General features: G+C 40.7%; 3 protein-coding genes across 6 annotated transcripts; all 3 read left to right on the forward strand.

The window, feature by feature from the left end:
- Positions 1 to 8,312: 8,312 nt before the first annotated feature.
- Positions 8,313 to 16,614, forward strand: LOC146658821 (histone H1-like). Of its 4 annotated transcripts, XM_085422544.1 has the most exons (4): positions 8,313 to 11,840; positions 13,900 to 13,980; positions 14,358 to 14,397; positions 15,372 to 16,614. In XM_085422544.1, coding segments are annotated over exons 1-4 (660 nt in total). In that variant the 5' UTR covers positions 8,313 to 11,303; the 3' UTR covers positions 15,374 to 16,614. The 4 variants fall into 4 exon arrangements, with proteins under 4 accessions (XP_085278670.1, XP_085278669.1, XP_085278672.1 ...); XM_085422543.1 differs by having other exon boundaries at positions 14,358 to 16,614; XM_085422546.1 differs by lacking the exon at positions 13,900 to 13,980 and having other exon boundaries at positions 8,314 to 11,840.
- A 13,049-nt stretch (positions 16,615 to 29,663) lies between these two features.
- Positions 29,664 to 112,623, forward strand: me1 (malic enzyme 1, NADP(+)-dependent, cytosolic). Its single transcript, XM_085422548.1, has 14 exons — positions 29,664 to 29,826; positions 56,017 to 56,150; positions 61,708 to 61,857; positions 89,886 to 89,961; positions 92,049 to 92,210; positions 98,633 to 98,736; positions 108,741 to 108,850; positions 110,535 to 110,632; positions 110,937 to 111,050; positions 111,170 to 111,275; positions 111,418 to 111,560; positions 111,662 to 111,835; positions 111,932 to 112,030; positions 112,121 to 112,623. Exons 1-14 carry the CDS (start codon positions 29,698 to 29,700, stop codon positions 112,286 to 112,288), a joined length of 1,767 nt encoding a protein of 588 aa, XP_085278674.1. The 5' UTR covers positions 29,664 to 29,697; the 3' UTR covers positions 112,289 to 112,623.
- A 21,792-nt stretch (positions 112,624 to 134,415) lies between these two features.
- Positions 134,416 to 136,672, forward strand: LOC146658823 (uncharacterized). Its single transcript, XM_085422549.1, has one exon. The coding sequence runs from the start codon at positions 134,885 to 134,887 to the stop codon at positions 136,445 to 136,447; it is 1,563 nt and encodes a 520-aa protein (XP_085278675.1). The 5' UTR covers positions 134,416 to 134,884; the 3' UTR covers positions 136,448 to 136,672.
- The last annotated feature ends 7,507 nt before the right edge of the window (positions 136,673 to 144,179 follow it).

Here is a 144,179-nt window from a genome sequence, read left to right on the forward strand (position 1 = left end):
GTCTGCTGCCTTCATTATGCAGCAACCCACTCAAATAACTCTGCTTGTTTAGTCTTTGCATTATACAATCTGGAAACCAAACGGGACAAAATGAGAGGAGGTCTCAACGCCACTGTGACTATATGGTTGAAGTCTCAATGAGCCAAGAAAAATATGTGTGTAATGAGAGGGAGAGAGAGAAAGAGGACGGATTGGAGGGGAGAGTGATGATACGCATGTGGCTCAGGAGGGAGTGCAGGGAGTGCAGCATGCCATTAGGGACAGAGAGTGATCTTTGAGTAAGCTCCGCTGTCACTCACTCTGATGTACAGCAGGAGCTTTCAGTCTTCTTCTACTGGTTATAGAATTACACCTGCTCCTGAAACTGGAAGCAGAGGAGACTTGGGTGGCCCACAACACCTGACAATGTTAATGATCATGATGGGTGTTTGTCTCTGGTGGTGGTGATCACACACGCGTGTACAACTACAAAGCCTGATGTTTTCCAAGCAGGATGCACAGCAATAGTTGTATTAACCATGCCCGTGGTATCTGGGTGTGGTCCTCACTTCTCTTTCAGACTCCGTAGCTACATTTTGAGAGAAGTCAAGTCAAGTCAAGTTTATTTATAAAGCACATTTAAAAACAACCGAGGCTGACCAAAGTGCTGTACAATAAAATACAAATATAAAAATACAATAAAACACAAGTACATAAAACACCTCACTGATAAAACAATAAATTAAAACAATAAGTTAAACCTTGCTAAAAGCCAATGAGAAGAGGTGAGTTTTAAGAGCAGTTTTAAAAGTTCCAAGGCTTGTGGAGAATCTGATGTGAGGAGGTAAACTGTTCCACAGTCTGGGTGCAGCCACAGCAAAAGCCCTCTCTCCCCTAGTCTTTAGTCTGTACCTGGGAACATCTAAAAGCATCAGGTCTGCTGACCTCAAAGATCTCCTGGGGTGGTAAATGCTAAGAAGCTCTGCCAGGTAAGGAGGTGCAGTACCGTTAAGAACCTTAAAAACCAGCAGTAAAATTTTAAAATCAATCCTAAAAGCAACTGGGAGCCAGTGGAGAGAGCAGAGGACCGGAGTGATGTGGTCTCTCTTTTTGGAACCGAGAAGAGATTGATCCACTGGCCAGTGACTCCTACAGTTCCACAATGATTTTGCATAGTCATGCTCACGCCCAGCATATTAAGTTAAGCAGAAGGCTGCACAGACAGTGGAAAAACATAGTGCATGTGACATCACTCAAGAGGAACTTTTTTTTTAACGGTTAAGTTGGGTTACCGCTCATCATCTCTCTCAGATCACTGAAGCCACAGTATGTAAATCATTTTGGTAATTAGCTGGGAGGAGCAGTAAAATGAGACATGAAAAAAGGAAGAATTTGGATTTTGAGAAAAAAATAGTACAAAAAAAAATGAATCAGAGAATTCTTGTGCTCATGAAGGATACTGTCAGTTTCTGTAAATCTTGTATGTTGATGGTTATTCTGTGTCTCTCTCTATTTTAACCTTATCAAGGGTGTTCCCGGTGACCCTGGTTTGGCAAGTGGTGGATGAATGAATGGATGGAAAATTTTATTTGTTCACATTTGCATCCTTTAATCTGCTTTAATCAGCCTACAAATTGAAAATTTGTATTATAAAAAGAGAGTAAGACCGATGCAATGGGACTGCATGGCTGTGCAGCCGATGCCTCTGAGTGTCAGTTTTCTCAGCATCGTCTCACATACCAAAGACGTGCACGTTAAGTGATTCTAAATGGGTTTAGAGTTTGATCATGGTCTGATTTCTGGCCGGGCACCCTGCTCAGGATTTTATCCATTGTCAGCTTGGATAGGCTCCAGCCCCTCACTACCCTGTCCAGGATAAGACAAGGTATAGTTAATAAATGTGAAATACATGAAACACAGGAATTTTGAACCCCAAACTGATCATCTGCAACACAGCATACACTTAAAACGTGACAGGCTGTCAGAAGGCTCAAAGGTTGAATGGTCAGAAAAGTGACTTTGCACTCTCACCCACCGACCTGCCCCAAAGTGCATCTCAACACAAACTGTTTCTAAAATTAGTCACAGGCAAATATTTATGTGTCAGTCCACACAGAGTCTGGTTGAATGGTCAAGGTGAAATGTGGTTGACTCTTTAGTAACTAAAAGTGGCTGGCAGCAGTTTCCACTGGGTGTTGTGGAAGTAAAGTTCAGCTATGGCAAAATGCTTTTTGGTATCAGATGTGATGTAAATGTGGGCTTACAATAGCAAAGTGTGCACACTGCACAAATATTTGCTCAACTCATATTTCAAACAACCATCCTTGCTTGCATGAGGCAGATGTTAGTACAGGTGCAAATGTTAAACTATAATGCTTCTTTTTTTTTCCTTATGAGGCTTGTTCATGTAAGTGGCCCCACTTCGTCAAACTGGACAAACTTGTAATGAACTGCTTCTCTCAGACTGATGATTCAATTCAGGTTTATTTATATAGCTGCAAATTAGAAAAACAGTCACCTCAGGGTGCTTTATATTGTGAGGTAAACACCCTACTGTATTCTGGAGAAAAATCCCAAGAATCAAACAACCCCCTATAAGCAAGCGCTTTGTGATGGTGGGAAGGCAAAACTCCCTTTTAGCAGGAAGAACGAGGCTCGTCTGCTCAGGCTGGTTGGGGGTTGAGGGGAAAGACAAGAAGAGAAAAGAAAAGGAAAAAAATGAAGAGGGAGAAAGGTCAAAACACAGACTAAAGGAGAGAAAGGACAAATATAATGACATGCTGCAATGGTGTATAAACATGTGGGAGTGAAAAGAGGTGAGTGGAGACTAAGTGCTCAGTGCCTGACAGTGCATCCACGTGAAGTCACGCAGCAGTCTGAGCCAATAGCAGTGTAACTAAGGGATGGTTTGAGGTCACCTGATCCAGCTCTAACTATAAGCTTTATCAAAAAAGAAAGTTTTAAGCCTAATCTTAAAAGTAAAGAGGCTTTCTGTCTGTAGAATCCAAACTGGGAGCTGGTTCCACAGTAGAGACGTTTGATAACAGAAGACTCTGCTACTTTTAAATACCCTAGGAGCCACAAGTAAGCCTGCAGACTGAGAGTGATGTGCTCTATTGGGCTCACACAGTACTATAAGGTCTTTAAGATAAGATGGAGCCTCATTATTTATGTAGTTTTTTCTTTTGAGATTGCCTAAGGAAAGCATATATTAAGTAAAAAGTGCTTGACCTAGCACAGAGCCCTGTGGTACTCTCTGACCAACTTTCATGTGTGAAGAAGACGCATCATTTACATGAACAAACTGGAGTCTATCAGATAGGTATGATTCAAAGAATTGCACTGCATTTCCTTTGATAGTAACAGTGTGTTCTGCTCTCTGCAGTAATATGATCGGCAGCACTGAATACTGCAATGAGATTCAACAGGACAAGCACACAGATGAGTCTACCATCAGAGGCCATAGGAAGGTTATTCCTAAGCTTTACCAATGCTGTTTCTGTGCTATGATGAAACCGTATTGAAACACATCAAGTAGGCAATTCATCTACACATGATCATTCAGCTGTTTTAAAACAGCTCTTTCAAGAGTTTTTGAAATAAGTGGAAGGTTGGAAATTGGCCTATAATTAGCTAAGACAGCCGGACCAGGTTTTCATATCTGACTACAGAATATTAGAGTTTACAGCAAATTAGAGCTCTGTGCCCTTTGCACCACAAAATGAAACCTATCTGTTCATGAATTTGCTTGTGGATTATGTTAGCAGCAGAAAAGCTAGTGAAAGCCACGGTTTCTAAAGAACTCCTCCTAGGTGCCACTTAAGAACAAATCTGTTTGTAGAACTGCATCTTGCATAATTATAATTGTGTATTTGGGAGGCCGCTCAACACCATAACAAACTGGGACCGCTGTTATTGTAATCTGAACACAGGAAGACAAAGACACACAGAAAATGTTCCTGTTTTCAGTAAAAGTCAAGGTCAAAGGTCAAAGAAGATCAAGGAAAAACACTCACACACACAGAGAGAGAGTTAGAGCTTTATGTACCCTGTTCTGTATCTTCCAAACAGAAAAGCAGGGAGTGATATTCCTGGTCAGGGCTGCACTGTGGGGACAGAGGTTCTTTTGTGTTGTGTGTCACACCCTGACAGGAAGTACTCTCTTTGCACTTGGACTACTAGATGGGTTCTTAGTGGTGTGCCTGAGCACTCAGGATCAGACATTACAGACCTCTGCAGCAGTAAACCAGTATATGGGTGCGGTTCTTAAAGTTGTACACAAAGTTTTGTGGAGACATTCCTTCTTATTGACTTTGATCCCTGAGCAAATATTTACCTTTATTCATACACAGTAATTTAAGAGACTGCCAGTGATTTCCTGCTCTTAGTGACTTATTGTCTTGAAGAGATAAAACAAAAGCAGCACAAAGATTTGTTTCCTGTCCAAACAAAGCAGTCTGAAAGCTTGAAATGCTGGAAACTGCAGTTCCTCCAGTGGCCACTTGAGGCTGGATCCAAAATTGGGTAAATCCTCATAGACTCCCATGTTAACATACCAAGCTTCAGTGTTGAAATGAAAACATTAGCAGTCTGATGTATAAAACTATTTTTGCCCTTCATAAAAATCTGCAGGATGACCTATCACCTGTTTGCATTGTCTTAAAGCTTAAGGTTTGGCTGTCTTGATTGACAGGTTAATGCAAGTTAGATAACCCTGTCTGGCCTCCAGTTTTTTTCATTGAATAATAATTTTTGCCATAGTTTTAACCAACAGCAAGATAATGGTAACTAAAAAGTATGATGAGAGACGCTTTTGTCAGTGAATAAAAACGAGATAAAAAATATTCTGAAGAGACGAGAGCCAATCAGAACAAATTAAGTTGTGTAGAAAGGCGGGACGAGTTTGGAAGCGTTCCAGTCAAAAGTAATTTCTTGTCAGTAAGGAGAGACACGCACATTTGATCATTTATTTATTGAATAATTTGGGAAACAGTACAAGTAGTTCCCTGTTTCTCAAGAAAATGCAACAAAATATCAAGGCTCGGGAGGAAGACAAGAGTAGACATATTTTGCATGGATGCCAATGAAAATAAGACTTTGTAAACCGCGTGGAGCAACTCTCACCTGTAACAACACAACTAACTTTCATACTTTGTATGAGTGCATCAATTTTAGATTTTAACCTTATAATGATTAACTGACTAAAACTAGACTAAAATTAAAAGAATTTTGATGACTAAATTTTGACTAAAACTAAATGACTGAATCAAAATTTGATGTCAATATTTACACTGCTGCCCCGAACTGAACCCAATTTGTATTGACAACTTTTGCAGCATTTACTCAGAGTTTATAGATACAGTTTGCTAACCAAGCTTGCTAGCATTAGCCGACAAATCCTCACCTCACCCTTTCATCTAAATATGTATCTTCTGGTTCCGGAAAAGACAGCGGATGTGGCCAAAATGCCAACACTGAAGATTCAAAATGTGGACTCCAGAAACCAGTGAGCAGAGATGAGAAGTAATGAAATACTAATACTTTGATACTATACTTAAGTAGAATTTTCAGGTATCTGTACTTTTTTCTGACAACTTTTTACTTTTACTTCTTACATTTTCACACATTTTTAAAACAGGCGTGTTACTTTAGATTTGACAGTATCATTTATAGCGTTTATACCACGGGTTTAAAATTGGGGCCGATTGTAGGAGCCAGTGCAGGTGTCCGTAAGTTGCGGGTGCGGTACTTTAGAATCTAGCCAGTGCTACCCAAGATGAGGAAGCATAAAGGGAGTGACGTTCTTTTAAGTGTCATGTTTTTTCAAATGCGGCTTTCCATCAGCTCAGCAAACATCAGCAAACACGGAAAATGTTCGTGTTTGCTGATGTTTGCTAGCTTAAAATTCATTTTGAGGGAGATGGAGAAAGATAAGAAAGACCAGAGAGGAAGAAGAGAGGTTAGATTTAAAGGTAAGGACTGCGCAGTGACACTTGATAAAGTTTACATGTGATGTCATCATTTTAATTACATATTGGATTTGAATATGATGTGTTTTGATAAATTAGATATTTTCATATTGTGAAACTTCCTGCAAAACAAACTAAGCTAACCTAATTTTGTGTTATTCAAATGTTTAATGAAAATATCGCTTTGTCCAGGATAGACACAGTTTGCAGTACTGTGGTGGATTTGCAGTAAAGCACTGTGTTGCACAGTGGCTGTGGTACTCATGGTCAGAGTTAGGTTACATCAGGTGTAGCAGCAATGAATCTGCATTTCAGCTTGATGCTAAGATTCAGTCCCTTAATTCCAATTGATATCAAGTCCATACTGCTGAGTACAAAGATAGTATAAACAGTATAGTGCCAGTGTAGGAGATAGAAAAAAAAAGCCAAGATAGCTTGTGAAGCATTTGATAACATCTTGTTGAATTCAGTTGTGTAAATCCACAAAGAGCAACAGGTCACCATTAGAAATTATTGTTACTGAATTGTGATTCTTTTCCCTAAGCTGAGCCACTATGACAGATCTTTAGGTTCCCCCACCTTCTAAATCCCACTGACTCATGTACTAATATTGCTTTATTATTATATTAATCCAGCCTGTACTTTTTCACTTTTACTTAAGTAAAGAAAGTCTGTACTTCTGCCAGTGAGTGATGCACATTGGCTTCCTCCATATTTCACAGAGAACTTTGTTGCCCTTTTTGCTGTATATAGCGGCACACATTAAAGGTGCCCTACTCCTCCACGTAAACCACACTAATAAACAAACTCACTGACCCACAGTTCACTTCCACAGCTTTTATTTTGACAACTGAACGCCCTTTTAGCACTGCAGCAGAGTAAACAGACCACCATTGATCTGATAGGGTTCGCTGCCTGACTGACTGCCTCTCTCTCTCTTTCACACACACATGAAAACGCTAATACTGTATACATGTATAGTAACAGGTCATTTAGTCAAAGGTCTCTCTTAGATCTCCATTCAGTTTATAACCTTTTTAATAGTAAATATTTGGATAAATGGTCAGCCCGCTTTCAGAGTCCAGACTGTACACGTTGAAAGGCTCAGTGCAGTCGCACGTGCTCCTTTAAATATCGTGCAAATGAACAGGCAGCTGCAGTTTTACTGCAAACTTGTGAAGGCAGGTCACACACTATACAGCTCACTCTTTCATATTGTTGTCACAAAAGAATTTGTAATGCTATTTTTCAGCGAGTCTGGAAGTCTTTGCTCATTTTATTGTTTTCACAAATATCATCGATTCTTTTACTCTTGGTCTAATGCCAGGGTACTGATTTTGTGAGCTGTAATGGATGCTGTAAAGAAGAAGAAGAAGACAAATCACAAAGAACATGAATGTTTGCACCAGACTGTGTGACAAACTGTGTTTTGTTTGCACCAAGAACCACAACCTGTCAACCTGACGATGGCATGAGAGGAAGTCAGGGCAAAACAAGAACCGCTGCCAATGATCTTTGTATTGCATTTCTTTTTGGTTCGTCCGGTTTGCGTTGAGTGATTTTTCAGAATGACAGATTGGTTTTGCCTCTGTTAGTCTGCCCAGTTCCCAGATTGACAACAAAACCGCACTAATTTTTTTCTCAAAGACATTAAGGACATTTAGATCTGCAGTCTTGTCATTAGCATCTGTGCCAGGAGTGTTGCTGTGTGTGGCCTCACATTTGTACTGACTGCTCATAATCTGTTCCTGCAGAAAGAAAAAAAGAAGAAGAAAAAAGTCCATGGCATGCCTGAAACATCCAATTTGAATGTCCTTAATCCCCTCTCCACTGAAAAAAAATCAAATGTGCCCTGAGGGTAGGAAACAGAGCTCCTTTTGCTTTTTGCATAGTATTTGGACACTTGAGGTTTCCAGCTGTGACTGATGATCTTGTAATTTGTGCTCCTGTGCAGTCATGGTTAGTTCGTCAGCCCCAAAGAGCATGAACAGAATCGCATTTAAGGTTCCAAGTCTCCTTTGAAAAGGGCAACCAAAAATAGGGCGGTGCTTTTACTGACCTCTCTTGCACGGTTACCTCACAGAGATGATGGACTTTCAGCCCCTTCAGACAGGCAAGTTTAAGAAAACTTCTTTAGAAATGACTTCAGTCCTTATCCACAGTGTCAATACACAGAGTACAGCTGAGAAATCTGAACTCACAAAGAGGAAGTAAAACAAATACAAACAGAAACCTTATCTCCTATTGTTATAGCGTGTATGAAAAACGTGGAGTAGGCTTTATAGTTTTCACAAAATGTTGGCTTGAAATCACTCACCTACACTGTGCAATAACTGTTAGATTTGTATTGTTGATTGTCATTTATGCTTAGAAATATTTACTTATATATGCTTAGAGTTTTGTAATTAGTTGTAGATTGGTAGAGGTTTTGATCCTTGATAGTCTGCAAACTTTGTGTGTATTAGACAGCACTTTGGGAGCATGAGAGGTCATACCGTGTCTTATTATTTTATGGTAGGATTAACGTAGTTGCGTCTGTTCTAGTCTAAGTGCTCTTTGTTTAGATGAACTGCAGGACTTCCTCACCGTGTTATCTAGGATGAACCATCTAGGGTGAGGGGGAGGCTACCCTCTTCCTGACCAAGGATGTTTGACCCTTTGATCAGCACCACACACACACACACACACACACACACACACACACACACACACACACACACACACACACACACACACACAGGCAAGGTACTCTTTGTGTGTATGTAGACGTCATATGTTAATGAACTTATGCATATTCATGTAACCTCAATAAAAGAACAGTGGTACGGGAGAACGGACGAGAGCAACTGGGGTCAAGCGAAGGAACGGTGCCTGTCCGGTTCTCTCCCGTGCACGAGAAACATGAAGAAGTTTGCCTACTTGTGTCTTGCTTTGCAGTGTAATTATATTGCCTTCAACGTTCCAGCGGATGGGTTCAAGCTGCAAACCTATCATTAATTGGTCCTTCGATGCCGGAGCCCTGGAATCGCATTCACCGAGGGGAGGAGAGGCACGCTGAAAGACTGACGTCAGCCAGGAAGTTCCTGTGGATTCGCTGTATGTCTTTTCTCCTCGATGAATGGCGATTGGCGGGATTCGAGGCTGATATTACACGCTAAGCAACACCGAGTAAGTTTAGAGTCCAACTCTATAACTGTACGTCTTCGCCGCTCAGTGGGGCGTTGTCCGTGGCCGCTTAGTGGGGCTAAAATTACGTCTTCGCCGCTCAGTGGGGCGTTGTCCGTGGCCGCTCAGTGGGGCTAAAATTCGCCGTCTAAGTGGGGCGATGTACAAAGCCGCTCAGTGGGGTTTTTTGTACAGAAGCATTAAGTTGCAGAGTTGCGCAGTTCGAACTTTTTTTGGTTCGCCGTCTTAGTGGGGCGAAATACAGACCGCTGTGTGGGGTACTGTAGTGAGTTCTCCACCGCTCAGTGGGGTGTTGAGAAGTTCCGCGGGGTCCAGATTGTGCTGGACAGTAGGCCTATTTTGTGTTGTCGTCATTGTCGTCGTCGTCGTTGTTGTTGTTGTTGTTGTGTGTGAGTGTGTGCGGAGCAGAACATGTGGTCTGTGACACCGACTGTTGTTGTTATCATGGGTTTCTAAGCAACCAAGAGTGAGTCGGAGGGAGACAGACGTTTGTGCTGGACTTTGCTCCTGGCAGCACAAAGTATTTATGTAAAAAAGAGAGAGAGCGACGGCTCCACAGCTGCGCGGGTTCACGCGAGCGCGGTCACGCGGACCTGAGCCGTGCGGTTAATCGCAGGCTTATAAATGGAAGAGATTCAAATGTTAGAAGTTTTCAGAAAACACACCAGCCTTGGAGAGCTGTGGAGAAGGCCAGCCCACATCAGCAGCACTTAAGATATGCTCTGGTGAATGGCTTTCCCCCCACCCCTTGCTGACACAATGTTTATTCTTTAGCTTGCCCTGATCGACAGCAGCCTGTGTGCCAGACCATAGATTTAATTGAGGTGGATAGTTGTTAAAAGTAATCTACATTAAGCTTGTGGTTGCTTAAATTCAGTACAATGACATGTGAGGTGAAGTGATATAGGTAAATATTTAAACTCATGAAGTGCATAGAGGCACTTGACCTGTGTGAAAGACTGTCGTCTTGTTATGAGCCATTGTTGAGATATGGAGCACACCTGTGAAAACAACTAATATGCTGAACCCTGTATGAAACATCTAAAAGTACATGATGGAGGAGCTGTGTTGAATATGAAAGTGTAAGACTTTGCCGCTGTGGGCAGAGCATGCAACTACTGTGTGATGTTGCGTTGCAGTTTTTTTCTGAGCTGATGAGCAAGCTACACGTTATCAGATCAAGAGCTGTCTGGGAACTACTCAAAGAGGGGGAAACAGGGAGTGTGCAGCGTTTCCGTGAGCAGTTTTCCTGCATCTTGACTTGTGTGTAGAGTGTTCATAACATCAGCATCATGTTTTTGTTTATTTGTTTTGTTGGGTTGAAAATAATTAAATAAATGTGTGATCATGCCTATGGATCACCATGGCACATATCTCCAGCCATATGATTTATTTATGCAGATGACAAAGTGAGTGTGAATGTGTCTGACATCACAGTGTTTTTGTGCACTGTGCAAAAGTAATTGCCTTTGATTGTGAGTGAGAGCGGTGATTCTGCAGGTCACCAGCTATTGTAACGAAAAAAAAAAAAAAAGAGTGAAAAAGAGACAAAAATTACTACATTGTAGACGAAGAAAAATAATCATGGGAAAAAGGTTTCGTGTTGATCAGCCGAAAAACAACTACAATGTCATTTTATGCTTTTAAGAAAGGATTGTTCACACAAACACACACACACACAGAGAGATGTGTGTTGATTAAGCAGTGATGATAATAATGAAATGTCTTAGTTTGTCACTTTCAGGTGAAAAGCAGACCTGAATCAATTTTCCACATGCAGCGGTCGGAAGAAAGTTATAGTTTAACATCATTGGAAACATGCAGGCCAAGTTTCTGGCTGACTTATTTACAGTGCCATGTGTTTCTCAACCTCACAAGCGAGCTCACTCCTCCCTGAAGATAAGGAATGCAGCTCCAAAGCAATAACATGATAAAGAGACAGCAGCAAGTCCTGAGCACAAAAAGTCCCAGCAAAGCAGCAGCAATGTGGACAAACAGCAGCAGCAGAAGAAAGCAAACCCATCTTCCTGTCTGATTGGATGAATTCCACGGAGGGGCGAGCAAGATGGCGGTGGCAGCATGTTGAAATGCTCAAAAAGGACTGAGTGACTCGGGCAAGCCACATGCGGCTAGCATGCTGGCTAGCGACATGAAAGAAATGGACCCTTCATGATGCGTTCAACGTGCCAGCGCTGTGGTGGGAAAGGCTCCATCATAAACACGCCCTGCACCGAGGTTCAGGCCAAGAAGAAGAAGACGATGACTTCCAAGCCCAAGAAGGTCAGCCTCAGCGTGGGCGAGCTGATTGTGAAAGCCGTGGCCGCTTCCAAGGAGCGCAACGGCCTGTCCGTGGCTGCTCTCAAGAAGGCTCTGGCTGCCGGAGGCTACGATGTGGACAAGAACAAGGCCCGTGTCAAGACCGCCATCAAGAGCCTGGTGGCGAAGGGCACTCTGGTGCAGACCAAGGGCACCGGGGCCTCCGGATCCTTCAAGATGAACAAGGCTACTGAGAGCAAAGCCAAGAAGCCCGCCGCGGCCAAAGCCAAGAAACCGGCAGCAGCTGCTAAGAAGTCGCCCAAGAAGGCAGCGGCAGCACTTCAGACACTAGCACAAAGTCAACCGCATCAGAGGAGGGACAGGACAAAGCTGAAGGAGAAACTGCCTGCTATTGGACTATTGAAGTGGCAGAGGACAATAGTGAGAGTGGTGAGAACACAAATTTTGTTATTAAATGTGGGAAATCAAAATTTGGGTTAGCAAACTTGGGGAAAAGAAAACTGACTGCTTAAGTTGGAAAATTGTGAAGGAGTCTGAAACATATACAAACATATACAGAATCACACAAAACATGCATTAACCCTACTAACACAAACACAAGAGAGCTTATGAAGATTAGACAACATCTTAAGCGTGTGAGTCTGTTTATCATCTTGTCCAAGTCACCTCGTGTGATGCAAAGACCAGTGGACTCACAGCACATTAGTTAAGAAATGATTAAATAATAGCAGAGAAGTGTGTAGGAAAGGCAGCTTTAAGAACATGCTCTGCTGGATATGCAGCTCCACAGACATGCATTAAACCTGCCTAATAACACAAACACATGTAATGAAAATTAGCTTGTTATCTTTCATCAGTGTTAAAATAGTGTCAATTTAGCAGACACTTGTTCTCAAATACTGAATTTATCCAATAAAAAAAAATTGACTCTCTAGGTTGCAGGACAGCAGTTTAACTTTTGTGGGGAAAAAAGATCCTGGTTTGACCAACCAGTGATCAGACAATAAATTTAGTTGTTAATATAGTAAATTGGGAGAAGCTTCCTGCTTGATTGATGCAGCACAAGTTTACTACTAAATTTACTGTATGAGGGAAATTCTCTTTTAGTGATAACATTTTGAACATGCATTTCTGTCGTCCTGTCATCCTAGTGGGTTAATAGCTGATTCAAATTAGTTGATCGGTCTTAGATTAATGAAAGGTGACTGAATTCTAGCACGAGTGAATGAGATGTGTTTGAGTTGTTGTGTGTTGAGTGGAGACTCTAAAACACTGAGTTTCCTGTTTTGATGTGCGAGTGAATCCTGTATTTAGATACACAACTCTGAATACATCAGAACAAACGTCTTTTGTGAAGTGCATGACAGCATGTCACATGTTTTATGATGAAGGGAAAAAGGAAAAATTGAATAAAATAGATCTGTGGCTTAAATGAGTGAAGAGCACAGACCGGGTGATTAAACTCATAGCTAATATGACATTAGGGTTATGTTGTGTGTTGTGCGGCTGATGGTTGGTTTGGAGTGAATCTAGCTGATGATTCTTCTCCTGTTGTGAAGATGATGAGGAGTTTGTGTCATGACTTAACAAGGCCTTTTTATTTTGATACTTTCACAGTGCACTGAGAGTTTGGTTTGATAATCTCTGTTATTTTTTATTTTTCATTTTTGAACAAGTACTGATTTTTGCTTGTGAATTTCTTTTCTTTGAGCAGATCTGCAAGTCGGGAATTAAAAGCGTTACACGTCGTCAAGGAAATTGTTGCAAGTGAGTTTCTCCACATTTAAAATGGGTTCAGGAGAAAGCCACTTATTTGGGACAATTAGGAAATGAGAGTCCCCCCCAAAAAGGATTCAACGAGGAAATCCAGTCTAAATTATTTTTCTTTTTGAAATAACGTCGTTTTGCTGAGCGTGGAAACGAATGCGATGATAATTTCCACAATTAGCAAAAGAAGGAACCACTGAGTGAATGAGTAAGAATTTTAAAATAACTGACTGACTGAACATGATTGTGTGAAGCTAACCCCCACCTGACAAAGGTGCAGATGAACCCATGTGTTTCCTTTTACAGGAGCAGAAAGATGACAGCAACACTCGAGGTTGCATGATGATTTAACCTTTTAAATGCCATTTTCTGTGTCTGTGCATTTATCAGGTGTGTTATTCATAGGCTTGAGTTGCTCACAGAGATAACTGTGACAAAGTATGCATACGCCTGCGCAAGCGCTAATATTTGCATTTTCTTTTCTTACAGCATGCCAGTTCTTCATGTGAATTGATGATGCGATTTATACCAGGACAACTGGTTGATGTTTTTTCCTACTACAGGATTTCTGGGTTTATGTGTGAGGAAAACTGTGTTTACAGGTTATGAGTGGTGACGCTGTTGCATTGTGTTGATGGGAAAATGTGAAGGTTACTTTGATAATGTGAATAACATGTGTGAAATTTCCTGTGTTGAGAACTGGTGTTACTTCTTTCCACAGCTAGGGATGGCTAACTTTATGGTGTTTTTATGGCACCTCTGGAATGTGGATGGCCGACGCCTGCCCACCAGGATAATCAATGTGTGTTGCTAATGTTTGTTTTTTGAGACTGCATGTACAAGATTCAGCAGAAGCGGACAAGTGACATGAGACAAACAAATAAGAGATGCGGTGTTATGGAATAGTTAATATGGGCTCATTAGCTGGCCACTTTTGAGCCCATAAATAATATATGAGTGGAGTGACTTTGCTTAAGAGCAGTCACCGATTACATTAATGTTGCCTGAGTACATGGGATGATCCATGTCTGAGGCGACTTATGAAAATAATTGTAGTTTACTGATTTGAGAAAACCTGCACATGACACTTGTCTTGCTGATGTTGAATGCTTCTTGTTCTTATGATACAATTGTTTACAGGTATGAAGTTTGATTTTACTTCCAGATCTTGTTTTCCAGGCCATGATGGTGTGTATGCAGGCTCCTGGGAGAGCCAGGTGTTAAGCAAACTTAATATGCAAAACACACTAACATTTTCATTGCAGGATTATAGGTCCAGGGTGGTGCTGCTCCAGGGGAGGAGATGCCCTGATGTTGCCTGGGATATGATCTAGCTAATCTTTTTCTTTAAGACAGGAATCCAGGTTTGGTGAGTTGACGCATGGGTGTGTCCATGCGTCAAGAGGTGGGGTCCAAGGAGTAACATTAAGCAATGTTTACTATTATTGTTGCAGTGATTTGTGTGATTAGCCGTTTTATTTACAAATATTAAACCTATGCAAGTGGTGCACCCATGTTCAGATGAGGCTTTGATGGCCTATAAGTGAAGTTCACTGAACTAAAGAATGTGGTTTGATGATTGTTGACATACTCTCCAAATAGTTTGTCTTCCTAGCAAGGAAATACAGGTGCAGCAGTAATCTCCTGAGAAATCTTCAGAGGCCCAGTGAGAAGCGCATAGCTGACAGGACCAGGCAGTGGTTGAGGTCAAAGGTCAAGCTGGTTGGGGCCCATCATGAGATCAGACCTTGGAGCCACAGCAAGGACCATTTTAACTGCCTGCAAAATAGCGAGAGACCCTCCTGGATTTATCAGAGCCACTGCAAGAGGTCGAGGTCCCAGGAAACCCCGGCACCCTCAAGACAGCACAATAGAGAAATCTCACACTTGGTTGTTTCAGTGGTGAGGGGGGAGTGCTGATTGAGCCCCCGTAGGGTAAGCTCGCACTTCAACCTCCAGCCTCTGATCAACTCTAGGGCAACCAAGTGCGAGGCGTGACGGACCTGTGTGCGACCAGGACCCTCTTGGTTACCTTGACTACGACGCTCATCCTTATAGGACCCCAGCTGGTGCCGGAAACAGCTGAACCAGGAGGAAGGCAGAGGAGATGGACACATGACAACTCTCACCTAAGAGAGACAGATCCAGCAGGCCCAAAATCAGGACTATGCATTATGAGAAGGAGTGCCTGAGAGGATCGTCCACAGGATGGGAGCTGAGGCCAGGAGAGAGGCTTCAGGAGGATCAGAGATCATCTTCAGCACAGCAGACATCACACAGAGAGCTGTGCTACTGAGCTTCCAGGAGATCAAGAGGAGACTTCCCACAGCAAGATTTTAAATAAAATGAAAGATTCAATATTGACGCTGAGAAAGACAATTAAGGTGTACGACGTGCCCTGCCTTAAATCTTCAGCAGCGTTGGGATATGAAAACTCGAGGGATGAGGGCTCCATCGACAGCGTAGAAGCAGTTCGAGGATGACATCATGATTCTGTGAAAAGCACAGGAACCAGAAGCTATGGTGGTGATAACAGCAGTTTCCTATGAACATCACCTAACGCTGTGCCACTGTATTGTGCATACGATGACACTCTGAAGGCTGCTGGGATCATAACAGCAGTAAGATGACGGAACCCAGCACCCTTTCCACAGAGAGCTTTTTCTGCAGAGCGTGGACAATGGCAGAGTCATAAATATCCCCCTCACAAGACGAAGGTCTGAAGTCAGGGGATGGGGGCTGGTAAGAGGCCATAAAACTGGAGTGCTGAGAGGTCTGCAGCTTGGAAATAGCTGAGACCCATGTTGACGAACAACAAAACTAACTGGTATGTTTGAATGTTTATTCTACATACATTTGGACTCTGGTCCTATGGACAGTGATGGAAACAACTGGAAGAGACATTCATGACGCCCTGCAGAGCTTAAACCACTCTGCAGGGAGAGACATGTGATTTGCACACCTGGAGGAAGCACCACCAAGCTGAGATGTTTTTGAAAATGTTATCTTCTTATTTTCACTATTAAATTAACAATTTCTTTGTTTGCTCGTAAGATGCAGTTTGCCATGAGCTGAGCTCAATGAATGGGATAACTGCTAATACATTTGTTGAACTGTGTACCTTTTCAGTAATTTAGGGTGATTTGACATATGCTGAGTATAAAAATGTTTGCATTGAAACTGTCAGACATGAGGTATTCATACCTGGGAACTTTTCAAGCATAAAGGTCAAAAAGGGGGGAAATGTTAGATTTGTATTGTTGATTGTCATTTATGCTTAGAAATATTTACTTATATATGCTTAGAGTTTTGTAATTAGTTGTAGATTGGTAGAGGTTTTGATCCTTGATAGTCTGCAAACTTTGTGTGTATTAGACAGCACTTTGGGAGCATGAGAGGTCATACCGTGTCTTATTATTTTATGGTAGGATTAACGTAGTTGTGTCTGTTCTAGTCTAAGTGCTCTTTGTTTAGATGAACTGCAGGACTTCCTCACCGTGTTATCTAGGATGAACCATCTAGGGTGAGGGGGAGGCTACCCTCTTCCTGACCAAGGATGTTTGACCCTTTGATCAGCACCACACACACACACACACACACACACACACACACACACACACACACACACACACACAGGCAAGGTACTCTTTGTGTGTATGTAGACGTCATATGTTAATGAACTTATGCATATTCATGTAACCTCAATAAAAGAACAGTGGTACGGGAGAACGGACGAGAGCAACTGGGGTCAAGCGAAGGAACGGTGCCTGTCCGGTTCTCTCCCGTGCACGAGAAACATGAAGAAGCTTGCCTACTTGTGTCTTGCTTTGCAGTGTAATTATATTGCCTTCAACGTTCCAGCGGATGGGTTCAAGCTGCAAACCTATCAATAACCTTGACAGCAAACATATATTTTGCAGATTATAGTGCATCACCAGTGAAGATTATTTGGCAGCACGGGGGAAAATGGAACCAACAATTCATGCTTGTTGTTGAGCTGAGGGTAACAGATCTGTGACGCGTCCCGCTCGGATGAAGCTGTTTAGACATGCAGAGACAAACAAGGCTAGATGTGAAGTTTATCTCTGACAGACCTCTTGTTAAGAGAAGAGATTTGGACTGAGGAGGTGTTTTCATTTCCCAACACACTGCCAGAGATTGAGACATTTGAGAGGCAGGAGAAAACAGGCAGAAAAAGGTATTTGTGTTGGAGATTGGGGCTATTATTATTCAGAAGGACCGATCTGATCAAAGAAGGACCCATTCATAGCTTCGGATGTGAAAGTGTGCTGGTAAAGTCTACCTAACAACTAAAATAAACTGGAGTGTTTTTTGTCATTGAATACATTGCTGTGGCATGCAATGTTTAAAGAAGACAGACTCTCACAAAGGGAAGGTTTAGAGTGTTAACACTGTCATTTTTCAAAATTTTAAAAGCCATTGTTATTCCTCTGAGTAGTTGCTTAGCACAAATGAAGACAATCAGTCTTTGCCACCAGTGCAGGACAAGGCTATGAGAAGATAGGAAAGCAATTTTAGTCGAAATAACTGTTACCAGGGAAAGATGAAGGAACATCTGGAAGTCCAAGGAAATTTTTCCTGACAACAGCTTGGTAGATTTTCTAGAAAGGGGAATCAAACCCCTTTTTGATTGCAAAGCACCTTCTGGACGATTTAGTAGCCCTTTAAATGATGGTGCATTAATCTGCTGTGCAGCCACACCTGCACAAATATGATGCTCATGGAAGAGTGACCAGTACACAGCTTTTCCTGTATCCTTAGACATTTGCATCTTAAAGAGACAGTTGTATATTGAAAAGTTCTTTTCATTGTTGAAGTTAGAATAGGACATTTTTAGTTACGGTGAGCAAAGGTATGAAAACTTCTATGGAACACTTCTAACTGTTTGGCAGAGGATGGGTTTATAGAAGCCAGTATAATTCGGGATATTTGAAGAGAAGAAGTAAATTGGATCAATTCTGTAATCCAATATCATGTAATTAAAAAAAAAAAAAGAGGGTTAAAAATGAAAAGAGGTTTTACAGCAACATAATGATCCTAAAACAACTCAAAAGCCTACATCGCATGATCCCAGAAGGCACAGTCTGGCTTTACACGGTCAAGTAAAATATGCATGTTTATATTTATCCCTCTTTAAAATTTACTCAACCAATGATGCCCAGAATTTCCATGTCACTGTATATGCACTTTTTAAAACACTTTATAAAAAGTGCAAACGGGATCTTGTTTCCATCCAAGGAGTCAGACTTTCTTGTAATCTTTTGAAGTTGAGAAATGTTTCTGAGGACTACTTAAAGAAATTAAAAGAAAGCTTGCCTAAGACAGTTCAATATGTGTTGAAGAATAAAGCTGATGTTACAAAATATTGACTTTCAAGCTTGTTAGAATTCTACAAACTCAAAGGAAGGGGTTGTTGAAGTCTTTTGCACATTACTGTAAATATGCAATGATATGCAAATACCTTCAGAGTAAGAAAGAAAATAGGGGAATTAGAAAAGATTTTTTATGTTGATAAGATAAGATAAGATAAGATAGAACTTTATTAATCCCTCGGGTGGGTTCCTCTGGGAAATTCGATTTCCAAAAAAAGCACAGCACCGACAGAAGTTACAGAGTTATACACACACACATATATATAAATACAGAGACAATATAAATAAAATATACGAAGGGGATAAATAGAATAAATAGGAATAAAAATAAAAATACAAGTGAATTGCACATTTCAAGTATTGAGGTCTATTGTACTGTTGACTATTTACAAAAGTATTGCACAAAAGGTATTGCACAGTGAGGTGAAGAGGCACTACAGCTTAGTTGTTCCCTCCTTTGTCCTCCTGTTTCCCCTCCCTCTCCCCTCCAGAGAGGAGTTAAACAGTCTGATGGCGTGTGGGACAAAGGATGGAAGGAGACTCGGACATTATGCAGGAACAAAAAGGTTATATAAACACACCGTGTGAGTAGTGTAATGCACTAATCTCTGCTGTCTTTCCTGGAGAATAAAGGGGGTTTTGTTGAAATGCATGATGGATCTTTGGATCATTCTGTCCAATCCCATTTAGCAGTTTGACTCTTGAGCTGGAGCTTCATTTGCTTCTGTTCACTTGTTTATGAGAAACATTGGCCTCGCTTCTGCATGCCTGTTTTAAATCCTGCAGTCACACTGAGTTCAATAGTACTCCTCGTTGTATTAGTGTGAAATGATCAGGACCCACACAGCAATCGAGTGTCAATCTGAGTGCCTTTATTTTTAAGTACAGTGTTTCCTAGCGCTTCTGCACGGTACATGTTCAACTGGGAAGCCAGCTTTCCAGCTCCTTCCCACACCACACACACTCTGACTCCAGACACTAAAAAGGGCAGAGTTCATTTGTTGTAATCCCTCTTACCTGTCCCCTCTGTCCTCCCCGCACAGCCCTATGAGCTTACCATACCCCCCTCCATTGCAGCAGAACCAAAGACCACACCCTTGCCACAGTCAGTAAAGTCATTATTAAGGAGGCAAAACCCTATTCACATGTTCCTGCATGCAAACACACACACATACAGACAGAAACACACAGAGAGAGCCAGAGTGTGCCAGAAACAGTCTCTGTTTAGCAGTGGTTTGTTAGAAATTGTAAAATGCAATAATCTAAATTTTCAGCAGAAAATGTTCTCACCCTGTAAGACATTTTTATTTCAACTTCTTAAACAAACACACAAGGCACAGCATCAGGTTAAGCTGTTATAAAAAAAAAAGGAAGTCGTTACAGGGTTTAAAAAGTAAAGCATATGCAAAAGTGCAATACTACTTAGTTCTGCCTGCCAAAATCCAAAAAAGGAAATAAAATAAGGAACAAGTCACCTACTTGTTAGATAACTAAATGTTGCATTTAAAAATGCATGTAAATGGATATTAAAACGAAATGTAGGTATTAATAAATCAATATGTTGTGAATAAAAAATTATTATTATTTTTATCTCTGTATCTAATTTGCAACTGTATCCATTGAGTTGTCTATTGTTTGTAATATTTGTGTGCTTTCCAATTTATGTATTTTTTATTTATCAAATTGTCGTTTTAAATCCATACATTTTTTAGTTTGTTTTCTTATAGACATTAAACATTTGGAGTAGCAAGTGATCAAATTAGCATCTGATATGGGTGATAGCAAGCATGCTAAGTAGCATTTACACTCATTGGCCACTTTGTTAGGTACACCTATTCAATTGCTTGTTTTATGCAAATATCTAATAAGCCATTCACATTGCAGCATCTCAATGCACATGGTCAAGGCGACCTGCTTGAGGTTAAACTGAGCATGAACATAAAGGACAACAGTAATATAAGTGAATCTGGTTGGTTGTTCTTGGCAAATGGGCTGGTCTGAGTACTTCAGAAACTGCAGATCACACAACCATCTCTAGGGCTTAGAGAGAATAGCCTGAAAGGACAGAAAATATCCAGTGAGCAGTGTTTCACTGAGAGAAAATGCCTTGCAGATGCCAGAGGTAAGGGTAGAATAGCCAGACTTCTTTGAGCTGAGAGAGACAGCAATAACTCAAATAACCACTCGTTACAACATACGTACGTAGAAGGTCACCTCTGAATGTGTAAGATGTCAAACAATGCCAACCCTGCAGCAAAAGACCACACTGGGTGCCACTTCCGTCAGCTATGAACAGGAAACTGAAGCTACAATTCACACAGACTCAGCAAAAGTGGGCAATAGAAGATGATGTTGGATTTATGTTTTCTGGTCTGATGAGTCTCGATTCCTGTTGTGACATTTGGAAGTGTAAAAAACAGGAAAGCATTGATTCATCCTGAGACACATTCATAGAGTATGTTATCTGTAAGGCTCAGTAATATGTTCCTCAGGATCTGTTCAGGGCCAACTTGAAACGGAATGATGTATTAAGATCAACTCCTTCTTGAAGTATATGCATGTCCCTTCAGCCCTTTCTAATAATACAAAACAGAAAGGCTGCAGCTTAAAGCTCTCTCTTTTTCCACATCCCCAAAAATCCATGGAACCAAACAGTGGGTCATTATGAAGCGTGATCAGTGAAAGGGCCCATTGATTTGCGGGATTGGGGGAAGGTCATGTATGGACTCAAAGGAGAGGGAGTAGAAGCGAAGGAAAGCAGTCATGTATGTATGTAGCATACTTGGAAGTGCAGCGTCCCTCGGGAACCCCTTGAAAGCATCCACCCATTTCCTCTGCTGTTGCTGAAGTTGCGCAGCAGGCCCGACGCCTCTGAGCTGTTCTGTTCAGAGTCCAAACAACAACAGTTATAGCTTATTAAACGTACCTCAAAGGAGGAAATGTGGTTCTTGTTCAGACTTTCCTCTAAAATGTTGGCATTTTTAAAAAAGCGGAATGGCTTCTGGGAGTTATGGAACGGTTAATTATGGGAAAAGTTGTTCTTCATGTTAAACAAACCACACAAAGGTCATTGTAGGTAGAGTTAATTGGCCCAGGCCTCTAAATATTCAAAGAGGAGAGAAAGGTCAACATGATTTTGAGGCCTCACACAACGGACTAACATTTTCACCTGAAGCTCTCATGTCGCCTTGCACTTTGACCTTTGCATTTTTCATCTGTTGGCTAAAGCGATCCCTTGTTTTAATATGTTCAGTGATCCATTTCTCATTTTTAGAAGTTGTGTCTTTTAACATCGATATCAATTTTGAGCATTTTTACACAGTCTCTTCTTAAAAGGATTCATGAAAGGTCACACCCACTGAATTTTGCTGCTCAATAAAAATCTAATACACCTAACTAAAATGAAATGTACTGACAGTTTTGTTGACAAAAACAAGATTTTAAAAAATTATGAAAATATTCTTGAGAGATGAGATCCAATCAGACCTAATGAAGCTGTGTAGAAAGGCGGGACAAGTTTGGAAGTGATCCAATCAGAAGTAAACTCCTTGCGTGGTAAGTTTAGGTTAGACACACACATTTGATCTGCTCTTACCACTTCTCTTTAAAAAGGAGAAAAATAATCATGGGTGAAAAATAATCATCTTCAGCATATGGAAATCTGAGAGAAAACTACACTTCTGCCTTTTTTAGGCTTTTTAAAAACATGTTTTTTTAAGGTGAGTAGTAATAGAAATGGAAATGGATTGGCATGTACACAGACTCTACCTCCCACAAACCCAGTCGATGTCAACATGCAGAGTCTGATATGCATGAGCTCCTCACCACCATGAAGGCAGTGGGTAAAAAAAGGGAAAAAGGAAAAAGAAAGAGTGTGTGTGGTTCATATCATCTTTGATGTAAGATCTGTATAATCCTCCGACATGTTTATTGGTAAAGGCACTTGCAGCATTTAAATTTTATATCTGCCGCTTCTATGACGACCTTTCTGCCAGGAGAAATCCTACAAGTGATCTTACCTTCAAAATAAATGACTTGGAACTCATCTGTATCTCTATTGTCTACTTTAAAAAGGTGTCCACCCGTTAGATCAGTCTTACAGACACTGTGATTAAACTTGATCTGAGCTCTCTTTTCTACAGTATATGCAGACAAGTAGATATCGTTTTCCCACTCCATGAGTCTGCCTCTAATTACATTTAATGGACATGTCTGTGAATGCTTTACCATCAGCTACTGTGCAGGAAGTATGGCCAGGCGTTGATGTCAGTGTGCAGTCGAATTAATGGAGGTAAGTGAGAAAACCATGGGTTTCTGACTGATTGGATTGCTAGTAACTGTATTTGTCTTTGTCTGCTGTCTTATCCTTTTCCTGCACAGAAAAGTCCCTTAGGGATAAACTAGAATTAAAACACACACAAAAAGGGGCTACTGTGTATAATGCACACTGCATGATTTCACAGTGACTATTAAGGCAGCTCTTCAAAACAAGCCCATTATTAAGATGCTTTAACAAGGGGTTATATTCTTAAAACAGCTGGCACAGCAGGGTCATAGAGTTGGAAGGTGTTGCAACTGAAATCAAAGGTAAACTGCATACAATCATTCTGTTAATGATGTAACAAGTTATTGTTGGAAGGAGCACTTTTTATGATGTTACATCACAAGCAGTCATTATTCTTTGTCTTTCATTATCTGCAAAGCCTGTGTGCTTAAAGTAATCTTTCATTCTCACAGATCTGTCTGACCGCCATTTATCTAACGCTTGCATCATTAGCCGAGGTGCAATTTAAGCCTTATCATTGGTCAACATGTTGCCCAGTCAGCTGCTATTTCCAACACTTTCCAGATATCACAATATCTATTGGATGGACTGGTATGACATTTTATGGCATCTCATTATTTGTAATGCTGACTCTAGACTTTTATCATTGCAGACTTTAAATACACTTTAAATAGACTTTTACTAAAAAAATCTATCCACATGTCAGTGGTCACCCAGCTTTGGTGGTCTCTTGGCCTTTCATCTAACCTAACAATAAATGGCAGTCTTTCCTTATGCTTTGGTTTATAACAGGTATTAGGCTGAAGACACTCCAATCCAAATCAGCTGTATTTATTTATTTATTTATTAAGTGCTAAAAAATGAAAGCATGCATAACCTCACGAGCTTCTTTCCAGTGGAACAAAAGCTTTGTTAGATCTCAAAGAAATTTATTCACCACATCTGTTGCTGGATGCTAATTTCCAGCAACAGTCATTCTTCTGTGATGTTCTCAGAATTCACAGCATTTCTACTTGGGGTATTTGTTTAAAGAAAATCATTTGTGCATGCATACTTGTGGATAAAAAAAACAAGCCAGTAGAGCTGCAAGAGTAGCTGTGCACTGTATTGAATTATACGGTGTTATATCAGACAGGCAAAGGCACAAGCTCGGGTGCTAAGTTAAAAAATGTACATAAATAATTAAACCTGTCTTCAACACACACGCAAAATCCTGTCTTACTCTCTCTTCTGTGTGAAGTGTTAGCTTGTCCAACTCAAGAAGGCCTTATTTGTGGTACAGAAACACCAAAAAAAGTTTTGTACCAAAGGGTAAAAGTCTTTCTTTGTCTGTTGAGTTCTGTTTTTTTTTCCTTTTGTCTTCTCTCTATTAAGTTTGGCTCTAATAACTCATAATACCTGCAAGCAGGGGCAGGACAGTGAACCACAGACTGTATATATAAAACGGACACGGAAGTACCATAAATTTGCATTATCTCTAATGACCAGCAGGGGGCGAGTCCTCTGGTTTCAAAAAGAACTGTACAGACGTCTAAGTGGCCCCACTCACTAGTGGCAAAGTCTTGCTTAATACAACACGAGTTTGTAAGTTGTGTTCGCTGGTAGGGTCAAGGAGGATAATACAGGCCATGATTTAGGGCCCTACAGGTTGCGACCCTATAAACAAACACTGTATCTCACTCTTTGTGACCAGTTTAAACAGCAGCAAAATGGCAGCACCATAGCTAAACAGCAAGATGCCCAGTTTGAGACTTTGTAACGGAACCATGCCAACCACTGGGTGACAGAACAGTGAGTACTTCTATCTTTTATATACTGTCTATGTGTTCAATCAACAACTGGATCTGTAACTTGCTACCAACAATCCTTTATGAAATGGGAGGCTGGCACTATTTTTTAACTATGTGTAACTGATGTACACTATAGTGACACAATCCTCCATTTAAAAAAAAGCCTTTAATCCACACATGGCTTCCTTAACGCTTGTTGCTTGGTAATTTTAGGACGTTGGGCTATTATATATACTTCCATTACAAGTGGCAGAATTGAAATAAACAGAGGAAATTGGCACAGGCATTTACAGTGTGTGTATGTTTACAACTAAAGTGTAAAAGCACATCACAAGCACATATTTCTTTTTGATGTTGGATTAGAAAAAATTATATTGTAGGCCAGGTGGATGACTTCCTGAAGAACATCCAGCTGTTCCAGCACTGCGATTACCTTTAATGGCTGGGCTCTTGGTACGTCCCATATTCTCTCATGCATTCCTCATGCCTCACACTGCCAACTGGCGTCCTGCCTGACCCTCCAAATAACTTCCAGCCGGATACAGAAACAGACGGCAGATGTTTGCTAAACAGATTAGCTCCTCAAACATAGAGTGTAAGTCTGATTTTAAAAAAAAAAAGGAGGTTTTTATCAGTTTGGAAACACTTTGGCTGCAGACACTGATCAATATCAAGCGCTGACCCATGTGATAGACATGACGCCAGTTTCGGTTTTTCAACACCTGCACAGCTGATTTTTCTGCATTTCTATATTTAGCCAAAAATAATATTTCTGTTTTATCAATATCAAATTTGGCATTTAAAACCTGAACTCAAAGACACTTTTTAAAAGGTCATTTTATATCCTCTGGAATCTTATTTGTCTTCAAATACTCATGACGCAAAATCTTGTCTTCATTAATATCTTACTACAAGTGATGGAATCATACACAAACAGGAGCAATTTAAATTAAAATGTGATGACGGATGGTGGCATTATGCAAGCTGATTTGTGTGATCCGCCACACCTACAGTCCTAATTAAGCATCTATGCATTAAACTCTTTCTGTTAAGGTTGTTTTTTCTTCAAACTCTTTGGCTTGTTTCATTATCAGTACTTAATTAATGATGGAATGACAGAAATACAAATGCATTGTGTCACAGAGCTCAGCCAGGTTTGTCCAAGTTTATAGTTGACATTGATTTGATGAAAACACTGCCTGCAACACACTGTGCAACACTGTGTGACCTCAGGTGAACCCCAGTAGCCTGATCATGAACATATTTTGAGTGCAGCTGAAACTGATTTAAGATTAATTACCATGTGACTCAACTGATGAGAGGAATATGTAGCAGAAAGCCAATAGTTTTTACCACTCTACCCAGGTATTCTTGGGATACTGCAGACAAACATTTCGGGGGTTATAAAGCACTACAAAATCTGCAGTTTCCATTATCTTAAGTTGACATTAGAGCCTTAAATGATCAGGGCAACTGGTGTAAAATCTGTGCCAAATCAGATGTGCAGGTACATCCACTGTACCTATCATTTAAGTTAAAACCTAACCTTGCTGGGATATATTATTGGGTGCTGCAGGGGCCTGGGTCTGAGTGTGCCCCAAACCATTTCCTGCAAGTCATTCTCCCCAGCCTCTTTCAGCCAAATGCCAAAAATGCATCTTCAAAAAAGAAAAACTAACTTTTCTCACGTTACAGTGCAGATCTGGTAAAGTTCACTCAATTTGTGATTCATTACAGACTAGAAGACAGGAAAACCATTTTTCCATAATAAAGTATATTAAGTTATTATGGGGGAAAATGGTTATATAAGTCATATTAAATAAACCTATTCCGAATAAGGAACAGGGAACAAGGGTAATGTGCAGAGCTGAAGTAACTACAGAGGGATCAAGTTGATGAGCCATGACATGAAGCCATGGGAAAGAGTTGTTGAAGCTCGGTTCAGAAGGTGAGATGAGCAGCAGTATGGGTTCATGTGGAGAAAGAGCACTACAGTTGTGTGTTGATGCAGAAATATATGGAAGGTCTGAAGGAGCTTCACTTTGGACGTAGAGAAAGCATATGATAGCGTGCTAAGAGAGGATCTGTGGCACTGCACGATGAAGTCAGGAGTCGCAGAGAAATATGGGAGGGTAGTGCAGGACATGTATGAGAACAGTGGTGGAACAGAGACTGGAGAAGTGGTTGCGTGCTCTACAGAGAAGAAGAATGAAAGTCAGTTGAAGTGAGAGAGAATGCATGTGTGTGAATGAGAGGGAGACAGGTGGAAAGGTGAAGAAGCAAGGAGTAGTTCGCGAAGGTGGATGACTTTAAATATGTGGGATCAACAGTCCAAGGTAACGGAGAGTGCACAAGAGAGGTGAAGAAGAGAGTGCAGGCAGGGTGGAGAGGTTGGAAACGAGTGTCAGGGATGATTTGTGACAGAATGACAGCAGCATTAGTGAAAGGAAAGGTTTGTGACACCTGCTTTCATGCATGGTTTGGTGACAGTAGCTGAAGATGTTAAGATTTTCAGCCAGAGCAACCAGGAAGGACAGAATTAGAAACTAGTACGTCAGAGAGACAGCTCGGGTTGGCATTTTGGAGGCAAAGTTTGAGAGACAAGGCTGAGATAGTCTAGAAATGTACAGAGGAGGGGTAGTGGATACACTAGACCAGGGGTGACCAACTCCAAGCCTCGACGGCTTGTGTCCTGCAGGTTTTAGACGTGTCCTTGATCCAACACAGCTGATTTAAATGGTTAAATTACCTCCTCAACATGTCTTGAAGTTCTCCAGAGGCCGAACTAGTCATTTGATTCAGGTGTACTGACCCGGGGTGATATCTAAAACCTGCAGGACACTGGTCCTTGAGGCCTGGAGTTGGACACCCCTGCTTTAGACAAAGGCTGTTGAGCTGTTTAAACTGTCCAAGCTTTAATTGTTTAATTGTTTCAGCTGAATAAGGTGCAATAATAATGTTCTTTTAACTTAAGTAATTAAAAATCATTCTTAGCTGATCCATATGTACCTCTGGGCATGCAGCATTTTAAAGTTCAAATTCATGGAAATAGCCTTTATCTATATTTCAGACTAATTTTGCACTACTATCCTCAATATTTCTGGCCTTAAAGTGACTGCAAGCAATGCAGTGTTAACTATAAGCTAATCCCATAACTATAAGCACATCCTTTTTTTTGTCTTTAAAACCTTACACCAATATACAAGACACCAATACTGTTCATAAGGCTCAAGAAGTTTTCTCCTCCTGCACTTCATACTCACCTGAGGTTTTTCACTTTCCATTCTGCAGGCATTTTAAGATAACTTTATCAGTCTGATAGTCTTTAGACCTGCAACATGAGCGAAACACTGTGCCATAAAAACCAGCCTCAGTTGTGCAACACCTCAACGTTCAGTCACATGCACTAGCAGTCACGTGAAAAAAAAAAATATATATATATAACTTTAAAACTTTTTTTGTTAAGGAACAAAAATTTATGTGTTGTGTTTGTGTAAATGGGTCCAATTTCCAAATCCCTACTAGGATAAAGTTCATCGATCTGGACAAATCATCCGGTTGTGGGTAAAGTCTGCTCTGGTTTGTTAGCAGTCACACCATAAACACCAGACATATGGAGTGAGGGTTGAATAACCTCGCTTTCACTCCAGGAATGCCGGTGTATTCCTGACTGTCAGACATCATTGGTGCTTGCTGTTACATAACTCTGTGACTGTGTCAAGGCTGGAGGTTGACCTTGGCTTCAAATGTCTGTGCTGTCATGGGCCTCAGACTCACCGTGCTGGAAAATGATCTTAGCTATGTGTTTGTAACAAATACTACAACTCATCAGAGACTTGTTGGGCAGTCTGAAATAATCCAAGGCAATATCTATACTGAATATTTTATGCTAGTTTATGAACTGACAGTATTTTTCTGAGAAACTATTTGCTCAGTGCAACACTTATTGTTGCAGAAGCATTGCTACGACAAGGCCTACTAACAGGGGCCTACTGCTGTGACTACTTCAGTCAAGCAAAACTTTATTTATACAGCAATTCACTTAATTCCTTTCACTACACCCTCTCTTCACCCCACCAGCCTAACCCCCCTACCTGGATATTAAAAATCTCAACAATCTCAGCAGCCCTCTGGTCGTCGGGCAGACTGTTCCATAAACACTGAGCATAATAACTAAAAGTAAGGAGTTTTACATATATTCTGCTATCAATGGGCTAGTGCACTAAGTAATAATAATAATGCATTGGATTTATATAGCGCTTTTCAAGGCACCCAAAGCGCTTTACAATACCACTATTCATTCACTCTCACACTGGTGGAGGCAGCTACAGTTGTAGCCACAGCTGCCCTGGGGTAGACTGACAGAAGCGAGGCTGCCATATCACGCCTACTGGTGTGATATGGCCTACAAGTAGGGTAAAGTAGGGTAAAGTGTCTTGCCCAGGGACACAACGACCAGGACAGAGAGCCCGGGGATCGAACCGGCGACCTTCCGGTTACAGATGCGATTTCCAACCCCCTGAGCCACGGTCGCCCACAAGTGCATTTATCATATAAACCACGTGCAAATAATAACTACTTATATGAACTGTTTTGCCTGAACTCTATGGCTAATGTATTCTTTACAAAAGGGGAGGTATATCTAACCTTTTTACTGATTTATAAAGAAATGGTCGCATGACTATATGGCTACATTAATAACCTTGCAGTCTTTCCTTAAATAGCCTAATATCGCCTTTATACATAGTCTTAAAATGTGTCACTACGCCAGTTATAAGGGATTACATGATGTCTTCTTATGAGAGTCTGTAACTTTGTTCATGTAACCTGGTAACGGTTGCCAGGTCAGGTAACACGGAGGCACTTTGCTCATAACGAGACCTTCGGTTAATTACGATAAAACACTGATAAAAGAGACTTTGGCTCTTGTTGGGCTGAGAGATTCCCCGAGCGGCAGACGTGAAGACCAGATCTCTGCGGCTGGACCTGCGCATCCACTTGTTGAGTAAACAGCAGTTCACGGGGCTCGCTCTATTTAAAGCGACAACAACATGACACACGGACTAGTCAGACGAGAGTCAGTGGAAACGGAGATGCACAGGTCCGAGGACAAGGGGAAGAACTTCGTTCACACCAAGAAGAGGGGCTACGATGTGACGCGAAACCCCCACCTGAACAAGGTGAGCGCTCGTGCCCCGCGCGCGAGGTTTCAGTTTTCCTGAATGAACAAGGTTAACAAGTTAGCTGATGCCTTCGGGGGCTACGGGAAATATTAGCACCCTAAATACAGCGGGAAAGTTCATTCTCAAAAATCGATATGAACGGGGCGAGGAAACACGGCAACTTATTATTATTATTATTATTATTATTATTATTATTATTATTATTATTGTGGCAGTGATTTGGTACAAACCCACAACGACTTTTTGGTATTGAGTAATCAAGCTGCTAATATAAAGTTTCACACCTAGCTTAATTGTTTTCTACAATTCGTGTGTCGTTGTTATTTTACTACAAAAGCTCCAGTGTATTTGATATATTTATTTAGTCATATAACAATCTTCGTGATGTGACAGGACCCATGTCGGAGCCATAGGCGAGTAAGTGAATGTAACAGCGGCTAGGCGCTTTAGGTATCAGCTTTAGACGCGGTTATATTTAGATTTAAAGAGACCAAAGCTTCGCTTACACGGAGAGCCTGGCCTTTTGTTATACTGCCCTGTCACATATCGCTTTACCCGGACAGCCATGGCGGGATATTGCATATATAAGAGTGACTCAGCTCATCCCATTTACTGTAACACTAAAACGTGATTCAGCACATAGTCACAGAAGCTGACACCATGTAACGAGACATCAAGTTGAAAGCTTGTTTTTTTCTTCTTTGTTTTAAAGTAAAATGAGGAACAGAAAGCTATTGGAAGTTGCTTACTCTTGAAATAATTTGTGCTGAGTTGCTTCTTTTCAGGTCATGAGAAAAAGGGATGACTTTACATTTTAAAGTTTGAAAAACATACCTAACTCAAGCCTTATGACCACCCTTTTGCTGTATCATCAGTAGGATGTACTTGTGTCCATTCCTCCCATAAACACAGTAAACAATGAGGGTCTGGCAGCTTTTGAGCCTTTCCAGTGTTTTCTCCTGGTGTTTGTGGTGAGATGGGGCCCCAGAGGTCAGGCTGTGATGACAGGATCTCTGTCCATGGTGCTGACTGACCTTCAGAATGACTGGCTAAATTCAGGTTCGCTCTTATGTCAAGTGTGCCCCACAACCACTTGACCTTTTTCAGGCTAATTTTAGAATGCTCTTGCTGTCTGTTTTTTCTCTCTGACCTGTTTTTTCTGGCCTCTCAGTAGACGAATATGTCTGACTCTTGGAAACTATCTGAAAATATTCAAAACAGTAGGCCTATCTGAGGTTGACATCTGGGCTGTTTGGATTTATTTGACCAGAATTACAGATACAATATACATAATACACACTGTAAATACGAACACTGCCTATTTTCTAAATACAAGCTGCTCCGGGCTGATAAACGTTGCAGTTGGTTTACTGCAGATGAAGGAGATGCCAGCCTGGCAACTGATAAGTGAGATAGTGGAGGTCAAACAGGCCAGTGTGTGTGTGTGTGTGTGTGTGTGTGTGTGTGTGTGTGTGTGTGTGTGTGTGTGTGTGTGTGTGTGTGTGTGGTTGTGTGAAGTGAGGGGTGGAGAAATGGTGGCTGCACAGAGGCCTGTTTGTTAGGCAGGTTAATCACTCCACTCCTGATAGCACCTCGCGCTGCATGTCAACCCTGTGTATGTGTGTTTAAGTGTGTATAGAGTGGCTGGGCAAAATGAAATGTGTATACACAAATGCAATATGACTAATAAGAATAAATTATGGCACCTTTTGTAATGTGGGTGTGTCCAGCGAGACTCATAAAGGCCATCCTTTGTTGTGTGGTGGTTGTGAGCTTTGAAATAAAGACACAGATTGATCATGTTAGTCTTCCTTTATAAAAGTCCTGTTTGTATATATGTAACCCTGACTGATCTCTGCATGAATGTCAAACAGTGTTTGATAAAATAAACCAGACTGCTGCAGAGTAAACAGGCAACCTTTGTGTCATTTTATGCAGTGTCATGCTTAGTATGAAATCTGTTCAACTGCAATAAATATACTGACATCCTCCTTGTGACAGCAAGTTATATGGTTTATGGGAAATGCTGTGTTGCACAGCTTAATTATAGATCACTTTACCTGCTAAAGGAATAGAAAGTGACAGTCTAAGGTAAAGAACAGGGATGCCAAACTCATTTACGTTGTGGGCTACATTGTCCAGCCCACATAGATCTTAAGTGTCCTGAACCAGTGAAACTCCCCTTTCTGTCAGTGTAAATAAACTTCACTGAAATAAATGTGTAAAATTATAGGTCATTGCAAAGGATGTCCTGTAATTATAAAATGGGTAATATTTGTGAATTGACAGAATATGTGCTTTAAAAAACAAAACTGTAAAGTCATTGGGGGAAAAAATCATGCATTTCCACAGTAAATTAGCTGATTTCAAAACAAAAACACCATGAAGGGTGAGGGTGGAAACGGTGTCACTAATCTCGGAGTGATGTCCCTAGGCTACTTTCATCTCATATTAATGAAATAGTGACTTGATGTATATTGAGATATATATTACTATCGACTGATGTGAAAAAAATTGTCATGAATAGATTTTTCCCTTATTGCCCAGTCTTGTGTTTAGTTTTGATACATAAAGCTGCTCAAGCAGGAAGTGGACACCAAATTTAACAATGCTTGAAAGTCGAACAAAAGTTTAACAATGACACAAAATTAAAAGTAATGGTTCCACCAATGAGTCAACCCCTAGTCTCCACTTTACCTCCTCAAGTGGACTTTGCGAGCAGTTTAAAATGTAATATAAGTCATAATCTTTACATCTATACAAGAAAATACATGACACTAATGAAGCTGTTATGAAGTATGAATTGTAGGGGAAAAACATATTTTTGGAGAAAGTCACCAAGCGACCAGACCCACCCGCCTCCTCTCACCAGTTTCCTGTTTGATACTGTCACTACAAATACAAGCCTAAAAGCCAAAAATACAACTTCAGGAGAAATTAAAGTTATAGCTTTCTACACAAAAAGAAGACGGGGACTGCCAGGTTAGCTCCCGAGTGGCAACTTTGGTGCTGTCACTGTTGGCCAGCATGCTGTCTGTGTGCTTTACCAAATAGGCATCAAATATTAACATCAGTCCTGGCAGCAATCGACGTGACCAGGGTGAGTCTTGGTTCAGAAATGCTGATTAAATCAGTGGCTCACAAAGCAAACTCTGTTAATACCACAGACATATTGAGGAGATCTTGTGCTGCATTCAAATTGTCAGCCAATTCATTCAAAAACATTTCCACAAAATAAAAAAAAGTGTCAGCCATATTTCCGCAGGTTTTCTAACAACTTTAGCCAACTCTTCCTTATATCCCAGATATTATTGTACAGAAAGAATAAAACCTTAGTGTGTGAAGTGTCCCTGTGTTTTAAATATACTCCTTCTTACAATACTACTTCTATGTACTACTAATATATTACTTACAACCATTACGTGTCCATTGCCAAGTTCTGCACTGTTTCTCAGGGCGTCATTATTACCAACAACATCTTGAACATCCAGTTTCATTTTCTCTTACAAAAAATTGAATTTTATTGGTTGAATTTCTCAGAGAACTAATTTGAAATTGTGTGTGTGAGTGTGTGTGTTTTAACCCTTTCTTTATAGTAAGAGGACTGTCATAGAGACCATTGTGGATGCCTGACCCTGTGTTTAGAGCTGACCCAGTAAACTGTTTGACTCAGTTTACACATGTGGGTCTTAAATGGTCGCAGTGTAGGGGAAGGATCGTAAAGAAGGCTGTCTGTCACTTAGCTTGTGGCACTAGTTTGTCTCTTTAAATAAAGGATATGCAAAGACCTTAAACATAGAAATCCAGGCTAAAGTAACACAGAAACACACTTATCTCCATTTTAAAATAATTTCTCTCTCACACTCTTTGCCTACTGCCCTTGTCTTCTTCTTTCTGCACTCTTTCTTTGCAGTGGTGTCAAGGAGGAATGTAACAAGCAGCCCAGTCCTTTGTTCTTTATTTTACTAGATGGCTTTTCATCTCATTTTAAAGTTAGCCATCCCGAATGAGCTCACAGTTTGTGGCGTTATATTGTTTTGGAAGAAAGAATTAATAAGATTCATTATGTGAACACAAAACTTTCAGAAGCAAGCACTGGCAGAGCCTGCTGTGAATGTACTCAGCACAAACATTTTCTCAGAGAGAACTGTTTGGACAAATGTAAACGTTTCAGTTTTAAAATGTTCTTTGCTTGGTGGTTTGGGGAGAAGATAGGACACAAATGCTCCCATACATCATGGTTATAATCTTGGTTAATCTTAATTGGTGGTTGTATGAGGTCAAAGTAACCTTCCCATCAGCTGTCTAACGTTAACCCAAGCACACAAACGCTCAGGTTAGAGTAATATCAGAAAAGAAAATGATGCAGACAGCTAAACTTTTCTCAGTGCTGTACATGACCCGGGGGTCGAGGAAATTGGAGGAAAATCTAGGAAATGACTGTTAAAGCGTGTTAGTGGCCATACACAGGCGTGCTTCTGTGGTTAAGGCAGTGGCACCTTGTTGCCCTCCTCCTGATTTGAGCAAGCCCTGGGGATGAGGTGTGTTTACCTCCCTCAGCTGGCCTGCTTCACCCCAAACAGGAGGCAGTCACTGCACAACCTGTTAATTGATGCTGAGGGGACGTAGCGCTGAAAGCAGCCTGTCCTCACATCGACAGGCTTCGATTTCCTTTTAATCTCCCCATACATGCACGTAAGCCTGCGCAGCTGATGTATGGACATACAAACACACACACGCACACACACGCACAAACACGCACAAAACACGGCTTCAACTTACTTCATGGTTAATGTTCTCTCTCCAGAGGTGGAACCGGATATTATAGGTGTGTTTTGTGTGTGCGCACCACGCAATAATGAGATGAAGTGGGGTGCGAGAGGTAGAAAGGGTCCTCTGTGGCAGTGAAGAGAGCGCTGGCCTCGCTCCACAGAAGTTCTCTGTCTCTCTGCTTGAACACACTTAAATGAGGCATCTGTGTGAATCTCAGGCACTCAGTGCGTCTCTCTATGACGCTGGTTCCGTCTGCTGCTGCCTCAAAAAAAAAAAAAAAAAAACCCAACCCAAAAAAACACAACAACAACAACTACATCCCTAAAAATGCTCTTAGCGCCTAATCAGGGATGCTGTTCCTAACAGATCCTCATTCACGGGATCTGAACGGTCTTTACCTTGTCTGCATAAAAAAACCATCAACCTTAGCAATAGCAGACTCACAAAGACTTGCATTCAAATACAGTTAGCTTCTGAGAGAGAAATTGTGCGCTAAACTTGACGTAAACCTACACTTATCCCCTCGATTAAACAATAATGTTTTGTTTGTTAAGTTCATTAAGATCACTAACATTCTGCATCATTTGAGCCCATGAATACTGAGCAAAATGGAAAGTCCATGTGGATGCCTCATTTGTAACCACAGCCTCCACATATAATGTTGCAAGATGGCCGCTCAGATGGCTGCTGTTTGCTGCTCGCTCAGATTTGGCGAGCAGCAAACAGCAGTCTATCTGATTGGGCATTGAAGATGTCCTGGTATGCCAAAATGGAAACCTTTCTGATAACCCTCAAGCAACTGGAAGTCATTAAGCTCTCATGTTAGATTTTCTCCCATTTGGCTGTAACTTTGTTTCAGCAAAGGATTTTGTTTTTTCCTTCGCCGGGTTTGCATTTTCCTCAAACTGAGACATAAATAAATTTAGCAACTAACGAACAAATGGCAACAAATAAAAACTGTCTTTAATTCGGAAGTGGGAATATTGCTGCTGTTGTCTGGTTCTAAATCCTCTCCTTTGGGCATTTGTCTTGTGCTTTGGTGTTTGTTCCATTTGAAACATAATGAGCTCCAGCTGCTCTGCATCTATATCAAAACCTGATGAGGTTTTCATAAGCCTGCATGCTCTCTAACTGAGTTGTGTCACAGTTCCTTAAAAGAAAACACAGTAATGACATGGCACTGATTTTAGCCAGTGGAGTCTGGAACTTTGATGGCTGCTGATTCACCGTGCCAGTGAGACACGAGGACAGAATTTGTTTTCTGCACCGTCACGACTTGGAAAAGTTTCATGCTGACAGTTTGCTGTTTTGGGGAAGCATTAGTGTAATGCTTTGTTTGTGCTGCTAGCCAAGGTTCCCATGGACCTTGGGAATTTTTGTGCATTTATCATTACCATAGCTTTCTAGCACCCACCTATTGTAGAATCAACATTTCACATCCTAGGGGAAATCCTTGAGTGTTTGTGATGATAGTGCATTAGGTTTAAATTAGAGCATTTCATGAGGATCTCTTGATGGAAGCAGGAATGAACAAGGAGTACTTACTGTGTTGCCAAATTCTGACAAATGTTAAGTTTTTGCAACATGAGGAGTTCAGAAGTATGGGAATTGCACTGTTTTGCTTCTGTGGATGAGCAGATTGACGGCACCCAGAGTCAAAGACATAAATAAAAGACAAATAAAGACAGCAATGTTTTCCTAGGATGAAGATGAAGAACTCTTAACATCATTTGATTTCTACTCTAGTACGTTTGTATGGTTTGAGGATAGACGGACACAGGATAAATAACTATGTTCTTATTGGTATTATTATGATAATAATACCACCAAAACAAAAATCCCATAAGCCACAGCTGTAATTTTAGCACTAATTAGCAAATGTTAGCATGCTTAAAAGTTAAACCAAGCAAGATGGTAAATAAGCTGATATTAGTGTTTAGCTCAAGCTAAAGTGTTTTAGATGGCAGAATAAGCTACTAGCTGGGCTGTCTCAGGCTTGTTTCTGCATTTTGTAAGACCCAGATAAACTAAGCTTCCTCTAACCATACACAGTATATCAAAGATGGACATAGCTACTGGTTTACAAAGTCCTGGTTTACAAAGTCCTCTTCTGTATCCAGATTAGCATCATAGCTATCATAACTGTCTTTGCTTCTATATTTTTTTCATTTTAATCCTGATCGTATTGTGTGTGAGAAAGTTTGTTGCGTCAATTTGTGTGTGTGTGTGTGTGTGTGTGTGTGTGTTTGTGTGTGTGTGTGTGTGTGTGTGTGTATGGGAGGGGGGTGTTACAAGCTGTTTAGTGCCTGTCTGTGGTTAAACTAGGGATGATGTTGTCAGTCAGATTACAAGCCTAAGCACTGAAAATAATACAAGAGTTTCAGTGCTAAACTCCATAGTGAGCAGCTACACTTGTTAATGCGCTTCGCTATGCAGATGTGCGTGTGACATGCATGTGTGTGAGTTGTCCCAGGTGTGGCCAGGTGTTTAAGGTCACATCACGGGTGAACAGACATTCCTCTGATAGACTGGAGTGGATCGGGCAGCGAGAGAGAAAGTGGACCCTCGTTTCCCCTCCAGTGATCACCCCGCTAACCTGAGCTTTACACACTCACACGCACACATGTGTGCACACGCAGGGGCGAACACACATGTCTATGCTGTGCTGTTAACCTGCTGCACCATGAGTGCTTTAATCAGTGTTTTCTCCAGGGCTGGCTCAAATAAACTTCGTGTAACGTGATCAGACTGTCAATTCAACTGTCTGCACGCACACACATACACTTCTCGTGTGTGTTTAACAGCAATTCCTTCCAACTAGCGGTCCCTCCTCAGCTCACTTTTTTATGGGGGGGGGAGGGTGTTTGTGTTACTCATTCACATGAGTGCAACGGAGAAGCCATTAGCTTGTCCCAGACAGAAAGAGGGAGACTGTCTGAGCCTCATCACCCTCCTATGAAGCTCATCCCTCCTCTTTCAGCCTGTCGTTTTCCCCTCGCCTCCTCAATGCTGCTTTTGTCTGTTATATTAGCACGCTGGAGGTCTTGTCATGACTTAACAAAGATGCATCAGAATTTAAGAGTAGTGTTTGGTTTCAGTGTTCTGCAGCTTGTGAGTGTATGACCATTATGTGCAAATGTTTTTTTCCAGAGACAGAAGAGATGGCTATCATTATGACTGATGGCATGCAGACTGACAGGCTCTGTGATGTTGCAGCTTCATGAAAAAGGAGGTGCTTAGTTTTAATGCCCTTCAATCAATAGGGTAAAGGCCTGGTCACGCCTGCAGATAGAGTGGTGAAATTGAGCAGCAAAGTCAGTTGATTCCAAAGGAATTGCTGACTTCGCTCAGCAATCAGTGGGTTTCCTCACAAGGGCAAATCCCTTCATACACAGAACAAACTTGATGACACATAAAGTTTACAAAAACTTTGAGTAATTGTGAAATTTATGAGAATTTCCTAAAATTTATTCCACCCTTGATTAAAAAAAACTATGACATTTTTTTAAATGGAAAGACATGTGTTACCTCTGACATCTGACCATGATATATAGCATTATTGATGACCCAATTTTTTTTTAACTGTATCAGTGTTTTTATAGTAAAGAGAGAGGTTAATTACTTTTAGATTTTTTTTAATTTACTAGAGCAGTAGATTCACAGGTGTTTTTTCCCAAAAACAAAAAATGCAAATTCAGGCAGACACTACAAAGGAAACTCAGATCAATAAATAGACCTTAAAATAAATAAAGAGGACACAAATATATGTGACACAGTGACTCACCCAGAGTATACCGTTCTTGTATTTATGACTGCTTTAATTGACTGTTCACAATCTGCTTTTAAAATATATTTGTTCTTCCTTCTGGGTATTGACGGACGAATTAGACAGTTATTTTAGGACAGACTCTGAAATTGGATTGGCCGTCTGTGGGAGATTTCCTGTTCCATTAAGACAGGTCAGCCATCGGACTCTTCAGTAAGACATGTGTCTTATTTGTGTTTTCCTGTCTGCATTAATCAGCTTGAGGGTATTACTTGCTTTTTATGGCAGAAAATAAACAGTACAAATGAAGTTTCATAACAGGAGAGTGGCAACACTTGCAGAGTTGCACATTGCTGTCAAGGCTCATGCTGTCACCCAAACGTGTCCGATGAATGCTGCAGTACTAGCTGAAAGTGAACATTTGGACCACAGAGCTGATTTTCTTAAGGGCCTTGGGCATTTTTCCAGGAACTCTCTGGCTCCTAAGGGACCTGGGCTCTGCAGCATGAAAAGGGCTGTCTCAAGGGAACTGGATGTGTTTAAGGAACTCTGCATGTCTGCTGCCTCCACCCACTTTAAGGCTGCCCTCCTTAGGTCAATAGCGGCTCCGCTTTCAAGACTGTTTGACCAACATGTCTCTGCATTCGCAAGTTGGCACCTCCTGATTTAAGGAACTCTGCTTTTGCATATTTGCTTGAGATGGAGGATTTAAGACGACCTTGTTGATCAGTCTCAGAACTCAGGGTTGCTCGGCGGAGTACATGACCCATCAAAGTAAGGAGTGACTCAGAGCTCAGAATTTGTCTGCAGATTTGGGCAAGAGAAATATGTTACTTTACTCCATTTTTAAAAGCTGTGCAATACAGTCCGGTGAAGCCAGTGGAATTAAAAATTAAATTAAAATCGCATATTGCATATGAGAGCATAAGGGTGGGAATGGATGTTTGTATCTGTGTGTGCCTGTTTGTCTGTGTCTATATGTCAGGTCGGGTATCAGACGCCACCTCTTTGGGGACATCCCAGGTCCTCCAAGGTATGGAGGCCTATCTCCCCCACCACTTCCCCTACCAGTGACAGATGCCCTCAGACATCGGTGCATTGGTGGTTCTTTGTGTCCGGGGATACACCGGTACACACCGGCTCACTCCTTGGTGGCTGCTTATCGGGGCCTGCAGCCTGGGGCTCACTCGGGCCACTTCGGGGGTGGGGTGCCCTCGGCCTCTCTGCCTGGGGCTCGGTCACTCTGGCACAGTGGTTGCCGGCGGAGCTCACGGGCACTGCAACCCCTCCTGGCTTCTGCTCCGCGGCTGCTGAGTGACCCCTCATCTGGGACTCTCGTCAGCTCCTTCTGGGATAGTGGCACAGCTGCCCCTCTGTTGGTCTTCCGTGGTCTCTTGTGTTCTGGGGGCCTCTGGATGTCTGGAGTCTTGATCTCCTCCATACCTGCTTCATGCCCTGGTGGACGGGGCAGTGGCTCCCCCACACCCTCTAGCAGATCATTACATGAAGGAACCTTTTAAATACAAGCGTGCTCATGCTCACAGGTGTACACACGGGTGCTCACACACACAAACTACACCCTTTTTGGCTCCTACCTCAAAGCACACTGTCCACTGTCGATCTTACGTGCTGCACAATAATGTTTAATATTTAGTATTTATTATTATTTATTATTATATTCCCATATATCATCGTGATGTTGTTTATTCTATTGCTCTCGTTTTCTTCTGCTAGTTTTCTTTTTTCATTCTCAACAGGTGAAATTAAAAAAGTATCTACTATTAGAAAGAAAAAAAAGAAAAAAGAATTACATTAAAATCGAAATATCCAAGGAACCACAAGTAAGCCAGCAGTCGCTGACATAGTACTATGGGGATTTTAAGTTTTCTGAAAGAGTCTGAAAACCTGCATTCTCTTTAGTAGCCAGCGGTGGGTGACTCCCCTGGTTGCAGAAATATTTCCAGTTGTATAGTTTTTTTTTTCCTTCTTACTAGTAGTTTTATTTGAGCACATAAAACCCATACCCAGTGCAAAGTTGCCATTACCCTGCCATTGTCCTTTAGATTAAGGTTTTGATATTAAGTAATGCAACAATTGTTATATGTTTTATATTTTAAAAAAATAAAAATAAAAATCATGGCAGGCATCATGGTTCTATGGGTTTCATTGTGATTTTTACCAAGCACATAACAAACAATCCAATTCTAGCTTATGTCAACAATTTAAGAACATTTTCACATAATAAACTTCTGGTTGTGTAGTGAGGACTCCACCTGTGTCCATTAATTCCTCATTTTCTTTTCTCAGTCTGCTTTTTCCTCATTGCTTTTCTTTGACAGTATTATTAACAACATGTGGCTAAAATGTTGATATAGAAATCACTAGTTAGCTTTCTGATGGATGCATTTGGGCCACTGAACAAAGTTCGATTGCTAATGAGCAGATCTGATTAGGTGCACATGCATGCCTGACATGGCACATTTGCTGCAAGGTATTTTTTAGGAAAAGCTTAGTCAGGCTGTAAGATCCTGAGAGGAGACAGCTGGGCGCTGATGTGTGCGTTTTGTCTTCCTCCTGAGAGGAAAGGATGGATTTAAAGGGCTTTATTCAGAGGGTAATCCTCTTGAACTCTGCTATGGCTTCCAGTTTAGCAGGAAACAGATGGGGGTATCTGGCCTTTGCTTAGAAACTCAAATGGTAAAGAAAGCTGGTAATGCTCTCTCTACCTTCACACTGAATACAGACATTCAAAAGTGAGAACTTAGATGGGCATAAAAATGACACTGCAGTCTTTAATTTTGGACATTCGCATCTACAACATCAGGTGTTAAAGGTAGTATTTGTTCAAGTCACTGCTCAGTTTTATAAGGCATTGTACAGTCTTTATTTCCACACACTTGCTGCTATGCTCTACAAGTTATGAACTGTCCTTTGGTGTGTTTTAAATGATGTCCATCACCTACACCTTGCTGCAGATTGTCCTGTTGCTTTGATGGAACATGGACAAATAGTGGATGTAAATTTTAGACACGAGCTATAAATTCTAAGCATAGCTGACAGCTGAAAGTAGAGAATTATGAGATACTTTACTTTTTAAACCCAGTCCCACATTTATCTAAAAAGATGTGTATTTTATGTATGTTTAAAAAAGACATTATTGTGTCATACAGGTAGGTTCAAGGGTATTTGGACAGTGAAATTTCTTATTTTTTTGTAATTTTGGGTCTGTACACCAGCACAGCATATTTAAGATTAAGCAGCGATAGAAGTGCAAACTTTCATCTTTAATGCAAATGGTTTACAAACATTTTTTGCATTAACTGTTTAGGAATTACAGCTATCTTTATGTATAGTTCCACATTTTCAGAGGCTCAAAAGTAATTGAACAAACTAACATTATTTTATGAATAATTGTTGTTTTTTAATAATTAGATAGAAACCCTTTTCATTTGTTCTGGACTTCTGCCTGAGGTCTAGCTCGCATCACCAAATCTTCCCTTGAGAAGCTCTGCAAGCCTTCCCTGCAGTCACCTTCAGTTGCTGCTTGTTTGTTAGTCTCACTGCCTTCAGTTTTATCTTCAGCTGAAAGTCCTGCTCTGTGAGGTGCTGGTTACTAGTAACTGGGTGCTGTCCAAACAGTTTGGCAGCTTTTGGCTGAACCTGAGCAGATTGTACAGGTCTGTACACTTCAGAAAACTTCACATCATCAATAAACTAGTGGCCCAGTTCCTCTGGAAGCCATACGTGGCCATGCCATAACACTGCCTCCCCCATGTTTGAAAGATGGTGTGGTATGCTTTAGATCATGAGCTGTTCCTCTCATTCTCCATACTTTTCTCTTCTCTGCTACAAAGTCATCATGGTTTCATCTATTTTTTTTTTCAGAGTTGTGCAGGTTTTATTAGAAGTTTGTTGGGCTTTCCTGTTTCCAGTTGTGGCACAGGGGTCATATAGTTTGTTATTAAGGTGTCTCTTGATTGTGGGCAATTATACTCTTGCTTCCTTGAAAGTGTTCTTGATTTGGTTAGATGTTGTGACGTTGTTTTTCTGAACCATATGAATAACTTTGTCATCATGCACTTTAATTGTCTTCTCTGGTTGTTCAGACCCTTTGGTGCTGCTGAGCAGATCAGTGCATTCCTTGTTTTTAACAATGTAGCAGACTGCTGATTTGAAGGGGTTTTTTTTAGGACCAACATCAACTATATTATGTATGTGATTTTTTTTCAACCTGTAAGTTGTAGAAGCTGTGATTGGGTCCATTCTGTATATTTTGTGGATATACATGGCTCATTGGTCTAGGGGTACAAGTGGTCCCGGGTTCAAATCCCAGACAAGCCTAGCTGAAACTGAGGTAAAATTCTACCTCTCTACCCTGAACAGCTGTAGAAACAAAGATCCTGATAATGGTGTTGTTGGTGAATTAAACTGGGAAAGACAGAACAAAAGGACTGCTGTTCTTGTAAAACCTTAACTTGGTCTAAATTGAAATTTTTATGTAAAATGTCATAAATTTAAACACCACAGAAACCAGAAACAATGAGCTAACTGAGTAAAGTGAGTCCAAATAAAATTTCTGAAATGTAGGAAATGTTACTTCATTTAAAAATAAAAAGGATGTCAACAATTAATTTTTGTGTAGTTTGTGTATTATGTACAGATATAATGTAAAGTGCGCTCAATTTTTGTAAAATAAAAAAAAAAAAAACGTACAAAACCAAAGAAAGTACCTTACATAAGCCTTATTATGTCCTGCTAAATTAAGCACCTGCAAAGGGATTATAAATATTGTGGTACAGGTCTTATTGGTCTAGGGGTGTGATGAGCACCCCGTGGAACAGTCAGGACTGAAGTGAATCCTGTGTAGAGTCTGTGGAAATCTCTTCCCTCGGCTGTCGAGTATTTTCACAGACACCCAAACAGGAAAAAAATACAATGAGCAGCAGAAACATAAATGTCTTTTCTCTTCACTTTCATGTGGTCAACTTTATGGCACTTGGAGCAAACAATTGTGTTAACATGAAGTGCTCACATAGGATTGATCATGACTATTTGTAATGAAAATTCTACTAAAAGAGGAAACCCCTAACATAGTGTTCACCATACTCAAGATCCTTCTGGAGAGTTTCAGTATTTCCCTCACTATGCCAAGTTGACACATTTTACCTTTCACTTTTCTTACATGGACTCAAATTCATGCACATGCACTCGTTCATACATGCACACACATTCAAGCTTAAATTTCTGCAAGATTTTCCATCCATCAGTGTTACACCTGCAAGTGCAAGGCAGAAGCCATAAATACACTTCCCATTTACACTCTGTGTACTTTTTTATAACCATTTAAGAAACCCTTCACTTTTACTTTTCAGAGGGAGGAAACACTTTAGTGGTCCTCGGGGTGGCCTTTATAAAATGCAGGAAAAGACTGTTATACCTGCTATGTGCTTAACAGAAACCCACTCCTATTTATTGAAGTCCACGGTCGGTCCAGTTAGCCTATAATTATCTGCCATGTGTGGAGTTCTGAAATGAACGAGTGAGCTTTAACTCCACACAGACATCTCTGACCTTTGCCATCACATTCCTGCCTCAGACTTGTTAACTGTCTCCCTGTCCTTTGTTTATTGAGACTAACAGTTTAGCTTGACTGAAGCAAATGTCTAACCACACAGGCTTTTGATGCACTGTGTACATTCTCCAAAATGTACAGGCATTTTAGTAGCTGTTTTCCCCCCCCTAAACCCAGTGAACATGTGCTAACCTTGTGTCAGTCAAAGTGTTTATGCTTCCCTTCATTTCAGTGGATTCTTTGATTGATTTTTTTTCTTTTGTTTTTCCGAAGCCACACAGGTAATTACAGCTCCTCAGTCAGTCCACTGTCTGAAACAACTTATTTTGGAGCTTTTTAAAACGTACTTTTGGGGCAACGCCAGTCTTCTAATCCAGATTATTTTAAGAGGCATGTTTTAGAGACACATTTAACACATGATGCAGGTTACTGATATGTGCTGCTGCTTATATCAGTGATGAAACAAACATGGACTTATTGGAATTGAGTTAAATAGCAGCACAGACTTCCAGCAATCATCCGGCACGCTTTGTTTTTAGAACAGGCCACTTTCAGCCCTTTTCAGTTTTTGCTCGTGTGTGTTCTAGAAGGACTTTTTGTATATTCACCCACAGCTGAGAATAGTCCTCAGCAAATAAGCATTTTTGTCCAGTTTGAGCAATGTGTAGTTAAAAATTCAGCCGGTTTCACAGATGCTTGTTAAAAATTGTTTCTTAAAAAGCAAACTGTAAAGTGCAGACAGTCCTTTTTGAGGACATCTACCAAGGTTTAGTGAGGATCAGGGTGTGGCGTGGTTTTCAGACACAGCTTAGGTCACATTTCTCTAAGAGCAGGCCTTTGTTTCAGGATGCAAGGTTTTCTAATATTGCTGGTGTTTCCACTTGATTGCTGATGCTTATAGAATTTATATGGAAAAGGATGACTTCCCTGGCCATTTTGAACAATGGGTGCAGTGATGCAAGTAGCCTTGCTTCCTCAGAATCAGGAAAGGTATTCTTGTGAAGTATGTTTCCAGTATCCAGCAGGTTTAGGTTTACACTGAGACCTACATCACTTTCCCTTTCTGAAACCCTAGACCATTTATATGCCAACTCCATATGGAGTTTAAATGATGTTCATGCTCTAAAACAGACACACATGCATACACAGACTGCTTGCTTTTTCTAAGACACGCATAGATAAGAAAGAGGAGTCAGATGGGAGGTAAGAGAGAAATTATGAGTGAGGAGGAGGAATGTTTGTAATATTTTTAAAGGAGCCTAGAGTTACAGGGAAAAGGTCATCAGTAGAGTATAAGGGGTCATTATTTGTGTTGGCCAAGAACCAGTCAGTGCACACCTCAATCCAAATTTATGGTTGCTGTATGATTTGCAGTTAAAATGCACAGAGTGAGCAAAAACACACATGCATGCACACGGTGGCATGAATGAATGCATTCATTTAGCCCTTCACTCCTTCTTTCTCTTTTCCTTCTCTTTCATCCCTCATCAATCACACACTTACGCTCTTACAGTGGTGTAAAATATACACAAGAACACCATCACACACCTCTACAGTGCCCCACAGGTTGTTGGCTGTGCACTGCTAGATGCTGAAGACTGCACTATGAAAGGGTATTAACACTTGTTTTTGTTCTCTTTTTCCACCTACTTCCTTTCCAGCTCTAATACTTAAGATCAAAGCTACAGACTACTGTTGAAGTTATAGTGATTAATGCCACAAAGCTTGGAAAAAAAGCTAAATCAGAGAAAGAATGCAGGGCTCACACATTATGTATACGTGTTAGTGAGCCTGCCTAATTTCTTTTAGCTTATTGTCTTCAGTGTAAGTACCATAGGGACAACAGCCAAAGCAAGCTAACAGATTAACATTTAGCAAGATGTCTGCTGAAAATGACTGAAAGAAAGTTACATAAAACTATAGTTTACAAAATGCAAAATACAAAATACATCTTGTCACATTCCTGGGTCTGTTGACCCAGCGTTTTAAGCTTTAGTTTATTTTAATGTTGATGTTTAAGTTCATTACGTTAGCTAAGTTCATTTGTTTTTTAGATTCCTCTTGTGTTTTCTTCCCCTGTATTTAAGTTTCCTTCACCCTTTATGTGCTTCATGCTGCTTGTCTTATGTTATCACGTTTGTGTTATGTCTGCTTTCCATTCTGTTTCCTGTTTTATTGTGAAAGTCCTTGTCCTATGTACGGTGTGTCTAGTTTTGCTTCCCCCGTCTCGTTAGGTCTGATTTGTCCCAGCTGTGGTCCCACCTGTTCCCATCCCCTCATTATCTCTCTGTGTACTTAAGTGCTCTGTCCTCCTTTGTTCAGTGTCAGGTCGTCTGTTGGGCTCCATGCTCCTTTTTAGTTTCGCCAGTTTAGATTACTGTTTATTCTCATCTTTGTTTGCCCCATGTATTATTTTGTGTTTCTCTATCAGCCATATTAAACGACTTGCTTTTTGTTAATTCAAGTTATTTACGCTTATCTTGGTGTCTGCATTTTGGGCCCTTTTTCGTCATCCATACAGTCTGCCTCCCACAGACTGTGACAGAATGACCTGACCATGTTGGACCCAGCGAACATTTATTTCAGTGACTTTTTTTGAATTTAAGATTCGTGTTCCGCAACTTCACGGACTTTGGATTATTTCCTGTGCAGGGAAGCAGGAGGAGGAGAAGGAGGCTATTCAGGCTCAGCTGACCCAGATAGCCACGGCTAACCCAAGATTTTTGGATTTTCTTTTTGCCTGAGGATATAAAGAACTCTGAAACCCTAGACCATTTATGAGCCAACTCCATATGGAGTTTAAATGATGATCATGCTCTAAAACAGACACACATGCATACACAGACTACTTGCTTTTTCTAAGATATGCATAGATAAGAAAGAGGAGTCAGATGGGAGGTAAGAGAGAAATTATGAGTGAGGAGGAGGAATGTTTGTAATATTTTTAAAGGGACTGGAGTTTGGATTTTTATATCAAAATTTGCCCCATGACAGCCTAAGGATGCTTTTGCCACTAACAAGCAGAAGTTTGATGAGTTCAGTTCTGCTTACAGCTCAGCTTATTATAAAATTTCTTTCTCTTTTCCTACGTGGCAGCACCAGAGAGAGGCTGAGCTGAGTGTGTCGGTGGTGGTGGTGGTTAGCTTTGCTGTTATATAACAATCCTGGTCGGCTGACTGATCACAGACTTAAATAGCTGCGACTACTGGCCCATTACATCCAGTGAGCCAGTCACCCCACCAGCCAAACGCTGGCTGCCCCAGCACTCTGCCTTTGACCTCATAAAACAGCAGCCGTGCCCCCTACGTTCTTTCTTTCTTTTCCCGCTCTTTTCCTTGTTTTTGTCACTTTTCCTTGTTTTTCTAATCTTTGGATTCTATCTGCTAATCCCAGCTATGATAACAATGGGATAAATCTGTCATTCCACTGGGATATCTACTGTCTTACCCCCACCAGCTGTTTTCACAGCGTCTAGACATACATGCCGCTATTGATTAAACAAGAGGATGGCACGATGATGACAATGACAATGACGACGTCATGCGGCGTGGTTCTTCTCTTGTGGCGAGATTAAACTGACTCACTGCTCATGTTTTTGGGCCTCAAAACCAGGTCTTAGGACAGTTTTGAGTGTGGTGTGTGTGTTTGTGAAGTACGTACAAAACCCTGTGCACATTGTCTGCACAAGCTGTACGTGCTTATGATGATTTTACTTAAATTTGCATTAAAAATCACTATTTCTTTATAGTGTGTGTGTGTATGTGTGTGTTTCTAAACACTGCAACTGTGATGGAGGAAAAGGAGGCGTATGACTCAGTCTTTCCCTCAGCTGTTAGCCAGAGTCTCCCCCGGTGTGGGTCACAGTCAGCCAACCGAATGAACTCATCAGGACGCTTCCCGTGATAGCAAGTTTCTAATTCAGTTTCAGCTGACTCTTGATATTTACCAGTCTCCTGCATGTGTTTTGGAGTCTGAATGGGATTACTCGGCACGTCTGGGGCACATATTGTATTCAGGTTCAGGAATTGAGATGTCTACGTGGGTATTTCTTAAGCTTCAAGGCAACTTTTTTTTTTTTATGCAAGGAAAAGAAACATTGTTTTTGGCTTAGCAGACACATTGACATAGTTAACTAAGGTCCTACTTGCTACTGTAGGCTTCACATCTAACTGTATGAGTCTAAGCTGCATTGTGGGGCGCACACGTGGCAGTAATAGAGGGGTAGAGTAGATGGCGCTGGTGGTGGTGTTTATGGGAACAACCTCAGCAGTCCTCTGTTCCCTGTTTGGTCAGCTGCAGCGAGATCGCTGGTCTGAGGAGCTCTGACATCACCAGCCGAAGTGAATCCAGATCCACTGGTCTATGGTGTAATAGCAGTGTGGGTGAACTTAACCGCTGTAGATGACTTTCTCACAGTGCCGTTTAATGTTACGCAAATGTTACCCCCCTCTGCAGTTTTATTTCAGGTCTATTCAAAGTCAACTTTTGTATTGCCAGCCATTTAAAAAGGGTGTCTTCTTTTTGCCAGGATAAAGTTTTTCTGCTTTTTGCTTTCCAAGTTGTGAAATATATCCTACCACTCTCGCCCACTCACTCACTAAAATGCTAGCAGGGTTCAGGGAAGCAAACCATCCAGCCCAGAACTCTCTAAAAGAAGGAGTTCTGTAAGGGAAACCAGACAAGTTATTGAATGCTTTTCTTGCATTAAAATAATAATTTAGAGAATTTTGAAATTAGTCGATTTGATATTATTATGAGTAAATGCAAATGCGTTTTTTAAATAATGATGTTGTTTATTACAGGACAAAAGCTATCCAAACCTACCTGAACCCTTTTTAAGTAATTGTAAGTAAGTAATTGTCCCCCTTGTGAAGTATTTATTTATTTCATTTTTTTAGTAAGCTAAATTCAAATAGGATCAGTTAGGTTTGGATAGCTTTTTCCCTTGATAAATAAAATCATAATTTAAAAACTGCATTTTGTGATCTTAACCATCTAAGTGTAACAAATAAGAAAACTTGAAAGGGCCAAATACTTTTTAACAGCACCGTAGTCTCTGAGACAGTCTTTTAAAAGGATTTGAAACTCTACTTTTCAATGACTTGTGGCAAATGAAATGTTATTGACATGTTTAAAATAGCTCCAGTATTTATTTTATTAAAGGGTCAAATAGTGCCAAAACATCAAACCTTTGAGGATCCTGAATACATGCAATTAAAAGATTACTTGATTCCCAGCCCAACCCTCAGATTAGAGACTTACTGTACTTATGACTTGCAAATCAAGCTTACTCTGCCTTAGTTTTCTTTTAAAGACATGCATTAACACCCCATAAACCTCTTTGCCTTTATAGCTTTACAGTGTATATGATGTGGTTTACCTGTTATTATGTACAAACCCTTTTCTGCTCTATTTTTTTTCACTCTACATTTGCAGCTCTCATAAATACTGCTGAATCATTGCAACAGCAAGAAAAACATTTTTTTTAAAAGGCAGAAAAAAGGATGCAACAGATGGATGAGAGGAAGTGGGGTTAAGATGTCTATCACTATACACCACCTTCATCCAGCAGTTTATGCTGTGCTATGTGCTAAACATGTTGTACATGAAGGCCATGTTGTGTATTGCCTTGGCTCTCCCACACTCCCTCTCCCACACAGCCCTGAATAAAGAAGTGCTCTGTGACCACACACATCTCTGCCAGGTCTTATCTCAGTGCCAAACATTTGAGCCCTTTCCCTGTCGAAGGCCTGTGGGCTTTTGTCCCCCTGTCTGATCTGTGATTGTGGTTGAGAGAGGCTCAATGGGGAAAGGCCTCCGTTTCGTGCTAGGCTCTGGTCACTTTCAATAGGGGCTGTCTCTGCAAGAGAAACATTGAAGCTCAGGGAGCACAATAAGAAATGGAGAAAAATGAAACTCAGTCTGTGTGGCTGGCTATTATTTAAAAATAAAACGTGCGTCTATGATATTAAATGGTGTCGGTACTTGCTACAGCAGATCATCAGCCTCCGTCTCAGCCTGTCCCTAGCATCCTCTTCTGACACACCAATCCTCTGCATGTCATCTTTCACTACATCCGTGAATCTTCTCTGTGGCCTTCCTCTTTTTCTCCAGCCTGACAGCTTCATATTTGACAAAAATGCCAGTAAAAACAATAACACCACAGGCATGGTTGTGAGATTGTGTTCCGCTACACTGAAATATGGGAAAGAGCTGGTGGCACTAACCTGTTACTCAAGCAGTCACATTACTAAAAATGCAGCTTTAACCTGTAATGCAAGTTAAATAAGAGAGTTAAAAAGTCTCCCACATGTACAGATGTCAGAAGGGAGAATTGTTTTTCCTTGTTTGTTTGTTTTTCTGATGTCGTTTTTCGGGTTGCTTCCTCGGTGGGCTTGGTTTTTCAGCTCACATTACAGCTAATACAGAGCTCAATTCCTACATGATTATCTGATTTGGTGGATGTGATGGAAGGCTTTGATTTGTTATGTTCTGTTCACTTCAGCAGCCAGAACTCAGTTTCCCCAAAATGAACTACAACATTACATTTACATTATTAATTATATCACATTGTTTCTTTGCGTAACATAACTGGATCTGATGTTTGTTTATACCTCGGAATATAAGTTAGTTCAAATCAAGTTATCCTTGATGACTCTGTTAAGCTTTAAAATGCTTCGCCTGTCCCAGCAGATACAGCCCTTTTATCAGCCCCATGAGGAAACAGTTGTTTCATATCACACTGCATTGAATGCATGACAGTCATATACTTGTTTCACTCATGTTTGTAATTTGTCATCGTGTGCAGGAAATTCCATCATACAGCATTCACTGCATGCTTTTCACAGTGAAATATCAGTGTGAGAAAGTGTTTCTGGACCGTGTTATTGTTGGGATAAGAAGCCCTCTCCTCTCGTGACATTAAAGAATTTCTACATGAAGGAATAGTTGAAGGCTGTATTGAAGGGAGTGGCTTTACTGTCAACCTTAAAAGCTCAATGTTAGACTGAACTCTGTGTGGTAGTGGCCTGAAGGAAATTAAAAGGCTGAGACAGCAGAATGTTTGGTTTCTAAATCTTCATGCTGAAAAGTTGCACCAAGCCCACCCTTTGAACTCCATAGGAAGAACAGAAAGGCATTTTATCAGCTTCAAAGGACTTGTACTTTCATCTCTGTTGTTTAGCCTTCTGGCATCTGATTAGATGTTTCCTCTATCCACTGAGTGTTTAGGGGTGGGCATGGCACCAGTCCAAGGTTAAGAGCTGGCACTGCCCAGTGGGTAGATTACAGGTTAAGGTTGCTACTGCGGCTTCTGGAACATGAGGCTGCGGGCATCACATGTGTTGGCACAGGGTGCGGGCACTTCAGATGTGGTTAGGGCCATGTGGAAGCTTTCTAGGGTTTATCCCGCCCAGCCCAGTTTAGGGCTCCCGAACAGCAGCAGTGAAACTCAGAAACCTGTGTTTAGACAAACAAACATAGAGATGGTTTGTGTGTATACACAAGTGTCTACGTTTGTCACTGTACTTTCATTTTAAAGAATATAAACCAAGAAAATATAGTGAAGACAAATGTTGATATTTGTTCTATTAAGAATATGTGGATCTTTTGTTAGCATGCTGCGTCATTTAGTTTGAGACTTTCTTACATAATTAACTGAGCTATATATGTGAGTGACGGTTGAAATTCTTCTGCAAACTTTCGGTTGGACTAAAGGAGAGCAATGGTCCACATTTTTCTCCATGTGCAGCTATCTTAACTTTTCCGCTGTTAGATGAAAGCTCAGGCCACCATTCCTTAAATGTATTTACCCTGGCTCGTGTTGAGAGAACGGTCTTCTTTATACATTATTAGGTCGATCGACAAGCATGTTGAGGGAAAGACAAACAAGACGCCAGGACTGAAGAGATTGGCAGTTCTTGTTGTCATGCTGACAACACGGGTGGTGCAGAGTCAATATTCAAGTCATAAGTCAAAAAGATGTCAAATCTGGTGTTAGTGGTTCCCATGCTTTGCCCTGCCAAACTCTCTGAACCATGTACTGCTAATCCTTCTTACCATAAAGCCATCTTATGCACCCCACCCCTGCACTCTTCTTCTGTTGTCCCAAGTGGCTAGGTCTGACCCGGCCGCTAGGTTTTATCTTTAATCATGAAATGATTCTGGAGCACAGTGTTTCCCCTCTCTGGACTGCTGAGCTGCTCGATCCTTTGTCAGGGATGTTAATTGGTCATTTAAGGCCAGACTTAGTGGATGGTATCCGTTTCACATGTGAAACTGGTTGCCTCTGAACCATGTCGGTAATTATTCTTAATGAAGCGTGGCAATGGGCAAGAGCTGTGATATATTGTACAGTGTAAATTCAATATTTGCTTTTTTCTGGTGTATTTTTCTTTTTCTGTTCTTTTCTCTTTAGACCCTGAGACCTAAAGCGAACAGATTAAGACATTATGCGAAAATTATATTTGATGACCTACTTTTTTATATTTAATTTTATTATCCACCTTAGTAAAGTACGCCGTGCACATCTGACTGCAAAGTTTCCTTCCACACTATTATATCTCTGTCTTTTGTTTCCCTGTCTGCGAACTAGACGAGATGTGGCGGTCTCAACTGCTGTTTCAGCCTGAACCATGCTGAAGTAGTCTTCCAGTAGGTGGACAACTGGTTCATGTGCTGCTTTGCAAAGCTCACCAAGGCAGCAGAGCAGAGTAAGGCAAACATTTATCCTATCCCTCCCTGAGCCTGGTTCTGCTACAGGTTTCTTCCTTTTAAAAGGGAGTTTTCCTTCCCACTGTTGCCAAGTGCGGGCTCATAGGTGGCTGTTCCATTATTGGGGCTTTTCTCTGTATTATTTTTGGCTCTGTGATATAAATAAAACTCAAATGAATTGAACTGGATTAAGTATGCCCATTATAAGCTTGCTGGCTGCCATCAACAGCTGCAGTTCAGTGGAGATACATGCACCAGATTCAACACAAGACTATAAGCACAACTGCTCTGTTACTTTCTAACATTGGAAGTTGTGGAGATACAGAAATTCTTTTATTGCTGCCATATAATCTGCATCATACCCCACTGCTTTATAAGTGTCCACAACATGTATTTTGGTCAAAAGACATATGTTGATGTTTTCTCCAGGCTGTTAATAAACTCAATGTTTGATTGCACTTTTCTGGGGCCTCCGTGGTTTGTGACACTGCTCTACATTGATCGATTTCGCGACAAAGTGCATGCAGGAATGGAGTGCATCCTTTATTAATGTCCACAGTGGTTAGCATTCCTCGTACTAAAGGAACAATCAGCTTACTTTAGCATGTAAAAAAAGTTCTTTAGAAGTACCAAAAATAGGTGTCGCTGGGTTTAAGTGCACTAATATGTTGGCTCTTTAAAGTACAGTCTCATGACTGATGTGTATCTGTTGTAAACTGAGGTAAAAATAGAACATGCGTATTGTAAATAGCCTGAAATGAACAACAGCAGAAATGTCCTCAGTCAGGACAAGTTTTGGGCGTGTTTGATTTGAGTCATTAAGCAGCCAAAAACATCACTCAGTTAGCATGCAAATGCTGTTTTAAAACCCTTCCTGCACATACAATCTGACAGTGTGAAAGTGAAATCTAATGAGTCTGAGAGCTGTGAAAGCACTGTGAAAGTAGGACGTAAGCGCACAATTGGGCAGGCTAATTATAGAGCTAGACGTGTGCAAATCTGCTCAGTTAATCTGTGCAAGAAAACCATTTCTCCCAAAGGAAGTGTAAGCCAGCGCAAATAAAGCGTGTTTCGGCTAATTAAAGGCTCCCGTTTGTCTGTTTATGTGGGTGTGTGTTGAGTGTTTTTTAACTTTAGTGTTCAAATGTGAGTTGTGTCTAAAGCAGCCAGTCCCCAGAGGACACCAGTGTGTGCTGCAGCCAGTGAATCTCAGCTAATGGAGGAACATTGTGAGGAATCTGATTTTATAGGCTCATATTAAGCTCATTTTGCCGTGTGTATTTTAAGACTCTCGCATAGTCTGCTGCTGCAGACATGTCCAGCTGCTGCTCCAAACTCACATAGAGTCTGATGAGAACAGCTGGCTCTCTGAAAAATAGAAAATCTCTTTTGATAATTGGGGAAGGTTGTAATTCAGAACTGCTTCTGTCCTTTTGAGGTCCGTTAAGTACAGGCTACACAGAGCCTCGGCTAACGACGGACGGATTGGGGTGCATAATTCAGTATCTCAAATGACTGATGCCTTGTTTTTCCCTGAGTCAAGTTTAGATTTAGTACTGTCACTAAAAAAAAGAAAACAGATTTATGAGACTTCATGTTTACATGCTGTTAACTTATGTAGTTACATACAGTAATTCCTGCTTGCTGGTAGGTAATTAAGAAAACACAAAATCCTTTTCTTTCAGATCTCCCGCCAAAAAGGGCAAAGGCGTGTCTTTGCTTGTTTCTTTCGCCTCATTACCCAGAATCATTTAGATTAAATCTAAAACCAACAGTTTGGAAACCATCTGCTTTTTTATTCAAATAATGCAAAGCTAATTTGAAGCGTGTCTGTGGTCAGCACTGATGGTTCACGTGACGTCAAAATTGCAGAATTTTATTATTCTGTGTCTCATGCTTTGCTGCTTTTCTTTAGCAGCGGGTCCTGTGATCAAGTGCCTTTTTTTTAACAACTTCAGAACCATTTTAACATAACCAGAAACATAACTGTGCCAGAGGTTTGGCAGGGTTGCATGTAAATAGTTGGTGGCCCGGGGATGGAAACCAGCACAGGGACGTTTACAGCCGGGCTTCGCTTCTGTCTTACTAGTCAGCAACAGTAGCTGGCGTGCTGAAGCTGAGGTTTCTGAGGTCGCTGCACTTTTATGGATTGAAAATGCTCGACGTATCATGCCTCACTTGCAGAGAATAGTCAAAGCTGTTCCAGTCTTAAACGTGGGCTTGATGCTTGTTATGGGTTTTTTGGGGACAGCCATCCTTTCAGAGGAGCTGAAGTATCCAAAGTACCCCACCTCTTTCTACTGTCACTTTAAGATGCATTACTTCTCCTGAGTGTGATCAGTCTCTTCTTTGTATGCTCCACTCATGCATGTTTTTCCAGTATTCCAGTTCAGGTCAGGGGGTGAACAAGATAAAAGCCAACGCAGAGGTCAAAGTTGAAACAGGTCATTAGCCTGAGCCCCGTTATGTACGTGGCTTTGTCAGTAAATGTTGACATCACACCAGAATGTGAGTTAGCAGCGGCATATCTGAGAGTGAGGAGCCCGTCTGAGAGCAAGCAGTCAGCCGGAGCTGAGGACAAGTTTAACCCACCTTAACACAAATAAGTGGTGAATGTGTTCCATAAAATATTCATTTATTCACATTTCACAGCAGTATTGCAACACACACCATGATGATTAGTGCTGCTTTAATTGCAGGACATGCAGAAAAACACAAATAATTCTATCATTTAAAGAAAGTAATTAAGGTTGAACCAATCGATCTACACTCATCTGCTGTTTCAAATGTAATCCATTTCAATTTTTCGGTGCTGCAGAAAGCTGCCTCTGCCTCATACACACAGGTTCCCCAGAGTGAGCTCTCTTTTGGATTAGGAACAGCCATCACGGATCATAGCTAAATATCTTAATCCAAAACTAGAAACAGAGACCATGGCATAAAATGTTTTTATATACACAGTATTGCTGTTTAGGGTCAACAGTAACAGTGTAACAGATACGCACAGTGACTGGTAAGTAAATGTTATTGGAAAAGTTGCTGAGGGTAATGAAAAGTGACAGAGGAGCTGAGTCAGACATGAAGCTCACACATAGGGATGCACTCAGACTGATGCATGAGTGTGTGTCTAAATGGTTCTTATGATTCATTTAGAAAATTCCAAAAATGCCTACCTGCCATTAACGGAGAGTCAAATACTAAGAGCTCAGTAAAACAGACTTTTGCATTCCTGTATGCTTACTATACCAGATAGTTGGGACTCAGTCAGTGGTTTCGCCCAGTCTGAAGGTCATGTGTGTGTGTTATTATGATGGCAGACAGTGGATTTTGATTGTGTGTTTATTTTGTGCCTGTGTGTTTGTAGGGCATGGCTTTCTCCCTGGAGGAGCGTCTCCAGGTGAGGATCCACGGCCTGCTGCCTCCCTGCTTCGCCAGTCAGGACATGCAGCTGCTGCGAGTGCTCAAGAACTATGACATGAAGAGAGATGATCTGGACAGGTGAGACTGGCACAGTCTAACACAGATGGGAAATCTCTTCACAGTCAAGCTGCAATGACTTACCCACCTTACCTTCTATCAGCTTCGAATCAGCAGCCCATGAAGGGTTGAATTTCAACTAATCCTCCTAGTGCACGCAGAGAGTTCCACATCTGGAAGCCTTCAAGACACGGAAGGGATTAGTGATCCACCCCTCTAAAGTCCACATCCATCTCCTAACCCCATAGATGTTACCTAACAAACCTGCACGCTATTCTCCCCATCTCTCCTGCCAGATCTTCTTGTTGTCATACCCTCCATGTGGTCCAAATGAAAAGTGCAGACAGTTTTACATGCTTCATTAGACTCAATGCTGTTACCATTGTGCAATGAAAGTGCCATTTGCAAACATTTCAGTTCGAGCTCTTTGATCAGTCAAAGTCATCGTCTGGTTTACTGTTTTGAATTATCTGCAGCGCACTGAATAATATGTGTTTGTGAAGCTGCCCCTTGCTCTAGTTAGCTGTCACTATAATGCTTGTGAGACAGGATTCAGGGTCAGCAGGAATTACTGTAGATAGCTTCTTAACAGCCTCCTCATTTCTCACCATAGCAACAGTGCAGCGTCAGCATATAAAATCAGTTATTACAAGCCTGACATTGCCATTCCCATGCCCTATCGGTGTCATTTACAATCTCTCCGGGACTTGAGCATCTTCCAAACTATGAGTTTTGCTCTCGTAGATCACAGACTGCTTTTGCCTGTCGTTGCTCGAGCATGCTGTGTTTACATACAGTCTGTCCTGTGACTCTGAATCCTTCTTTGGTGTTTAACGCTAGACGTTGTCATTCATTTTTTTATTGAGCATAACTCAAAATGTCATCTTCCCATACTATTTTAATCCCACGTGTGGAATTTGTCTTGGTTTTGAATTTTTTGAAAAAAGAGAAACGGCACTGTGAGCACATGCGTTTGCCATTTGAGATGATGGAGCGACTCGAATGCTTGCTGTGACTGCACCGTCAACACAGGAAATGGATGTTCAAAGCCTTCGCCAAGCACAATACTGCAGGACATAAAATGGTACAGCTGAAGGGGAACTTCACATCCAGTGATGTTGTTAAAAGGCATTAATAGATTTAAAATGAGCCAAGGCTGAGCAGAGCTTGTTGATCACTCATGCTAAGACAGATAAAGGAAGAGATAGATGAGGTCCTAAGTCAGCTGCCCCACTAGGTTGACTTTAAAGGAAACAATGCATCCAATAAGTCAGCAGGGATACTGCTTTATAAAGCAGTGTGTACTGTAAATATTGCTGTTTCCTGGGTGTGGGAGTGTGCTCCCTTTTAAGGTTAAAAATGGATAAAGAATTTTTTCTTAACATTTGCCAGCATCAGATCAAACCATATCACCCCACAGGAAATTATTAGGATTTTCTATGGAGACGTAACTAGTTGTGTGGTTCTGTTTGATGACTGACAGTCACAATTGAAGTCATTAAAATGTTGAAGAAAAATGTAAAATGTCTATTATTGTGCTCAACTGAAGCTACGTGTCGACGCAGTTTCCACCTTTTTTCTCAGTCGTGCCCTTCTTTGTGTTTCGGGATCTCTGTTGATTTTACTCATGAAGACCAGTTTACTTTCAAATCTTTTACTTTTCTCTCAGCCCACCAAAGAAAGAAAGGATTATATTGTGAAAAGTAACAAATGTGATCATCCCATCTCACTTTTGCCTCTCTTTAAATTCCACACACAATGAAACATACAGTGGGGCAAAAAAGTATTTAGTCAGCCACCAATTGTGCAAGTTCCCCCACCTAAAATGATGACAGAGGTCAGTAATTTGCACCAGAGGTACACTTCAACTGTGAGAGACAGAATGTGAAAAGAAAATCCATGAATTCACATGGTAGGATTTGTAAAGAATTTATTCGTAAATTAGGGTGGAAAATAAGTATTTGGTCACCTCAAACAAGGAAAATCTCTGGCTCTCACAGACCTGTAACGTCTTCTGTAAGAAGCTTTTCTGTCCCCCACTCGTTACCTGTATGAATGGCACCTGTTTGAACCCATCATCTGTATAAAAGACACCTGTCCACAGCCTCAAACAGTCAGACTCCAAACTCCGCCATGGCCAAGACCAAAGAGCTTTCGAAGGACACCAGGAAAAGTATTGTAGACCTGCACCAGACTGGGAAGAGTGAATCTACAATAGGCAAGCAGCTTGGTGTGAAAAAATCAACTGTGGGAGCAATCATCAGAAAATGGAAGACATACAAGACCACTGATAATCTCCCTCGATCTGGGGCTCCACGCAAGATCTCATCCCGTGGGGTCAAAATGATCATGAGAACGGTGAGCAAAGATCCCAGAACCACACGGGGGGACCTGGTGAATGACCTGCAGAGAGCTGGGACCAAAGTAACAAAGGTCACCATCAGTAACACACTACAACGGCAGGGAATCAAATCCCGCAGTGCCAGACGTGTTCCGCTGCTGAAGCCAGTGCATGTCCAGGCCTGTCTGAAGTTTGCCAGAGAGCACATGGATGATACAGCAGAGGATTGGGAGAATGTCATGTGGTCAGATGAAACCAAAGTAGAACTTTTTGGTATAAACTCAACTCGTCGTGTTTGGAGGAAGAAGAATACTGAGTTGCATCCCAAGAACACCATACCTACTGTGAAGCATGGGGGTGGAAACATCATGCTATGGGGCTGTTTTTCTGCCAAGGGGACAGGACGACTGATCCGTGTTAAGGACTGAATGAATGGGGCCATGTATCGTGAGATTTTGAGCCAAAACCTCCTTCCATCAGTGAGAACTTTGAAAATGAAACGAGGCTGGGTCTTCCAACATGACAATGATCCAAAACACACCGCCCGGGCAACAAAGGAGTGGCTCCGTAAGAAGCATTTGAAAGTCCTGGAGTGGCCTAGCCAGTCTCCAGACCTCAACCCCATAGAAAATCTGTGGCGGGAGTTGAAAGTCCGTGTTGCTCGGCGACAGCCCCAAAACATGACTGCTCTCCAGAAGATCTGCATGGAGGAATGGGCCAAAATACCAGCTACTGTGTGTGCAAACCTGGTAAAGACCTATAGTAAACGTTTGACCTCTGTTATTGCCAACAAAGGTTATGTTACAAAGTATTGAGTTGTATTTTTGTTATTGACCAAATACTTATTTTCCACCCTGATTTACGAATAAATTCTTTACAAATCCTACCATGTGGATTCATGGATTTTTTTTTCACATTCTGTCTCTCACAGTTGAAGTGTACCTCTGGTGCAAATTACTGACCTCTGTCATCATTTTAGGTGGGGGAACTTGCACAATCGGTGGCTGACTAAATACTTTTTTGCCCCACTGTACATGGAAATACAGTGTATAAGGCAAAAGTAGAACTTGAGAGTCAATATTTTGCATGAACTTTATTCAACACCTGAACTCTCTGAGGCAGCTTTCTTGTCATTTCTTTAAGTAGTCTTGAGGAATAGTTCACCGGGCTTCTTGAAGGACATTTAAAACTCTTCATTAGCTGCTTTTTGTTCTGTTCTCTGTCAAGATTCAACACTGCTTTAATAATGTCGAGCTCCGGGCTCTGGGGAGGCCCATCCATGACTGACAGTGCTCCATTGTGTGTTTTTCTACCCAGGTATGCTCTTACTGCAGGGCCAGTGGGTTTGTGTTGATGAAAACTGGAGCCAATTAGACACTTTCTAGAAAGCTTTCTAGAAAAGAATAATAATAATAATAATGATAATAACTTTATTGACTCCAGAGGGAAATTTATATATCTGACACAGCTTATCTGCTATTTGCATGAAACTGAAAAACCTGATGAGTGTGAATGATTTTCTGTAACTCTAAAAACTAATTTACATAGCTTTAATCTCAGCCATTGCTTAAATTTTCTTTTAAAAGGAAATCTTTTAATTTCCTTTTTTACAAGTCCATAATTTACTCTCTACTTTTCCCCCTGGCACTGATGTGGGTTCTGTACTGTTCCATAGCAGCTTTTGAAGGTAAAAATAAATATTCACATGTTATCAGCAAATGACATTACTAACGGCTATTTATATGAGTATAAAAACATTTCAGTGTCTTTTAAGTGTGGACCATAGACTGTGTCAGCACACCTGCCAATTAATGAATTGCAGTTGGTAACCTCTGGGTACCAACCGGTCACCCATCATGCAACACCCTCAGGCTGTGGGTGACTTGCTTTAAATTGCAAGGCGATAAAGCAAGTCACCTGGTGGGAAGCAACCTGTCTTCAGTTAGTCAAGGTCAAATTGGACTGACTGCAATCATTCTCAAAGAGATTGGTGAAAGGTTGCCAATGTTTCAACCAGTCTGCTAAGCAGGAAATCATTTTGCAGAAACTGTCACTATTTATGGAGGAATTTCTGTTGCAAATCTGTGAGCTTTTACGTGAAAGTCTGTTGGAATCAGCTCTTCTGGAATTGCAGCTTTTGGCACTTCCAAGTTCTCTTCATTTTCAGCCCTAGAGATTGCCATTAGTATAAACTAGAACAAACCATTCACAACTGTTTTGTCACCATTTCCTTTTCCCTTTAAAAAGACAGACTCTCTTTCTAGTGTTTCAGCAACAGAGACAAGCTTTCATCATGCCACTCTGGCCAGACAAAGAGCCCCAGAGTAACATTTTCCACTCTCTTTTTTTAGTACTGTGAGTTTTGAAGTTTTGAATCTGTCATTTCGCCTGAAACAAATCCATTGAGCAAAAACCCCCAGAAAACCTCAAGGGCAGCTTTTTTTCCTGTAGTTTTTGGTTCTCCTCAGCAGATCATGTTTGCTCAGGTGTCATGGACACGGTTTCATCACTTTGGTTCTTACTGTAGGAAACAGATACATACGGTTTTTGAGTCTTCAGTAAATAACACATTGAAGGCTACATTAATTAAACTTTTTTTAATTATATGATACTGCAAAAGCAAGCCGTTCTATGGTTATATTTGGGTTAATCAATATGAAAACACATCTCTTCAAGAGCAGCTGTCAGCACCGTGCATTGTGCAGGTGCTGTGGCCTAACCTATAGCAGAGAGGCCATGCATGCTTTTTATCGTCTCAACAAGAGGCACCCTTGTGCTCTTGACTTCATGGAAACTTCTGTGATCAGGAGTAGAGCCCTTTCAGGCATGCTCTGCTTAATTTGGTTCAAATGCAAACCTTCAGTTCCCAGTAAATCTATAATCACAGTCAAAAGCTTGTGTAGGTTATCTGAGAACTATTTTTTATTCTCTTTATTTGTTTCAGTCATTTGGAACACAAGTAAAAAATTTCTTCACAAATCAGGTTTTAGGGGGAATACTTCTCTTCTTTTCCTTCTTTCTCGTTTTTTTTCAGTAGCTTCAGTTCCTTTAATCTCCCTGGTTTGTGCACTGTTGCAGCCAGGTGAACACAGTGTTCTCTCATCCCTCAGTCTCCTTGATAGTCTCTCGCAAACATCCAGGATTTAACATCTGACTTCAATAAGCTTAGGTTAGCAGCTACCATTTGTCAAGATGCTTAAGATTAACATGCTCTGTTTTCTTCTCTGTCACTCCCAGATATGTGTTCCTAATGGGGCTCCAGGACCACAACGAGAAGCTCTTCTATCGGGTGCTCTTGTCAGACATCGAAAGGTTTATGCCCATCATTTACACCCCCACTGTGGGTCTGGCCTGCCAACAGTATAGCCTCATATTCCAAAGGCCTAGGTGAGTCACTCTCACAGTGTTTTTCTTCCTCTTATATTGTGAAATGGTACATTCCTAAACCAATAAACCCACTTAACATTACATTTATTATCAGCTTATTTCAGGCAATGTTGTTATCCCTCAGTTGGTCTTTTAACACTCAGTTATTAAGTGTTTTATGGTACTGGTTGTTGTGCTCAGTATCAGCCAGTATTTCTTTCTGTCTTTTTCTTACTGCTGGCTGTGTGGCATCTATATTTCACTGCTTCAGGCTGCCCTTTTACACACCGAGTCCCACTGAAAAGAAGTGCTTGGTCACAGGTGTCAGCTAGTAACATACCATAGACTGATGGTATAAGGATAAAGGCAAAATGCAATCTAAATGTACATGGCAGATAGATTATGGTGTTCAAAAAGGATGAGAGATTCACTGGAGAGACAATATGCTAAAAAAGTTGACAGGCAGCAACAATAATATTGTTGAATAGCACAATCTGGGATTTAATCAATTGTGTAGATCATTATTTCACCCAAGGCTAAAAGCCATAGAAATGTTCAAGCATGTGTGCCAACAAATGACTGGTTGTACTGTAACAAAACCAGAAGCTCAAAGACTCTTAACCTATGTGTATGCTATGTTGGAACTGGACTCTTTGATGCTATAAAATCTGAAACAAACTTGGAGGTTGCGGTAGGCCTTAAAGTTGTAGTTTGGTTGGACTGCTCAGCTTGAGGCAAAACCGCAGTAAGCTGTTGAAATCAGTCCAGCATTTACCTTGACTGGATCTCTGCTCCTTGCAGACAGACATTCACAGGTTTCCCTTTCTTCTCTACTGTAAACGCACACACGCACATGCACACACATTTCTCTGATTGTATCTGTTTTCTTTCACCTAGGTTCATCTGGTCCAAGTCTCTCACTATCTGACAAATAAATTCCCTGAGCAGCTACTACTAGATATTGAGCTGATACTGCTTTCACTCTCGTTCTGTTTTTCTTGGATCCTTCTCCTTGCATTTAACCTTTTTCAGGTGGTTACAAGTGCTCTGTTTGCTTCCCACTGAAAAAGGCCACCATTTTACTGTCCTCCACAGGCCCTTAACCTCACTTAACTGGAATTATAATTATTGACTCTGTTCAGCCTCAAGCAACCAAGCAATTTTAACTACTAAAATGACAGGAGTGGGGTCATTTATGACAGTTTATATTTTCAAGTGGAATGCTTCTCAATGGCTTTATTTGTGTTTATCAAAGCTCTAGCCATTCTTACAACACATGTTGTAACTGTTCTGTTTTCCATGATTTCAGTCATTTTTAAGGCAAAACAAATTCACTTAATTGACTCCTTTCCATCGGTTGAACTATTTTCATCGTTGCTAATTTAGGTATTAAGTAGCTACCTCTCTGCAGCTGCAAATCTTGTGCTCTTTATCTGTTAGCCATGGTCACTGCAAAACATTACAAGGCAACAGTTAGAAGTAGAAAATTACAATAAAATCCAAATCTGTAATGTACAAAACATATGTATAATTCTTGAGTCATAAAAAACCCCATCACACCAATGGTCCAATCACAAGACTTATGAAAACGTCTGGAATTAGACTAACAAATGCATGGTACGAAACAGCTTGGCAATTTTAAAATATCACAGTGGCACATGTAAATATGGACCTCGGGTCATAAATGATATCAACTGGTCACTTTAAGGTGAAAGAATTAATAGTATTTATGTAATCCTAAATATAGACATATAAACCTACTCTTTGTTAGTAAACTACTGTCAGGAGCTGTAAAAAAATATAAACCTTCATAATATACATGAATCTTCATCAATGATGACCTTAATCTTAGGAACCTACATTTAGAAAAAAATGTTATCCCAAGTCTAGGCCATCATGGGTGAAAATACAATCATTCTAAGTGACACACAAAAACCATTTGCATATTTCCAAAAGAGACTTTCTTGTCTCCAAAACATAGGGTTAGGGTTTGATATCACTGATAACTAACTAACAGGGTTAACTAAAGGTGACTACTAAAATAGTTTAACAAAGAAGCTGGAGTTAGACAGTTAACCTGATAGAATGGTAAAACTTACGCTGCTCTTACATTACTTCCTTCCATACTTACACATGCTTTGTCCGATGGAGAGATGTGTCCTCAATGTCAACTACAGCCACACGTGCTCCAGAAGTACTTGGTTTGAGTACTCATAATAGTCATTTGCTGAACATGAAATGCTGTACATTGCTCACTTTCAAAGGTCGCCATTTTGGCTGTGCAGTTGGAAGTAAAAGGAGGATATGTTGTCTACACCAATGATTGTGCCAATATAAGCTACCTAGCTAACAGTGCCTGATTGCACTTGAAACCACATATTACATTTATCCTAGAATTGTTATGTGTGTTAAATTGTCACCTTTATTGTAGAACTGTCTAGTTTTATGTGTGGTCAGAAGCACAACATGTACAGCTGATAATCACGCTGCAGTAGCTACCACAACAGTTATAGTCATGTGTTACAAGTGTTACAATCATGTCTTGGAAGCAGCTACTTTCTGCTACTCCAAAGTTACAAAGGGTAACTCCACAAACTTCATTCAGGAGATTACCACAGATACCCTCACTGACATAACCCCATTCACTCAATCTAAGACAACACTAACCTTTCAAAAAGTCTTATTCTACATAGCTACATATGTAGTGTACTAACAGAACTGACCTAAACTGAAACACAGTAATAACCTTAGAAATCAAAGAATGATGTCAGAAGGGGAGTGTATATTTTAAAGATACCAAGTAGCAATGGGGATCTACCAGTATTCCCTGCTATCAGGAATCTGGTCTGCAGCAGCGGGAGAATTTTGCTTTGAGTCCTGGTTTCATACAAACTCTTCGGATTCTTTGGATGAGCTGTGAAACCGCAGTTTTCCAAATTGTGTCCAAACAGTTTTATTTTAAACACTTACCTCTGGTACATTTAAGGTGCTTGGAAACCAAAATTCTCCCAGGCACATAACATTATCCAACATCTTGCTGTTTCCCCATCCTTGCAAAACTATTTGGAAAATATTCCTAGCATGCTTGCCTTCTTCTCACACTGAGCTGCCTGGAGGAGTCATTTTATACACTCCCTCTGTCTCAGAGCAGAGTGAGCCAGAACGTGCTGCCAGAGCCTCCGGGGTTGGGAGCTTGGCCTCTTTGAGTGCGCATCAGTGGGTCGGTTAGCAGAATATACCGGGGACGAATCCGACTGCCTTTAAGAGGCTCTAAGAGATTTGGATTTTCAGCCAGGTTGCTGCTCTGTACTGACATAGCCTGAGAAAAGAACAATGATATCTAGATTGCTGCATTTTAAATCCCATGCTGACTGAAAGACTTGAAGTACTGAAGGACTTCTATAAAACTAATGTCTGTAGTTTTATAGAAGTCCTTCAGCAGAGGTTAAATAAGTGAACAGCATTTGCTATCCCAGTGAGCTTCTTTTTTTTTATTTTAACAGCTGCAGGTGGTTATATTGCATGATGATCTCATATAATCTGTGGTTCATATAAGTACCCTGAAAAAAGCTGCTGCTGAGGAGAAGTGATGCCTTTTGGAGAAACTTGGGTGATACATGTCCCTTTGCAGATCAAATAAAATTTAAATATGAACACTGATGAATTACTATGTCAACAAGAGGGGAAAAAGGTTTGCCAGAACTTATAATAATGATTGCTGTAAGCAACTAATCCTGGAGTCACACTTGTAAAAATAGTGGTCGAAGACCATGGCATGACCAAAATTACTCCAACTGTGCACAATGAGCTACAATATTGTTGCCTTTGAAGACAGGAGACCAGATCTGGGACAGTTTATGGTTAGTTGCTGTCTTGCTGTCTTGTGAATGGCAAACATAAATCATTTGCGAGGGTGATTTTTCCAGTTTACAAGCTGCAAAAGCATACTATCCATCCACTGGACAGACTTATGGTAACATGGGCTGTGCTTGTTTTAAAGATCCTTTGAATAAACTCTTCTTTCACCTGTTTTCCTCCAGCCCCTCTCCTGTTTTGTCTTTTCTCTGTAACGTTATGGAGCAAAAAGTGGACATCTTAGTTTAATGAACACGTCCTTTGTGTCATATTGAAAAACCACAAGCAAATATGAGTAATAGCATTTTCCATGGACTTGACTGTAAGGAACTACACCACCTTTACAATTTGCTATGTGTTACTGCTGAGGACGCGTGGCCGTCATTTTGGTGTTTGGTTTTTTTTTTCTATGATCCTGAAGGATAAGGTCAGGTTTCAGATTTGTTCTGGGTACATCTGGTGTAAAAATCCATGCTTCTGTTTTTGCTTTTTACTCAAAGGAAATTTGAGAAATCTTCATAATGGATTACTGATGTCACCATGCAAACATGTGTGTGAGTGCATATGTACACGAATGTCTTCTATACTGACCACCCTGGCAGCAGATTAGGTTCTAATCACTGGCATTCAGGTATAAAGACTTTCTGTGTGGAAGCAGGAACCCCTCTTTGTCTCATCTGATTAGCAGCTAATCTACCTCTTGGACTAAACACTCTGACACCAGGACTTGTAGCAGAGGCTCAAAGTTGAACACTATTAACTGTCAAACCAAGGCTTTTTTCACTGATCTTAAGATAGGAGAGAGACAGTCGGACAAAGGAATACATTCACATCATGAGAAGATTTGTGCTTCTGCTTACTTTTGTTGGTTTGTAAGCTTGTGAGCAGATAGTGTTTAGCAGATAATGTTAGCCTGTCTTCATCACACAAAGTTTGTTTCTGTTCTCACCATAAATATAGGTTGTGTACTTTTGTTTGACAGTTGAAAGAGCCCACTTGTGATAAATGAAAATGTTTTTCAGCAGAAACATGATTCCAAGTGTAGTTTGAAAATAATTACCTCTAGCTGAGCCATTTCCAGTGCTCCTGTGACCTCTTTGGTGTGTCTAAAAAAAATCCTCATAGGCCCTTTTACCACTACCAACCGTGCCTTTTCAAGGGGCCCTTGTCATAAACGATACGAACCAATCCATTATCCTGATGGAGATGGAGTGGATTCCACTTTGAGGAGATCTGTATAGTTTTATCTGTCAGAAGCTGGAGGCTTTCTTAAAACTAAGAGGCATTCTTGAAGGCAAGGTGAAGAACCTTTTTTTCTTCTTAGCACCAGTGTGCACCATGTGATATTATATATAGAAACTATTTTTCCTATACATTTAGCCCTTAGGCCCTTTCACTGAGCTCTTTCAAAGATGGATTGTGTTATTATTTTCAATGAACAATGTAAAAATGAGTTTATTGTAATGAAATTATTCTTTTTTTTCACATTTCTTTTTCCTCTGACACTCTCATTTTGACTTAAGTTGGAAGGTAACTGCACTTTTCATCAGTCCTTGATAGCCCAAACTCACTCACACTGAATTTCAACTTAAAAAAGATCTGTCTAGAAGATTTACAAATCGTAAAAGGTTTCTGTAGGTAAACCTATCAATCACTAACAGTTGTCCACAGTTGGTTGTGTCACCAAATCTCTGAGTTTCTCATGTGCTTTTGCATTGTGCTCTCGATCAAGATTGTTTTTGCCATGACTGGACAGAATGAGGTTAGCAGGGACAGAAGTGGTTTAAAGTATTAAAATGTAAACCTGAAAGCTGAGGTTTGTGTCTTAATTATGCTTTGTGTTTTAAATCTAATTGTGTGTATACATTTTCTTTATAATAAAAACTGTACTGTAGCATCACTTCAACAGACCCAAGCTAAGTCTTGAGTGGCTGTTCTTTGATTAAGTCAGAAGTCGAGCTACAGGAGGTTATAATGAAAGGCATCAGCTGAAGACTTAAAGCCGCCCCTAAAGGGACACGTGCTGAATGATGAAGTGTTCCAACATCGCAGATTATGGGCTTTTGAGCTGTGACTTCACATTATTCAGGCCCACACACAGTGTTACACTGCAAGCGTGTGCATTTAGATTGATAAGCATGCAGGACAAATTAAAAAAAAGAACTACATTCTTCTTCTGAATTGTTAATCCACACAGGACTACTGAACCGTGATGAACCACAAGTAAAAGAAATTTCACTTACCCCACATATGTGAGTCTAAGGGAATTTCTTTCAAGATTTTGAGTGATTGCAAGACTTTTAATGATGAGTTTATTTACTGCATTTTTTTCTTTTTGGTAGACCATGAGAGAACTCAGAATATGCTTTGTTTGATCGGGAGAAGTAATGAAGAAGTGGGGAACAGAGAAATGGTTTGGAATTACACTGACCTCATGAAGAAAGTGGCAAACATTTGGAAATAATTCCACTCTGGACTTTGAGGACTTTGTATAACAATATAGAGCTTATGTCCAAGGAAATGTTCAAGCCAGTGAAAGCAAAGAAATTTTCGGACACAGCAGACCTAACTCCTTTTTTCCTGCACTATCCCTTTTTATGATTTCATATACAGTTTAAATACACTTTAGTGTTACAATTTACTGTGTAAACATGGAAAGTAATCAGACTAAATATATCTTTTGAATAACTGTGTGTACTGGACTAAGACTACCTGGCTGAATCGTCTTTGACCTGCATTATCAGGGACCATTGCTAATTTAAACTGCCATAACGTTCCATGACTGAGAGCAGTGTAGCCTGCCTGAAAACCCAGGTGGTTGGATTTGGCCTTTTCTTTTCTTTTTTTCTTTTTTTAGAAAGTATGCTTGCTGTCCTGTGTCTTTAAGAAATGACCATGAAATCATTGTGATATTAAGTTGGGGTTTGGTTTGGCTAATGGCTGTCAGCCTAAAAGCCTGCCTGGCCAGTTCTGTCCAAGTCTCACCTCAAGTTTGGCTATAGTCTCACACTCTCTGTTGGTTTACATCCAGTCACGGTCTGAACTCACTGCTTTTCAGATTCTGACTTTGTTTAAAAAAAATCTGCTTAAAATGCCCAAATTTCAAACCTCAGAAACTGCTTTGAGCAACATTACACAAACCCAAAGAACAACACACTACTGCCAGTGTATCGTGATATGTCTGAAAATCATCAGCAGTTTTTTGTTCTACACGTTGCTATGTATATAGATGGCATCAGAATAAACTGACATATGGTCAGTTTTTCAGTTCAGTCTCTCAATGCATAACCACCTTCAGTAAAATTATGTGGACATTGACGGCTGCTGGTGTTTACAGTGCTAATATTAGACACAAACTAGTATGAGTAACTGCATTTTGAATAGTGTTGAAACCTGTGCCATATTCAACACAGACAGAGACAGGATGGATCAGGAGATAACAGTAGGTGATGATTTTTCTTTAGCTCTACTATATGATGTGACATTCTCTATGCAGTGTATATGTTTATATGTTCCTAAACAGTTAATGCAATACGTTTGTTAAACCTCTTGAATTAAGGCTGAAAGTCTGCACTTCAATCACATTTTGATGGCTTGGTTTAAAATGAACAGTGTCTTTTCCCAAAAACACAGGAACCACAGTACAGGTGTCTTGCAGGCAATCGTTTTGATTTGAAATAGCAGGTAAATGCAAGTGTTACTGATGATTAGATTAGATGAAACTTTATTAATCCCTCGGGTGGGTTCCTCCAGGAAATTCAGTTTCCAGTAGCAAAGCACCGAAAGAAGTCTTTTGATGATGTCCATCAAAAGACAGCCAGTTCCTAGCTCATCAGTAGTGAAGTGTACACACAGCTCCAAAGGAGCTGAATAAAAAAAAATCAATTTCAGTCCGACCTTACTGGAACTGCCAAATGACATATTAGTAAAAGTCCCTATTCTTCTAAACACAAAAATTACAGACCATAGTTGTGTTTGGCATTTATCCCCCCCACATCATCTCCACAGTTCAGATTTTGGCGCAGAGTAGTAATATTTCACCAGCCCACACTGGAAAACACGACTTGCTGACCATCCCCATGAAACTTATCTGATACTCTTTGTAAATCACACTCGGCCTGGTTTGCAGTTTTAAAGCATACCCAGTGGTGCCTTAGCAGCATGCAGCAGAAAATGTATTGAGCATATGTCACACAAACTGAAAGGTCAGATCTTCTCTCACAGCTTTAATGGGAATTTCACAGAGCCTTGGGATGAGAGAAAAAAAATGCAATAATAAATCTGATGACAGTGAGTCAAAGAAGTTGCGCAAATGGCTAAATGCAGCCCAGCTAGAACAAAGTTGATGCAGCTGTCATCTCTTTAAGAAAACGTGATGGAACTATAAAAGTGAAAAGCAGCAGAAGGTGACGAGTTATATACGACGCCTTATGGGATAGCCCGATTTTTCACTGTTGCCCACATCCTCCACTTCTTACTTAGCACTCTGTTTTAACAATGTTATGTTTTCTCTAAGCCTGCTGTCGCAGAGCTCCTATAAACAGACAGACGGCAAACTGAAACAAAACTATATCATTTCTTTATTATACCTGTCAAGACTCAAATGTGTGTGTATTGCTTGGATGCCCAAATAGATGTTGGAGGGGTCCAAAGCTAGTATACGAGGGTTGCCCAGACCTCAGCAGAGTTGATTTACACAGCTGGCTTGCACAAGCCTCACTGTTGTGTAATGTATAATAACAGGTGTGTTATCTAATGCAGTACCTTATCAAGAGCCAACCCATGACGGATTAGATTTGTGGAAATGAGTGGGGTATCTTTATCTATTTCATTACTATTTTCTATATTATTTTCTGAAAATGAAAATGGTCCAAGGAATCTCCACAGCCACACTTCAGAGTGAAAAATGCAGTCAGCTTTAAAATAAGCTTGAATTAAAAATTATACTTAAGATTTTTAATGTTAAGGGTTAAAATACATAGAGAATACACTGTAAACAGACTGGTGTTGTATCTTAGAGGTGGTACATAGAAATCTTTAGCGTCACACATGGGAAAGTGTCTGAGAAGTTTGCTGAATCCACCTTTGTTTCCCCCTGGATTAAATGGAAATTCCAAAGCAAAATTTCCCAGACTCTGAATCCAAGCTCGCCTGCATTTTGTCACCTATAATCTCTGGTGTTCTCTTTCCCATTCTGTTCTGGTATTAAAAAAACAAAAAAAAACAACCCAAAAAAACATGTGACCAAATGGCATGATGCAAACACTGGGACACACCAAACAACATCAGAAGGATAGTGTCACTATATAACTTCAGTCTTGGTCTAATGGAGCTGGACTGAGTCTGCTTGACAGTTTGTGGACAGTACACCACAACTGCCTGTTTGATTTGCTATGATGCGAGTTTTTCCAGGTGTGGCAGAATTTCAGCTACATATACAGTTATTTTTCTGTGTTACCAAGAATTACTCTGTGTACGTCCTGCAACTAAGGATCATGTTTGTCATTTCCTGTCATGGTCTTAAATGACCCATTTTTCTTGAGCAATATATTCTGTTCACAATTGGAAAAAAACATGTGGGTTATGTGGGCAACTCTATGATGTGTTTACACCCCCTCATATGTCAATAAGCTGTATCCTTTCAAAGATGAGAACAGTTAAACTCAAAGTTTGCCTGCTTGTATTTTGCTTGTCATTGCTAAAGGTCACTGAATTTCATTCATATTCAGTGGTTTGTGGTTGCTACAACTCAGCTAGAATCTTCCTCTGTTGTTGCCCCTTAGTTATTCGGTGTGTACAGAATGGTATGAAATCTTAATTTAGAGCCGTGCAGCTTACGTCTGAAACTGGGTCAGCTTCATTCTGACATGGGACACCCTCCTTACTGATAAGAACTAAGTCAACAGATCAGTCATTAATCACTGCTTTCATATTTGCACTTAGAGAAGACCATTTGTCTTGAAATATGAGATGCTACGATATCTGACACCAATATATTTAAACAGCTCTGCTTCTTATTAGCCAGTTTAGCAGTCTCCTCTGCTTACTGTAGCTAATGGTGAGAAAGCACTAAAGGCTAATTTCTCTCTGTTTTGACAGCTCCATCAGCTCTCAGCTCAACTTTGGCATTGAGCGCTTGTAGACCTGTCAGATATTTGGCCTGAAGTTAGAAATGGAAAATTTGAAGATATCCATCTGCACTTATGGGCCATATTAGTTGTGGAATCAGTCAAACGGCTTCCAAACTTGGATTGCTTTGTGTTACACCCCTGAAAACAGGGGGAAAAGAATCACGAGAGTGATTATGACTTGCGTCTCTCATGCAGTAGTTTATTGCAGTGACGTTTCACATTCCGTACTGCTAAATGTCACATGGTGGAAGAAAAACACCAAACAATAAACCGAAACACCAAAGTGCTTATCATACATATACTTGAGCAGGCCTCCTGATAAAATGGCTGACAACCGCGGCGTTCTTAGCTCCTGCCGTTATCACAATGGCCATTACACAGTACAAAACACAGCTCAAAACCGCCACGTATATGTGCACAAAACTGCAATGTAATGCTTTTAACGCTTACAAAACAATGAAGGATTACCTCTTAAATATCTTAACAGTGTACACATTGGAAATATATCAACTTTTAAACACTTTTACCTGAAAACAGGGGGAAAAGAATCACGAGAGTGATTATGACTTGCGTCTCTCATGCAGTAGTTTATTGCAGTGAGGAGAACGCGCGAAAGCCCCCTAGTGGAGAATAGAGACACTACTAATCGATCCCAGAAAAGGCTTACTAGCCGATCACTGATGTATAGATTGCAGTTCTCTTAAGTAACATGAAAGCCATTAATATAACATGAAAAATAATAAACTCTTAACCATTTTCTTACCATATTTACATTATTTTCGTCCTTATATCAACTGATATGAATTAGTATTAACTGAACAGTTTTATATGCAATAGTCATTCAACCTGTCACATTTGCACACACAATCACCGTACTGCATTTAAAGTGTGTTATTTGAGAGGATTAGGGAATGCTTTTTGGCTTTAGGTATTTCACTTTCAACTGAGACAGTCAGAACTCAGTTTATTTCAATAAAAAATACATTAATCTGTCCAAACTTTTGTCGCACAGTGGGAAACCTCTCTGTGAGTGTGCAGGAACGTGAACCGCTCTCCATGAACTGTCCCTGTTAGTTCCTGTGGTGCTTGTCCTGGAGAACATAGTATAATGTTAATATAAACACAGCCTTAAATGCAGCTCTTGGGAAATCAAACCATGTCATTTCAAACACTTGTGTTTGCAGAGGGCCTGAACTCACATCTTCCGGTACTTCCAGGCAGTGGGAATTGGAGATGATTCAGTCCATCTGACTGTGGATACAATAATGGATTCTACTAACACTCACGTCTATTAAATGTGTTAAGAATGGTCAAGTGTTAAGAATACATTGATTAAAGAGCATGCTTTGTGCAGCACATACAGAGTTTGGAGGTCTTTAGTGATTACAACAGCTTCATTTCTTTTTTTCAAAGCAAAGTCAAAATTCTCTAAATGATTAGCTTGAGAGTTGATGTCCTGGATATTGTCATCTCAGGCAAAACACAGCTGTAGTTATGAGCACAGAAGCCCCACCCTACCTGCTGTTCAAATATTCTGTTTGGGAAGGTCAACCAATCAGAAGAAAGTTGGCTTAAATGGAGCGGAAACCAGAGCGCTGCACCTCAGTCCAGTAAATAAATAATGATTATTCATTGTTCAGTGTGATTGCTGTAAGAATTATGGTAAGCACTCAAAGGCCCTGTGCAGTGAGCCAGAAACGTACAACAAGATTACTTGACATGAGAGGCAAAGGCATGCTTATTTTTGAGCGCCTAATGAGTCGACGTGCTTCTGCAAACCTGCTGCACAGTTTGTTGCATCTGCTGTTATAATTTATTTGTAGATAAAATAAATACAATAAACCTTGGTTTATCTTGCTCAAGCCTATTTGATCCCAGCCAATGTGTTGTAACACCAAGATGTATACTGTAAATACACATGACATGATTTACTTAGAGTGTATTTTTGCAGAGCTCATTGGAAGTCAATTGCCTGAAACCATCCTGCTGTTTCATACCGTTCATATTTCCTCTGGAGTGTGGCATAGAACACAGAAATGTTGCATAAAGTGTTTGTTATATTGATTGAATTTGTGTATGACATGGGCTATGACAGTGATATACATTCTTGTTAATACTTCAAGTGAGGTGTGTTGGGTTTCAGTGTCTACTTACAGGACACCAAATGCACTTTGACCTTGTGGTTATTACGACTAATCTTAGTAAGTAGTATTGCAGACACCTCACCTCTTCAGCATGCCGTGTGACCTCGGCAGTAACAAGGTTTGACCCCAGGTGACTCCCTTTCTTCCGTTTTAATTATCGGACACTTGAACTCTCCCCTGAACGTTCACTTTGATTTAGGGCTGAGCTCAGTTTCCTTCTTAGAGCATATTAACAGGGCACACATTCTTCTTTTGGGTAGACTTGCTCAAATGCTTCTTTAACACAAGTATAATCCATTCTACAATTCTGTCTGTAGATATGTTAAGTGAAATCAATTATAATCAAAATGTTAGTGACTTGGTTTAATATTTTACCTGTAGTTAAATCACACTGAGCTGAATGCTTCTTTTTATGTGAAATTACACAGAACAAAGATTTTATTATTTTTTAATTAGTTTCATTTAATGTAACCTAAAAGCTTAAGTGCTGCATCAATGTATTCCTTATGTTTTATAGTGAAACAACCCAAAACATCTGATTTTAACATGGGACATTTTAACCACATAATTATTGGTATAACCATGACAAGCAAAAGTATTGCAACTGTGTGCAATGTACTTGCAAACACAATGCTTTGAAATATTTGCTTCAAAGATGGGGATCAAGTCTACAGTCACTGGTAGCCAGTTGCTGTCTTCAAAACAAATTTAGTGCGTGAAGAATAGCACAGTTAGACAGTCTGCTATCAGTTTTCTTTGGAGTGGGATTAAGTTGGCAGTTACATGTAATCTGTTTTTAAAAATAGGGCAATTAACTGTGATAAATTATCCAAAATGTAAATCTGTGGATGTCTGCATGCACAGAAATTCACATTAACTCCTTACACTCAAAATCCAGCCAGAACCTCATAGATTTGAAAAACTAAACCAGGCTGACTTAGACTGATTGCAACATGTTGGCAATCTGTTTTTCGAAATTAGAGTGCAGTTATTTCCAAAAGTTTGACTATCTATCTGAGAGTGACGGCAGTCAGCCCAATTCAGACCGTGACTGGAGACCCGTGGGTGTCCAGAGATTGAAGGTGTTAGATGCTCAACCTCACGGTGGTCACTTAGTTGCTGCAACTGCTTGCAATTAGTCGCAGAATGTGAAAAGAATTCAGTGTCTGACAGTCACTGAGTAACTGCAGTTGTTCAACGAGCCATGCTTAACGTTCTCTAAAACCAGACAACCAGGTTTATGAACTATTTGAAGTTTCCAGTTAATTATCAAATGACAGTATGAATTTCACAGCACTGGACTGTCTTTTGGCTGACTTAAAAGCACCAGAGACCATGACTATGGAGAGAAAAACGCACCTTTCATTTAGCATTGACCTGTAATATTTTGTAAAATATACAGTAATGGCTTTACCTTCTCACTTCATGTCACATATTACATGAATTATCTTTGCAGCTCTAAGCCATGAAGAATTGGATACTCTGAAAGTACTTTCCCATCTGGTTAATAGTGAACACAATGGCATCTAGTCTGCCACCACCCCAGACATCCCTAAAATGCAATCCACATTTTTTCTGTGAAAGCCTGAGCATACAATAGGTCATAAATCATTGTCGTTCTATAGAGTGCTCAGTGATTTTAGAGCACTTCTGTCTAAACATCAGTCTGATTTTTCATGAAGCTATTCTTTATTTGAATTTTATATAGTTTAGGCTTCTTGCATACTTCACGTAACACAGTGTTGCTAAGACAGAGAATTTGCAAATAAACACAGTACACTTTGACCAGTTTCTACACTTTTTGGCCATGGCAAAACCAGTTGAATTTGAGTTTGCATCCCACATAAAACGTCATTGGCATGAATCAAATGTCAGGATGTGTGTGAAAAGTAGCAAATGAATGGAAAAGCTGGTTACACAGGACTGAAACTCATCTAATAACCAGCTGGGTTCATCAGGTCTGTGCCTCTGATTCTTTTAGCAGGGCCTTTGTGCTGGAACAGGATTTTCCTGCTGTTTCTTGCCCTTTTAGTTATGTAAGCTTGGCAGACAAAGAAACTGGACAGTCCTTCACCCGGACAGTTAGAGCAGACGACTGGCTATGAAAGCCCAGATTCTCACACTGGCTGCTTGCTATTTTTGTCACCTGCAGGTTGGCCTTTGTCAGAGATTCCATGTCTTCTTATGTTTTGCCTCAGCACGATATCTGGAGTGATGAAAGGCTGATCAAATTGGCTGAGCTGTGTTCATTTTGGACTTGAGTTTCCTAGCGCTAACCCCCACATGCACAGCTCCCAAGTCGCGAAATCTTCATGACAGATTAGTTATACGAAGCCCCGGCTAACATCAGTGGGCTGCAGTGGAATGAAGCGGGGGCAGCCCCAGTGTCTGAGGCCAAACACTGGAGCTGGTTCTCACTTGTGGGCGAATCAGGCAGCGTGCTGAACACTCTTCATGTGATGGAATCCTGTCAAAGTGTGAGCGTGCCACGGAAAGTGGGAAGCATTAGAAGAGTGCATTGTCTTTGGAGAGTCACAGTGCCTCGAGAGATGGGTTTGAAGAGAAAGGGAAAAAAGAAGGAACTGGAAAGAGAATCCTTCCCATCACATTTCATTTTCGACTCATGAGAGAGGTGCTGAGCAAAAGTTCTGTGCACAGTTCACTTACTGCTATGATAAATTCCTCGAAGAAACACGACAAAACATTTTTTTCTGCTCTAACAACAACCGAGTGGCTGTACTAAGACAGGGAAATAGGAATTGTATTTGTTGAGCTGATTCGAATTTATTCATTATAATTCTAAACTATTCACCCACTGTGTGGATTCCATGTCCTGTTGTTTTTGTGTTTGCAAATTTCTCTTACCCATTCCCAGAGCGCTTTTGCTTTTTTTCCCTGCTTCATTGATGGTCATCATTTCCATTGCAATTAGTTATTTTAAAAGTGGACAGCATTGGCGTCAGCAGCAGCAGGAACATGGTTATTGATTGGGTCTGCCAGACCTGGTCTTCTCACAGTTTTCCTCTTTTGCGCTATTGGATTAGTCAGTTGCTTGGCTGCTCGAGGTGCTGCAGCATAAGGGTGTTATTTTAATACCGACAGCTTCACTCCTTTTGGCCTCACTTACTAAATTGCTCTGGAAATGACCAGTCGACCAAAACAAACAGCATGACCTCAGTTTTTAAGCATTAGAGATGATTTTTTTTTCTGTTTTGCTTTTACAGTATATGGATGCGGTAGTTAACTTACAGCTAAGGACAAAAATACATTTTGTCATAAAATAAAAAAACAATCTCTGCTGTGCAATGCTATTCTCCACAAAAATCTTCTTCTCTTTTCTTAGAAAGCCATTAACTTATTAAATACCTCTCAGCAAAGGAAGCGAGTAAGTCGAAACCGGCAGTTTTGCTCCTTAAGTATTGTGCTGTCTGTCCTTCTCTACAGCTTGTGGTGGTACCACATCCAGTAACAGAAATGCCTCTGTCCGCCTATGAGTGTGCCGTAGAAGATGCTGAACTCACTTACAGAGAAGGACGACTGTCTTTCTGGTCTAATTACAATAGGAGACTGATGTTCAATCCAAATTGAAACATGCAGAAAAATTCAAAACACTGTTATCTTCATGTCACAATCAGGACTGACTGTTTGGTTGACCCTGTGGCGAATGAGAAGCTGGAGGCTCAATTCCCTTTATGTCTCTGTGTTTTCCTCCTTTAATGTTGGTAAACCAAGGTGCAATGGAGGTTTGGTGGTGATTCACTGTGGCATTAAGTGCACACGCCCATGTCAGAAGAGCTACAACTAAAGCAAGTTAAGCAGCTGGAGAGGAGGAAAATGTGTGTGTGGATTTCTGAATGTAATTTGGTTTGTTCAATAACTGCACAGTTCCTCGCTGGATTTTCAAGATGATGGATATGACCCCAGGATATCTGGAGTTGGATCACCATGAAATTTGGAGTCAAAAATTTAAATACCTGCAAAATTGTCATCAGCTGATTTCCTGTTTGGTACTGCCTTAAAATGTTGAAAATGGATGGTAGTCTTTTAGTATTTCAGCATTTAGTCTTGTTTTCATAGTCTCTTGTTTTATTTCTTAACATTACCTTATGTGGAACGGACCATTATATAAATGTAGTGTACTTGGCTTCCACGATACCTTCAAAATATTAACAAATCTGGTCAGTTTTTAAAGGACCAATTTTAATTAGTTGATAGTCCATTAATTTCTTTTCCTGAGTAGACCGGACTCCATATGTCAGTGTATTTGTAGAATATCTTCATTGCTCTGCATCAGTGTAAATCCACTTTAATTTAAGCTCTGAACTGATTGCGCTGAAATGATAACTCCTTTCATACTGTTATTTTAACAGTTTTTCAAAAAAGCAGTGTTTTTGGTATCCAGTTGCATTACATTTAAATTTGTGGTTCATCTTTGTGTTTTTAACTCTTCATCTCTTGAACCCTTTGGCCAACTGATTAATCTATTCTGATGAAAAAATGGGAAATGGTTTGTTTTTGTTCCTGTGATCGTTTGTTGACCTTCCCAACTTTAATAAAATGATACCTTAAATATCTCAGCCATTGGTCTTTCAGAAATAAATACTCTGTCTTTGAATCTGTTTTGAAAAGCCAACGATATCAAGAGAATTCAAGCACTGAATAAATATTTTCCAGTGAAAAGTGTTTTTGGAGCGCCTTAGCTTTTGTATATTATAGGTTTCCCAATGTGCTAACTGCAGTTTAATGAATGACATGTTCATTCTCAATATGTACCCCAGCTATATAGACCGGGACAGAATTTTCAGGCCCCCTTTTATATTTTCCGAGTGCTTTTAAACAGAACAAGAAACTTTTATGACATCTTCTCAGTTATTTCCATTATTTTACTTTTCATACAAAAACACATTTATTTAACAATATTCAAAAACTACCAGTCATTAGTTCCCTGATGCTAATTGTTAATTGTGTATACTTTTTAATGGCTAGTTTTCAGCATTCTTCTTTTGTGAATCTCTCAAGAGAACAAAGGGGATCCAGAATTGACGGCCTTCTGGCATGGACATTGATCTTTAGATTTTCAGTGGGATCCAAGTTAGGGCTTTGTGCACGTCAGTCAACAAAGTTCTCACTGGCTCTCTGGAGGTAGTTCTGCATGAGAGAGATGTTTCCGCTTGTGTATTGTTAGAAGACAGCGAAGTGATGACCCAGACACAGCTTTGATGCTGACTGCTTGAGGCTTTCTTTCAAAATCTTCACACATCCTTTGTTCTTCACGGTTCCTTCCACCTTGATGAGATTCACAGTTCCAGATGTACTAAAGCGTTCCCACAGCATAATACTCCCACCTCTGTGTTTCACTGTGGCACACAGTTCTTTGGGTTGTATGCCCATTCCTCTGGCAAGAGAGCTCGTATTTGTTTTCTCTTCAGTCCAAAAGATGCACTTCCAGTATGCATATTCTTTCTCCAGGTTTTCCTCATCGTATGTCATTCATGCTCGAAGGTATTTCTTCTGCAGAATTGAAGATTGTCTTTGTCTGTAACCTCGCAGTCATTCCTGTGCAGGGTTCTAGTGAGTGTCTTCTTTGAAAATACAGTCCTAACTTGGCTAAGTTATTCATTCATGTCTTGGCAGTTGTTCTGGGGTCTTTAGACACATATTTTACTAGTTTTCCGGCTTTCCAGAATCTTTGAAATCTCGGGCTTCCCACCTCTGCCAGTTTTGTTATGTACTGTGTGGGTCGCTTTATGATACTCCAATTCTTGACACTTGGAAATGCTGTAGGAACCTTGTATCCATCTCCTGTTTTTTGAGCATCAACGATTCTTTTTCTCAAATCTAAACAGATTCTTTTGTTTTTGGCATGATGTCTTATTTACTGACAGTTCCAACACTTGCTAAAGTTTTTTTTTTTTTTTTTTTTACTGTGTAAAGAGAAGCTGCTTTGAGCACAGCAGTGGTTTGTGGTACAGTATGGCTCAGTAAAAAGGTTAGTTTGTCAAGGGACAAATAGTACTGATCCTGGTATTTTTTGTTTATTTCTGAAATAATTCTGTTATTGGGTGCAAAGAAAAATAATGTATGCTTTCTAAAGAAAAGTAATATGCTGAGAAATGCTTGAAATTCGTGGGAAAGATGTTAGAAAAAAACTTTAACAAACATTTAAAATTTTATGCAGGGGGGCTAATAATTTTGTCCTCATCTGTGTATGGAGGATGCAAGTCATTGGTAATTAAGTGCATATGCAGCACCACTACAGTATGTGAAGGTGAAATGGAATTATGTCATTTAATGAGCTAAATGTGTTTTCCTTCTGTACCTCCCAGTGTGAATCTGTTGGTATGCAGTTACTGCTATACAACTTAGATACCTATTCTCATTACATAACCCTTAAGCTTTTGCATGTCAGTGATCTCAAGCAGCTCAGTACTAAATTGCATGACTAGCCTTCTAGTCATGCGATTTACAGTCTTTTGTATATAAAAATAAGCATCTAAAAACTAAAATAAAATTGGTATAGGCTCTAGCAACCCCAAGTTGGATAAGCAGTCTAGAAATTTATGGAATGCCATTTTGACCTGGTGCCATTTGTTTTTATCACAACTTTGGTTAAATACCAAATACAATTTTTGGTGAGCCCAGAATTTTCCATGATGCATATGCATATTACATTATGCACCTACTAGACAGTGTACACAGTTAAGGAAGGATCAGCTAGACTAAAATTCTAAAATATTGTGTATTATTATTTTTTTATCTTGTGGCCTAGAGACAGCAAAATAAATGCTAAAAAAGGTGGGGTCAGAAGTGAAACATAAGATTCGGTTTACATAGAGTTCTTTTAAAACTGTGCCCAATTTGTAAAACCTAACTCTAATCTCTAATTATTCTTTAATACCTTTTAAATAAACTTCTAATTGTTAAATGAATCAGTAGCCTTTATGCTGTGTGTTGTGTGTGTTTGAAGGCTCTGCCAAGAAAATCTCGTTAATTTAGTTTTGAAGTGAAAAACCTGAAGTCATACAGTCACCACTGGATCCTCTCGACTGAATGGACATTTACCTCCTGACTCTGGGCAAAGTCACACTAATAACATGCAGGCGCCATTCAGCTTCAGTTAGACTCTTCAAAGGAGTTTTTAAAATCAAGAACTAAATCCTGTCATATTGTTTTTCCTCAGTCGCCAGAGACAAACCATAAAAAAGTTTTTCATGCTAGATTTGTTGCTTAATTAGTTGTCAAATTCTCATATTGCGCGGCTGTGACCTTTAACATTGTTTTCACACTCTTTCTCAGTGATTTGTGTCCATTGTGTCAGTTGAACCTTGCTAACTGAGGGCGTCCAGCACAGTGAAGATTAAGGTTACACAGCGGGAGAGAAGAATGGTGGCTGGTTTGGTGTGGACACGGGTCAAAGATTGGAGGTTGCTTTTCTCGTGGGGTTCTGGTGTGTTTTGGGGTCATGGTGAAGAAAGCAGCTTTCCCTCCCGACGGCGTCCAGCAGCCACAATCCCTGGGGTGTGTTTTGTATGGGGCTGCAGGTCAGCCGTTGGGTTGTTTCGGCCCATCAGGTTGTTTTCTTTACCTTCTGTGTTCACTCCACACTCTTACACTGGAGGAGCCAGACGTGGCTGCTCAATGCTTTGTGGCTGTCCTCTCATCTAGAAAATAGGGCGTCTGGTACTCATTGTGGTTATTATATGAGCAGCAGCCAGACACATGCACACACACAAACAGGCACATTAAAAAGCAAACTTTAAAAAAATGGAATATTGAAATCATTTAGTAGAAGCCAAAGCATCAATCCGAGGATGAAAATGTGCCTCTTAACCAGAGATATTTACTCCAGTGGTTGGGAATGGGCCTAAAGATTGTTCAACTACTGTGAAAATATTTTTAAAATGTTGTTTACTTACTGCTTCAGGTGTTACACCTAAACAACAGGAATTTATATTGTTGGAAAAACTACCCATTAAATAAGAATTGAAGTTATAGTTGCCAAGTTATTGTTAATCTTTTGGTGAAAACAATTGCTAAAGTTGCTTAGCTAAAAGTTAGCTAAAAGTTGGAGGAACCGTTAGGTAAAAAGTTAGAGGAAACATTTAATTGTTAAGCTTTAAATTGATAAGATAGATGGCCAGAATGGTTAACTTAAAGTAGGGAACAAACATACATTAGGGGTGATCTTAGCTGTAGCTAGTCACCTACTGAACGGAAGGTTGGTGGTTCGATCCCTGGCTCCTCTAGTCTGCATGTCAAGTATCCTTGGGCAAGATACTAACCCCAAGTTGCTTTCCGATGCATTCATCGGAGTATGAATGTCTGAATTAGGATCACTCAGTTTAGAGGAAGTGCTTGTAAAATTGGGTGTGATTAGGTGAATATGGCATGTTGTATAGAGTGCTTTGAGTACTCCAAAAGAGTAGAAAAGCGCTATATAAGAATCAGTCCATTTAGCATTAATAGTGAAATAGCTAGATAAAATGAATAAAAGAGTAAAAAAGGGTACGCTGGTTATTCCTCAGCTGGAAATTATGGTAGAAAGACTAAATGTAGATAAGGATAAACATTAAAACTCCAGACTACATAAAACTTTCTATGAAAGGTTGATATAAATATGTATGAGCTATTCAAATAGGAAACGAATATAACAAAAAATGTGGTATAAATACACAGAATAAATAACTGCTGAAAGGTTTAGTTGCAAGACATTTTGAATTCATCTGACAGAGCAGCAGATTTACTTCTTACAAAGAAAGTTTGAAATCATTGTTGTAGGAAAAACAATATCAGTGTTGGCCACAAATCTTTATGGCCAAGAAATTATGCGGTTCACCTTATTTTTTCTTGTTAGCTAAGCAACGATCAAACTATCAGAGGGTGGAATTTTCCTTTACCCTCAACCCAAATCGGAACCTATAACTAGCAGCAATGACTTCATTCTGCAACAATGTTCTCACACAAATATGCAAGACACACTCTTTTCCCTTTTGTTTGTGTGTTGATGTCCACTGCACACACAGTTTACAGTACTGTTCCCTGATCTGTGGGTGAAAGGCTTCATATCGTACACAACTCCCTTACAGCTACCATATATTGACAGTGACTCATTCAGCTTGGTTTGTTCATGTAAAATCAGTGTTCCAGATGTATTATCCTAGATAGACAGTGATGATGGATTTAAAACACTATGACTTGTGACATTATGAGATACATTTATTTACTATTCTATGAGCTGTAATCCTGATTAAGCTCAAAGGAGTGGCTCAGGTCATGAGGTCTACAGCTCCCCGGAAAGTACAAAGTGTCAGAAAATTAGTATTGGAGGAAGAGAAATAATGAAAAACATGAACCTGAAATGTTTTTGGTAATATTCAGGTTGACAGAGGTTAGGAATTACTGCCGGCCAGCCTGTCTGCTTTGATTCATTGTATGAAATTGTTTTCCAACAGTCATATTTTGAGGTCAACCTTTCAGCTCCATCACCTCTCTTTTCCCAAAAATTCATCATAATGCTGTTGCTGGCAGTGGCTCATGTCCTTCTGGCCTCACATAAACACACACAGCAGGCCACTCCTTCTCCTCGCTCTTGTCCTGATCCCTACAGCCCCTTACAGCTGCAGACATTTTGCAGACTCTCTTAATGCGCTGCTTTTGAACCGGCTCTTAAGCATTTTTGTGCATAGATGTGCAGATGCGTGCAGATGTGCGTCAGAAGAGTTAAAACTTTTTGAATGCCAGATGTCTGTGGCCATGTGACCTTTATTTGACCTCCAGGCCTCTTTTTATTAGAGGAACCACTGCACTTTTTAAAGGCTTTGCAACAGGCAGTGTCTTAGGTCATTCATGCTGTTTGTTTTATTTAGAGCCTGACTGATTTATTATTTGTGTATCTGTTGTCCAATAAACTTTCTTTTTCCTGGACATAATGCAGAAACTCATCCATCAATCCAGGCCGCCTGTCACTGAAGCAGTTAAACAACTTCTAAGTGACAGGGTGCCTGGGGTGTATGACAGTTGTCCTGCTTTTTTTTAATGCTCTGGATGTTGTGGGGCTGTCCTGGCTGATGTTTCTTTCCAATATGACATGGAGGTCATGGCTGATAGGCTATGCTGTAACTTCAGGGGGATCTCACTCCTCACCCTCTCTGGGAAGCTCCCAGATACTGGAGAGGAGAATCTGTCCAATTAGGTGAACTAAGATTCAAGAGGAAGAATGTGGTTTTTGTTCTGGTTGTAGAACTCTATATCAGCTCTTTGTCCTCTTCATGATTATTAAGGGTGCATGGGAGTTTGATGATGTCATTCTTTTGGCTTCATCAGGTGGTGACTTCTAGCTTACACTGGGGCAGTCTGTAGCTGAGAAACTTGAAATGGTAAGAATGAGAACTACCAACTCCAGGTCTGAGGTTTTCAGCTGGTATAGGGTGGAGTGCTCACAGAGTTGGGTGTGACTGAGTTTTAATACATTGGGGTCTTGCTCAAAAAACATTTAAGAAAAATATGTATGACATTTTTGACATTTTACTTTCTTGCAAACGTATGGTCTCTTAATGTCAGCTTTTGCCATGCTACACAACAAAACACTACTGTCTACACTTGAAGTATCTGCTTCATGGAGTAGTTGCACTGCTGTATAGTAAATCCAATAGTCATGTTTAAAGGTGAGCCCTGTGTGTAGTGGCTATAAAATAAAACAAAGCAAAAAGCCTGAAAACAACAAGTTCAAAAAAGCGTTTTGTGTATGAGCCCGGCCTCCTCGATAACAGATTAAGTAGGACACGTGGAGAGCCAGGAGAGCCGCGGGACTACTGATGTTGTTTACCACTCAGCCTTAACACCTGGCTTTCCTTTGCCTGTGTCTCCCACGGCGTGGGTTTTATTAACAACTTTGATGCCTTCTGGGAGAGGAGGCATCTTTTTGGGGCAGACGGGCTCCACCTCAACGCCTGGGGACGCCGTTTGCTGTCCGCCAATTTGGCATTTGGCGTACAGCACTCCCGCACATCGCCACTGTCTGCCACTGACTGATGTTCCCCTGGTCCCAGCTCCTATATTTGTTCCACTTTTAACAGTAATACACAAAACTCTGGACTAGGACCTTTCTCTCCCACAGTCAACACAATACCCGTCATAATCACAAACAGAGAGCAACAGAATTATCATAAATCCAGTAACTCCAAAAACATTAATAACCTCCGGCCTCTTCAAAAATATCAACATCCATCCAACTCTATTGTCAATAATCCACCAGTCTCAATCAGTATGGCACTTTTAAATGTACGCTCTCTGTCGAACAAGTCTTTTATTATTAATGATTTAATTTTAGATAATAAACTTGACTGTTTATTTTTAACTGAAACATGGCTGGGTTCGGATGCACCAGTTGTTCTCACTGAGGCCTCCCCACCAAATTTTAGTTTCTCTTTTTCTATTAGAAGTGGTAAGAGAGGTGGTGGGACTGCATCTTTAGCCAACAACACACTCACCACCAAACAAATTTTATTTGATCATTTTACCACTTTTGAATTCCATGCTATTGTTTTCAGCAGCCCTCCAGTTTTATCTGTCACAATTTATAGACCACCTAAAGACAGCGCTGCTTTTATCAAGGAATTCTCAGAATTTTTAACAAACATACATTCAAAATATAATATGATAATTTTAACCGGTGATTTTAACCTGCACATAGATAATCCTTCTGACCCTGCAGCAAAAGAATTCTTAAACATTCTTCACTGTTTGGATTTTATCCAGCACGTCACGCAGCCGACTCACAACAGAGGACACACTCTGGACCTGGTCATCACCCATGGGCTGTCCACCAGCGTGTTGACTTGGCTGTCTCTGACCACTACTGTGTGTTTTTTAACATCACCGGTTTTATTCAGCGGAAGACCTCAGTGCGAACTGTGAGGAGGCGCTATCTGACCTCTGAAGTGGCTGCAAATTTTACCAGGGTTTTAGTCAAATGCCCCCCTGTGATTTTACCTGCACCCTGCGATTTGATTTTTAGTTATTTCAACAGCAAACTGAAGAAAAGCCTTGACTCCGTTGCTCCACTCACCACCAAAAAGATTAACGTAAAACATGCATCACCCTGGAGAAACGAAGAAGTCAAAAAACTCAAAAGAAATTGCAGGGCAGCAGAAAGGAGATGGAGGAAAAATAAAAATACTATCAACCATCAAATATTTTCCGAGCAACTTAAAATGTACAATAATACACTAAGGAAGTCAAGAAATTCATACTTCGCCAAAATAATCAGTATTAACAAAAATAATCCCAAGGTCCTCTTTTCCACCATAGATCATTTATTTAACCCTGATTTTAACAGCTCCAAAAGAACCCCCACAGACTCGCTCTGTGAGCAGTTTGCAGACCACTTCAGGGGAAAGATCAGCGCCATCAGATCTGATATTTTATCTAATCGCGATATGATTGTAAACACATCTGAGGCCTCGATTGTACCTGAGGAGACACTGGACAGCTTTGCCCTGGTTAATGCTGAGAACCTTCAGAAGGTTTTCTCCACAGTGAGACCCACCACATGTCCTTTAGATCCAATCCCTTCTTCACTCTTTAAAACACTTTATGGATTTTTTGAGGCTGAGCTTTTATACATGATGAATTGCTCTCTTCAGTTGGGTGTCTTCCCTGCTGCCTTTAAAACGGCGGTGGTGAGGCCCCTTCTGAAGAAGAGCAATTTGGATTGTAATGATTTTAATAACTACAGACCTGTATCCAACTTACCATTTTTAAGTAAAGTCTTAGAAAAACTTGTTTTTACTCAGATTACTGATTTTCTCAATGATAGACAGATCCTGGAGATATTCCAGTCTGGATTTAGGGTGAACCACAGCACAGAGACGGCTCTCCTAAAGGTTTTAAATGATCTTAGATGTAACTGGGACGCCCAAAAGCTCTCAGTCCTGGTGCTACTGGATCTAAGCGCAGCCTTTGATACAGTAGACCACGCTGTTCTTTTAAACAGACTGAAACACATGGTGGGCCTCTCTGGTGCTGTACACAACTGGTTCACTTCATATCTCTCTGACAGAACTTTTATGGTGAGTATGGATACATGCTCCTCTAAGATCCATAAAATGACATGTGGTGTGCCTCAAGGGTCGGTTCTAGGCCCTGTACTTTTTAATTTGTATATGCTCCCTCTCGGCAGTGTCATCAGGAGGCATGGAGTGAACTTCCACAGTTACGCTGATGACACGCAGCTGTACATCTCCGTGTCTCCTGATGACACCAGACCAATGGATGCCCTTTTTAACTGTATCTTGGATATAAGATCTTGGATGGCAGAAAACTTTTTACAGCTTAACCAGGACAAGACTGAAGTTTTAATTGTCGGTCCTGAGGCTCAGAGAGAGAAACTTTTGTCTAAATTAGAGGCATTTTCACTATGTCCTTCGCTACAAGTGAAAAACCTGGGTGTTATTTTTGACTCTGAGCTTGGTTTTATCCCACATGTTAAACATGTAACCAAAATTGGATTTTATCATCTAAAAAATATAGCCAGAGTCCGCCCTATTCTCTCTCGGGCCAACACGGAGATGCTGATGCATGCTTTTATTACCAGTCGCATTGATTACTGTAATGCCCTGCTCTCTGGTCTTCCTAAGAAGAATATTTCAACTTTACAACTCTTGCAAAACTCGGCAGCTCGTGTGCTGACGAAGACCAGAGGGCGGGCCCACATTACACCGGTTTTAGAATCGCTGCACTGGCTCCCCGTGTGTTTCAGGATCGATTTTAAAGTTCTTTTATTGGTTTTTAAATGTCTTAATGGTCTTGGGCCTTCTTATCTCTCAGATCTGCTTTTACCATACGAACCCTCGCGGACCCTGAGGTCCTCTGGCACTGGCCTTTTGATTGTCCCTAAAGTCAGGACACATACTCACGGAGAGGCAGCTTTTCAGTGGTATGGTCCTCGTCTGTGGAACAGCCTGCCGGAGGAGCTCAGGGCCGCAGAGAACGTACATGTTTTTAAGAACAGGCTCAAGACCCACCTTTTTAATTTAGCTTTTACTTAGCGTTTATTTATTTTTTTATGCTTATTTATTCTATCCTGTTATTCTATTATTAATTTAGGATTTACCTAATATTTTTTGATTTTATTCTTATTCATTTTTTAATCTTCTTACTCTATTTATATTTATATTGTATCCTGTTCTTATTTATTTTATCATTTTACCCTGTATATATCGTATTGCGTCATATCTCCAGTGTTTCCTCGGAGGGCGCTCTCTGCACCGGGGCTGTTATTGACCGTGGCTGCTGGGTCTCTGGGGTCCTCTCAGCCTGGTTGGAGGGCTCCTTGGCCTCCCTCCTGCTGTGTGCCCAGCCCGGAGGCTGCGGTCTGTGACCGGCTCCCGGTGCAGACGGCTCTCTGTTATAATGTTTCCTCACTTGGCTCATGCGAGCCCAGCCCAATTTTTACTCTTTAAGTGTGCGCGTGTGTGTATGTGTGTGTGGGTGGGGGGATATATGTGTATTGAGAGTGTGGGGAGTGAGTTGGAGGGTGGGGTGGGCTGCTTTTAACTATGTAAAGCACTTTGTGCTACATTTTTTCTGTATGAAAAGTGCTTTATAAATAAAGATTGATTGATTGATTGATAAGCATCTCTTCCATTTAAATGTGGTCATCGCATGATCAGCTACCCTGCTCAAACCAAACACACACATCTTAATTCAGAAGTGGCTAAAGTTTATCCTAAAAGCTGATGGTTTGGTTTAAAAGATTTGCTATTGAGCATGTGGTTTTAAAGCTGTTTAAATTGAATCCATTTTGCTCATTTCCAGGACTCTGCTAGAGTACCTTTGATTCACAATTCAAAATATTGCATATTTATCTTATACTCTGCCACTTTGCCACTAACCCAACCTTCCTCTTATTGGCTGTCCCTGAGTCTGAGCTTTGTCCTCACAGATAGTACCAGAGTATTACACTAACTGATTCACAATTAGTATTACGCTCATTATTTGAAGATGGATCTATCTGTTTATCTACCTGTCTGCCTATAAATAAAACATATATAGATACATAGATAGAGTTTTAAAGTTTATTTTAAAATAAGGAAAACAACTATATCGAGTGCACTTAATTAAAGCATCTGTTTCAAGGCTGTTCACATGTGGGATATCCACTGAATTTTTAATATAATCTTTTCTGCTGTGTTTTTTTCCTGCCATATCACAGCCTTTTTTTTATTTGACACTTTTATGTCTTTCTCTTCATCTCACTCTGTTTTTTCTTAGATTTAACAGCGTCTCATACTGTTTGCATTTTCCTCCTGGTTTCCACCATAAGCACTGATCTGGGATGCTTTTTTTCATTTTATGAGCAGATCCTTATAAATAGTGATGTTTTTACTGTTGTTGGCATACGAGGGAGGTTTTGCCCTTACATACTATAACCAGATGGGTCAGTAAAATAGGAAAGGTACTATAGTGGGACCCCACACACTGAGGAGATCTCTTTATCCTTGTCCTGGAGCAAAGGACATTGATGTAAGTGAGAAAAAAACAAAGACGGAGGTTTGGTAAGGGAGGTAGGGTTGGGTGGGTTAGGTGGACTAAGATCAGTGAATATTTGGGGTCCAAAGCAAAGTCCCTGAAGAAGCCCTGGGCTTAACATTACTCCAATACTCAACATAGTTTTGTTCAGAAGAAAGGAAGCAGAAATGAAATAGCGGTTCACTTCAAACAGTTACTGAGGTAAAGATTTCAGGCTCGTTCTTTAAGCACAAAGTGTTGATGTGTTGCCATTCTTTTGCCAAGACTTTCTTAGTGACATTTTGCTTTGATAGAGCAGAAAGGTCAAAGTTAAAGACTGAGAAAGAGGATTTTCTGGTTAACTGTCTAATATCTAAAAATGTAAAATGTCTGCTTTTCTCTGTTCTAGGGGGCTGTTTATCACTATTCACGACCGTGGTCACATTGCTTCAATACTACAGAACTGGCCAGAAAAGGACATAAGGGTAAATAACTCAAACATAAGGTCAGCAGTGATAGAGTCATAAAAACACTGATGCAAAAATTATGTAATTATTTTTGGTGATCTTTGGCTCAGGTCTATTTTTCTGATGTCTTGTGGTCACCTGCTGTCATGTGTTCCAGATAGAGAAAAAGTCTGGTACGATTGTTATTATATTCTTTTGTTCGCACACAACGAGACCGGGGAAAGCAAAACTGAAAACACTAAGACTATCAAAGTAAAACAGGAAACACAAGAGATGCGCAGAGACACAGACTGACACTGAAACAATCTGAAGCACAGACATGAAAACATCCTTCTACTAGACGTGACACAAGGAACACAGGGGAAGCACAGAGACAGAAACCAAGAGACCAGAAACTATAAATAACAATGAAATCAGAGACTATTAATGATAATTCAGAACATAAAATGCTGGGTCACAGACCCAGGGCCATGTCAGTTTGAAATGCATGGAGATTTACAGCATAGCAAAAAACCACTACTTTCAAATGTGTAGTGCTTGTGTGCTGTGTTAACACTAAGGGGTGTGAAAACAGAAAGAGAGTAGTGCTGTAGTGTTGTGGTGATTGATGTAGAACAAGCTAATGGGTGGTGTGTTTAACTTTACTCAACTTGAAAGCCGGCGAAGTGATTACCAGCTGGACGGAAGAATACTGGTGACTGAAATAAGGCAAGATGTGAAATATTTACGAGGTATGGAAATGTGCATGACCATGTGTCAGCTACATTGTGTTTTATATGGAGATTTCATGATGAATGAAAGATGGGACTTGACATTATTACATGACAGGGTTGTGAAGCTGGGAAGTATTGGCTTTGGTCCTTTTATGCAATTAAATAAATACTGACTGTTTGCTAATGCAAAGAAAATAAAATACTGAACCGTTTACTAAAGTATACTGAAGGTGTTTCTTTTAAAAATAAGACCATATACAAACCATAAGATGGTGATATTTAATGGTGAGATGCATGATTATCCATTTAATACAGTATGACTACACTAAATATTTCAAGATGATTAGAGGGGCTCTCTCTAAATCCAGTAGTCTCTGGGGCTTGGAAGACTTTGGCATTGATTCCCTTGACCCGTCTTACTGGCCAATTTCCCAAAAACCTCAACTATTTCTTTAATCTTGTGTATAGCACAACTATGTGCAAGTCATAATCTAGCCATATTTAGAATGACGACACCAGAAGGCATTCTTGGCATGTCAAATATACCTGCAGCCTCAGCCACCTGTTCGCAGCTGTCAACAGCAGGGCATTTACCTCGGCACTGACATGCCGCCTCTCGTTGTCAGGGTGGTCTTATGATAAGCTCGCCTAATATGCCCTACTTTAACAGAGGGCACGCTGGAGCCAAGGTAGCCATCCACTGACAGGACTTGGCTGCTTTTCTGTCACATATTAACAAGTGATAGAAAAAACAAGCTGCTAATGGTATTTAGTAAGGGTGCTGTGGATTTTAAATTCAGAAAGCTAGCGGCACTCTTTAAACATTCAGATTATGGGAGAAAAAGGCTGTTAAATCCTTGGGCCAGAGTTTTCTGCGTCATAGCAATGCTGGAAAAAAGAACTGAAGAAAAAAAGAAAAACAGAAAAACGCTCCAAATTAGGAACATTTTGCATTAAACTGTTCTGCTGCTGATATTAAACATTACACAACTGTTTTATATATAGATATATATACTGTGGAAACAACCCACTGAGAAACTTATCTCTTAATAAGTAAAGTGACTTGTGAGTGGAAAGCCAGGTGGTGTAGGAGTGCCTGGCTCACTCTGAGGAAAAAAACATGTTTTCTGGTAGTGGGGTGGACTTGTATTGATGAAGAAATTTGGAGTTGAAACAAAATAAGGTGAAGCAAAGTCATTTATTTAATCAGATTTAATGTGGCTAGCAAGAATCTGATATCCCCAATACGGGAAAAAAAGGTTTGAGTGATTTCTTCTAACCAGAATGTAGCTGAACCACGCACAGATTTTTAATAAAAATAATAAGATAATAAGATCTCTGGTGTGACCTCTGTATGCTGTTTTTATGGCTGACAGTTTAATCTATTAACAGGCTGTGTGCGTGACGGATGGAGAGAGGATCCTCGGGCTGGGGGACCTCGGCTGCAATGGCATGGGAATCCCAGTTGGCAAGCTGGCCCTTTACACAGCCTGTGGAGGTATGCCACCACAGCAGTGCCTACCTGTCATGCTGGACGTTGGAACAGACAATGAGGTAAGAGCTGAGCTCTGAATATGACTGAGTCCCTACAGCAGCATCTTTTCTATCTTTTCTGGTACTTTTATAATACTCTACTGAATTGAAAAGAACTTAAACAAACAGACAGACATGTTGATTTGTGAGCTTTAGAGGTACTGCGAGGTGCATTTTGTAACCTTTGAGAGAGATATTTAGTATTAAACCCTAAGCAGTGCAAAATATGGCACACTTGGCTGTCTACATGGTTATGATGAAGAATGACTTCTGTATCACGGGCTCATTAAGTTGTTGTCTCTTGAAGTATCTTGTATCTCTTTAGAAGTATTTGACCTCTTGAAGTTGTTTTTGTTTGTGGCCATGGTGAAAAACGTCTTTTAAACTTCTCTCCCGTGTCATTTATCCATAAAGCCCAAGATTGTTCACGTTGGTCCAACAGTGTGGGGCTTTTACAGATTAAATTAAGGTATGTTTTTTTCAGGCACTAATTCAATAAAATAGCCTTGGGCTAGAGCGGTTAATCCCCCCATTGGTGGGCAAGACTAGAAGTCAGCCGAGAAAGGAAAACAAATCTCACACTTTACAACCAGGAAATACCCTTTACCTAACCAAGGCTAGCAGCTCCATTGATGGGTGCCAGTTGGGAAAGCACCTTTCCTCTTTGCCAGTTTGTGGGAGTAGCAGCCAACAGAGCTGTAGTCATCCATCTATGGACCCTGTTCTGCATGTCAGCAGCTCTGAAAGACGATGCAAACCGGGCATGGAGCACGTGTTTGTGTAGCCTTAAACAGACTAAGAATAGTCTTCGTGTGCTTCTATATATACACAACTTTTGGCCTTGGCTAAGGGCGTGGCACACTCAGATGCTTGTGTGCCCAGCACAGCTGAGATCCATCCGTCAGTAGATATCCTTCATTTTTCCAAGACCATCTTTGGATGACTCAGTCCTGGGCTTTAGTTTAATTCCAAGCAGATGTCTCAAGTGGATTAAGGATGAGACGTTTCAAAGAGTAGTGGAGTGCGCAAATAAAGTGTAGGAAGAAATATTAAGCAGCAGGAAGAAATTCAAAGAGCAGTAAGACTGGACAGAGGCCAAGAAAACCTTTGAGAACATGCAGGTGATGTCTTCTTTGATGAACTGTAGACAACATTTTCTCAGTGCAGTCGTCATCAGAGAATTTAGGCTCACAGCAAAAATCCCCTGTATAAGAACAACAAAAACACTGCTCTCTTCCTAGAAACCTCATAAAAAAAATATTATATTAGTCTTTTTCCTGCCATTCTAACTGGAATAAGTCATTCTTCCAAGTCCTGCACCTCAGTTCTTTATCTTTATAAGCCTGCTCTACCTTTTGACCTTTTCCCGTACTGTCATCGCTACAGACTCTAGTTTTCCACATTGAATCTTCTGCTCTGTTTAAGTGATGTTGTTTTAGGGTGATAATACTGTCTGCGGATCTTTGGGTACATGACAGCAGTTTTAGACATTTATGGGCATCACAGCACAGCTTTAACAGGTCTTTATAGAATGTCTTGATCCATACTTGCTCTTATCCCAGAGTGTCTTTTTACCTCATTCCAAAACAGTGACACAGTTTTTTGACTGCTTAAGTATGTGCCATCTTATAAAGTTCTTGTAGTACAGTGCTAATCTCAGTTCAGTTGGATGTTGATTATTTCAGAGATGCTTTGTTAGCTTGTACAAAGAGGAGAACTCAACATATCTCATATTTATATGTTCAGACTATTTTTATGTTTAAGATTGAAGGCCTTATGAAACAGATGGATTTTTTTTGAGTGTTGCTGCTCCATGTTGAGTCACATACACTGATAAATGTATTGCTTTTTCAAGTGACTTCACCACCACTGAATATTAGATTTATATTAATCTTCTTAAATCTTGAAAAGGAGCTCAAGAGTCTTTCTTTGTCAGCACATTCCTTTAATGTTGTGTTAGATATAAGATTTACTATACATGTCTGACACTCACAAACATACAGATATATATTTCTGCTGCTCATTCAACCTATGCATAGCTGTACAAGAGCTTTTGCTGTGGTCTGCCTGGCCATGGGTGACTTCCATTTTTCTGTTATTCTAAAGAGATGACAGAATAAATGAGACGTAATAGGATAAATAGACTGCTATGTGAGTGTGTACATGTGTGGTTCTTCAGGACCAGTTTGATATGGAAGGGAGGCTTGCCTGCTGCCACTGGTAACTCGCTTCACTCTGCAGGAATGATGGGAGCAGATGGAGGTGGAAGGCTATGTGGTAGTGGTAGCACTAGCTAATTATTAAAATGGCTGTTATTATGGGATTATGTGTGTCCTTGAGTGGATGTAGGGGTAGAGAGAGGCAGGCATCCATCCAAACAGTCAAGAATGCAGGCCCCCACAAGCTAGACATACCTCTGTTTTTTCTTTAAACCAAAAGTTCACATTTTGTGACACTGACTTATTTTCTTTCATGCCAAGAGTTAGATGAAAAGATTGCTGCCACTGTAAGGCCAGCAGCTTTACTGTTTAGCATAGCTTAGCAAAACCAAAGCACGTCTCTGTCCAGAGGTAACACAGTCAACTCACACCACTCCAACACCTTACATGGTAATCCGTACCAGCGTGTAAATTTGGTGTTTTAATCTGTTTCCACCTTTTCTGCTTGAGCTAAGCTAACCAGCCTCTGACTATAGCTCCATATTTGTCTTGATAACAAACATCAGAGTGGCTTAGACTACTGTGGGGCGTAGTTCTTCTTCCCTTATCTCCTTTCACTTATTTAATCATTAGTTATTATTAATCTCTGGCTCTCTTCCACAGTACGTCTTTTGTCCTGTCTCAGTCCCCTCACCCCCAAACTGGTCATGGCAGACGGCTGAGCCTGGTTCGGTTGGAGGTTTCTCCTTCCCACTGTCTCCAAGTGCATGAGGATAGGGGGCTGTCTGATATTTGGACTTTCTTGTTAATACTGTATTCCACAATACAAAGCATCTTGAAGCAACTGTTGTTGTGATTTGAATGCTTTATAAATAAAACTGAATTTAACTAACATTATATTGATAGTTTCACCTTATGAGAGGTGCTGAATCTAGCTATTTTGGTGGGCAGCTAAAAACCCTAGGTGGGTGAAAAAATTGTGAGTGAAAAAAAGACCAGAGGTTAGAGCAGCCAACTAGTATGGTGGAGGTTTCCTGTAGCATCCCTGAGATGAGTGCTTTTTGTATATAATCCACGACACAAATAAGGATTGTAAAACAACCTACAAATATTAAGAACCCTATTATTAAGAACTGGAAGCCAAGACTTTTTCGAGTGTTTTTTTGCAATGTTTTTTCCACAAACTCTCAAGTTTTCAAACTGTCCCAACATCTCCCTCTGTATATCTGTATGTCTCTGAGCTTCTGTACAGCAAAATCATTGAAGCAACACGATTGTAAACTCATGTCTTCACCACGGCGCAGCGTACCAGTTTACAAAAATCGAGAGGTGCACGATTGGCCGAAGCACAAAGATTGTGGCGCGCAACACAGAATGTGATGCCAAATTCGGCACACGACACGGCGAGCACAATGGCTCCATTATTTATGTGTTGCAGCTGTATGTTGCTTTCTTTGGACTGAAGGACAGCAGTCACTGCAGGAATTAGAATGCACTTTTATTCTTTATATGTTAGATTTAGTTGGCCTGGTGGTGTGCTGGTTAGCACTGACATCTCACAGCAGTGCTGGTTGTAATCAAAACTGGAGTCTTTCTGTGTGAGGTTTGCATTTTGTCTATGTACTCCAGCTTCTTCTCACAGTCCCAAGACTTCCCCCAGTTAAGTGGTGATTCTAAAATGGCTGTAGGTGTGAGCGACTGTTATGATAGCTTGGCGACCAGTCGAGTGTGTACCCTGCCCTTACCCTAGAACAGATGGGATAGGCTCCAGCACCCTCTGTGACCCTGAACTTAAAAAGTGTTTAAGATAATGGATGGATTGCGAGGAAGTGTTGAGCCCGCTCCTCCTAATAACTAGAACTGGACTAGTTTATGAGCATGCTTTGTAGCTATCTTGCTATTATTTTTTAAGCAGCACATGTGTGAGCTGTGTAAACTATAGTGAGACCCGGCAATAAAATATCTGTATCTGGACAGTTCTTATTGCTTTCTCGCACAGAGAAGATGCGAACAAAGCAGCTTGAGCTTGCAGGGAGAGGGTTTCAGAAACAGATACACAGCATGAAGGAAAGTAAACAGTTTCTCCAGTAGTCTCATTTTTTTTTCTCTGCTTCACCCTGTTATCTCCCCTGATTGTGTCTGTCTGTTTCTGGGTCTGACTCATGCTGAAATGAGAGTGTGATGTCATCCTGAACAATATGCTGTTTGTGCGAGTTCTGGGTGGGCTATCAGACTTCAGCGCTTGGGTGTCTTCTGGCTCAGACAGGTAGAAGATGTGCAGTGTTAATGTTCAGTTTTGTTTCACCTCTTATTCAAAGTTTAATGTTGTATGCGACACGTATATAAACTCAACTAGGCACAACAAGTCATTTGAATATAGATCTATATTATTATCTTGAAGTTGAAGTCTTTAGTGTGGAAACGAGTGAAATAGGAGCTCCTGTGTCTCACAAGCACAGACTGTAAAGCCATACACGAGGACTAATCCCCTCTGAGAGAAGAGGGCCTGCGCAGCACAAAGGACAGCTTAGCCAATCAGCAGCAGATAATCTGGGACAGAAAGACAACTCATGTCAACAGTTCAGCACAGTGTCAACGGGGTCAGAACACTTGAAAATCACTCACGACTTCTTCTCTTTCACCTTAAAAAGCAGGGGTTTGATTTTTTTGCAGTTACTAAATGAACTGAGTGACACAAAAAACTTTTGCTGCTCCCTCGGATATCAGGGATATCAGAACTCTTGTGGGACCACATGAAAATGTTTTGCTTGTTTTGGTTACAGTTGAACTTGGCCACCACTGCCAGGAAATGACTTGTCAACTTCAAATAAATATTGTCTTAAATAAGCTTTTTGAGCTGTTCTTGGACATGGTGACTATTGACCCTGCCATGGAAAGGTGGCTTCTCCCTTCTCCAAGCCGCGTTGATCGTAGTGCCACCCTTTAATTATCCATTTCCATAAGTAAAGGTCGTCTGTCCCAGCGAGGCATGACTGCACTGTGGAGCAGTTCCCCCAAATTTGGACATCACAAATGAAGTCAGTGTTTATAGAGTGCAGCACGAGTAGATTTAGCTAGAAATTGTTTTTTGTATTATTAGACACTGCATGTGACAGGTGCACCATGCTGGAGGATGAAAGACCTGAATTTGTGCTTCAGGTTGTGTTCTGAAAACACTTGTTATCACAGGATATTATTATTACAAATGTCTTAAATTTTAGTTCTCTTCACCCATCATTATCTATCATCTGAAGCAGGTTGTAGATCAAGCCAGAATGGTGGTGGGTGTAACTCAGGCTTAAGTAAGCAAAACTAGATAGCTATCGTTTGCTGGACGACGAGATACAAAAAACAAACCATTAATGATAAAACGGTTTCTCACTGTCGCCATCTTGGTATTGAAATAGACTTCACAAATGGGGGAAACAAGACCATGAAAACAAGGACATTGCAAGCTGAAAAGTCGTTACCCAATAAGCAATTTTTTTTTTAATCTTATTTTGTATCGAAACACATTTTGTCATGTTTGTTCTTAAAAAGTACTACTTTACACATTTACTTGATCATTTACAAAATGAACTTCATGACCTGAAAACTTGCAACTGAGCTCATGAATTCTCCTGAAGAGTGTTTACAGAGGTTTTCCTGCCAATTAATTTTTGTGTGTGCACACACGAAAATCAGCTTTGTCACGGACATGAGAGCAATTGTAATTTGTTTCCTCCATCCCTGACCATGTCAGATTTCAGGTGAAATATGCCCTGATGCATCAAAGCAGACTTTGTGGGCACTCTGTCACTCTAGTGAGGAATTTTGGTTCACCTAACAAACAACAGTGTCCCCCTCGCTCCCCGTCTCTTAAACACACACTTGCTTTTATCACTTCACTCAAAGGTCAAAGGTCAATCCTTCATTTCCTCAGCCTGAAGGGTCCCTTTGACTGTTTAGTTGCTGTACATTTAGAAAACAGTTTTTTTTTTATAGCTCACGCAGTCACACGTTTACATTCTTAGTTTCATTTGTCTCTACCATCAGTTGTTATCTTTCATTGTAAATGATGGAAAAGTGGAAATTTTTAATTGGATTCACTTTACAATCTTTAGTTAGAAAAAACCCCAAAACTACTGCATAGTTTGACAAAGAATAGGGTAAAAAAAATAGGCAATATCTCTGCTTCTGCAGTATCAGTTTAGGAGTGCTATTTTGCATAGCTTCAGTCTTCCTAGGATTTTTACCTTCCTCTCTCATGTGTTGCCCTTTCCTCTCCTTCCTGTGATTTTACAGGCTCTGCTGAAAGACCCTCTCTACATTGGACTGAGACATAAGAGAGTGCGAGGCCAGGCCTACGATGACCTGCTGGATGAATTTATGAAGGCTGTATCAGACAGGTATGGTCATATTTACCTTCAATTTATTATTTGCCCACTTCCTCTTTGGGGCCTGCTATCGCCATTTCAGCGCGCTGCGCTCTTAAAGGGAAAACGTTAAGCAGTTTAGCATGGTCGGTGCATGCTTTACCATGCAGCCAAATTTCATGGGGTTCAGGGGTCTGGAATTTGAGTCACATTGATTCACCTTCTTTGAACTTTTCTGAAGTTTAGATTGCTAAGAAATATTCATCAAAACTCTTGCTTACTGGCTGAGTGGTAGCATTGGCTTATTGAGAAGTGATCAGAGAGTCAGTGAAGCTTTTTATTTTATTGGCATGTTTCTTTCAGACAGATGACTGAAACCAGCTGACTAGCTATTGAGTAGGCAGCAACTATTCTGGACCTGTCCACAAACATTTGTTTCTTATTAATAAATCAAGATCGAGCTCTTTTCTTTCAAGGATAAAGGGAAAGCTTTGTTGTTTGTCATAAACTGGTTTATACTAAATGGTTGGAGAATGTGACAAAGAATGTGAAAGACGCTCACACAACTGGTGGAGACCTCTGGTTTGTGGAGGAATGTGCCTTTTCTGTGTGTTTACCCCAGTAATCCAGTGCAGGGAAAGTATCTGGTCGTGTTATTCCCAATCAAAGAGAATTTGTAATTGAGATCTGTGATGTCATGTTGACATGCAAAACCTTATTAGTGGTTAGCTTTGGCTTCTTTCACTTGGAGCCACAGTAAGGCACTGAACTATTTAGTGTCTTATATGGTCACTTACTTGATTTGTATTATCAGAGCTAAAGTTTATTGCTTTTCTGACCTAAAATTATTGTGGACGTGCTATTGCTTCTTGTTGGGACTGGTACCTCCTGTGTTTACTGGAGTCTCAGACATGTCTGTGTACCATGGAGCCATTACAACCACACACACACACACACGGCTGGTAGAGCCTCATCCTAACCCAGGGAGGCTGGAGTCCAGAGGGAGAAGTCTGGGTCTGGGCCTCCTCCAGCTGGCAACAGCAAGCCACGACTCTAATAACCGGGTAGCTTCCCAACTACAGGGAACAGCAATGCTTTTTCCCCAAAGGAGCCAGATTGGCGGAAAATGAATAATTATGGGCTCAGAGATTCAATGAATGATTACAGCTCTGCAGTCTTTTAAGTAATATTCATGTTTAGTTTTCTAAGAAACTAAACGTGAACTAAAATACTCCAGATTGACTCATCATCAATAAGAAGAAGTCTTTTTAATCCGCTGTTTCAGAAATACTTCTTAGTTCGAAGGCAAATGGTTGGTGATGCAACCCGCTGTTTGATTTCAGGCCAGACTCCCAACTCCACAAAAGAATCAGGTTCAGTGGTGCTTTTGTCTGCTAGCAGAAATGAAAGTAATTATCTCATAATCTCATTGCTGCTGCACACACCCACAGCACAGGGTAAGCCACAGCTCTGCCGAGGTTCGGAAACTTTGAACTTCACATTTCTGCGCAGCATTTTGATAATTTACTTCAAACTTAGAAATCCACTTTCATTTCATTGCAACCGTCATTGCAGCGCTACAGGTTTTTTCCTTAAAAAGCTGGAAAATGATTTAAACTTTTTTAGACTCAAGTAAAAAAAGAATACCATTTTAAAAATGGCCATAAAAAGACCAAAACATAGGCTACCAGATTTAAATTTCTCTGCTTTCTACTTAAAGGTCAGCTACTTTTGAACTACTGTGATTATTCAGGTACTGCTGTTACTTTTAGATGGCTACCTGCATACTCTGGTGTACCCTGGATTTCTTCCACTGTGTCAAAACAGTGCATCTCAATTTAAATATTAGTCCCACAGAGCCAAGTTTGGGGCAGACATCTTTTCTGTTGGATTTGTTAAGAATTATCTCAACTTTTTAGGTTGTTCTGTCTGTGGGTCATAGCCGCGTCCCATCACCAGTGGTGACCACCAGCACAAGGCCACGTGGGGTTGACACAAAAGAGTATCTTTGCCCTTTGTGCAAGTTTGTGGTCTATTGTGAAATCACAGTTGTCCACAGTGGTCTGAATGAGAAAGTTATCCAAACCCAGAGAGGTCACAATAAAGTGTTCATTACTTTAAAAGATAGATTTGGGCAAAAAAATAATAATAAATAAATAAAAATCAGATGAAGCCAGTGAGATAAACAAGTAAATGGAAATTGTTTGATTTAGATGCCATCTGTGCCATTTTAGTATTAGACACAGGAATTCAAAAAGGAAAGGCCTAAAGTAAGCTGTATTCAAGAATTCAGTCCTGTACTGGACCAACACACTGAGATGATAATGAATTATATTAAATAATGTATAATTAATATAACAGATAGCCGACTGAAATACTCAATTCAATTCAATTTTATTTATATAGCGCCAAATCACAACAAAAGTCGCCTCAAGGTGCTTCATAGATACAGAGAAAAACCCAACAATCATATGACCCCCTATGAGCAAGCACTTTGGCGACAGTGGGAAGGAAAAACTCCCTTTTAACAGGAAGAAACCTCCGGCAGAACCAGGCTCGGGGAGGGGTGGGGCCATCTGCTGTGATTGGTTGGGGTGAGAGAAGGAAGACAGGATAAAAGACATGCTGTGGAAGAGAGACAGAGGTTAATAACAGATATGATTCAATGCAATGCACACACATCCACATCTGCTTTGTGTTGTCACTGACGCTGTTCTTGCTGCCGCTGTCCTTACCTGATGTTTTTCACATATGCTTAGAGTGAGAGGAGATCCCAGAACAGAGCCATACAGCCAAGCATAAATTATTGCAAATGGGGAAAACAATTTTCCTTTGATTGTTTCAGTTAGGGTGACAATAATCAGATAAAAGTCAGTTTATGGAAAGTAAAAACAGACTAATAACCAGAAGGCATGGATCGTAGGAGGGGGAGAAAGACAATGGATAGGCCAAAAGTATTTGAGCTCGATTTGGAGACCTGCAAGGTGTGCCCAAAAAAGTTTTAGGGCCCTACCTGGAGACTCCTGTATGAAGAAACCATGCAGAGAGCTGAAAGAGGAGAAATCAAAAACACCCTAGGTGAATAAATTTCATTAAAAGACCCTTGGAGGCCAAAGTACTCTCTGACATACTATATAGTGTTGTTCATTTCATAGGAAGGGCTGTGCTATATTTTACAGAAATAGACTTAAGGGTATTTCATGGATAATTCTGACTAGCATGCAAAAACTATAGAAGTGCAATCAAATGTATTAAAATTTTTGAAATGAGAGACTAAGGAACAGCCAGACAGAGTGATGGATGTATATATGGATAAAAGGACCAACAGAGGAAAAGAGAAAGAATGCAGAATGTGCCTTTTTTTTAATGACGGCTCAGGGATTTGAGGAAATAATGTGTGCTGAGAGATGCTTGCTCTCTGGAGAGTGAGAAGGGGCTGGGAATTTATTAAGGCCTCAGCCACAAACCCCTGTAGGGACGGAGGGAGCAGACAGCCGTGTGTGTGTACACAAACACACGTGTATGTACACTGGTTCGACAGCTGTGTTTGGACAGAGCACCGTTGTCCGTGACCTTCTTTGCTGAGGTCCACCTTGGCTCTTGCAGCCATCATGAATGCACCAAAAGAAGTTCAAATCTTCTCCTCTGATTTCAGTCTCCCCCTCCTCGACCAGTGCGAGCATAAATGACTTCCACCTACTTCCTCTTAGTGGAGAGTCAAGTTTCATTAAGTCTCAGATGAAGCCAGATCACATTTCCTGTGGGAGCTGGGTCACTCGTTAACTCCTCAGAAATACAGACATAACACCAAACGTCTGAGTGATTCGCCACATGGGAATGCGTCTGTCGGCTCTTGTCTCTCTTTTTTTATATACTGTCAAACATTAATATTATTGTCGTAAGCACTTACTCTCAATATATTAGACTGCTTTCGCAGTAAGTGCCAAGAGACTATAAAATCTGAAAACAATGAGCCTGAGAGTCTTTCCTTTTCTTTTTCTGACAACATTTTGTCACAAATCACAGGGAAAAGAAGGTTTTAAGTAAAAATAGGACCTATTTTTTTCTAATCCACTAGCTCAGATTCCTGTCCCATGAAAGGAAAGCTTGGGCTGTAGGCTTTACTGCCTGTGTGGTTGTTTCCTGTTTTTATACATTTAAATTGACTAAAACACCTGCTTTCACATGATCATTTATATTGTTGAATTGGAGGATGAATGATTGGCTTACACTAAAAGCTAGCACTAATATAGCAGAATCTTCAAATAAGCTTTGAAAACCAGTTTTCTCAGTCAGCATCAGAAACCTCTAAGAGCATAATCAAGGAATAAAAGAGACAACCAGTGGTGTAGGATAAGGATGGTATATAAAATTTGAGGGCTGATGACTGTCCTTTGCTTAGTCTTACAGTTGAAAATGATGTATTGGTTTAAATAAAACAGTAACTTTCATATGAAACTCTATACCAGACTAAACAATGACTATGTGCCACAAGTTGCTGTTAGCTACTGTTCTGGTTCATGGTGTTAAAGTCCATCTTTTGTATACAGTCTTTGGTTTCAGCCATAGGAGAATTGACACTTTTCACTGTCTTGTTTTACATTCTTAAACAGCTGTTTGATTTTTCCTACCCTCTGTCCCATTTTGAGGGCTTTCCCACGAGGCCCTTTCTGGTACTCAGAAACTCTGTGAACAGACACCGCTGTTGACAATGCAAGGCTCCAAGACCAAACGTGACCTTTCACCCCTATCCAGAGAAAAAAAAAGTCACTGTTTTATATAATGTAGATGAGCATCAAGTCGCAAAACCTCCCAGCAAGTTCTGTTCTTCATTTTGAATTGTAAGGTTCTTACGCACTACATTTCAGCATTTCAAAGCTGAACTTTAAAGCAATAGTAAATGCAAGAAACATATAAATTATTTTACAGTATATTAGTAGGATTCATAATTATACTTCATACAAATAACTGTAAAACTAAATGACACTGAGATATTATCAATGTTACATTGACCCTTTTTTCTGTGTTGTTACCCAGGCACAGCCCTTTAAGTGTTTAAAAAAGTACACATTAATTAAAACAACATGTGAGTTGCCCTCAAATACCAGCTTTTTCACTCCTTGTTCTCAGCATTTACTACTCTCCTGTTTCTTTTTACGGCTCTTTGTTCCAGTGCTGATGCCCACTGACTGTTTCATTGATGGTGTTACTTAAGTTTAAAGTGGACTTGAATGACTGATTAATTTAATTGCTGCCAACCCGTAACAACCGATGGCACAGGATCCACAGTGGAACCTTCTGTTTAAACGTCTGCATTTTGTTTTTGTACAATTACGGCTCATTCTGCGTTAGCACAGCCTGTGCACCTCTCCCCAGTTGTGCTCAGAGATTAATGCATTTTTCACAGCACAGTCAGGAGTATGGCGAATGTTTTTTCATCTTTTGGGTGGGCCTGGGCTTGGTTAGGTTTCTGCCCTTGATACTTTAAAGCAGACATAAAAGCAAATCCTGCTTCTTTGTCCAGTTTTTTTCCTCACTTTTTCAATTCAGTTGGAAAAGCAGTACATTGTCAGGTTTCAGCAGGTCATCAAGAAAAAAAAACAGATTTTCACAAACGGCCTCCAATGTGAGCTGTGTTTTAAGCAAGGCACACAAATATATGCTGTCAGAAACACTTCCCCTATCTTTATTGGAGCAGGAAGATGCTCGTTTCTTTCTGCCACAACCACAGAGAGTCAGTCTGTAGTTTATGGTCAGTGAATGCACATAAATATGCGTGTGTTTCCAGCTTAGTCATTCTGAAATATCTCTCAAAAGACCTGTCTTGAATTCAGATCTTGAATCCAGATCTGTCAGCGCTTTGACGGTTTTGCTGAGAATAGTTGCATTGAGTGAGCACTATTATCCCCTCACAGAGGACTACGCTCCCTCTGCTCTACGTGAACTGGTGTGACCTCTCCGGCAGAGAGTTACACCAAACCGTACCAGAGGGCGCTGTGCTGGCGATTGGGCAAGGCCACATCTATCCTCGCCCATCGCCTGTCTCCTTTTTCCTGAAGCCCAAACACAATGAAAAGTTTATAGCTGCCTTCTTGGCCTCATTATCCCTCCTCTTTGCACAGGCTCTCAGTGCTTTAATGCTGCTCACTGCTTTATAGAAAACACATTTCTCTCTTCAGCACTGCTGTAGTCTTGGCAGTAAGTCAGCTACACTGTCAGTCTCTACACAAGACATTGGTGGCTGCAGCGAGGATTAACACTGACCAAGGAATGGCACTCTCTCACAAGGACATCAGGTTTTATTACAGCTGAACTCAGGTTGCTTCTCATGCGTTCTTTTACAGCCTCGCTTCCGCTCAGCTCCATCCTCCGCCGTCCTCCAAATCTAAGCAGTTTAGCAGCCACTGGAACAAGTGGGAAACAGCTTTAGTGAGACGTCTGCGTAACAGCGCAGACAATCTCACACCTTTGTGGTCCGAGATGGGAGTTTTATGAAATGACTGAAAAGGGAGAGAAAAAAGAAAGTGAGGAACTTGGATTTTAAAATGTCTGGCCTCTCTCTCTGCTCAGTTCACTGACAGGGCTGCAGGTGTTAGAAGAGACTCGCTCTGTTTGCTTGGCCTGTCCCCAATTTCCTCCATCACTCAGTTGCTGAAACATGAGCTCTGCTTTTCATACGGGTTTCGGACAAGCTCACTCTTTCCTAATGTTGCTATGGTCTTGAAACTGACTTAGAGCACAAGCAATTCTCTGCTGTTCTTGAATACTCTTAGAGAGTCGCATAACTTAAAGCACTTTGATGCAGTAATCTCACACATCTTTTGTTAATGTGAGAGTTTCAAAGTCTGCTGCAGGGTCTTACTTGTAACGTTACTTAGTGCAAGGCTTTTCTTCAAAGAGAAAAAGCTGCATGTTTGGAGCTAGTGGACATTCATGGATAGCAGCTACTAGCTTCATGTGCTACTGCTTCACAATCATTACTATAGATTCCAGCTGTCTTCATTAAAACACCATTACAAAATAAAATAGAATGGCAAAGCTCTCAGCTCTCTACCTGCGACTGTATACATCTGTATCTGTTTTAGTCTTCTTCCTCACAGAAGAACGGGGCAAAGCGAATGTCTGGGAGCAAATAAAAACACAGCTATTTACAGTGTGTGCTTAGGTAAGAGTGCCATCTCATTTAAAAATTCAGGAATCTGTGTTTAGGCAGGTGTGTGGTTTCTTGTTTTTTCACTTTTATGACATCGATTCATGCGATGTAACTCAAAGTTGGTGGGCTTGTTGCATTTGAGCCCAAGGAGTCTGAAGTTTTTTGGATGAGAGATGTGCTTTTTTTTTGCTTTTTTAAGAGAGTATAATTTGGTGTAAATTATTTAAAGACTGTATTTTACATAAAATGCTTAAAAAAGAAAGGATTAAGAGCCATTGTGACAGCTGTTTCTTACAAAATTAGAGAAGTTCGTGATTCTTGACTACAGAGCTATATCCTTGAAATTTCAGCATAGATGGACTTTTTAGCACTAGCTGGACCATCTAGAGCTGTCAATAAAGTTCAGCTTTGAATGCAGCATCATTCACCCAGTTTACTAAGTGATAAACACAGAGGAAACTCAGAATAAGAAATTGAACGTAATACTTCTTCTTCTTTTGGCTGCTCCCTTTAGGGGTCACCAAAGCGGCTTGTCCGCTAGTCAACAGAACCGGTGGTGTTCATTGTTAACCAGTGTATGGAAATCTTATTCTTCATGATCTGTATGTCTGCTTTAGTAAAGATTTTAGGGTAGATGCTAGAGCTGGGCGATAGAACGATAACGATATGTATCGCGATATAACTTTTACTCGATAGAGAAATTACGCTATCGCGATAGACCTCGCCGCTCTTGTCCTCAAAAAAAAAAAAAAAAAAAAAAAAAAAAGGTCAGCCAATCCAAATTAAGTAGCGCAGAGCCGAACCAATCACAGCCGCAGCGTCACGTAGCGTGACTTGTTACGTACAGCACAAGTGCCAAGCCGCACGTGTGTTTGTTTGGGAAGCAGCCAGCGGGTAATGGAGGAAATGAGTGTGCCGACTAGAAAAATCAACCGAGCGTGACCGAAGAGAAAACAGATGATGGTTCCAGTGCCGGAGAGATTGTCAAACGGAAGAGCCATAGAAGTTCCGTAGTGTGAAGGTATTTCGGCTATTTCAAGTCTGACAAAAACAGAGTAGCGTGCACTGTAAATTGTGCCGAAAACAAGTCTGGAAATACAATAAACTGGTGCATGCGTCACACTGTGCGCCACGTTATTGTTTCGGTGAAATGAATTTCTACAATACTGTTACTGTTAATTCTACTCTCTGCAGTGTTTAAATGCTTACATATACACACAGTTACTGTCCCTCCACACATACTACTCGGTTCTGCTTCTATGCCCCAGCTTTGTTTACTTTTTCCCACCGTGGCTTCTAGACTTCTGATTGGCCAACATTTCTGCACGGTTAGGAATCTAGCGCCACCTGCTGCTTTGGCATGTTCATAGCAGCGTTTTCCTTCATTTCTGCCTTTATGTGTGGACGGGATTATTTTTTAAAACGAAAACGGAAAATCTCCGTTTTCAAAAATACCCGTGTACGTGTGGACGTAGCCTCAGTCTCTGACTGGAAGCGCTAATTCGTCATTCGGCTTTTGTCAGACTAAAGTAACTGTTAAAACTGTTTGAAAAGCTCAGCTATACAACAAGGAGGGATTGAGAATTTCCTTTTAGTTCTCAGTTTATTTGATATTGACAAAAGTTAGTCAGTTTTGTCTGTTCTTCTGTAAAACAAACTAAGATTTATTTTTAGAATTAATATTTTGTTTCTAAGTGGAATTGACAATTTAGTCTGTTTCGTTTGTTCTATTTTGAAACTTAAACGCTTTAGCGGCTGCCTTGTGTGTAGTTTGCAATATTTGCCTTTATTTATCTGAAAAAGTCTCAAGTTCCTTAAGTACATCTACCCTGTTGAACTTATTATGGGAAATAAATATTTAAATAAAAACAAGCTGCTGATTATTTCACATTTTACTTGTGAGCAACGGCACATTTAAATCTTACAAATATAGTTATTTGGCTCATATCGTGATAGATATCGTTATCGCCTGAAATGAAAAAAACATATCGTGATATGAAAAAATCTCATATCGCCCAGCTCTAGTAGATGCCCATCCTGATGCAAACCTCCACATTGTTACAGGCCTGGGCTCAATACTGCTGTAGGAGTACACTGGCTTGTAGCCCCTCATGGTTGGGTTAGGAACTGATGCTTAATGGAAACCAAGAATTTAAATACTAATTAAACTGGTACAAAAACCCTAGAAAACTAAAGAGGATCAGAACTCAAATAACATAGCAATAATGAAATATAAGCAGAAATAAAAAATTAACATAAAAATAATCCAAAGTGTCAAAGACGGGTAACACTTTAAAAAAAGAAAACAAGCTCGAGTATGCTGATAACAAACACCAGGCCAAGCTTTCCTTCTCCTACATCTGCAAACCTTTTTCTGCTCTCCAAAAATCAGGAAATCCCTGAAAGACATGGAAACTTTCATTTGGCTGCTTTATCTTGTTTACAGATGTGAAATGCTGGGCTGATGTTTGGTTGGTTGTTTAAAGTTTTTTGTAGGAGCTCATAAGCTCCGGCTCCTGTGTTGATTGCATGTGATAGGCAGTCCGAGCCCAACACTGCTCGGTGTTCTTTTGCTCCGATCTCACCTTTTTTGTGACTTTTAATGGATGTTTGACCTCTCTCACTGAAGCTCATTGTGACCAGCTGTTGTACATTTTACAAAGCAGTGCTCTTCTGTAAGCTGAGACCTTCAATCAGTTGTTAACTTTTTGCACCAAAAAGCCAGCAGTGCTGTTGCCGAGCACCTCCCTCTGGAGTGAAAAAAATGCTCTTTGTACACGTGTGGGCTGAATTTGAGATGTTAAGATAGCGACTCTCCTTCCCCTGCTCCTTTTCATCCTCCGTTTTGGCTCAGCCTGATGTAATGCGGCTCTTGTGTTCACAGGTATGGAATGGACTGCCTGATTCAGTTTGAAGATTTTGCCAATGTGAACGCTTTCCGCCTATTGAGCAAGTACTGCAACAAGTACTGCACATTCAACGATGACATCCAAGGTAACACACGCACACAAGGATGGATAAACCAGTTGTCAGTACAGCTGATAAAAAGCTGAGGAAAAACACCAGATGTCAAAACCAAACTGCCCTTCAGCTCTTGTATTTTTTAACTTTCCAAAAGTTTTCCCTGTGACTTTTTCATTAGCATCCTTAATAACCAGCCCTAAGAAGACTAAAAAACACTTAAGTTAATGACAGCTTTCCTGCTATGTAAAAAGTGGGCAGCTTTTTTTTTTAGCTGTAGGTACATTTCTACTGCTGAAGGGAATGTTACTGCAGAGTCACAGTCTCTACTTTTACATCACTGAGGGCAGCTAATTGCACATGAAAAACAGTCAGACTTTATAAGGATAGTAAACTCCTACTTTAACTTCAGGTTTTATACTGAATACAGTAAAAAAAAAAAAATTAAGTCAATAGGAATAAAAAGAAGCAGTAACAATAATCAGTCAGCACTGAAGTTTGCTCCTGGAATATCTGCTCACATTCTGCTCTACTTACAGCCTCTTTGGATTCTGTAAGGTGTTGTTAAAAAAATTCAGTTACATTTCAATTCAATTGTATCTTTTTTCTATAGTGCAGAATCACAACAGCAGTTGCCTCAAGGTGTAAAAACCCAGTATACAATACAATACACAATAATACAGAGAACCCCAACAATCAGATGGCCCTTTATGAGCAAGCACTTGTGACAGTGGGAAGGAAAAACTCCTTTTTAACATGAAGAAACCACCAGCAGAACCAGGCTCAAGGAGGGGCTGCCATCTGCTGCTACCAGTTGGGGATGAGGAGAGAGGGACATAACAAAAGACACGCTGTCAAACCGACCCAGAGATTAATAATAACTAATAATTAAATGCAGAGTGATGTATAAATACAATAGAGTGAAAAGAGGTTAGTAAAGTAGAACTAAGCGTCAGCCTAGGCCTATAGAAATGTGACTACGCTTGGGTTCAGGGTCGCCTGATCCAGCGCTAACTAGAAGCTTAGGCTTAAAAGCAAAGTTTTAAGCCTAAGCTGAAAAGTAGAGAGGGTGTCTGTGTCTCAAATCCAAACTGGGATCTGGTTCCACAGAAGAGGGGCCTGAAAGCTGAAGCCTCTGCCTCCCATTCTACTTTCAAATACCCAAGAACCACAAGTAAGCCCGCAGTCTGGGAGAGGAGTGCTTTATGGGGTGATATGTTACTATGAGGTCTTTAAGATAAGCTGAGTCCTGATAAGAATGAGTCAGAAAATCTCAAAAATAGTTATTAGATTCTATTTAAAAATGTCTCTCAAAGCAGAGTTCTCCTGGCCTCTGAGCAGCAGACTCAGGTTAGCAGTCTACCCTCATACATGCCTCTGCTGACTTATGTTGAGAGTCTTGTCACTTGCTTGGCTTTGCAGTCAAAATGATGCAGTGTCCCCAGAAAGTTAAATGCACACCTCACCTCTCAATATCTGGGCTCTATACCACTTTGGTGTCCTGCAATAGCTCATACTTTAGTTATCATTCAGCTAAGATTGGATGACACATGACGTGATCATGTGACAGGCTCGCATACAAAGTCTCTTATCCCATGTGTCCCGCTTGGTTATGGAATCATGTTTCTATCACACAGAATGTAAAACTGGTAAAAAAAAAAATCCTGTGAAGCTGCATTATCTCCAAGCACTAAAGTTCCTCTGTCTTAATCTGCAGGTACTGCTGCAGTAGCAGTAGCAGGACTACTGGCCGCCCTTCGCATCACCAAAAGCAAAATGAGTGACCATACCGTCGTGTTCCAAGGAGCAGGAGAGGTGAGTGCAAAATTCATTCTGAAGAAGAGACTTGTTAATGCTGACAGAACATACCTAATTCTGCTGTAAAAAGAGAGCACCAGCACTCTGACTAGTGAACAGTACAGTGATTTCATTACCATTAATCAAACTGTTCTCAATCCTCTTCACCACAGTTAGCAGCACTTTCTAACACAAAGAAGACATTACGGTTTAATATTCTTTTGTGAGGTTGATGCGATTTTATGGCAGGATTAGTCATGTGAAACTAAATCTGCCAATCAGCTCCCACCATCCTACTGTTATCCTTTCTGTCTGCTCACAGGCAGCGATGGGGATTGCTGAACTGATCACCATGGCCATGGTGAAGGAGGGGCTCTCCAAAGAGGAGTGCATGAGAAAGATCTGGATGGTTGATTCTAAAGGTCTCATTGTCAAGGTACCTTACTTAACCTGCAAACATCTGTTATAAACATGCATATTTAACTCAGACCCATTTTTTTTTCTGTTCTCTGACGTTTCTACTAATAACTGAATACCTTTAATTTTCATTCTTAGGGTCGGGACCACCTGACTCATGAGAAAGAGAGTTTCGCACATGAGCACCCACAGATGAAGAAACTGGAGGATGTGGTGCGGGAACTGAAACCTACAGCTATCATAGGTAAAACATTGTATGATGTTATCTGTCACCAATGCATTTGTAGACTACAGTGAGAATGTGAGGTCATTTTGAATATGCTGAAAATGAAGACTAAAACAACTAAAAGTTGCCAAATGGAATAAACAGCACATTACTGTCCCAGGTGTGGCAGCTGTTGCTGGAGCCTTCTCTGAGCAGATCATCAGGGACATGGCCTCGTTCAATGAACGCCCCATCATCTTTGCCCTCAGCAACCCGACCAGCAAAGCTGAATGTACTGCTGAACAGTGCTATACATTCACAGAGGTGCTGAAGACTGTGCATCCCAATGCGTGTCCAATTTGAAGGATCATCCCTAATGAAAACAGGCATTGTAAATACTTTATAAATACTTTTCTGTGATGCAGGGGCGTGGCATTTTTGCCAGTGGTAGTCCATTTGATCCTGTGACACTGCCTGATGGGAGGACCTTCTACCCAGGTCAGGGAAACAATGCCTACATCTTCCCTGGTGTGGGCTTGGGCGTCACTGCCTGCTCATTGCCGCACATTACTGAGGAAATATTCCTCATTGCAGCAGAGGTGAAACATTCACTCACACAGTCTATAGTCTATATGCATCCTTTTCAATTTGTTGTGCTCTCTGTTAGTACCTGCTCTTTCTTTGCTTTGAAACAGGCTCTTGCTCAGCTGGTGACTGAGGAGCACCTAGCAGAGGGAAGACTGTATCCTCCTCTCAGCACCATCAGGGATGTCTCTTTCAAACTGGCAGTCAAGGTGAGCTCAGCAGATGCACACAGTGCAGGAGATACATCTTGTCATATCTGGGTGCAGTTATATGAAACAATGAAAACCTATGTGTTACAGATCATGGAGTTTGCCTACAAGCACAACATGGCCACACTTCGCCCTGAACCGTCCGACAAAGGAGCCTATATACGCTCGCTGTCCTACAGCTGTGACTATGATGACTTTGTTGTTGACTCGTACCGCTGGCCTGAGGACAGCATGAGTGTGCAGTCATGCAAACTTTAATGCACTGGATATAGAGACCAGGCAAACCCTGGGAAGGCATGGTGACTACTGATGTGCACTGTCATCATCAAGATGTGATGTTGGGATATGAGAGAAGCTCTGTTTAGAATTTTCTTATTGATATGCGTTACTGTGAAATAAGTGACGACAACACATAAATATTGAAAAGCGCTGGAATTTTTTAAAAAAGTACTGGAAGACAAAGCAGTCATGAAGTGTTGTACCAAAGGCATCTTTTCACAATAATCTGAGGAAAGTCTGTAACATGATGTTGCATTATGACTGTACCAGTGGAAATCAAAAAATTCTTTCTCAAATAAACATTGTTTGATTAATATTTTCCATGTTCAGTGATCACATTTGTACTGACAAAAGGGCAAAGATGGACAGAGACTTTGAATAAAACCTTCACTGAGTTTTGTAGAGAATCGCTGTGTAAAAGGTCCTGCCACTGAACGATATGGTGCTCTGCCTCCCTCTAGGGGCCACCTTATGTCATTGCAGTGGAACAGGGAGCTTAAACATATCTTGGCTTTTGAATCACCTTTCTCTATGTATGTTTTTAGTAATGTAATTTGAGCTGAAAACCCGTTTGGCACATATTTGTTAATAGCAAATTCAAACAAAGAAATGCATTCACAAACTGTGTCACGCAGAAAAAAAGAGGCACACATGTATCAAAGAGAGCCAAATTCAATCCAAATATTTTATTGTCCAGCTGTGATTTGCTGTCCTTCTGGTGCCTTTTGAATTAAATTGAGGAGGATTTTACATGAATTAATTAATCAATCACTCGCCAGACAGTCAGTACCAGAGGCCATGGTGAGCCCACTGCCAATCCCAGTCTGAAATCAATAAAGAAACAACCAGACCAGTCAGCATCCAGTGTTCAGCGTCTCGCCCGGGGCAAAAAAACTGAGAGACAATCTTTATTAAAAAACAAAAATTTCCCCTTACACTTTCACTGTTCCAGCCTCCATTTAAAATCCCCAAATCTGCCCTGGGCAACCACTGCTCTGACCTGAGGATCAATATGTCTCAATGTCAACACCATCCAGTTATTAGTTGTGGCTGTGCGAGCCCCAGGAGCTATAAAACTAACACATAATTGACTTTTGTAAGGCTGTGTTTGGTTTGTAGGCAGATAAAAGGATTAACATCTTCTTATTGCCAGACAGTCTAACAGAGAGTTGTAGCACTCAAAAAGAATTCAGAGCTGAAAACAGAGAATTCCACAACATCAAAGAATAACAAAAAGTTTATCTTCCAAGGGGGAAAAAAAACATTTTTGAAACCTTATTTTAGAACAAATGAAGTCGGTGATTCAAAATAACCGACCAAATGTTTTTTCTGAGGTTAAAAAGTGAAGAGTTGCTACTAGAAGGTGTTTGATAAAGACTGTAAAAAGACATGGGAAGGATTTCAAGTTCCTCTTTCAAAATTAATTAAACCGGTCATTTCTTTAATTAAATTACCTTTTTGTTGTTTAGATTTTCCCCAAAAACGTGTCTCTCCATGCCCTAAAAAGGCTTAGATTTACCCCTTTGTATGTGCAGGTCTGTCAATATGCAAATTAGTCCACAGGACAGTCTCAGCCAACCCCTCTACTACTTCCCAGGACCTCTTTATCAAACAGCCACTAATGTGTCATTAAAGGCAAGTAAATCCTGTTCCTGATGCAGTTCAAAGGTGTAAATGTTCATCAGTGGTGCTGCTGACTGCTTATTTTACTCAAGATGTGTCTTCACAAACATAAAAGCACAATATGGAAATTTTAACATGGTTAAAATTTTTAAGGATATAATTCAACCTTAGAATCGCACAAGCAGAACACACCAGTAATTCCATGAGTTATGTGCAAAATGCCGAATGTTAACAGCACTTCCTATTATTGAGGAAGAAACCCTTTATCCTCATTGTCAGGTTCAAATGTATTCATCTAGCAAGACGGTCTATTGTTTCAGTTTTTGATCTCATTGCATCATTTCTTTATTGATTAGAACCCAGTAACAACATTTAGATAACATTTCCTCCTTTTTAAAAAATGTAATATTTCTATTAGCTATCCTTTAGCTATTTAACTATTTAGCTAGTGTTTTAGTATCTCAATTCAAACAATATACAACTTATTTATACTTATACTGTTTATTCATTACTTTTACGTATCTTTAAGCATTTTTAACAAATACTTTTACCTACTATTACACTTTTGAACTGTTTTAGCTTTAGCTCTATATTTTTAGCATGTGTTACCATGAGCTAACAAAACTGATGCTTTCGCTGTCCGTTACTTTTAGCTGTTATAGCTCTTTTTTATTACTGGTAGCTAGCTGAACTGTTTATTTATATTTCAGCAGCTTTCACTGTATTTCTGTTACTTTTAGCCATTTCAGAATTTCTAAGATAAGCTTGGGTACTGTAAACGATTTGAGCTATTTTACTTCATGCAGCTACAACCATTCTTTAACCTTCTAGGACCTGGTGTCCACATATGAGGACATCACATTTTGGGTTATTTAGACCAAAATACTCAATTTTGCTATACAAGGGCCTGATATCCACTTACGGGGACATTATACTGCTACTGTCCTATTGAAATTTTAAACGAATATCCTCATATGTGGCTCTCATTTTTCTTAGAAACAAAAATCATGTTAAAAAAATCAGGTAATTCTTTGTTTTTACATTCATCATGTCCCAATCAGTCCAAATATCAAAGAGAAATTAAAAATGCATGCCATGAAAGAGTTTGGGTCTTAGGAGGTTAAGGTAAACCTGAGACTTTTAGCTAACAGATTTAACAGTTCTTCATTACTTTGAGGTAACTAGTTGATTTCCACATTGAGAAATAGACACAGAGATTTTATAGCTGGTGAAATATAATTATTTATTTATTTAGTTTGAACTTTATTCTGTTTGTGCTCCTTTACTTCCTTTCCATGTTTGCTTCACCCTGCAGCCCTCTCTAGCACCTTGCTGGTCACATGGTAACAGGCAGCTGTAACCCGACATCCTTTTGACCTTGTTTACAGTCTCATGTTAAATGGCACCTTGCTAAGACCTTTTGATCAGTGCCAATCAGTAAAGACCCCCAGGGGAAAGTCGCCCGCGTGAGTCTGTCTACCCATCCTCCCACTCGCCTGTCTGACATTTTATCAAAACAACCTCCCCCATCTGCACATCCACCAGGCCGCACAACTGGTCAGAATAACTTTCATTCCTCACAGGACATGCAATTTCTCCTATTTGTCTGAGTTTGTCTCCACAGTTCAGTCAGCCTTGGACTTTAATGACAATATAAAGAAATTTTTTTGTGAGTTTTTAGATGCCTGTGCATCAGCAGAGATCGCCTGATGCTGTGAAACAGTCCCCAGGGCTTAAACACCAGCCTTTACTATTCTGTGTTTATACACTTTTTAAAAAAAATGCTCTTGCTCAGGTGATGTTGTGCCAGCAGAGGGCGCTTTTATTCACTGTTCAAGCAGAGCTCGATAAAAGGCCTTAAATGTCACCACAGTGCATCTTTTATATTTCCAACCAAGCAGCACCTTCTCTACTGTCATTTCCCCTTACATCTACTGCAACTTGTGTAGCTAATGCATGAAGATAATGACTACTATACGTACAGTAATAACCCCCAAAAACGAAGTCCTCCATGATTTTCACCACCTACGTCTAAAAAAAGAATGAAGAGATTCCTTCATTGCACCAGCTCGAGGGCAGTGGTGGAGATGGTGTTATCCAGTTTAATAATCATCGACAGTATGTGGAAAACAACTGGTTAATATTGCCTAAATAGAATACATCACTTAATATCTTATTGATTCTGAACAATATTTTATTATATTAAAGTATGTTTTGAGTACTTTACCATAGAATGGAAAGATTTTTCTAAATAAATATATATCAAATAACAGAAGCTATTTTTCGCGTGTCATCACCTCTCTATCAACTGTAATTTTTAAGGTTTAGATGATTTTTTTTTTTTTTAAATGTTAAATCGAATTATTTGGTAGGTAAGACACTGCATGACCTCACAGCTCAAAGTGGATACTGAAGAAAACAAATTCTCTAGGCATCTTTTTCTATTGCCAAAATTTGATTTGTCTGTAAGTACATTGTATAAAACCCCAAGTCATTCACAAACTTATAAGCCTTGGCAAGAAAATAAAGTATTTAGAAGAAGGTTTTGTAAAACCTGTTTGTGTAACCTGTTTGTGTATCAGCTAGCAACATCTGCTATGTGAATTCTAAAGCAGCTCTGTTGTCATCTGGACAGCAGTTTACACTTCAAGGATTCTGTTTGCACCACTATGCCACTTTTTGTTCTTCCTCAATAAAGGTGGCTGCATTAAAAATTGAAATGTATTGATTGTGAAGTACCACCGCTAAATAAGAACAGGACGCAACCAACATGCAGCTTTTCTGTCCTTTTGAATTAACCTTGCTCAGCGTGTGAAAGGATCACCGCACAAAAGCTCGCAACAAAATGAAAATAAAATTCTTCATTTGCTATAACTTTGTGTTTATCTTCACAACAAGGTTAAACTTCTTCAACAAAATATCAACGTTTCCTACCTGTGACTGTGTCACAAAAGGATTGTAGCGACAGAAATCTGCATCTTGATGTGTGGACAGTAGACACCAGATTGGCACACTCGGCCTTAGTTTAGTAGCTAAAACTTAATTAACCTCCTGCAATCACGACAAAAACAACCCCTTTTGTGATGCAAGTCAACACAAGTTGCTACCAAAACCGACTTTTATTTTCTCAGCAAATTCGGTGCCCTACCTAGCTGGTAGTAGACTGAATGAGGACCGTTATCAAGGAACCTCTGCTCAGCAGCTCCCTACCGTTCAGCCATCCTTGTGAGTGATTCTGTGACTAATTCGGAGGGACGTCTCTGTTTCGCAGACAGTTCGTGAGGCCTGCACGTCGCACAGGTTTTAGCCTGAGAGGCAGTGGTGGGCGCAGGTTTCCGACAGCCTGTTGTTTCTCGGGCGGGTATCACACGCAGATACCAAGCAGGAGCGCCAACGCCTTGACAACCTTTCCATAATTAGATGAGGCCTTGCGCTCAGCGTGGGCATTCTCGCACTGAAATCTAACATGACATGTGTGATCACGACCCAAAGTCGTGTTTAATTAATTTTTGTTGCAACACAGGGTGCGCAGACATCATTCCCTGCAGCTCTCGCCACCAAACAAAACAGTGTTCTACTAAAATAGGCCACATTGTAGCATTTGTGAACAATTACGTGAACGTTTACCGAGTTCAACCTGCTCTTTAGACAAAAATCAACAAGTGATAGGTCCAAATGTGCGGTTTATCATTGATCATTGTTCAGTGTTTTACAAATTCAAGAGGAGGAAAATGTTTTAACCTACTTCTGTAAAGTCTCTCTACAGCGCCTTTAGCTCTTAAGCATGTCTTTGCCGCCTTTTGAATGTCGGCACATGCTAGCCAGGCTTGTGCTTATTATTTTGCTGCAAGCTCCAGATGGATCAACACATGCTGAAAATATTACAAGCAAGACATTTGCATGTGACCTAAATCACTCACTAAATCACTTCTGCTCCACCATGCAAAACGAGTCAGTCCAAAGACACCCTTATAAAGGTCCTGGATTAGAACATTGCATTAACTGAGATTTTCAGTACTGAGAAAAATAAAAATTAGTGAGGCAATTGGCAGTTTTTCCTTCCTGTCAGCTTAGACATGGTCATACTATACTACAGAGGTGTGGACTCGAGTCACATGACTTGGACTCGAGTCAGACTCGAGTCATTAATTTTATGACTTTAGACTTGACTTGAAAAAATGTTCTAAGACTTGTGACTTGACTTGGACTTTTACACCAATGACCTGGGACTTGAATTGGACTTGAACCGGTTTACTTGAAAAGACTTGATATTTCACCCCAAATATAAAATTTAACATACATATTATATAGAGATTGAAAATGTGACGTCATTCACGGGTAGAACTGCAAAGGATTCTGGGAACTCGTGGCAAGAGGTACTAGCGCACGCAGGCTTTCAATTAAAATCAGTTATACAGCGATAAAAAGAAACACAAAAATGTCAAGAAGCTGTTGTATTATTAACTGCAATAGCCGGTCACATGACAGCCACGGGAAGCCGACGGGTAAAGAGATCGGTTGTTATCGGATTACGTCGTTGAAGAGAAATTGTTCGAGCCATGTTTCCGAAGTGACAAACAGGCGACTGGATTGCAGCCATTCAAAGACCAAATATAACGTCCCAGAACACTCCAAGCATTTACACGAAGGTCAGTGTTTTTTAGTAGTTAACACGTCATTTTCATAACATAATTGGTGATATAGGTTACAAGCAAGTCTGGCGCTCAACAGAAATTGTCGTGCTATGCTCCTTTGTTTATTGTGTATAAATAGTGAATTGTCCTGACACAATTTTGCGTTTCGCTTCTGTTATTACCATGGTACATTGACAAAAACATATACTTTTATTCACAGGGTAAAACAGTTTTTTTTGTATCACTAATTGCCAATAACGTGGCGGTAAATTGGTGCAATAACAAGATGGCAATAACGTGGCGGTAAAGGATGAATCCAAACAGGCGAGGAACTTTGTGACAGCACTGTGTGAGATGAAAGGAGAGCGATCGCTTTACTTTGGCAAGATTTAGATTATGTCTATGTTTAGATTTCATTTGCCTTGCTTATCCTGACAAGAGGCCAAAATCCCAACCCAACTGAAAGGTCCAGTTTACTAACTCAAAGTATCTACCATACCTGCCAGTCAGTCAGTGGGCAGACAGTAAGCAGAAAAGCCCGTAACTTTAATAAACTTTAATAAGGTTTAAATTTGTAGGCCATAGAGACAACAAAATAATTTAGTTTTTGATATTACATAGACCTACATGTTCTTACATGTAGATACAATAAGGCACACCAGTAACGTTTTAACACACACATTAACATACAGTGGGGCAAAAAAGTATTTAGTCAGCCACCGATTGTGCAAGTTCCCCCACTTAAAATGATGACAGAGGTCAGTAATTTGCACCAGAGGTACACTTCAACTGTGAGAGACAGAATGTGAAAATAAAATCCATGAATCCACATGGTAGGATTTGTAAAGAATTTATTCGTAAATCAGGGTGGAAAATAAGTATTTGGTCAATAACAAAAATACAACTCAATACTTTGTAACATAACCTTTGTTGGCAATAACAGAGGTCAAACGTTTACTATAGGTCTTTACCAGGTTTGCACACACAGTAGCTGGTATTTTGGCCCATTCCTCCATGCAGATCTTCTCGAGAGCAGTGATGTTTTGGGGCTGTCGCCGAGCAACACGGACTTTCAACTCCCGCCACAGATTTTCTATGGGGTTGAGGTCTGGAGACTGGCTAGGCCACTCCAGGACTTTCAAATGCTTCTTACGGAGCCACTCCTTTGTTGCCCGGGCGGTGTGTTTTGGATCATTGTCATGTTGGAAGACCCAGCCTCGTTTCATCTTCAAAGTTCTCACTGATCGAAGGAGGTTTTGGCTCAAAATCTCACGATACATGGCCCCATTCATTCTGTCCTTAACACGGATCAGTCGTCCTGTCCCCTTGGCAGAAAAACAGCCCCATAGCATGATGTTTCCACCCCCATGCTTCACAGTAGGTATGGTGTTCTTGGGATGCAACTCAGTATTCTTCTTCCTCCAAACACGACGAGTTGAGTTTATACCAAAAGGTTCTACTTTGGTTTCATCTGACCACATGACATTCTCCCAATCCTCTGCTGTATCATCCATGTGCTCTCTGGCAAACTTCAGACGGGCCTGGACATGCACTGGCTTCAGCAGCGGAACACGTCTGGCACTGCGGGATTTGATTCCCTGCCGTTGTAGTGTGTTACTGATGGTGACCTTTGTTACTTTGGTCCCAGCTCTCTGCAGGTCATTCACCAGGTCCCCCCGTGTGGTTCTGGGATCTTTGCTCACCGTTCTCATGATCATTTTGACCCCACGGGATGAGATCTTGCGTGGAGCCCCAGATCGAGGGAGATTATCAGTGGTCTTGTATGTCTTCCATTTTCTGATGATTACTCCCACAGTTGATTTTTTCACACCAAGCTGCTTGCCTATTGTAGATTCACTCTTCCCAGTCTGGTGCAGGTCTACAATACTTTTCCTGGTGTCCTTCGAAAGCTCTTTGGTCTTGGCCATGGCGGAGTTTGGAGTCTGACTGTTTGAGGCTGTGGACAGGTGTCTTTTATACAGATGATGAGTTCAAACAGGTGCCATTCATACAGGTAACGAGTGGGGGACAGAAAAGCTTCTTACAGAAGACGTTACAGGTCTGTGAGAGCCAGAGATTTTCCTTGTTTGAGGTGACCAAATACTTATTTTCCACCTTGATTTACGAATAAATTCTTTACAAATCTTACCATGTGAATTCATGGATTTTCTTTTCACATTCTGTCTCTCACAGTTGAAGTGTACCTCTGGTGCAAATTACTGACCTCTGTCATCATTTTAAGTGGGGGAACTTGCACAATCGGTGGCTGACTAAATACTTTTTTGCCCCACTGTATGTTAATGTGTGTGTTAAAACGTTACTGGTGTGCCTTATTGTATCTACATGTAAGAACATGTAGGTCTATGTAATATCAAAAACTAAATTATTTTGTTGTCTCTATGGCCTACAAATTTAAACCTTATTAAAGTTTATTAAAGTTACGGGCTTTTCTGCTTACTGTCTGCCCACTGACTGACTGGCAGGTATGGTAGATACTTTGAGTTAGTAAACTGGACCTTTCAGTTGGGTTGGGATTTTGGCCTCTTGTCAGGATAAGCAAGGCAAATGAAATCTAAACATAGACATAATCTAAATCTTGCCAAAGTAAAGCGATCGCTCTCCTTTCATCTCACACAGTGCTGTTACAAAGTTCCTCGCCTGTTTGGATTCATCCTTTACCGCCACGTTATTGCCATCTTGTGGCCACAGTCAGCTATTGTCCCTGAAAGCTCTGCTCGTTCCGTGTTCATAGGAAAATGTAGCTGTCTCTGTGTTACAGCCAAGTCCATATACCATCGCATTGACTTGAGTTGGTTGGCTGGGAAATCTGTTTTCTGGTGGTTTGGGCATTGTGGATAAATCTCTGTTCTTTCACAGATGGTTTGGGGCGCATGAGATCAGTTATGATTGGCACTTTTATTTGAAAACACAGCTAGCATTAGCAAGTAAAGGAAAGTCAGTGATTTAGCATCACAAGAAGATGAAGTATAAAAAAGCTGTTAATAACTCCTTTAGTACATTAGCAAGAAACGCTCTGACAATGATGGAGAGAGGACAGCGTCTCTGAACAAGATGATAATAAAACAGGCAACGTAAAGCAGCAATATTAATACATTTAACACTGATAAGGATCATTTTCCAGCTAAATAATTATTTTCATATTTGATATTTTATGCATAATTTTCCAGTAATGCAGTTTTATACCTAATGAGGTGTTTTCATGGGGTTTTATTGCTTCTTTTCTTAAAGGAATGGTTTGAAACATTCCTCCACCACCTAGCACTGTCAGCTAATAGTAAATAATTTTTGGTGATATAGTAGATATTTATTCAACTATAGAAGTAATAATATTTTACAATTCTTCAGCCAGGAAGGTGTGCAGAGAGGTGACGATGTCCATGTAGAGCACAGGCAAGCAGCACGAATGGTATTTTTTAATCCAATTCCGTTTGTCTGGTTGAATAGTGGAGGAAAATCTTTGTGTGTGTGTGTGTAAGGGGGGGTTGTTTATTATCGTTTTGTACTAAGAACCTGTCCAAGAAGACTAAGTTCCAGTATTGGTGATTGAATGATTGAAATACTAGTATTATACCTGTAAATTACTCCTGGTTATTAGCAGGTATCCTTGGAAGTGCGTTGCTAACCTAGCTTACTAGCATTAGCTGAAAAATTAGCTTCAAGTGTCAAAGTCATGTCATTTCTGGCTCCAAAAATAACAACATGATGATAAACATAAAGGAAAAGTTCAAAATGACAATTCACAAAGCACTGGGTGATGACACAGTGGCCACATCCATCATTTATATACAGTCTATGGTATGGAACCGCTCCAAAATAAATCAAAGTGATCAACAAAGAAAGCTGAGCCCACCATCACACTTGATGCACTCATGACCAGTAAGAGAGCATTGATACTAAGCCTGAATAAACACGATGGCACAATACTGGCTGATTCCCATTTACCATGCATGCGTTTTAAGATAATAACATGCATGTATTTGCAACAATAGCCTGCGCTATTGTCTTCTCCATCTTCATTAATTCTGTAATTGTTTGCTGCCAGTGATTTACTGCCAAGTTTTGTGAACATCAAAGCGTTTTTTCTATTTTCTAAAACCAGACATAACCCATTAAATTAACATGCATATTGCATCTTGAGCTCAATAAGTTGCCTAATTAATTGTGAAGCAACAACAGCTTCTGGTTATTCTGACTATAGAACCCAGTTTGTCCCTCGTAGCTTGTGTGGTCGTGGTGTGTGTCTCCATCTTGCCGCACATATGTTCAGTGCGTATTTGTGTGTGCTGCTGAGAGTAAATGAGGACAGCGAGGTGTATGTGATGGTAATGCAGCTTCCAGTGCCCATTAATAACCAGGTTCCCTTTGATGTGGCCGCCGTGAGCGAGGTGGCCTCTCTTTTTGCATCAGTTGCGGCATGTAAATCCACTTGCTGTGTTACCTCCTTAACTGCTCGAGGATCTAAGTTTGTCCACCTGGTGGGTAATTTAAAGAACCTACCTACAAAGGCTGTATTATTTTTTTAAGTCAATATGTCACAATGGGCACGGTGGTTAGCACTGTTGCCGCACAGCAAGAAGGTCCTGAGTTCAATTCCACCATCAGGCCAGGGTCTTTCTGTGTGGAGTTTGCATGTTCTCCCCGTGTTTGCGTGGGTTCTCTTCGGGTACTCCGGCTTCCTCCCACCGTCCAAAGACATGCACTTAGTGGGGATAGGTTAATTGGTTAATCCAAATTGCCCATAGGTGTGAATGTGCGAGTGAATGTGAGTGCGAATGGTTGTCTGTCTCTGTGTGTTGGCCCTGTGACAGACTGGCGACCTGTCCAGGGTGTACCCCGCCTCTCGCCCTATGACAGCTGGGATAGGCTCCAGCGCCCCCCGCGACCCTGAAAAGGATAAGCGAATGCGAATATGTCACAATTTTGAATAGCAAACCACTGTTACACGACTCTGAGAGTGTAGTATGAAGGTTTAAAGAAGATTCAGGCCATTTGTTTCACGTGAAACTTCTAATGGCTGCATTTGAATTGTGTCCAGTAATTTAGCATAATATTTTAACACCAAAATCAGATCATCATATTTAATCTCAGTTGAAGCATCAGAAACATAAGCTTGTATGTGTTATTGTTATTATTATATCAACTTGACAAGCTGACAATCAGTATGTGAGGTATTTCATTATAAAGTTGCTGCAATATAAATTTCTCAAAACATGCAGCTTGAATAACCATTTTTACACCCCAAAGGTGGCTGAAATTAATCATCCACTGTGCTGGTCATTGAATGTCTCACAGGCTTGTGAACAACACCTGATCGGGCTCTTGACCTTCCGCTGAATGCTTTCAGGCACAAATCTCAATCCAAATACTCTGACAAAGTTGCCCTGGTCAGAATATTTCATGACAGAAAATAACTGTGAGCAGAATAGCTCAATCAATGAAATCTGTGGACAACACCGACTGAGTGCTTGTGTCCCTGTCTTGGTGTAATCATACTGCGTGCGTGTGTGGGTGTATGTCCATATTCTGCTGGCTGCATATGGGTGGATAGCTCATTATCTATTGTGGGCAGGCACAATGGCTTGGAGGCCAGGCCACGCTGGCCCAATAGCCCTGAACACAATACCTGTAAACAGCATTGAAAACACGGCCTAGCATGACCATGTTGTCTCACAATGACAATGCTGATGAATAGGGAGGTGGGCTTTTAAAACGAAAGGCTTTATGTGTTGAAGGTGGGAGCATGTTCCATAAATGAATGGCTGCAGCAGTGAAACTGATGACTGATTTTCAAACTGTAGTTTGTATCACACTGCACTGACAACTAACATAAACAACCACTGTATGACTTTAACAGATGTGCTAACAAAACGTAATGCAGAATCAGGTGCCATTCACCGTGGATGCTATGAATCAGCTCACTAGCATTAAGCTCCCGCTGAGTTGACTGAGCAATGTGGCCCTAATATGAGCGTCCTGGTACTAAAATCAGAACTAGAACAGTTCTGTGGGGTCTTTTGAATGACAAGTGTTGAACTGTCCATCATACAGGTCATTGAGTGTATGTCTCTACACTTTGATCTTTAAGGATGTTAAAAACAACAAGAGAAATCAAGTCAGTCTGTATGAAGATCTTTGCATTACATGCGCTTCATTGCATGTGGGCTAAGTAACATTAATCCAGTCAAATAAAAGACTAGTCAACATACAAGTTTTGCCTGCTATTTCAGCCGTTGCACGCCCACCGCATATTCACGAGCTCCCCGTCAACCTGCTGGCTTCCATTACGCTCAGTCGGATGTAATGGACCTAATTCTTTTGACGTTCTCTTTAAGTGAGTTTTGCAATCAGCCTCACCTCGCTTTCCCTTTCTGTCTTTGTACTCTCTTAATGTATCTCTTTGTCTCTGTAACCAAGTGGCTCCTCTGTTCTGATTTGTCCTCGTTTCTACAGTGCACTTTCATTCAAGGCAACTGGCTGGTTACTGTAGTATCTGACATCTCGTGGATGCTGCTGCTCAGCTGTTGAGCTTCACGGTCACACTGTCTTGAATGTCCGTGAAATGGACTGTGGATGTTCAAAGAAAACTAATGAAGCAGTGGTGAAAATAAACAGGTTCACAGTCGCAGTGATCCAGCTCTGTTCAGTATGACCTGAAACTAGTCATCGAGCCTATAATCTCATCAGGAAAGTGTTTACTTGAGGGCATGGATTGAGTGAGCCAAGGGCTGTTTTCACATGGACTTGTACATAACTGGAAGTCTTTTTGCAACTACAGGAGTTGCCCCCTGCTGGTGACGAAAGGTTTAAGGTACTTTCATAATAGCCTTTCTTTACAGACCTGGAAGCAGCATACATCAGCCTTCTACTGTCTACGGATTTAAGGGCGCCATTAAGAAAAACAACAAAAAACCCCAAAACAGGTGTAATAGTGGGATAATGGCATCATCTGACATTTTCTGTGGCTTTTGAGGAACTTTTAGAAGTATTTGGAAAAAATAAGGCTTGGAGATTGTGTTCATTAAGAATAAATTGGCAAGATTTGATCAAAAAGACCTTAAGAGTGTCGTCCTCCGGAATACAACTTTATCCTTCATTTGTGACTTTACCTCTGACTTCGAGTGCCATGTAACTAAGAGTAAATTAGTGCAAAAACATTTAGAAACATTTACATGAAGTAATGGTGTTCTGTATGACTTTATCAGTCTCTCACATCATTGTGGAGGAATTTTGACCCACTCTTCTTGACAACATTGCTCTGCTGTGATTGGGATTATTACCATGTCATGACTCAGTTTTAGCTCAGCTTTAGCTGTCATACTCACATTTAACTCCAGAACACTTTAGTGTACAGAGGAGCTCACGATCAACCCAATGACTGCAAGGTGCCCAGGTCTTGTGGCCCACCCCAAACCTTTAAACCTAACATATTGCTTTGCATTGTGGCCGGACGTCTTCACTTTTGTCTCACCCGTCCCAAGGACATTATTCAAGGAGTCTTGTTTGTTCAGATGCAACTTTGCAAATCTAAATCATGCTGAACTGTTCTTTAGAGAGATGAGGCTTTCTCCTTGTTTCTTTGAGGAAACAAGATCCGTCTGATCTTGGAGTGAGGTTACTGGAGTGAGTTTCCAACTCCTGGAAGGCTGGCAACCGTTTTATATGTTTTCCATTTGTGAATAATCTTTCTCACTGCACTAATGGAGTTCAAACTGTTTAGAAATTGTCTTAAAAAGTCAAAGATTGATGGGCAGCAACTATTGCTTATCTAAACTCATTGCTCATATCTTTCTTCCTTAACAAACTGCCAAATCCTCTGCTTATGTTAGGGGTGGTTATGTTGCAGCACCTGGCGGCTATTTACCCTCTTAATTCCTATTCCAATGGAAGCATTACTAAGCTTTTTATTTACTGCATTTTGGCTCAATTTTTGCTAAATAAATAATAACACAGTGCATATATATCAATTTTTGTAGGTTATCTGCGGTTGTATTGTCACATGACTGTATCTTAAAAAAGGACACAGACTTTACAACCAACTCACCTCATAGGGCTAATGGTATTTATTTTAGTGGCTAACTGTTTCGTAAGGTAGTGAGTTTAGCTAGATTACCTTATCGACATGCTCACTTTAGATTACCTCTGTGACCCACAGGAAGCATTCCCTCATCTTGGTCTGTTGACCAGCCCTACTTCAGCCACAGACATGCCTCTTGCTGCTCATGGGGATGCCTTCCAGATGTTCTTTAGTCCACATCTTCGTCAACTGAAAACCAGGGGAGATCACCATGGGACCATCATGTGTCTCACCATGCTAGACTTTCTGGGTCAGTCTAGCTGTCTTCCTCTCTCTGCCTCTGCTCTTTCAGTCCCCTGAGGCCATCAAAGGCTGGTGAGCAAAGCCACATGACCTGGGGCTATGGGTAAACTCAGGCAGGTCTTGGGCCCAGAGTTGCCGCCTCAGATTTGCAGCTACTTGGTCTGAAGTGCCTCTGTGACGGGCCTGGATGTGATTGGATCCGAGTAGCACTAATCCACGGTGCTGGTTGGGGCGGGTTAGGACTCTGGTGTCCCATTAACTTTGGCCTGGAGAATCATAAGGTTACAATTTCAAGAGTGTGGACTAGCCTTGGGTAATGTGAGCTGAAGGACCACAGCGCAGAGATCCTTTTAAGACTACCAGGGAGCAGAAGAGCTATTAGAGTATCAGAATGACAGACAGAAAGAGGCGAGAGGGTTGGGACGTGGAAGCAGAAGCGGAAGCACAGCAGAAAAACATTCACAGCAACTTCTGCACTGGTTTTCATGGCACAGGGTGGGTTTGAGCTTTCACTAGGGTTCAGTTAAGTTTTTATGTATTTAATCATAATTGCACCAAAACAGCACCGAAAATATTTGTCTGAGTTTTAGAGGTTTTGCACAGACATCTTTTGTAAAGACGAAGGAGCTCACACAAACTGTGGAAGGAGTCTTGAAGTCTTTTTCTTTCGTTATAGTGACAACATCACTGAACAGAAGTAACCTGTTACGAGAAAATCCCCTTCATTGAAAATGTAAGTCAAAGCGTCATTTAAAAAAATTATTCAATGCAGAAAATTACGGTACTATTAGAGAATATAGGTACACTTAAATATTACATTTTCTCCTTTTTTTTCTTTTACAGTGACATCCCACCCATAGAAAAAATTGCCTTTCACCTTTGTAGCCATGTATAGTCATGTGGATTCATCTAATATGTCCGAGTTTTAAAGTAGCTGTCAAAAAAACGAGCTCACCAAATCAATGAATGAGCATGAACTTGATCATTAATCAGGTCAGAGCTGGATATCCTTAAAGTGACACAAATATAACAGGGTATGGTGGGAAAGTATGGAAGCATGTGCTTTCTTTTTTTCATTTTTTTAGATTTGCTTCTTTTAACCACATCTCCTGCTAACAACAGGAGCTTTGCAGGTGCATAGCTTACTATCGGAAGATTATTATTATTATTATTATTATTAATTCGGGTCTTTTCTCGGTCCAAAGTGCTTACCTTCAAGACAAACCTATACCCTGTGGGCTTCACTGCTCAAATTAAAGCTAGTCTAGTCAGGCTCAGATATGTCCTGAGGAAATGTCCCTGTTAGAGTCTGTTTTTTTTTTCTGTTTGAGGGTTCCAGCTATCTGATATTAATTGGGTCCCTTCCCATCCCACTTTATTGAACATGACACTCGAAACAGGCCTCATCTTTAAATCCAACACTATGAAGGTAGATGAAGGAACGAGAAGTGAAAAAAATGTAATAATTAAAATGAAATTATTCACCAGTTAATTTGGTAATTATGGTAAATTAGCCGGCACGTGTACAAGTGTGAAAAGTATGGCAGGCCAAATGAGCGTGACACTGTGACCTGTTTCAGCCTGCAGGCGGCAAATAGATATTTAGGAGCCACGGTTTCTTAGCACGTAATACACACGACAACTGTGTCTGTGCATGTGTGTGTTTATCTCCAACACTATTATCTAATCACAAATGTGTTTAATACAAGCCATGGTTCTCTATCTGGTCTTTCTTACTAATTACTCAAAATCTTTCAAACAAACAATTCTAAAGAGACAAATCTGTTAACAACTGTGTGCAGCTTCTAATTTGTTCATCTATAAGCTACATAAACATGCACTAGCATGCACCTAAATCAACAGTGTTGGTGAGGGAGATGTATCATGGGTAATGTAGGACCCACTGTTTGACAAGGAAGACGTTGTATGACGTTGTGTGACATACTGGTTTGTGGTTCTGCAACTTGGAGTAAATTAGTGCAAAAACATTTAGAAACATTAACATGAAGTAATGGTGTTCTGTATGACTTTATCAGTCTCTCACATCATTGTGGAGGAATTTTGACCCAAACTTCTTGACAACATTGCTCCCATCACAGCAGATTTGCTGCTGTGATTGGGAGCAATGTGTTCTGTGTTCTGCAACATTTTGCTGAATCATATTGATCTCAAGTTCTGTCAGAGGTTGCTAGTAATCTCTGTCCTTTGGCCTTGGTGCCTCTGTGCAGAGGACACGGAGAGACACCAGTCCTCCTTTAAAGAGGACTAAAGTCTTCATTTGGAAGTGGCCAAGTTGAAGCTTTATCAGTTAGTCAGCTGTGATCTGTGTGGTTTTTTAGGGGCTTTGTTTTCACTTGCTCCTTTAATGTGTTTTCACTCCTTTGCCATCACTTTCACTCGGTGGTTTGGACAAAGCACTAAAAATTAAAAATCCTAACCCTTAGTAATATTAACCCTTAGTGAGTGTATTCAAATCTAATGCCAATAAGTTCTTAATACAAAATCCACAGCCTTTAAGTGTCTTAAAGTCTTTGTTATTGATTTTCGCAGTAAAACTACCTGCCGTGAGAGAGCGTAGTGGCACTCGTGCTGTTCTCTCTTCCAGACTTAACAGCTTTCGTATGGCTCAGAGGTTATTGAAGGGATGACTATTACATGCCTCACTTCCCTGCTGTAATAAGCAATGTGAAACAGTCACAGACAAGCCGACCATCCAAATGAAAATCTGTACGAAAAGAAAATCCAGCATATTAATTCCTGCTGGTGATTTTGGTCTTTTGTTCATCTGAGGTTTCTGTTTATTCTTCACATGTCAAAAGAACAAGCAGACGGGTGTAGTTACCGCATTTGAAGTGAATAAAGTGAGTATTTTCTTCCAGTCTGTGAGAAGACCTGAGAAACAAGAAATCAACCATAACTGTATGTCTTGTTAGGGCACAGCCAGCATTATCCCTGCTGTGGAGATCTGAGGCAGCAAGAACACCGAGTGTGACACCAGCAATGCTGAGAAGAAGATGAATCCTGCTTTCTGGGCTGTAGCCTTTTGTTCGTCTACCAGTTTCCTCCTTCCTTTACATTCAAAGGCTTTGAGATGCAGTATATCAATTAAAGCGCTTCTTCGGTCCCCTGAGGGGATGTCAGGAGTTCAGGTCTGAATGTTTGGCAAGAAGGGTGATTTGGCATGGCAGAAAGGCTATTAGCTGGGCTAAATGGTCAGAAAGATTCCCCGTAGCTGCAACCCCCCCTCAAATCCTCACAGGAACCACATATACGTCTACACACAATTACAGCCCACCTCAGATGTCTCTCACCTTTGTGACACCTACAAACTACCTTTTCCAGAAGTACTGCAAGATTAATTGTGAAAATCTCTGTGTCTGAATTTGCCCTTGTTGAGTTTCCAGTTTTCTCCACTGGAAAATTTTGTTGTAGCACAAACCTTGAAGCGGTGGTGGGCTTTATTTGCAGTTAGATAAAAGAAGACTTGTATCCCAAGACCGCAGTGTGACCTCCTTCATAGCTCATGAATTGATTTTATTCAGAAGTGGAGAATTAGCAAGTCAGTATATTCCGATTGTTGGAAAGGTTCTTTGAGAAAGCAGAAAAATAATCAAAACAGCCCATTTATCCTCCAGTCTCTCAGTTCTTAAGCAATTTGTACATGTCACTATACAATTTTATACTATAATGTGCTTCAGTGCCACAAGGTCATTTGCATTACATAAAGCTAGGGTTGCCAACTCCCTGAAAAATAAATAAGGGACACCTCGTGGCCAGGGCCGGGCAACCCAGTTGTCTTCACCCTTCCCAGTGTGGTGAATTTTCTAGCTCTTTTTTTGTGTGTGAAATTATTTTTTTTTAACCATTTGACTTGAAGTTGATTTAAGCAGATGCATATTCTATTCTTTGTGATATGAACACATGTGAAACAAGTGATCATTTAGCCATTTATTTTTAGCTCAAAATGACAACATTAACACATAAAACAGGTCTCTTTCTTAAACAGAAGCCTGTCATGCTTAACTTTTGAGAATATAAGTAAATCTTTGTTGGGGGAAAACTCTGTAAAAAACCCAGGAGAAATAAAGACACAATGAGACAAAGTTACTTTCTTTATCAAACGTGTACACGGGTGAGCTGCTAAGAACAACTCACACCATGCACAGTGGCTTGGTAATTTTTATAGGAAAGACAGTGAGAACAGGATAAGAAAATACAAAACAAATAAAATAAACAACTCCATATGTGGCGCTAGTCTCGTCAGCAGAGAGCTGGGAGAAGGCTGTGAGAGATAAAACAATCTAAAACAATATGTCCCAAAACAGTATGTCTTTGCTGAGAAAGTCTAAAAAGATAATTCTAAACTAATCTAACCATAGACAAAAGGGCATGCTTGCACATTTAAAAGAAGGTAAAGAAACATAGAAAGGCCCAGACCCACTTTACGATCAGCAAGTGTGGAAGCTAGGACAACAGAGTTTGACTTTACAACACCTGTATGTCACAAAGTCGGGAAATGCAGTGTGCTCAGTAATCCAATCAGCAGCCGTGAAGGCTTTGAACCGCATGCCTAAGCCACACGTGTCTGTAGCGCATAACTATCATTCAGACTGGAAGGATTTAGGAAATGTGTTAGCCAGGGTTGAAGCAGACACTTATGAAAAAACGGAAGACACTCATGAAGGCTGGCTGCAAGGCCGCCGGACAGGGTGTTTCCGATACACACTGGGTTGGCTGGTCGCAGTCAGGCCCGCTGTGCACCTAGCCGATGCCGCTGAAACACATGCACAATTAACTGAATGACATCAGGCAGCACTAGCTCAGCTGCCTAAAACTCTCTGGTCTACAGGCCCTGCTGATGTCGGCCTTATAAAAAATGCAGATGAAGTAAGAGTAAAACCTCTCTCAAAACACAGACCACTGATATCTCAATACCCACTCACTACTGAGGCTAGACATGGCATTCGCCCAGTGATAGCAGACATGGAAAAGGCAGGAATTTTAATAAAAACAAAGACAGCCACCTGTAACACTCCTATCTTTCCTGTTAAAAAAGCTATCACGGGTGCATACCGTCTAGTACATGACCTGAGAGCTATAAACGAAGTGACTGAACAAATCCCACCTGTGGTTGCTAATCCACACACTATTTTAAATCAGGTCACACCGAAAGAACAGTGGTTCTCAGTAATCGACCTTTCAAACGCTTTTTTCTCAGTTCCACTACATCCAGACTCACAGCCATTGTTTGGCTTCACCTTTGAGGGTCAGAGGTACACATACACTCGTTTGCCCCAGGGTTTCCAGAATAGCCCAACCCTCTATGCAGAAGCACTGAAGAAGTCAATGTCTAGCTGTAAGCTCCCACAGCTAGGTCAATACTTGCTGTATGTAGATGACATTTTAATAACCGGTCACACACAGCAGGCGTGCAAAGACAACACACTTGCTGTGCTACAGCATTTGGCTGAACAGGGCCACAAAGTCTCAAAACACAAACTGCAGCTGTGGAGTGATAACGTCACATATCTCGGACACACACTCACAGGCCAGGGCAAAACACTGCTGGGAACCAGAAAGCTGGCAGTGCAAAACACACCCAAACCTAAAACAAAACAACAGATGATGAGTTTTTTAGGTTTGTGTAATTTCTGTAGAGCTTGGATTCCAGAGTATGCACTAACAGTTCAGCCACTCCAAGACATGATTTATGGCAAAAACCTCGCTTTGCGAGATACAATAACGTGGACGGTAGAGGCAGACACAGCATTTACTAACCTAAAGGTGGCTTTACAAACAAATGTAGTCCTGGCCCTGCCTGATTATGACAAGCCTTTCGTGCTGCATGTTGATGGGGGGGCCGGCTACATGAAGGCAGTTCTGACACAGGCTTTTGGTGACAAACAGCGCCCTCTGGCATTCTACTCGTGTAAGTTAGACGCTGTAGTTTCGGGCCTGCCGACTTGCGTCCAAAGCTGTGCAGCGGCCACAGAAGCAGTAAAGAAGTCAGCAGACATTGTCTTAGGGCACAAACTAGTTGTCAAGGTCCCGCATGCTGTCACATCTATACTGCTGCAAGCCAATCTCTTACCTGACTCATGCCAGACAGCTATCGTATGTAGGCATTTTACTATCACAGTCTCACATCACACTGGAAAAATGTGGCACACTGAATCCAGGGACTCTAGTGAGCACACCAGCTGATGGAGATGTGCACAACTGCCATGCAGAATTAGACAAAGACACCAAACCCCGCCCTGACATCCATGCTGAGCCACAAGCTGGTTTTAGTGATGTCTTTGTGGACGGATCGGCCTATAAAGACAACACAGGCCGTAATTGTGTAGGTTACGCAGTAACCACAGACAGTAGAATAATAGAAGCAAAACCACTTTCTTCTTCATATTCTGCACAGAGCGCTGAGCTGATAGCTGTTATTCGTGCATGTGAAATACACAAAGATAAACAAATAAACGTTTATACAGACAGCCAGTATGTTTTCTCTGCTGTGCATCATTTTGCAAAGCTCTGGCAAAACAGAGGAATGATTACATCAACCGGTAAACCAGTCCAGCATGCAAGCCTCTTACAACGCCTGCTGACTGTAATAAATTTACCACAACAACTCGCATTGTGTAAATGTGCAGCACACAAAACTGATAGCTCTTTTATTACTACAGGCAACAATTTTGCTGACAGTGCCGCAAAACAGGCGGCACAAAAGACAAACATGACACTGATGGCAGTAAACACGCATCAGATTCCACTGGATGTGTTGCAGAATGAACAAAAAGCAGCAAGCACAGCAGAGCAGGCAAAATGGCTAAAACACGGTGCAGTTCTGACAAACGATTTAATGATGTGTTATGGCAAGCCAGTGTTGCCAAAATCGCTCCACAAGATGGCGGCATTAGTGACTCATGGCTGTACGCATTTGTCATCGGGGGGAATGACCTGTATTGTCAACTCTCATTTCTACACTGTAAATTTTGAAACTTCAGCGAAACAATTTGTCAGAACGTGCATGACGTGTCAAACATATAATGCTCAGGGTAACCTGCGACCAAGAAGAGGCCGTTTTCCAACTCCGCCTCATCCTTTTCACACAATTCATATGGATTTTATTGAACTAAGCGAATGTCAAGGGTCAAAATACGCCCTAGTGGTTATAGACGTGTTCTCAAAGTGGCCGGAAATCTATCCAGTGAAAAAGGCAGATGCAATTTCAGTAGCAAAGTGCCTGTGCAATCACTTCATACCCACATATGGCATCCCAGCTTTGATACGATCAGACAACGGCACTCATTTTGTAAATGATGTCATCACTAAAGTCTCTGAGGCACTCGGTTTCAGCATAAAACACCACTGTGCTTATCACCCTCAGAGCGCAGGCCTTGTAGAGAGAACTAACGGCACTATAAAACAAAGGCTCAGGAAATGCATGGCAGAAACAGGAAGGCCGTGGCCTGAATGTTTGGGTTTAGTGAAGATGTGGATGCGCTTAACACAAGGCTCCCATAAACTAACTCCATTTGAAATCATTCATGGCAGGCCGTTTCCACTGCCTATTACCAGTCAACCAATAGACAAAGCAATCAGAGAAAACACATTAGCAGAATGGATGTCTAAGCTGTTAGAAAACAAAGAGATCATTGTACATAATCAACAACCTGATGATGTTTCTCCAGTGTCTTGCAGACTAAAGCCCGGTGACTGGGTTCTGATCAAGGTGCTCCAAAGGAAAAACTGGAGCACACCCAGGTGGGAGGGGCCATACCAAGTCCTCCTCACTACACCGACCGCTTGCAAAATTGCGGAACGACCATCCTGGATCCATCAGAGTCACTGCAGGCGAGTCAGTGAAGCCATCTAAACACAGCTGACGGCAGGCTTGCCTACTTGTTGTGATCTCGCCCGGTGGAGGGGTCAGCTTTCCTGGCCGGGGGGTCTACTCGCGACAGGAGGGTGTGTTCCGTCGTCATGAGGTGGTGGCTCTTATCAACTGCAGCGGCCCTGACCATGGCCGGGCTCTTCACCTTTGCTTCCATGAGGGACAACAAGTCACGCTATATGGAGAAAAGGCAGACACTGTATGACAAAGGAAAGTACACCAAGTTTCCCCATGGCTACGCCACTAACTTCTGGTGGCAGTTTATGAACACTACAGCTCATTTGAATAACAAAACTGACTGCTATGCATGTACCCATATGCCCCTATCCTCACAGACGTCTGGCCTGTGGCCGTACAGCATACCTGAAGATCGCAGTTGGTGCCTGTTGGGCCTGGCAACACATCCAGGCTACGGTACTCTTTGGTCCAAAGCCAACTACAGCATCCCAGCAAAAGCAACCTGGAGGTCATCGTCACTCACAAATGTGAACTGTTCTGGACAGACCTACCTACTGACCTGGCCCCAAGTCTCAGACCCACTGCCTGATGTAATTCTACTGAACAAACTGAACGCATCACAACTGCCAGTATGTGTGATGAACAATGGATCGCGGGCAGTGGGGGAGCTGCCTACTCACCTATGTAAGTACATATACACTTTCTGCCCACCAAGGAACGAGAGGAAGTGTATGACCTGTTCAATCAACGCCACCTGTGCCAGTAACACGACGCTGATGGGCCTAAACTGTCGCTCCGACTACAGCTACCGAATGCCACTACAAACAAAGACTCAGTACCAGACAGGATGTGCACGGACGGCACCCAGCAGCAGAGGAACCAGAGTTTTGGCTGACTGGTACTTCCTATGTGGCAACAAGGCTTATCTGTCACTCCCTGAAGGTTGGGGAGGTCTGTGCGCCCTGGTGGAATTATCAGATCACGTTTTCTTCATGCAAAGTGTTGCACATCACCCAAGCAGCCGGCAGAGACGTGAAGTGGACATCGCCTCCCCCAATTCTTTCGGCATTACAGTGGACACTGGAGTGCCGGGAGAGTTTCGCATCTGGGGAGGAGGAGTGAAATTCTTACAGAGCTTGATCCCCGGCATTGGAGTTGCCGAGGTGCGGGATCATGTGGAAATCAACCGATATGCTCTGCTACGACACATCAACTTGACTAAGACCCTGGGAACCGCCTTAGCAGGAGAACAGCAGGCCATCAGAACGATGGTGCTGCAGAACAGACTGACACTAGACCTGCTAACAGCATCACAAGGAGGAGTTTGCAAGCTGATCGGGGAAACATGTTGCACTTTTATCCCTGATGGATACGAAACTGGAGGAGACATTTATGAAGCTTTGCAGAATTTGACCGCTCTGCAAAAATATGTCACTGACCACACACCTGGAGCAGCTACAGCACAAAGCTGGCTGGACTGGCTGTTCAGCGGTTCATGGCTGGCTGCTGTAGCAAAGCCATTTTTCCTTCTAGGTCTCATCATGATAGCACTGCTCATATTAGTGTTGTGTGTGTTGCCATGCCTAAGAGTAATGATTTCACAGATGATAACAACTACAATGACTGCTTATGTTGCCGTGCCTGAAGAAGAACAACATCCCGTTGCAATTCTGTTAGAGGAGAACTTGTACTAGCTGCTAATAAATGACGTGGTGATTAAAAATGACTTGTCAAGTGATCATGCACTGATTAAAACATTAGTAGTTTATGCAAGTTTTCATGCTTTTATTTTTTTTTTTTTTTTGAAGTCTTCAGTTTTAAACATAAAGTTTCCATTTTAAATATGAAGTTTTCATTATTTTACATATAAAGTTTTCAATTTAAGGTTTGCATCGTTTTAAGTATAAGGTTTCATGCTTGTATTTTTTGAAGTTTTCATTTTACATATTAGGTTTTCATCATTTTTAAATATAAACTTTTCATTTTACTTTTCATCCTTTATTTTTTTGTAGTTTTAGTTTTATTATTTTTTCATTTACTATGATTTTCATTTACTATGTTTTTCTTTGTATTATTTTCTTTTGTTTTATTCTTTAGACCAAATGACTTCCATTTCTGCTATGCTGACATTTTGAGAATTTAAAAATTGCTTAAGATACTTAATAAATAACCTTCACAGACAATTGTTGTATACATTTAAAATAAGTTAAAACAGGAGGGAATGTTACAGGAAAAATCAGCGCAAGGAGATGGCGTAATCCTAAAAAGACGTCATGTCCTGGGTGGGAGGGTACGTGCAGCCCCGCAGCTTTAACACAGCTCAAAGATAGCTTATTAAAGGAAATAAGTGCAACCACAAATCTTAGAAAGAAAGGAAAACGCACAAATGAATTAACTTTCCTAGATGCATGGAAAAAAGAGCAACAGAGACGTGCTGAGAATAGAGAAAAGAGACAGAATAAAAAACAAAAGCAAAGCTGTGAGGCGCCTGAAGAAACGGCTGCAGCCCCTCCCCCCTATGTTACTGCCTCTGCATCAACTCCCAAGCAAACAGACAAAGATGCAGCTGTGAATAACCCTTACGGTTCAGTGCAGGCAGATTTAGCTAAAATGTCATTAACACATGCACCTGAAGCAGATATAGGGGAAGATCATGTAGGCAGGGAAATATGGCCTGACCCCCCAAGCCCCCCAGGAGTATTTCCATTAATAAGTTCACCTAACCCCAGATATGGTCAGCCGATTGGACCTATGGGGCATCAAGACGCACACCCCACAATTCTTGTGTTTAGACCATGGTCACATGAGGATCGCAAAAATGTTCTTAAAGATGTCCCGCCCCTGCATGACGGTTTTGACATATGGAAGAGAGCAGTTGAAGCAATTAGGACTCAATGGTATTTAAACGGTCATGAAATGTACCAGGTACTTCAAGATCTTTTAGGTTTGAAGTTTGGCTCAGTGAAAGGCTCTTTCACTGGGGGGGCAATTAATAATCCTTTAGATTCTTTAGTGGTCGGCAACGGACCACAACCCCTGCGTGCAGGTGACCCTGAATTAGAAGGCCAACTACATAACTTCTATGAACGTGTGAAACTACAGCTGGCCCCCAAGCCAAACTACAATAAAATAGGAGAGGTAAAACAGAAAGAAAATGAAACTGCATCAGACTTTTTAGACCGCCTGCGCCCAGTTTTTAGGCAGCATTCAGGTTTAGATTATGCCGATGGCGATGCAACGCCATTCCAGCAGCAATTAAAAAATGCGTTTCTAAATGGCCTGCTCCCACCAATCAGAGCACATGTAGAGAAACATTGGGTCACAATGAACACTGGCAACTTGCCAGATGCCCTGTTACATGCTGAACACGCCACAAAAGTGCACAAACAGAAAAATAAGGCTGACGTCTTCACCATAGATTCAGAGACAGGTTTCCTTGCATTTTCGGGAGGCTATCAGAGACAGAAAGGGAAGCAAGGTAATCGACAGCAAGGCCGCAGACACAGAAACAGAGACAGCAGATATGAAAGAGACAATGCCTGTTTCAACTGTGGAAAACGAGGTCACTTTGAACGAGAGTGCAGAAGTAAGCCACAGACACATAATAGTAGGAGGAACAATGACAGGCAAAACAGTGGCGAATCTATGGAGAACAATGACATGTGACTAGAAAACACACAAGATATGAACATTGATGAGGGAGGGGAAGTTTTTAACATAGAACAATTGCTATTAGGGTCAGAATACAAACCAATGCTGCTAATTCATGTGAACGGGCAACCAATCCAAATGTTATGCGACACAGGAGCATGTAAAACGGTTTTGAGGCAGGCACCTAAGAACTTACAGTACTCAAAAGATACATTAGTTGTGAAGTCAGCCACAGGCCTCACCACTGTACAACAACTAACTGCCCCCTTAGAACTATTACATACAGAAAGTGGCCGCAGGTGCTTCATTAAATGTATATATGACCCGTCATGCCCAGTAAACCTTCTAGGAAGAGACGCTCTGACAAAACTCAAGATAGGCGTGATACCGGAAGAGAATGGCATGATTGCTGAATGCATGCTAAATGACAACACTCCAGAGCCAGATAGCATTAACACGGCACACAGCAGCAACGTGTGTCTTTCTCAAGGCCACGGTGTCCCACATTATTACTGGACTCTCGAACTGCCAGAGCTCACAAAACTACACAATGTGGCCCGCAAATATACACCCCCCACATCCTATTTCCAGAAACCCACTGACTATCACAACACGTTGAGATTTAAACAAACTCCGGCTCGAAGGACCAAGAAATGTTGGGGGAAAACTCTGTAAAAAACCCAGGAGAAATAAAGACACAATGAGACAAAGTTACTTTCTTTATCAAACGTGTACACGGGTGAGCTGCTAAGAACAACTCACACCATGCACAGTGGCTTGGTAATTTTTATAGGAAAGACAGTGAGAACAGGATAAGAAAATACAAAACAAATAAAATAAACAACTCCATATGTGGCGCTAGTCTCGTCAGCAGAGAGCTGGGAGAAGGCTGTGAGAGATAAAACAATCTAAAACAATATGTCCCAAAACAGTATGTCTTTGCTGAGAAAGTCTAAAAAGATAATTCTAAACTAATCTAACCATAGACAAAAGGGCATGCTTGCACATTTAAAAGAAGGTAAAGAAACATAGAAAGATTTTTCCTGTAACAATCTTTCTTTAAAAGAACTCTGTCCTGCTTAACTTAAAATAATAGAAAATAATAGAAAGAAAAACATTCTTGTAACAGTGCACATTTAGTGCATTTAGTACAATTGGCTTCAGTTGAGGTATTATTTCAGCTTTTCTAATGCTAATCAGCTGCTCCTGTTTGTAAACCTGCTTGTTCCCATGATTACGCATCATAACTCATCATCATTATTCATCTATGTATTACTTTTATGTATTAGTCATCTATTTGTTGTAATCATCTATCCTTGCAGTTGTTTATTACACAAAATAAGTTATATTATCACACTTCTGGCCGCATAGCGCTGATATTCACTGCACATGCCCATATTAACTTTTTCCAGCCAGGTGTTTTCCTTTTCCCATTCTTCCCTTTCTCTGAGGGGAACAAACATTGCTGCTCTAATGCTGGGCTTACACTGTGCGATTTTTGGCCCATTTTGAGACGATTTTTGAGTCGTGCGACCGTTTTGGTGATCGGACCGATTTTGGCCTTCATCGTGCGTCGTGTAGTATACGTGGGGTAACGAGAAGTGATTAACACCTCACGACCAGCTCCCGATCATCAATCGCTCGTGAGGTTCTCACCACAGCCGCTCACACTGCTCACGCGCAAACACGTAAACGTCGGTGAAAAAGACGGCGCAGCTCGGCAGTGCAGCGTGTGATCTGGACACAAGCGATGGAGGCACAACTTGTAGAACTTTGGAAAGCTCATCCGAGCCTTTTCGATGTGGCATCACAAAATGATCACGACCACAACAACCGTGAAAATAGTTGGATTTACACTGCTGCTCAATCACAGCTGCCTGATCAATGTTTTTCATTAGCAATTTAGCAAAGTTGATGGTGGTGGTGTGCGTGTCTGTGTGAGTGAAAGACAGAGAGAGAGAGCGACAGATTTTCTGTTATAACCTTCATTTTATGGAGGCACAGTGTGAGCTCTCAGGTCGCATCAGAGCATCGGGCGGTATAGTGTGAGACCTGCATCGTGACCTATGAACTTCTAACCCCTGCGAGTCAATCGTGCAGTTTGAGCAGGAGCTGAATATCGCGACTGAAAAAATCGCACAGTGTCTGCCCAGCTTTAGGTGTACTGTCGTCCGAGACTTGCACCGCAGTGTCGGCGTTTGTTTCCCTGTTGGCCATGCTTCTTGTTGTGGTCATCTGTTGTCTTCCGGTATTTTCTCCGCAAGCGACCTTTCCTCGACCAATGAGATGAGCGGTAATCTGAATTGTCATACTCGAATTGTCATAAGTGTGCTGTCAGCTCATTGGTCACAAAGCAGGAGAGAGGCTGGGAATTATGTTTTCAAACAAAGCGTTAATTCCATTAACATTTATAGACTACTTTTGATTCTCACTGTATTACGGGACAAAGTGCGTCCCTTATTAGCTCAATACGGGACGTGTACTTTTTTTTCTAAATACGGGACGATTCCGTATTTTAAGGGACGGTTGGCAACCCTACATAAAGCTAACCATGTTTGCACTTCAGTAAGAATAACATCAGGTGTTTCTGTGCTAGAGGTATGAGTTATAGCAGGGATGCAGTGCCGGTTTGCCACCTTAGCCATCACCAGTTTGTCTGTCTGTATCTGGAAGTTCCACAGGATCTTAGCTCAGTCATTCTCAACCATGCTAGGGGGCATCTCCCATTTTAACCTCAGGACTTTCAGGCACAGATGTTTCTGTATACTATGCCCTGCCTGTTAGCATTTTGCACCGTGCTGTTATGTGCTGGATTGTCTCAAGAACATCTCTACACAGCCTGCACCGGGGCATTAGTCTGGTGCGATAGGCCCCAACCTCTATGGATCTTGTACTTAGAGCTTGTTCCTGTGCTGCCATGATTAGTGCCTCTATGTCACAGAGGTGTCTTCAGTACAGCTTTGTCCAGCCACTGGTAGGATTTCTGGATGTCAGCCACTTCCAGATAGAAGATAGAGAAGTAGCTGACATATGGTATAATAAACTTTGGATAGAGGGAACTCAGGAATAAAATAATAAATAAACTAATCCGCATATAGCAGTATTTTAAAGGTGTACGCACTTTAGCTAATGTTGCTGCTCTATAGTTATGCTAAAGAGCCATGTGAAACACTCAAGGTACTCAAGGTTAATGATTCCACTTACTGTTCTTACTGTAAATGTAATCCTGAAAAACACTTACTAGGTTGACTCTCAGTGGAACAACAGACTGGTAAAATAACAGTGAAGTGTATTACATAGGTAGGGCCACTATTAGTTAGCACACGTTTAGCTTAGTTTGCTAGCACTATTGACCCCCAATCTAGAAGATGTTTTCCCTGCACATTTTTAAAAATATAGCTCTTATTATTATGAAGAAGATATTTTTAAACTCTGAGCGATTTCTAGCTTAGCATCAAGAGTACAATATCAATAAAATGGCTGTTTCATGAAAGTGGGTTTCATAGAGATTCATTCTACTACAATTTATTGAGTAGTTTATATAAATAGTAAAACTGTGAACTCAGACGCGGGGGTTCATATTTGGTTTCTCTAACCATTCAGTTGTGTTATCTGTTGTTTTTCACTTTGGCTTTTCCCACCAAATTACTTGGTTAGATTTAGATATGGAAGGATTGTAGTTAAAACTAAAACACAACACTGCCTTGCTGTCAAATAAAGGCTTAAAATGACTAAATGTACAAAAATTGCATTATTACAAAAAAGTAACATTTGGTAATCATTAAAGTACATGAAACACAAAATGCATGTGAGACCATAAGGAGAACACAATTATTTCAAAAAAGCTGTAATTTATGATATATGTAGACATAACAGACATACATAACACAATATTATAATTTTGAAAATAATTACTTTTATTAAGCAAAGTATTTCTATTGTGTAAATACTACCAAATGCTACTAAAATGTAACTAGTTATGAGTTAATTAGCAGTGGTTTTTCCTAAGTGTTGGAAATATAAATCACATGTAATATGTAATTTAAAACCTCGGCAAAAATATACTAAATATGAAAAAATAAAAATATATACTATATATTTTATATATAAAATATATGTTTGATGAAGCCTGACAGAAAGCAGAAGCTGCATCACCTCTCACAGAAAAATGCCAAAGTCATCGGCTCTGGATCACCACTAAATTCTGCAAGAATTATGGATTAATTCAATTAATTTGGACTTTGTGCCAATAGTGTGAACAGCCTGATGTGATTTATCATCAGAGCATCACTGTCATCCAGTCAGCTCCTCTAAGGAGCCAATTAGAATGATTAGACACAGGTTGCCAAGCAGGTTAAAGTTAGTCTCAATTGCAACACATTGTTTGACATTCCTGCCAGGGGAGAAAAAAACTCGGGAACCAATTATAATAACAAGAATATTACCTCAGGACGACAGTGGACATAAAGAAGTAGTCTTTCTGTGACTCTGTTCTGCTTGATTTATTTGGCTTGCCAAGGCCAAGATATTCAAAAACAGTAGTTATAGCCTTAAGCAGTCTTATTAATTCATAATCCAAAAGAAAAAAAAAGACTGGGAGAATACAAGAGGCACAGCAATAGGAAGACGTTTCCTTGAACATGCACTTGAATCCAGTCCGCTGCGCTTTTGCGTAGCACAGTATGCCTGTCTGAGCTCACAAGCCAATCCTCCCTCCAGGTTTGAAAACTGCACTGGCCTTTTACAGTCCCCAGGGCAACGCATTCATATTGCGGGCGAGCCGCATATTAGACACATATGGTGCCGAAACAGATTTAAGAAATAAGCTGTCATCAAATAATCAAATCATTCATGTTTCACAGAGCAATAATGGAGGTATGTGAGCAAATACGTCTGGAACCTTTCCTAGTGGGATGCCTTTGTGTGTGCTTGGTGTGCCTGTGGACAAAGGCTTGTTACCGTCTCTCCTCCTCCTCTTACTTTTCAGGGCCACACACAACCCAGAGAAGTTTCTCCATTTACTGTCTTACTTTGATTCTATACTATTAAGCACTTGTGATCTTTTGCCAGTGCTTAGCAATCCTTAAATCCTGGCCAGGGTTACCAAATCATTGTCATTCTCTTTACTATTTCAAACACACTTATGGAGATGAAAGATAAAGGTATAAACACTGCTTTTCAAGCCAAGAGGCAGAGCCACAATAGCTCACGACATAAAAGACTGCAAGTGTTGGGTGAATGAGTGTTTTTTTTCTTGCAGTCGGAAGCAGCAGTCAACACTTTTGCTGCTGATAAGCTGACTGCTGATCAATTCCCACTGGTCCAAATAGGCATACAAATTAATTAGCTGGAGCCTTGGCCAAGCAGTGGCTGTATATGATGCACACTATGCAAGCACTAGAAAAGACAAGCCGTGCTCCCTGTACCCTGTCTGCACTCATCGCATCAGCGTCAACAGATCGCAGCATCCTCGCCGAGAAAACAAGCCGGCGCTGAGGAGAAGGGAAGGGAAAAAGAAAAAAAACAGCACCACTCCGCCCACCAAACCCCAGGCTCTGCTTTTTTTAAACCCGCGCCTCCGCTTCTGCCTGTGCCCCGCCTCGGCTGCTGCGCCGCACCCCCCCTCCACCCCACATAGCCCACCCTCCACTCTCAACCCAAGGCCATCCGTCCAGGCTGTGCATGACAGCTCGCTACATCCCCTGCCACAAATGTTTTCCCAAAGCATCCACTTCTGTGACCCTATCAGCAGATAAAAAAAAAAAAAACCTCCCC

The sequence above is a fragment of the Rhamphochromis longiceps genome, linkage group LG11 (genome assembly GCF_057381845.1).
Source record: "Rhamphochromis longiceps isolate RC_006_pf linkage group LG11, R_longiceps_female_GT1.1, whole genome shotgun sequence".
Taxonomy (NCBI): domain Eukaryota; kingdom Metazoa; phylum Chordata; class Actinopteri; order Cichliformes; family Cichlidae; genus Rhamphochromis; species Rhamphochromis longiceps.

Excerpts from the sequence above, each read along its gene's own strand:
- LOC146658821 (XM_085422543.1), top strand. The coding sequence starts at position 11,304 with ATGATGCGTTCAACGTGCCAGCGCTGTGGTGGGAAAGGCTCCATCATA. Across the intron at positions 11,841-13,899 it reads AGAGGACAATAGTGAGAGTG|CTAGGGATGGCTAACTTTAT; the intron begins GTGAGAACACAA and ends TTCTTTCCACAG. Across the intron at positions 13,981-14,357 it reads TGCCCACCAGGATAATCAAT|GCCATGATGGTGTGTATGCA; the intron begins GTGTGTTGCTAA and ends CTTGTTTTCCAG.
- me1 (XM_085422548.1), top strand. The coding sequence starts at position 29,698 with ATGACACACGGACTAGTCAGACGAGAGTCAGTGGAAACGGAGATGCAC. Across the intron at positions 110,633-110,936 it reads TGTTCCAAGGAGCAGGAGAG|GCAGCGATGGGGATTGCTGA; the intron begins GTGAGTGCAAAA and ends GTCTGCTCACAG. Across the intron at positions 111,051-111,169 it reads CTAAAGGTCTCATTGTCAAG|GGTCGGGACCACCTGACTCA; the intron begins GTACCTTACTTA and ends TTTCATTCTTAG.
- LOC146658823 (XM_085422549.1), top strand. The coding sequence starts at position 134,885 with ATGAGGTGGTGGCTCTTATCAACTGCAGCGGCCCTGACCATGGCCGGG.